General features: G+C 42.8%; 4 protein-coding genes across 8 annotated transcripts; 3 read left to right on the forward strand and 1 right to left on the reverse strand.

Moving 5' to 3' along the window:
• The first annotated feature begins 11500 nt into the window (after positions 1-11500).
• SRSF10 (serine and arginine rich splicing factor 10) lies at positions 11501-24224 on the forward strand. 5 transcript variants are annotated; one of them, XM_081226386.1, is made up of 7 exons: positions 11503-11692; positions 13180-13284; positions 16848-16951; positions 18961-19123; positions 19336-19389; positions 19522-19623; positions 22928-24224. In XM_081226386.1, exons 1-7 carry the CDS (start codon positions 11628-11630, stop codon positions 22986-22988), a joined length of 654 nt encoding a protein of 217 aa, XP_081082512.1. In that variant the 5' UTR covers positions 11503-11627; the 3' UTR covers positions 22989-24224. The 5 variants fall into 5 exon arrangements, with proteins under 5 accessions (XP_081082509.1, XP_081082512.1, XP_081082508.1 ...); XM_081226383.1 differs by lacking the exon at positions 22928-24224 and having other exon boundaries at positions 11501-11692; positions 19339-19389; positions 19522-21588; XM_081226382.1 differs by lacking the exon at positions 22928-24224 and having other exon boundaries at positions 19522-21588.
• Positions 24225-26516: 2292 nt separating this feature from the next.
• On the reverse strand, positions 26517-30405 carry PNRC2 (proline rich nuclear receptor coactivator 2). The gene is made up of 3 exons (XM_081225638.1): positions 30245-30405; positions 29147-29352; positions 26517-28605 (listed from the first exon to the last, which is right to left on the reverse strand). The coding sequence occupies exon 3, from the start codon at positions 28585-28587 to the stop codon at positions 28168-28170; it is 420 nt and encodes a 139-aa protein (XP_081081764.1). The 5' UTR covers positions 28588-28605; positions 29147-29352; positions 30245-30405; the 3' UTR covers positions 26517-28167.
• On the forward strand, positions 30378-80255 carry CNR2 (cannabinoid receptor 2). Its single transcript, XM_081225635.1, has 2 exons — positions 30378-30429; positions 79015-80255. Exons 1-2 carry the CDS (start codon positions 30418-30420, stop codon positions 80140-80142), a joined length of 1140 nt encoding a protein of 379 aa, XP_081081761.1. The 5' UTR covers positions 30378-30417; the 3' UTR covers positions 80143-80255.
• Positions 80256-86073: 5818 nt separating this feature from the next.
• Positions 86074-110223, forward strand: FUCA1 (alpha-L-fucosidase 1). The gene is made up of 8 exons (XM_081225287.1): positions 86074-86511; positions 92724-92858; positions 100055-100192; positions 102107-102212; positions 105304-105504; positions 106819-107009; positions 108539-108638; positions 108863-110223. The coding sequence occupies exons 1-8, from the start codon at positions 86123-86125 to the stop codon at positions 109001-109003; spliced, it is 1401 nt and encodes a 466-aa protein (XP_081081413.1). The 5' UTR covers positions 86074-86122; the 3' UTR covers positions 109004-110223.
• Positions 110224-113449: the final 3226 nt, after the last annotated feature.

Below are 113449 nucleotides of genomic sequence, written 5' to 3' on the forward strand. Positions count from 1 at the left end.
CCCTGTGTTGAGTGGTACACAACCTGAACATCGAAACATAGCAGCCTTGATTATGCTCTTCAATTTTGACAATATTTAAGTTTTCACCTTTTATTTTCTTAATACCCGTTGTTTCCTGACCTTGGGTCCCTACCAGCAGAGATGAAACTACATTAATATCCGGTACTGAGTTAAGTACTCTCTTATTGATTAACTTTTTTTCTTTTCTGTTTTTTTTTTTTTTTTTCTCCTTCCACGATACGCGGGCCTCTCACTGCTGTGGCCTCTCCCATTGTGGAGCACAGGCTCCGGACGCGCAGGCCCAGCAGCCATGGCTCGCAGGCCCAGCCGCTCCGCGGCATGTGGGATCCTCCCGGACCGGGGCACAAACCCATGTCCCCCGCATCGGCAGGTGGACTCTCAACCACTGCACCACCAGGGAAGCCCTTGATTAACTTTTAATCATGGACAAGAAATGAGAATAACAACATTAATACACTATTGACCACATATGTGCAAGATACTTTACATATATTAACATTTAATCCTTATGAATTCCTATCAGGGATAAATATTTCATCCTTATCTTTGGATGGGAAAGTCGAGGCTCAGGGGGACTAAGTAAACTACCCCAGGGTTCCCAGCCAGAGCTAGAAAGTGGCTGAGGTGAGGATTCAAAGCCACGTCTGACTCCAAAGCTCATCCTCTTTCCACTCCACCCCCCATGACACCTTCTGTACGCTCCATACTCTGCCAACAAGCTTGACATTTTTCTGATATCAGTGAACACGTACAAGTAATTGGAACATTCAGTTAACCAGAAACAGCAGTAACATTGCATAATCACACTAGAGAGAAGTCAACACTCACCCATTTCCATCCTGATGTTGCTGCTAACTAGAGATGTGCTTACCTGTCTGTGGGCCTGTGCCCTCATTTCAAATAGGAGTGATGTCTTGGGACCTTTTTAGGTAAGTTAAGTACCAGCAATTCCTATAGCAATGAGCATTTAATTATTTGCATTCTCTGAGTTTTTGTTAGTCTTTTTGGCTCCAGCTAAACAGTTGTGCCACTCTTGTGACCACTTCAGCCACCAAGGAGAGTTCTTTGTGGTCCTTGCTTCTTTATGCCTCCCTCAGGGCACTCCTGTACTTCCCCCTCAGCCTCAAGATCCCAGGTCTGAGAACTTATTCCACGTAGATTTGTAGGCTTTGAGACACTAGCCTATTATCAGCAGCCCTTGTTTCCTTCCCTCTCGTGTCTCCACCTCTTTCAGGATTTCCCAGTGAATCGAGCATTGCATTCCTAAAGGGGGCTGATGTCAGAGTTGTAGCCAAACAGGAGGTGAAATGGAAGGACAGATGCTGGCTGCTCCTTCACAGACCCTGTCTTTCAACTCAGCATCAATCAACAGAACTAGAGGATGTCCTAATGCGCAGCCATAAAACTTTCAGATCCAGACCAGGTTTTCCTTCTCAATATGAATAGTCAATCATCATGACTATGATTATGAGGGTAGGGGAAAAAGGAGATCTAAATAAAATTAAAACGTGAATTATTTCCCAAGTGCAGCTGTTTTCTGCTCCATAACACCTGGATACAAGATATAATATTTTCTTTATTTGTCTACGTCACACTATATCTGGCTCTGAACTCTTACCTCTGTGGATGGGAAAAAAATATAATCTTCGTTATATGTAGAGGCCCACATCCTTCCCCTTCCCCTTCCCCCAGAATTGTACTTGGGTATCAGGGCACTTAGGCAATGCCAAAATTTGTGGGAAGGTTCTCTGATCCTCGGTGTGTCGAGTTTGACACTAAGAAGCTCATTACCCAAAACTATATGGTCCATTAAAAGATGACAGTTCATAGCCCAGTTCATAGTGAGTGGGGACCTCACTCACTCCCAAGATTGCCATGATGTTGAGGGTTTAAACCCCAGGCTCCACGCATCACTTCCAACAGAGGAGCAGCCCCTCTTGGAATGCTGCATGGTGGCTGGGCACTGGTCTCTGCCACTCTTGTGACCACCACTGCCACCAGGGAGAGTTCTCTGTGGTCCCTGCTCCTGTGTGGCTCCAGCCTGCTGTCTAACTCTGGAAAAGGGGCATGTGATTGGTGAAGCTTAGATCACAGGTCCATACCTTTGCTACAAGGGAGGCTGGGAAAACAAGCATCTATACTGTGAGGTAGGCTCTGCCTCTTACCAAGACATGGAAAGCAAGGGATTCCCCAAGCGAGTCATGGGCAGGAACAAAGAAGGACAATGTCTGTACTGCTTTAACCTGTGGATCTTGGCAAAAACCCTTGTCTTCTCCTGAGCTCAGCTTCCTCAACTGAAAATAGAGATAATGACACTGACTTCACAGCATAAAAGCCCAGGAGACAAAGGCATACCTGGGCGACCCAGCCTCCCTGTCTCCGGGGTGTGGCAGGATGGGGCAAAGGGAGACGAAATCCCAGGAGAGGGATGAGATGTAGGGAGCATGCCTGGAGGTGATATGTTCTGACCATCAAGGCAAGGACCTGAGCTGAAATGCCCCCTAAAAGTGGGAATCATCCAGAAATCATGCCTCTGCAACAGTTAACACTGAGCCAAGAGCATTCTAGAAGGAGTCAGACTTCAGGAAAGGAAAAAGAGAAAGAAGAAGGTGCTTTAAAATGGGACACTGTGTACACATGGAGCCAGGAGAGGGAGGAAAGTCAAAACGTAGGGCAGGGCTAAAACAGAGGTCATCTTGCCCTAAATCAGGATTGGGTAACTGAGGCAACTTCTCACAGAGGGCTCCAAGTCTTCTGATCTTCCCACACGCCTGCGGGCTGCCTGTGAACCAAGTCACATAGTTGCCAGTACAGCAGCAGTGAAGCTAAACAATTAAATCTCTGCCTCTTTGCTTTTCATGCTGAAGGTCTCTCCATGTGAAAAAATCTAATGTGATTTTTTTTCCCCCATAACTGTGTGCCTCCTCTCATGTTCCAGACAGGAAAATAAATAACAATTGATTATGAAATATGGTTCCAAAAAGAATGTTGAAGACTTGTTTACTGGTGTTTTTAATCTCTACAGTAGTTTGAGCTCAAAAATAATAATAAAAACACTATGACTATATACAGTGAAAGATATATACATATTTTTAGAACACCCTGCACAATTCTATAGTTACTCTATATTTATACACCATATGTATGTGTGTGCATACATATAGAGAGAATTTGTCTATATATGTATACACATATAATCACTGAATTGTACACTTTAAATTTTACTAAAAGTTTTACTAAAAATTATTGATTTGTACACTTACAGTGGGCATATTTTATGGTATGTAAATTATACCTCAATAAAGCTGTCTTTAAAAACCACCCTACACAAGATTTGAAAACGAACTACAAACTAGCAGAATATATTTGCCATGAAAATAACTGTAACAGAGGTATCCTTACTATATAAAGAACTCTTCAACATCATGAGAAGAATGTTTACATCCAAATTGAAACACGGGCTAAAGGAGAAACAGAAATGGTCAGTAAACATGAGAAAAATCTTCATTTCACTAACAATCAAATAAACGTAGTTTTAAGAAGTAAAGTTTTTTTTTTTTTTTTTTTTTTGCGGTACGCGGGCCTCTCACTGCTGTGGCCTCTCCCGTCGCGGAGCACAGGCTCCGGACGCGCAGGCCCAGCGGCCACGGCTCACGGGCCAAGCCGCTCCGCGGCACGTGGGATCCTCCCAGACCGGGGCACGAACCCACGTCCCCTGCATCGGCAGGCGGACTCTCAACCACTGCGCCACCAGGGAAGCCCAAGAAGTAAAGTTTTAATCTATAAAAATCTTAAAAATTGCAACTTCTTTTTTAAGATGATGTCCAGAATTGGTGAGAGTAGCTGACCCAGGCTGGGAAAACTCCTAGATCTCCTAGATATCATCTCCCTTCTTAACCCAGAGGGAATTAAGTCCTCCTTCTTTGTTTCAGTGTCACCCTAAACTTCCATCTCTTATGCCTTATTGTTACTGGCTACTTACATGACTGTATCACCCAGTTAAATTTCAACCCCCTGAGAACTGTGGCTTATTCTTCAGTGTACTCCCAGTTCTAGCAGAGAATATAAACTCTACATGTTTATTCTATGTTTATTGACTGAATAAGAAGAGTGAAATTGGTACAGATTTCCAAAGGGCATTTTGATCATGTCTATCAAGTCCTTAAATTCTTTAATATTCTTTGACTCAGTGATTCAAAACTGAGAAGTCTGTTCTAACCAAAATGTACAAAGATATTTATCTCAGGGTTAGTTTTAAATGTGGAAACAATGCAAATGTTAAACATTCAGTAATAGATTAAATTTTTTTAATTTTTATGTCCTTTTTTACTGTGGTAAAATGCACATAACATACTATTTACTATTTTAACCATTTTAAAATGTGAAATTCAGTGACATTTAATACATTCACAGTGTTGTGCAACCATCACTACTACCTTGTTCCAGCACATTTTCTTCACCCCAAAAGGGAACCTCATACCCATTGAGCAGGCTCTCCCCATACCCCCTCCCCCAGAAGGGGGAACCACAATCTGCTTTCTGTCTCTATAGATTTACCTATTCTGGATATCTCTTATAAATGGAATCATACAGTACTGTATGTGGTCTTTTGTGTCTGGCTTGTTTCATTTAGCATAATGTTTTCAAGATTCAACCATGTGGTAGTAATTCATTCCTTTTTATGGCTGAATAATATACCATTGTATGAATATACCATATTTTATTTATCCATTAATCAGCTAATGAACATTTGGGTTGTTTCTACCTTTGGCTGTTGTGAATAGTACCGCTATAAACATTCATGTCCAAATTTTTGTTCAAACACTGTTTTCAGTTCTTTGGAGTATATACACCAGGAGTGGAATTGCTGGGTATTTCTATGTTTATGTTCTATAGTAATTCTATGTTAAATTTATTGAGGAAGGGCCAAACTGTTTTCCACAGTGGCTGCACCATTTTACATTCCCACCAACAATGCACAAGGGTTCCATAGATTCACATTTTATTATGTGCTTTTGTGATGTGAGACTGTTCTGGCATGAATAAAACAGACAAGTCCCTGCTTTTAAGAAGCTGACATTCAGGGACTTCCCTGGTGGTCCAGTGGTTAAGACTCCATGCTCCTAATGCAGGGGACGTGGGTTCAGTCCCTGGTGGGGGAACTAGACCCCACATGCATGCCGCAACTAAAGATCCTGCATGCCGCAACTAAGACACGGCGCAGCCAAAATAAATAAATAATAAAATAAGTAGGTAAATACAAATAAAAAGAAACACATTCAGCAGAGGGAGTCAGGTAATAAACAAGTAAATAAATATAAATCTTCTTTTGATTTTTTTTCAACTATTTAAAAACGTTAAGACCCATTCTTAGTACGTGGGCCGTGCAAAAATAAGCTGCAAGCCAGACTTGGCCCGAGGGCTGTAGTTTTCTGACGCCTGATGTACATTCCCACTTACCAAGACTGACCTAGCTGCTGCCAACCTGCCGCCAACCTGCCAGTTACAAAGATCAATGCTGAGCCCGGGATACGATGCCTCAGGACTGCCAACCAACCCCTTCAGCAGGAAGAGATAGGGTTACAGTGATACCACGGGGGTGGGGAGGAATGCGTGTAGAACCCAGGTGATCCTGGGACTTCCCTGGCAGTCCAGTGGTTAAGACTCCGAGCTCCCAATGCAGGGGGCATGGGTTCAATCCCTGGTTGGGCAACTAATATCCTGTATGCCGCGTGGCACAGCCAAGAAAAAAGAACCCAGGTGATCTAGTCAGGTCTCTCTTCATATCACCTACTTGACAATTGTACTGCAAATGGACAAGTGCTGCAACCCTGACCTGAGAAGGACATGGTGATGAGGGGTTCACACCACTACGGGTGAGCCATCAAGATGTGAAGAAGTGACACGAGCGTGAGGATAGCGGAGGAAGGACAAGATGGGTGTCAGCTGTGGCCCAAGAGCAGCTGCAGCTACGGAGCTGTAGTTCATCCCAAGAGCCTCCCTCTTCCAATTTTTCCCCTTAGTAGGAAAGACCCATGGGACCCATGAAGGAGATGCTCCCCAATAATGTCAGAATAAGGGGATCTGCACGGAGCAAGGCATGGACTTTAGCCATCATGTAAGTGTAACTGAGCAGGACCCTATGGGGCCTTCCTGGGACAGACCCCTCCCCCATATCCTCTGCTGTAGCTCCTCTCTGAAGTACCCAGGTAATAGTATCTCATGCATATTTCCTGAGTTTTTCAGATGCTAAAAACCACCACCAAATGCAAGAAATTAACTACCTGATGATCGTGTGCATGTAGGCCTATCTAAGGATCAATCACCATCAACCAATCAGAGAATTGTGCATGAGCTGATGACATACCCTGTGACCACCCCCTCCCTCACCTGGCCTTTAAAACTGATTTGCTGAAACCCTTCGGGGAGTTCAGGTTTTGGGGGACACAAGCCACGCATTCTCCTTTCATGGCTCAGCAATAAACCTTTCTTTGCTCCAAAGTCCAACGTTTTGGTTTATTTGGACTCACCGTGTGTCAGGCACATGAACTTGGAACGTGAGGTCAGTAACAGAAGTGAGCCCGCTTAGGTCTCCCTTTCAAGAGTGACCTTCCCCCACCACGTGTGTTGTTAGCCAATAGCCTCAGCCACAGCGCCTTCAGGATCCAGTCCGAGAGCAGAAGACCAACGTCCCAGCTCAATCAGTTAGGCAGGTGAAGTTCCCTCTTACACAGCCTCTTTCAGACGTTCTATTCAGGTCTTGCATTGATTGGATGAAGGCTGCCCACGTTAGGGAGGACAACCTGCTTTACTGAGTCTGCCTGTTCAAATGTTAATCTCATCCCAAAACACCTCCACAGACACACACAGAATGATGTTTGACCAAATGTCTGGCACCACAAAGCTTAGTCAAGTTAACTACGTTTGTCTATTTGTGTGTTGTGCTTCAAACAGTCTCTGACTATAGGCTCAGTGACACCCATAAAAGGAATAGATACCTGTAAGCAAGCTTTTTTACTCAGCCTATTGTTACTCTCTGGGACTGGATAGCAATTGATGGGCATCTTGGATGATATAAAACTAATCTGATTAAAATTAAGATAAGTCAATTATGAACCATGTAAAACTAACCTAAAACTCAATTTTACAAATACTGTGTACCTCACTAGTTTAAGAACTCCTTGAAAACACAGGAACTGTCTTAAATTACCTTTTATTCCCTCAGCCTTATATACTGTCAGAAAGCCTTATAATGTCTCAAAGGTTCAGTCGCTTCATCTGTAGAATGGGGATTAAATGATTAAATGAGATAGTGCAGATAAAATGATAAACACAGTATCTGGCATGTAGTTAGTTCTTGTTCAGTGTTAGCTTTTATTATCATCATCACCGTTTCTACATAAATCAATTATGCTACAACCATGTAATGAAATGTACCCTTTTAATGTATCCACAACATCTTTCCTTTCCCTCTTCTTCCTTACAAACAGAACTCTAATTTTGTTGAGAATAAGAATGGTTAGCCTCCCTTGATGATAGGTTTGGCTACAAGACTCAGTTCTGGCCAATTAAGTATAAGTGGGTATTGTTGTCTCTGACTTAATAAGTTCCTTGAGTGTGGGTGGTGGGTGGTGATTCAGCTAGCATATGCCTTTTGAACTTTGTCCTACTCTTTCTTTTTTTTTTTGGACTGTAGACATGATGCCTTCAGCTCCAGCAGCCATCTTGTGACCATGAGGCAATTTGAGTATAGAAGCCAGCACTAGGGATAACAGAGAAGAAAGAATGAAGGAGGAGCCTGGATATCCTGAAGCTGCCATACCAGTCCTGGACTCCCTATTCCTGACTTCTCATTATACAAAAAATAAATAAATAAGTGAAACTCTAATCTGTTTTGACCACTCTGTATACCTGTTTCCTCATCTATAAAATGGAAAGAATAATAGTAACCTAGCTCATAGGTTTGGAGTGAGGATTAAATGGGTTAATATACGTGACCTAAAATAACTGAAAACTGTGAGCAGAATGACCTCTGAAAGTTGTAACATTCTGCTACTTCTTGAGCCATTTCCCTTGCTCTTTTGTGAGAAAAATGCCTGGCATTTAAGTGCTCAGTAATAAGTGTAAGCTAACATGATCAACATTATTATTATTTCAAGTTTTTGTTACAGGCAATTGAACCCAATTCATAACTGATACAGCAGTGATTAAAAATTATACCTATTAAAACTATCTAATGGCCAGGGAGGGAAGATAATTCTTTTTTTTTAATTTATTATTTATTTTATTTATTTTTGGCTGCGTTGGGTCTTCGTTGCTGCACGCGGGCTTTCTCTAGTTGCGGTGAACAGGGGCTACTCTTTCTTGCAGTGCACGGGCTTCCCTTGCAGTGGCTTCTCTTGTTGCCAAGCAGGGGCTCTAGGCACGCGGGCTCAGTAGTTGTGGCATGTGGGCTCTAGAGTGCAGGCTCAGTAGTTGTGGCACACGGGCTTAGCTGCTCCACAGCATGTGGGATCTTCCCAGACCAGGGCTCGAACCTGCGTCCCCTGAACTGGCAGGCAGATTCTTAACCACTGCACCACCAGGGAAGCCCCAGAAGATAATTCTTTATAAAATGTTCAGTGAGGAAGAAAATACATTATAAAACTGTATATATGGTATGACCCCAATTTAAACAATTATAGAAATGCTCAGAAATTCAGAAAAGTCTTAGAAGTAATTAGTTCTGAGTGGTATGATCACAGGTAATGTTTGTTGTCTTTATAGTTTATTTCCAAAATGTTAACAATAAACACAGGACATTTATAACTGGGAAAAATGTTATTTTAAGACATTAAAAAGGAGGGTAAGATATAACAAGTGATTTTTACCTTAAGCGTATTCAAGGTAGGAATCCACGTGCTAGAATAGATCATCTAAGGAATAAGGTAAACAAATATGTGCAGTAGTGGTGAATTCACCCACAGAGCAGAACTAGTGGGAGCCTGAGGTTAAAAGAGTCTGCATATAGGTAAATTGATAATGTGTTTATGTATGTGCCCCAAAGTTTCTGACCCACAAGTAAGGAATGTCTAAAAGGGAACACTGAGTCCTCCTCAGTCTGGGGAACTTGGCTTGCTGCCTACTCATTAGAGTGAGAAGGCATCTAGGAAACACCAGGCATGTCTTATTAAACGCATTTAAAGAGCATGCTTCTAATTGATTGTTCATGGAGACAGAGGCAGTGCCGAGCACCATCCATGGCAATTGTCTAAATCAAACAGTCGTAACAATAAAATTAAGCTTGATGTACTGACTCAAGGTTTTGGTTTTGTCTATGGAGACGGGCTCATACTTCCATGGCTTTAACACACAGAATTTGTCCCTGTGAGTCTCCCTCTAGCTAGCAGCACGGCCCTCTCAGGCGTGATGTTTGTACTATCATCCACAAATCAGGAAAGAGCTGTTTTAGGATCAAGGAAATTCATAGGTATATATTTTACTCTTGGGTCTTACTTGTGCAATTCTGAGAACAGTGTGCAAGGAAAGTGGTTTTCTGACATAAATCCCAATAAAACATAACTTCTTCAAGAAGAGGTGCAGTGCCAACAGACCGTTTTCAGAGGTTAACATTTGGCTTTCAAAAAAATTACCAACCCTGGTATTGTGCTCGGAATGAAATTCGGTGCTCTTAACCACACATGACAACACTTTTGTGAGGAAATGTTTTACTTCCAAAATTCTTTGGTGTATCTCCCTCCCCACCTGCCTCACGTGCTCCCACCACCACCTGCAGCAGATTTAGAGTTTGGTAAACCGCCCAGCTCAAGCCCCAGCTGAGCGGTGCTTACTTTCTCTACTTTTCCCCGTATCATCTTTTTCAAGACTGGGATACTAAAGCACAAAAGATAAAGGGGCACTTGGTATGTGAGGCAGAAAGCGATTCCAGTGAGTAAGTATTTGTACCTCACTTGCTCTTATTATTTCTCTAAGCATTATGAGTAATAATAATAATTGCTAACATTCAGGGCAGGCTTCAATGGCTGTGCCACCTGTGTAGTTGCACAGGACCCCGCTCTCGGAACAGCCCTGCACTTGGCTTAGTGCTCTGCTATTGTCATCTTAATTTTTGAACGTTTTCATTTTGCACTGAGCCCCACAAATTATGTAGCCAGTCCGATTAACATTTATAGGGCATTTGCTATGCATAAGACTGTGTTCTAAACATTTATCCATATTAAAGTTGGGTGGAGTGCCACCAAACTGTATTAATTTCCTCATTACTGAGGGTAATTTACAGGAGTCTGTTTTCTAGCCACTAAAAAGTGCTTAAATTAACTTGGGAGGGGGGAGTAAGGAAACACTTGTTCAGCAACTCTTTGTTTTAAAAAAAAAAGTTTTTTTTTAAACTGTCACATTACTGTCTTTCATATCACAGATCTGCAATTGCTTGTTGACCAGCTTGTTTCCTACGGAAACATAAGCTCCATGTTTTTCACCACTGAATTTACAGCATCTAACGTAATGTCTGACACATAATAGGTAATCAATAAATGTTTTAGTAAACTAAGCGTCCAAAGCATCTTGGAAAATATAAACGTAGAAAAACAATGTCTCTCCTACAGAGCACAACAGATTATCAAATCACTTAATTGCTATGGATGCGGATTGATGCAAAAATAATGCTTTTTTGTCGTTTTGTAAAATAAAAGTTCATTTAAACAGTTCTTTAGTCCCTGCTATCTGCTTGGCAATGTGCTACATGCCAGAAGCATTCTAGTAGATGGAGAAACACTGCAATACATGAACAATGCACACTCAGGAAGCCGTTAGCAACGAAGACAGTGTAGATGACAATGGAGACTAAGATGTGAGGTTTGCGTCCCATTTTGGTAGGGAACAGCCTTTAATGGGGAGAAAACCCCGTGGATAGGTGAAGGAAACAACCAAGAAGGGTGTACGCGAGGGGCGACCTGGGCAAAGATGCTCAGAGAGTGAGTCCACCGTGTGCAGAAAGCACTGGAGAGGCAGGCCTATCTCTGCAAGGACACACACCTCCTTCCCTTTCACACTAACACGAGAGGCCATAAATTCTTCTCTTGCCGATGAGAGATCTGATAAAAGCCAGGTTATAACATGGACCAGACAGGGGAAAGCCTGTCCCTCCGAATTATAATATTTAAAACTCAGTCCAATTTGTAAAAACTGTACAGTATGGTGTACAGGTTAAAACATCTGCTTCCTGACTTGCGGGGGGGCGGTCAGGAGGGGAGGACGCGGTGCAAGGGAGAAAAGGGCGGCAAAATAAAGCACTTAAGAAAGAAAGAGCGGGCTAGCGGGAGAAGGGGAGGCAGCTCAAGAAGCCAATGAATGAGATCTAGGCTGCAGCACGTACTCCCGCCGCCCGCATGCGCAGGCGCAAGCTGCGTGATCTCGCGGGAAAGAACCGTTGCAGGTCCCGGCGTTGCACTCAGGTAGGAGGTGGGGGGAGGCGGGAGTGAACTCTCGCGAGAAGAGGCGGTTGTCGTAGCGGAGCTCTCTGGCTGTGTGTGTCGAGGATCTGGCGCCGGAGCTGCGGACGGTTTGCTGAGCCCGTTAGTGTCCCCGCTGAGACCCACGCCGCCGTCATGTCCCGGTACCTGCGTCCCCCCAACACGTCTCTCTTCGTAAGGAACGTGGCGGACGACACCAGGTATGTACAGGGGAAGCACTCTGGGCCCAAGAGGGGAGGCCGCGGACGCTCGGAAAGGACCGGTGCGGCGGCGGCGGCGCGCTGGGCCTGCGCCGGGGGAGGGGAAGGGGTGAAGATGGCGGGTCCCGCGCCGGCTTTCTGGCCCGAACTAGGCCGCGCAGCCGGCATAACCGCCGCGTGAGAGCGAGGGCGGCGCCGCTGGTCCTCCCGGGCAGCCGCGGGAGAGCGGGCCGCGTGGCGGCGTTTCGGTCCCCTCCCCCTCCGCAGATGGGGGCCCCTTCCTTCCCGCTTCCTCTCCGAGCGTTCAGCCTCTACCTCCGCCGAACATCAGCTCCCCCCATTGATTTGAAGTTCGCGTTCTTTGGGGTCCACGCCCCCTTGGCCCAGAAATTTTTTTTTTTCCCTAGTTAGAAAAGCTGTTCTGCAGTAAAATAACGGATCGGGGGAGGGGAGTGTGGCGAAGCATTTGCTACCCTTTTTGTTGCTGTTGTGTTTTATTTGCGATTTTTTTTTTTTTTTTGGTGCTGTAGATGTTTGGATAAAGGGAATGTTGAGATTAGAGATATAAAATTCTTCCACTTAAACGGTACAAACTAGTTCTTCCCATTTCCGGGAAATACTGGCCACCCTTTGAAAACGGAGGTTTAGGAAGCCTCTACCATTAGGACGTTGATAGCTAAATTGGATTAATCCGGACCGTCCCTTTGTTCTCGCCAATTCCCTTAATTGCTTGGAGTTGCCGTCAGACTTTTTTGGAAGAGATCTTATCACAAGATGAGATTTACTGTTTAACAAATGATCACTCTACACACACACAAATCAAAAAATTTAGGTAGCCTCGTATGAGTTATATTTTTCTGTCTTACCTTTAAGTAGAGCAAGTAAGCAATAGTAATTACTCTAGCGTCTAGGAAACTTTCCCCTTTATGTCATATTGACATTTATTGAGGAATTATATATATTTGTGACTTTTATTTTTCAAACCGTATCTACCATTAAGTGTGTAACCCTGTCGCTAAAATTTGGAGGTAAAATAAGTGCTTTGTGTTTTTCAGAATACTAGAGTTGCTTTGATACTGTTAAAAAAACACATAGCAATAGTTATGTACAACTTAATGCTGCTATACTATTTATGAAAAATGAAGGCTATGGATAAAAGCAATAGAGATAAGTTGTGATCAGGTTTCCTTAAATGTCTGTTTTCCTGTTGTTAATGTAAAATAGTGATAGGTTTTATTATAAACTGCGTTATTATCTTCCAGAATCTCGCATTCTGGCTTTTCTTTTTCAAAAAGACATATTGTTGTATATTCTTACCGTTGGCTCTTGATGTTGAGATTTAGAAAGCTTGTTTGTTTCAGGTCACCTAGGAACATAGCACAGTCTCTTTCATTAATTGAGATATTACAGAAAGAAACCTATTTCTTACAAAGAAACTTTTTAAAGGAGTGGACTTAAAAATTTGGCATCTTTTTATGATGTTTTAGGTCTGAAGATTTACGACGTGAATTCGGTCGTTATGGTCCTATAGTTGATGTGTATGTTCCACTTGATTTCTACACTCGCCGTCCAAGAGGATTTGCATATGTTCAATATCCTTTCTTCAGATGGCTGATTAGTGAGGGGTGTTGAAGTTTGAAATTCAAGTTTTTGTAAGAGGTAATATCTAAAAAGTAGTTGTGGTTTTTTTTTTGTCTTCTAATAATGTTTTGTCTTCAATTTTTTCTAAGTTAATTCTGACTCACACATTGCTCTTACTATTTCTTAAAGTTGATCCAAAAACAGTAAAATATTTAAATTCCCATTCATGCTGCTGAAACTCAAATCAATGATTATAATATGTGATTTAAATCTGAATACACTCTAGTTGCTACCACCTTTAATGTAACTCAAAAGTTAATATGTTCTTGTGCTTAGCAATTAAAGTTTGGTATTCTTGTTTGTTAACTTGAATCACTTGATCAAAAACAAATTGTATAACAATGAGGTAAACTTCTTTAATATTGTCCCCTAATTTGCTGTCCTCTGTTGTTACCTCAGAGAATGTAAAGCTGTACAGTTATGGCGACCCCAAAGAGAAAGCATGAAAGAACCTTTAGAGTAGAGTTCAACACTTAAGGCAAGTAGACAAGCCAAAGACCTCTTAAGGATCAGGCTTGAAGAGAAGGGAGAGTTTGGGAAAAGAAAATATAAAGAAAAGCTGGAAGAAGGACAAGCCTAATGGGAGACAAAGCCTCGCTTTATCTACAAAAGGGGGAAAAGGTTGTTTTTCAAAGTTAAAGATAAAGCCATCTGTCATATTTGGCCAAGCATCTCATGACAAGTCCTTCTGACAAGCACTTAAAGAGTTAAAGGTCAAGATGAAGTTGAATGATGGCCAAGATTAAAGGAGTCATACCTGATGTATCCTACAGAATAACTATTTTCCTTTTTTTTTTTCTCCTCATGTTTTGTAAGCAGTTAATTTTCAAAATTATTCTGGTTTGGTCTAGTGACAAAACCTGTAACTTGATTTACGTGGGCCTTTGATGTTGTGATGTGGTCTTGTATAAATGCACTCTCTCTTAGCTTGTGAAGTTAAAGTGTACCAGGATGTAATGTTGTTAAGCTTAAACCCAGCATATTTCTGTTTTGGACCAAGTGGTCAGGTGCCATAGGGTAGCAGGCAGTGCTCTTTGGAGTCGCATGAGGTTCTGGAGTCAAGCCGACTCCATAGAGCCGTGCTTAGAGGGCACACAGGTGCATGCACTGGGGACTACTTAGAAACGGCTCTGGTGGTTTTATAAGGTCAGATCCACTAGAGATACTGTCTGTTTATAGATTTTTTTAAAGAGGCTGCTAGGGGCACACACATACTCTCCTAACATCTGAAACTTAGCTCTGTGAAACCTGCTGGCCCTGACTGCTTTAGCACATGTGATCAGTTGGCCCAGAATGGGTTGCAGAAGGCCTTATCTTTGGTATGGGTACGTAATCAGGATCTATGGGAAACTGTTCCTTGGCCCAGAGTTTCAGGTGACATTACTTGCTTCAGTGAGATCATCTCCTTGTGGCGACAAAGGTTTGGGCTGTGGACTTCAGGCTAGGAAAAATTCTTATTGCTTAAATTCAGTGGATCTCTTGAAACTTAGCAGAGTTCTAATGAGACTTAGGCGAAATGCCAAAAGCTCCTACTCCTGCAGGCCCAGTGATCAAGGACAGTTGTGGGAATTGGTTGCAAAGTTCTGTTACAGAGAGGATAAGAAGTATATCTGGCTTGGTTAAAAAAAAGAAAAAGTAACGGTACATTCTGGCTTACAATGTTGGCCTGATTTTACTGGTTTGGGGGTGGCCTGGGAACCAGGATCAGCAGTTTGAAGAGTATGTGATACTTGAGCCAGGAAAGAGTTAACCAAAGGAATCTCAAGGTGAATTATAGCTATTTTTATACACAAAGTCTGTCTATGGTCTTCAAATAGTTAAAAAGAAATAGGTAGCAGGATTTTGCAAAGACCCTGAGTACAAATTTCTCCGTAACTGGCATCAGAATGATATTTGACTGTCCCTGCTCTGGTCCTCTTTTCTATCTGACCCCATTCCCAGCTAGCTTTCTCTTAACAGGTCAGGTAGAACCTTGCCATGGTTCATCCAACCCAGTATTCTGTTTTTGAGGGTAGCTCCAGAGGATGATAGACTCTCATTAATAATTTTTATACTTCTTGGTCTAAATCCTTTAAGAAGTTATTCTGTCTCTCAAAGTAGCAAAGTAGTATACCCTTTAAATGAACTTGTTCTTTTCAATTATTTTAGAGCCCAACTGCATTAACCTGGAGGGGTGGTTGATTATAGTGTGTTCAAGGTTCTAAACTCCCCATCAGCCTTTGTCTTTTCATGATGAAAACTTCTTGATTTAGGACTTGAGAAAACCTCTCGTTCACTACACATAATAGCCTCAGAGAGAGAACTGGGACCCTGTTGTGGTCTTTAAGTCCTTCCAGAACAAAAAATAGGGAATCTAGTGAGGCAGACCTTTTAGTCTCTGGAGTAAAAGAATATTAATATCAGTCTTGAAGAGAGTATATCGCTTCAGGGATTTTTTTAATCAGAACTCAAGATCTGCACTGCTCTCAAATTTAAGAACTAGAAATGGACAAGTTAGAATAGTGAATTTTAGTACAGAACGAAAATCCACAGCCAAACCTAGCCTAGCTCCCCTTCAGAAGCTTTTATATCAAACACTGCTCTGCATATGTGCTTGGCTTCTATTAGAATGGTGGTTTTAGGAAAGGAACTAAATTTGGTCAGAATAACTTTGTTGGAGAACAAGGCAACAGCCTCTCAGATCAAAAATGGGTACCAGCGGTTCCTGCTTTAGGCTTATAAATATTATCTTGAAATTTCTCAAATTGAAAACCAGTCCCAAACGCACTTCTCTCCGGGGAGCTTTATGTTTAGTGTCATGGTTAGGGCTTTCCAGTCCAGGAATCTTTAGAAATGGTCTGTTATTTCTTGGCAGCATGCTTTTATGGTCTGTGCATGGATATAATATGATGTCTTAAGTATTGCTTGACGTTCTCTTGATATCTACAAGTGGCTGGTGTACCAGTCTTCCCAGTAAGGTGTAATAAGGAAGACAACTAAGTGAAATAATAATGTTAGATATGTCTGAGAAAAATAGCAAGATTAATTTGAGGTTGATGCTTTCGTTTCTTGTAAGGTATATTCCGCTTGCTTACACAAGAACTATTGGCATTTTCTTTTTTTCATTTGAAACAAAAATATGAAAAACAGTTTTGGTTTTATTTTGAGAAATTTTTGTTTTAGCCTACAAAATAAAATTGACATTTGTTTTTCTTTTTTGTCTTGTTTTGTAAAATTCTTAAAACTCAGGAAAATCTTCTGATGGGATTACTTGGTAGTTCAGCTGTAACAGGCCTTATTTCAATAATAACTTCATAATATGTATTCATAAGTGTTTTCAAACTCATGCCTTAGGGAGTCACAAGTGCTTTAATACTCTAAAGTGTTTATAGCTGAATCAACCAACCAGTTAGTGGGGTCTGGTTGATTTTCTAGAATAATATTGAGTGGTTGTGAATTGTTCCAGACTTACCAACTGAACTTTCATTCATTATCAAAGTTTGCAAAACTTCCCAAGCCCCTTAACATTTAGCACATTTGAGGATGTTCGTGATGCAGAAGATGCTTTACATAATTTGGACAGAAAATGGATTTGTGGACGCCAGATTGAAATACAGTTTGCACAGGGGGATCGAAAGAGTAAGTACCTTTATGCCTATATGTAAAATGCATCATTTCTTTTTTTTTCTGTATGTAGATTTTTTTTTACTTGGAGTATAATTGCTTTACAAAGGTGTGTTGGTTTCTGCTGTATAACAGAGTGAGTCAGCTACGTGTATACATCTATCCCCTCCCTCTTGGGCCTCCCCCTCACCACCACCCCCATCCTATCCATCTAGGTAATCACAGAGCATTGAGCTGAGCTACCTGTGCTATACCACAGGTTCCCACTAGAGATGTGGATGGACCTAGAGTCTGTCATACAGAGTAAAGTAAGTCAGAAAGAGAAAAATAAACATGTATTAACGCATATATGTGGAACCTAGAAAAATTGTACAGATGAACCTGTTTGCAGGGCAGGAATAGAGATGCAAACATAGAGAATGGACGTGTGGACACAAGAGGGGAAAGGGTGGAGGGTGGGATGAATTGGGAGGTTAGGTTTGACATAAATACAGATTTTTTTAATTTTATTTTTTAATTTTATTTTTTTAGCCAATTTATTTATTTTATCTTTGGCTGCTTTGGGTCTTTGTTGCTGCGCATGGGCTTTCTCTAGTTGTGAGCGGGGGCTACTCTTTGTTGCAGTGTGTGGGTTTCTCATTGCAGTGGCTTCTCTTGCGGAGCATGGGCTCTGGGCACACGGGCTTCAGTAGTTGTGGCACGCGGAAATACATCATATTTATACAAATTGTTCTGAGAGTGCTTCTTGGAAGTATTGTGCAATATGTCTATCTGTTCAAAACCCAGAAAGATAGTTTTGGGGAAGATAGAGTATCTTGAATACTTTGCAGAATTTCAGGGTAGACAAAAGGACTTGGAATGCAGTGATCAGAATGCCTGAAATATGTTTGGACTCTTTAAGAAGGTAGATCAGTACTATCAGCTGTGGCATGTTTAATATACTAAAAGTGGAATTGAAAAGAATAAACTTTGGAAAGTTTTGGTTCTCTTGAGCCATTTCCCTTCTGCATAAAGATCATCAAGGTGTAATTGGGTAATTATGTAGGTGCCTGGCTGTAGAAATGAACAGATAGACTGGGAAAGACTATATAGACTAAATTTAGAAAAGATTTTATATCAGTACTTGGTTTTTATTAATATGCAGGCATACACCAGGTGTTGGCTGCATGCTAATGAGGCATAAGTACAGGCTTTGGGGTCACATACACCTGGGTTTGAATTCTGGCTCAACTGTTGTTATGTTTCCTTAGGCAAGATATTAAAAGATAGAGATTAAAATAGCTGCTGGAAAAAAAAAAGCTGCTAAAGAGAGAGGGGGTACTTAGGTAGACACAAGCTTTTGGTGATTCTCTAGTTCTTGGGTTGAATGATAGGTTCCTGGGTAGTCAGTGTTATTTATACATTCATACACACGTGCATAAAGTATCTGCTTCATAGGATTGAATGAGATAACGTAAGGATTGAGGACTGTCAAGGGTGTGGGTGTCTAAGGCATTCGACAAGTGTTAGCTTTCTTCTGCTTTTCTTTGTCATGGTTTCTCAGAACTGTGTAACTATATATTATTGCATTTTGACACTACATATCATTCGTAGGCCACCATTAAGTATTTTGTCATTGTTAATTTTGTTCCTAATGAATGGAAACCGTGGTAGGATAATTCCAAATTAGCATATGGTTCAAAAGTCATTTGTATTTTAATTCGCAATTTTAAAAATACTTTCATGGTATATTTTCCCAATGTCAAAGTAGTTGGCATATTTTTGGACAACAAACTAGATGTGAGAGGTCTTTGAAAAAACAAAATAGTTGGGGAGATATTTGAGGGTATCATTTTTAATATAAAACAGTCTTCTGATAGACTTGCTTGAAAGTAAATAAATACCTTTTCTAAAGTTAACATTCACAAGTAGCCACAGATTTGGAGGCATAAAGGAAGGGGATGCAGGAATTTTTCCTATAATTTGGAGGCATAAATACTACGTTTTTAATGTTTGTAAATATTTCTGTTCTATGTATTTCATAGCTCCAAATCAGATGAAAGCCAAGGAAGGGAGAAATGTGTATAGTTCTTCACGCTATGATGATTATGACAGATATAGACGTTCTAGAAGCCGAAGTTATGAAAGAAGGAGATCAAGAAGTCGTTCCTTTGATTACAACTACAGAAGATCTTATAGCCCTAGAAAGTAAGTGATGTTGTACCACAGAAAAGATTTAGTTTGTTGGCCTTTAATTTTTTAAAATCTTCTTGTATACTTTTAATTATGTACATTGTGTGGTTCATTGAGACTAAAAATTTTTTAGTGCTTTATTTTAAAAGTTTTATGGTTCACTTTTTTAATTAGAACCTTGTAAATAGACATGTGTCATTGTTTGCTTTTTCTGATGTACTTTTTAGCAGTAGACCGACTGGAAGACCACGGCGTAGCAGAAGCCATTCCGACAATGATAGGTAAATAACTTTGCTTTGAAAAAGACTATACATTTTTCAATTTCAGAGTGAACTTTTGCTCTAAAAATAACAAATTTGATTAATATAGAATCTAATTTTTACTCTAATTGTATCTCTCCTCTGTTTTGAAAGATTCAAACACCGAAATCGATCTTTTTCAAGATCTAAATCCAATTCAAGATCACGGTCCAAGTCCCAGCCCAAGAAAGAAATGAAGGCTAAATCACGTTCTAGGTCTGCATCTCACACCAAAACTAGAGGCACCTCTAAAACAGATTCCAAAACACATTATAAGTCTGGCTCAAGATATGAAAAGGAATCAAGGAAAAAAGAACCACCTAGATCCAAATCTCAGTCAAGATCACAGTCTAGGTCTAGGTCAAAATCTAGATCAAGGTCTTGGACTAGTCCTAAGTCCAGTGGCCACTGATAGTATAAACCATGATATTTTTAGGCATGTATCATTCATTTACTCATAGTTTGGTTTACTTAAATTATCAGGAATACAATGTTGCAATGATGCTTAAAAAAAACACTTGTCAGTTTTCCCTGTACCAGGCAATGGTTATTATTAAAATGATATGCTGTTGAGAAGCCACTCTTAAGAGTCCAGTTTGTTTAATGTTATGGGCAGCTACCAATTTGTGGTGTCTCTGTATATTTTTGTAAAGATTCTCATTTTTTAATGCTTGAGGTATTGGTGAAAAGATGTTGGTTGACCATAATTTGCAACATTGTCTTATTAAAAATAAACTTTCATATCCATATTTGGTAGAACTGTTAACCTAGAAATGTAGCTTGCTAATAAGGTAGAATGATACAAAAGTGAAGTTGTAGCCACCGTACAACACTGACCCAATTAGACACATTTAGGTTCAGGGTGGACCTTTTTGTCTTGTCAAGGTGTCGAGACCCACGATGATAATTTATGGCACAGTGTGGAATAGTTCTTTTGTTAACCCCACTGTCTCTGGGAATGACGCCAACTGGGTTAAGTAGCATTTTCAGGGAGATGGAGTTTTTGATTGAAACACGGAGCCTTCACTTCTCTGGTTTCTGTGAAGATTTGGAACCATAGAAACATCGGAAAAACCCACCTTAAAATTTGGGCAGGTTGATGATGGCAGAAATAATTTTAAGGGGAAAAGAATGCTCTTATGCAGTTACTCTAAACTTTAAGGAGCATTGTTGACCATAATATTGCTTAGTTTCCTCACTGCTGTTAAAAGCAAGTAAAGTGTTTTCAAAGTAGGTTTTGTTTGTGTGTGTGCATAGTGTAAAAGGACTGAATTTTGATGCTTAAAGCACTTGGTGTGTGCATTTGTATCAAAATTTGCCCATATCTTCATGAAGGAGGCTTGTTCTTCACGCCTCAGTTTATTTAATGTGAGGCAAGTAAAAAGACAACACTCCCATTCTACGTGATTCTGTGGTGCCATGAGATTTTAAATAATTCTGAAAAAAACTAATTTTAAGGAAGTCACATCTCTTGAGGTTTTGACTGATTATCCATGTAGTACCTGATGAAAATAATACCCTCTTTATAATTTCTAACATCTCTCTGCGAGATCATTTGGGGGCAATAAAAAGTGACTTGACGTGTCCAATCTCATTTCAGAATAAAAGCTGGCATCCTTAAAATTTTTAGATTGCTTGCTTACAGGCATAATAAGTAAGAAATATTGTAGGGAAACCATTCCTTTTAGAGGATTACTTTTTTCAATTTTGGTTTTAGTAATCTAGGCCTTGCCTGTAAAGAACAAAAGGTGGTTTTTAAATACTGTTTGTGGAATGTGTTTAAAGGATTGATTCTAGAACCTTTGTATATTTGATAGTATTTCTAACTTTCATTTCTTTACTGTTTGCAGTTAATGTTCATGTTCTGCTATGCAATCATTTATATGCACGTTTCTTTAATTTTTTTAGATTTTCCTGGATGTATAGTTCAAACAACAAAAAGTCTATTTAAAACTGTAGCAGTAGTTTGCAGTTCTAGCAAAGAGGAAAGTTGTGGGGTTAAACTTTGTATTTTCTTTCTTATAGAAGCTTCTAAAAAGGTATTTTTATATGTTCTTTTTAACAAATATTGTGTACAACCTTTAAAACATCAATGTTTGGATCAAAACAAGACCCAGCTTATTTTCTGCTTGCTGTAAATTAAGCAAACATGCTATAATAAAAACAAAATGAAGGAAATAATGATTAACTGGAATTATTATAGTTTTGAATGAGATTATACAATAACAACGGATTTAGGAATATTTTAAATCAGTGTTGCACTAGGCACAGGTTTTACTTTGGAAATGATAGAACCTGCCAGAAAGGTACATCTTTTACGTAGTACTTAAAAATTCCTTATGTAATGTCAGAGTTGTTTCATTATTGCTTATTAAATCCCTTGGGTTAAATAACTTAGAGGTTATTGGTAGTGTTAAGATACGCATTAAAATGAAAGTTGAGTCAGCTAATTTTAAGTTTATATTTTCATTATTAGATGGACCAATAATTCTACTCTTCCCCATCCTAAACAAGATGGATTGGGCCTTAATGTTTATGGCGTGATTTAAAATATTTTTGCATTGAATGTTCGTGAGCACTTAATATTAAGTGATAATCACTGTGGGGAACTGGTTTAGGTGTTTTGTGGTTTGAGTTCAAGCTGCTTTATAATGACAAGTATAGCTGATATTTATTGAGTATTTATGACGTGCCAGACACTGTTCTAAAAGCTTTATGTGTTAACTCATTTACTCATCACGAGACCCTATGAGAAAGATACTTTTATTTTCTCGTGTAACAGATGATAAGGAAATGGAGGCACAAAGAAAAAGCAGTAAAAGGCAGATCCAGGATTTGAGCTCAGCCGGATCCTTAGATTTTTTTTTTTTTAATGGACTGTAATTAGAGTAGATTGGGGAAATAGCCCGTTTAATTTTTCTGTCTGTATAGAATTAGAAGTAATGGTTTCCATTTTTATTTTTTATTTGTGTCACTTATTTTTAGACTCATGCTATTTTCTTGAGAACCTTATATGTTATTTCTAAAGTGACATACCTAAATAACATAGCTTCAAAGGGACTATTTTATAGTTGAACCCATGATAGATAGGATCCTACTCATACTTAAGGATCCTTATACAGGGCTTTAATGTTGGGTTACATAGTTGAGTTCCATAATTATTGAGTATCTACTGTGTGTCTGGCATGGCTCAGTATTGGAGTAGAACATATCAAGACTCAAGTGAGAGCTGACACTTCACCTCTCTTTTTGCTTAAGATCTCTCTGCATTTTTTTTTTTTTTGAAGCCAAGTAAGCAAGAAGAATAATGACAGATAATGCTTCAGTGAGAAAGGAAAGGTGCTACATAGAGTATGAGCTGTTAAGTTACAACCCAGGGAAAAGACCTGGGAACTATTATACTATTCTCTTGAAAATTTGGCCCTGTAAGCTGCTACATCCAGTTCAACTAACAAAATCCTGTATACCACAGAGAAGAATAAAGAAAACCAAACTGACAAACATCCTTCTTTTATTTAAGACCAAACTGCAGCTGGAATACCCAGTACAGTTCTGCTTACTACACTTCAAGAAAGATCTGAGAAAGCGGAAAAAGAACCAAAGAAGGGCAGTTCAAGCGACCAAAGGGTGGGTGGAAGGTGCTGCAGTATGAATACTGTACGAATATTTTGACTCTGGTCTGAAAAGATAAAAGAATGTTATCGAAACTACATGGAATAATTGAAGTCCCTTCAAGTTTGAAAGTAAGCCTTTTAGGACAAATAAAAGGAAATTCAACTTTGTACTTGTGGAAACTAATCCCTAAATCTGAATAGGTTTATATTGATTCATGGGTAACAGGTCCATGTTAAATTGGAAACTAGGATGTTTGAATATCAAGGAAGACAGCCATAGTCTCTTATAGTGCCTCTATTGGTCTGTCTCAAACTGAATTGGGTGAGAAAAGGTATGGTCCAATATAAACTTGCTTATCTCTTAAAGTCAGTTCTGTTTTTGCTATTGGCAAATCTTGCCTTTGTTATTCCAGTGCCAGTGTTTTCTGCTTAATGGTTTGCTTTGTTGGCATCTGAGTTTCCTTACTTGTATGCCACATGCGGTTTACATCTTCCTTAAACACTCTCCCACATAAATTCCGATTATACTTGACATCCAGCTAAGAGGGTCCATCTCTTCTCACCTCTTTCCTAGTCAGTATATTCAGCAAACATTTACTGAGCCCTTACTGTGGGCAAAAATTGTACTGGGTAATTGGGGAGAAAAATAGATAAAATTCACTTATTCAATAAATGTCTACTGAGCACAATCTAGTGAATCATTACAGTGTGGCCTCACTGTTTTGTTTGAGGTGTATTCATAACTATTTTACACCATTTATATCCTATGTAATTATAAAACCCAATATACTATCAAAGATAAGTAATTTTGTGGTTATTTGCCATTTAAAAGTATCCAGTATTTGTTTTCATCCCATTAATACAAATAATGAAAAAATGATTTGTTTTAATCTGTAATAAACTGATTTATTGTGCAGTGACTGTAATATACTAGAGTTATATATAATTGTTCTCTGCCTCCTCAAACACGTTAGGAAAACAATCCCCCAAAATAAGTATTTAACTTTGCATCAGATGTAAAGGAGACTCTGGGTGCTATAATTAGATTATTTCGAGGCAGATAGCTGTTATTCCCAACTGATTTAGTATGTTCTGTAATTGAGAAAATGTTCACCAAATATACTTTCTAGCGATTTACATGTACATTTTATAGGGGACATGTTCTGTGTATAGTGAATAAATAACTTTTATAGTATCACAAAATGTTTTGGATTCCTTAGTTCCTTATTAGGATATGAAGTTTATACATTGATTTCATCACTTGCATATTTGGTTTTTGTCTTTATTTCTGCCACATTTAAAACTTTGTATAAAGTTACTCATCTAAAAATACAGAAGTGTTTAAGCCTTTAATTTATAAAGATTTTGAAAATATAGCAGAATATACCTAAGGGAGATGTGAAACGGAGGTATTTTTTTACCCGTTTTAATTTTTCAAACTTGCCCGAGATCACACAGCAAGTAAGTGGCAGATACTAGATAAGTGTCCAAGGTTTTTCATTTGGTTCCTTTTTTTTTTTACAAATGGGAAAATTTTATAACAATACAATTAATATAATGGAATCTAGAGTTCACTTAGAGGGAAGCTTTAATAGATTTATGAAAATTATTTAATTACAAAAAGTATTTGTAACTTTCTTGGATGGAAAAGGTGTTAAATGTAATCTAAGATCTCAACAGCTGTTGACTCATTTTCCAGCCTGGCTTTCCAAATTTCAATCTCGTATTGCATTTTGACCATATTCCTGTTTACAAAATCCTGAGATAGTTTTGAAGTGGGGAGGCTGTGATAGGAATAAAATAAGTGTTCAACTAGGCAGTCTATCAAAGCTTTTAGGAGTCCCAGGAGTGAATTGTCCTCACTGATGAAGTCAGCAACCTATTATTCATCTTCAACTACTGACATCTATAAGACATAGCTAGCTGCTATGGAAAAGGATCTTTTTTGGGGGGGTTTTCCCTTTGTCCCTTCCTCCAGCAGTGTCAGTTATGTTCATTGTGTTGCTTCTATGTATTCCTAAGTTGTTTCACCCTTATGTTAAAGATGGGGGATTCCTTTTTTATTTGGAGTACAAAGCAAGGCATGTAAATTCATTTTGTTGATAACTGACAGAGTAGTTTGTAAAGAAGTAAAAGGCCTCTTTGTGTCGTTTGTTGTAGAGTACATCTCTGAATGCTAGATAATGAAATAAACTGGTCTAGGATCCAAAAAAATCTTGGATTTTTTTTTTTTTTTAGGTTTAGCTCTGCCTGACAGATTTGTGGCTGGGTAGGCTTTCCTCATTTGTGTAAGAGGTTTGAGATGTACTCTATCCCACTTGGTTTACGAAGTAATTGCCTATGAGACAATTAAAGAAACACTAGAAAACTAGTGTTTTCCTTCAGGTTTTTTTCCACCCTGTGCTTCTGGGATGAAGAGAATTTACCAGAACTTAAGTGTAAAGATAGGTTATGGACTCAAGATTCCATCGTACTATATACGCTGCCATCAAAAAGATACAACTTTAAATTGTAACACTGACAAGGCTCATGCTGTGGCTGACTGCAGCCCTACAGGGTAGATGAGCTCTTAACAACTTTTTGGTTCTTAAAAGAAGTACGACTTGAGAAATTCATGTCAACCATACTTCCTGTACGCTAACCATAACTTTATTAGTACCTTTCTAAGGTATGATATAATACGATTATTAACTTTTTAAGTTAACCGTAGCTATTAAAAATTTTTGTAGTTAAAGCTGATGTGCTCTTAATTCTCTGAACACTTTTACCACTGGAGTCAATCCCAAACCAGAAATCTAGTATATACTGTATTTACATGTATACATCAAAACCTAACATAAAGATGCTTGGGATGAAAATTGTTGAATCTAGTGGGATTCCAGTGCAGTACTGCAAAGAACTGGGCAATTCTTGCCACTGTTAATAGAAATTACACTGGGAATAAACAGGAAAAAAGACTCATTAATTTCTTCCAGCAGTTTGCATGAGAAAATACAGCCTGGCCCTGGGATTCACTGCTTGCTTTAGTGTAGAAATTAAAATATTTTTCTTGAACTAGTTTAAGCTATCCTATCATTTGGAACGTATTAAAAAGCCAGTTTAGTTCTTGTGTCTTTTCTCCTCCAAGGTCCCCTTGTGAAAATTGTTTATAGAAAAAAAAATTCGCAGAATTTCTCAAATTGACAAGAACTCTTGTGTAGAAGAGGGAGACAGGCGATTAAACCTGCTTTACTCAATTTGGTGTGAGATGCATTCAGAAGCTTTATGTAAGTTTCCAAAGTAATATTCTGTGGCCTTTTACTGTTAGCCCTGCTGGGAGGAGGAAGCCACAGTTGCTTTTTTAACGGTATAGCTGCTAATCCAAATGTCTGTATCAGTTAGCAAATTGGTTGCCTCTTAAAACCAACGGTCCTATTGTTATTTCAGTAGGATTAATTATGTGCATTCTAATAATATTACATAGTCATAACAACTTTTTATACAATAAAAACAAGACACGGGAAAAAGCAATTTTATTTTTTAATTTCATGCTTCGAATTCCTGTATGTACATTAAGTACTATCATTATAAACTTGTCTTTAGGATATCATTACTTGATATGGGCAATATTATCTCACCTGAATTTATCTGGAGAAATACAACTTACCCATTCTGCTTAAAAGTATCAAAAAAGCTGCCAAATGAGAAAAGAGGGCACCTACACTCATATTCTAAACAGACCCCCCGACACACTTTCCTTTTAATTTACTATTGGGTTGGCTGTTATAATTAGCGCTTATCTTTAAGGTAAGCAAAACACGTTATCATGGTATTAGGCAAGAAATTGCATCTTTTGCGATGAGTGGTCCCCTGGGTTGCACCTGTTGACCAAAAAAAAAAAACCAACACTGGCATTGTACACTATACTCATAGGTTACACAAATTGTTGAAAGCCAAAATGAATCTTGTAAGAGGAACCTCTTAATAGTTAATCTTTGGGCTTAAGAAATTAAAATTAATCCCATACTGCATTTCACATCTCTCAAAAATAGGAAGTGTTTTAGCAGCTTAAAACCTTTTCAGTTATATAAAACTTCTTACACTAGGATTTACTTTGAAATATAGTTTACAGCAAGATCAAATATAGTATACGTACAGTGGCACTTTAGCACAAGGGCAAACTTTAAAAACAAGGTATTTTTGGACCTTTAAAATTAGGCCATAGTATAAAAAGAGTCCATGTCTTACATTCAGCAAATTCATACTAAAATATTCTATTTTTGTAGGATAAATGCCAACAAAACTTTACATATGCTACAAGTTTATTACATATATTTACATGGCTCTTTCCTAGGTACATAAAACTTTCACATTATACAGCTCCCAACTTTAAACAAACTTTGCAGGGATGATTTGAAGCCAGATCACTGTCAGAATAGCTTGTGCAGTGCCATAATACTAAAATGTATTCTGAAAGCTACTCGGTGAACACCGAATACTATTTCTATAAAAAATGGTTTCGGTGCATTTGTTGGCAGACACCTATCCACTGCACATCAGTAACGGACAATGGGGTATACTGTTTCATTCTATAGCCCCTAGTGCCCTTTCCGCATTCTCCACCATACAGTTCACTAAAATACAACTATACTCTAAAAAAAAATTCACATTTTCTTTTGGCAGTGCATCAGATTGTTGGCATATTAACTGGTTTAGGTGTTTCTAGGACATTAAACTTTCAAATATTCAACTAGTTTTCAACCCCTGTATGTCTTAACTGGATGCTTATAATCACATTTACCAGATCTCAACAAGGCAATCTGCTGATCCATGAATGATAATCTTAAGTTACTATTTTCCCCCAACAGGCAATAGAAAAAGTTGATTCCTTTACCATTCCCCAAATCTAAACTTGACTGGTTTCACTTGAATGGTTACTCAATTGAAAACACTTAGTATTGATATGAAGTACAATTATCAATAATTTAGTTATTTTAAGTTGCACTGATTCTACCATCACAGTGCACATAACACACAAAACAGTTAAGTCTAATTATATTTTCTACATTAATTAGCAGTTTTACAGATTAAATTCCCTAGTGAATTTGGTCTGAGACAATTGCCAATTATCCTTAAATATGACTAAATTTAAACACATTAATTCATTTTACACCTGTACTTTAAGTAAGGTTTTAAGTTGAAATGTCATTATTTCTTTATCAGAAGGATTAAAGGAAACAGGAACCCAGTGGCTTGGTGGTTTAGGAAGAACACTTGGTGATGGCGGCTCACTAAATTTGGCTCCAGCATAGTTCTGATTAGTCTGAGACTTAAAAAGTAAGGTGGGACTTGATAAGCTAGAGTTCCAGTTTTGATTATTTGGAAAATTTTTGTTCTTCCCCCCACTTTGCATGGCCTGCCATGCAGCTGCTGATGAATTATAAGTATGTCCTCTTTCCTTTTTCTTATGAACAATCTTCATCTGAGAATTCTGATCCTTGGTCTTCTGTCTACTAAGCTGTTGTTGGTTCTTACTAACATTTCTAGACTGAGGGGCTGGAATGTTATACCTCTCTCCACCACCCATCTTCAGCTTCTTTGTCACCTGTAAGTGAATGCAAACAAAATATTGAGTAGAGTTCCACTTCAAATAGTTCAAAACTTTAAGAAACTTCAATAGCTCCAATTTGTAACTCCAGAAATCTTGGGTAAGACTCAAATACGTACTATTCAGCTGCTTTAACTTCACTATACTGTTCACACTTCATTACATGCACTTTATTACCTTCCTAAGAACAGTGAGCTTATCCACAAATCTGAATAATCCTCTATTTAAAAATAAAAAGTTTAGGGGCCTCCCTGGTGGCGCAGTGGTTGAGAGTCCGCCTGCCGATGCAGGGGATACGGGTTCGTGCCCCGGTCTGGGAGGATCCCATATGCCGCGGAGCGGCTGGGCCCGTGAGCCATGGCCTCTGGGCCTGTGCGTCCGGAGCCTGTGCTCCGCAACGGGAGAGGCCACAACAGTGAGAGGCCCACATACCGCAAAAAGAAAAAAAAAAAAAATAAATAAAAAAAAAAAAATAAAATAAAAAGTTTAGGATGAGTCCATCATAAAATGCCCCATTACAACGGGAAGTTTTTGATACCTTTCAGTCTGCTTTTCAGATTGCAGGATTTCCACCACCTGTCCTCTTCCTTGCTGCCACGCCCAGGATAATAGATGTTGCTTTCTGATAGATCCTTTCCTTTGTCTCAATACAGAAGTTTTCATGGGCCGATCTGCTGAGTTCAGCCTAGGAGCTGAGGCCAACATCTGAGTCTCCTCAGCACACAAGTTTGAGAGAAGTCTTAGCTAGAAAAGCAAATATTTCATTATTTCAATTCAAAAACACAGGAGAAAGTGATCGTTGATATTTACTACAGAAATAAAGAGTGACTACTTCCTGAACTAAAAGGCAGAAAATAAAGTCTCTAAAGATGGCTTTGACCTTGTAACTGTCATCATTTAAAAACCCTCAAGATCCAGGAAACCCTGAGGAATCTGGGGAGGGGTGTCCGCCAAATCCCGCAACAAGTTGCATCTTCTTCCTAGGAACCTTTCAGATTCTCACACGGATTTTGTGACCAAAATGTTAAACCACGGAGGCATTAACCTTTACAGCCATGCCAAGAAATGGGCTTAAAATCTTTCCTAAAGACCATGTTTTGAAAGTTCCACCAGAATTTCCCTTGGACACATCACATATCTATTTTCACAAAGCCTCCTCTCCCAACGTGTCTACGTCATGCAGCTCTTCCTTTGGTTATGAACTCTTGACTCCTCCCCGTCTTAAAATAAGTTTCACAAGCCGTAACAAGCGAAGTCAGTTCTTAAATACAAAAAAAAATGCCTCCCTATCGTGAACATTAAACATTCGAGATTTCATTTGATATTCCAAGAAACCAAGTTATCGAACAAATAAGAAGCCCTCTTTTCGAAAAGGTGAGAGGCCCCTCCAGACTATGTTAACAGCCCTAAAGAAATTAGTTCCCGGATCGTGAGTCATTCCGAACGCGAGCCCGGAAAGTTCGGTTCTGCCGACGGCGCTGGGCTTCCGAGCGGCTCAGCGTTCCTCGAGCCCGGCCCGGGAACCCGCTCCTCCGGGCCGCTCGCGCCCGCCCGGCCTCGGATCTCGCCTCCTTCCCCCAACAATGGGGAGCGCGGCCGCCAACATGGCCGCACCCGCCGCGCCGCCGCCACTCACCGACTTCGAACCCGGGACTACGGCGGCGGCGGCTCCTGCTCGGCGTCGAAGCCCCCCTCCCCTTCCAGGGAGAGACGAGGCACGGAACGAGCGAAGCCCACGAGCACCGACGAGACAGCTGCAGGCCACCTCGGCGTCCCGACCGACCTTCCCCTTCTGCCTCTACCGACAAAATGGAGGCGGCGGTGAGCGCTAGAGCGGGGCCGGGGGGCGCGGCGGCCAATCAAAACACGCTTTTGCGCGGCCCGGCCAATGATACGCGGGCCGCCGCCTGTTGCTGGGGCCCGACGGGGCCGGGGGAGGGGAGGTGGTCGCGGCCGAGGGTTTGAAATCCTCCCCGAGAAGAGCATGTCGGGAACGACCGCCGCGGCACCGGCCGGCTACCGGGTGACACCGGCCTCTCCCGGAGGTACCCGTCCGTCCTCGCCCGGCACTACAGAATACGGCCAACGCCACCCCCTCGTGGCGACTCCGGGGCCCGAGCCCGGCGCGTCGGGGAAGGGGCGTCAGCCGCCCGCCCGGGCAGCGGCTTTCACCCGGGCTGCCCGGCTCGCGGGGCCCGCGGCCCTTGGAACCCGATGGTTCCCCGCCGTGGGGAGTCAGCGAAGGGGCTTTGAGTTCCCGAGTTAAGTTCACCGAGCCGTGTACCCGATCTCTCACTGATGGAAGGTACTCCAGCAAGTTGATTTCTGAAGCTGGCCCCTGGCCACTTAGTCCTGACACTCCTGTCACTCTGCTCCCCGGCCACGGGGACTTCTTTGCAGCTCTCCAGCTTGCGGTTCCCGTGCGGTTCCCTCTTGTCCTCGAAATTCGAGAAGAATTTCGCAGCCTCGAAATTCTTGAGTAGTTGCCTCCCTTGTGAAGGCGTTTCCGACACAGGTGCGGATCAAGTTAATCAGTTCCTCTTTTGTGTCCCACTGGCCCTGAACTTCAGTCACACGGTGTGGTGGCTACGTGTCTGCCTATCTCCACACACACACCTCTTTCTCCGAGCGCAGAGCACACTGTAAGCGCACAAGAAACATCTGTTGCGAGAATGGGGCTCCCTTATTCCCCTTTCTGCCCAGTTTGTAAGTGAAAGCGGGGAGAAAAGGTAGAGTTCAGTTGATTATGCGACCAAGGTGCAGGGAAAAGGAAAAGGGCAACTTCTTTGGAGTAAATGGATAGCAACCCAGAGTCTGTGTTTTAAAGAACACCAATTTCTATGAACATGTACGCATTTTTGTTACAGGATTTATATGTACTTTTTATTTGTTACAGGATTTATATGTACTTTTCATAAGTCCCACATAATTCGTTTTTTAATCTTCAGTTTTTCTGCTACCATCATCCCCCACCCCTATGTTCTTGTAGCCATGGACCTTAATTAAGTTTCTTAAGAAAACCAATTTAAAAGAGGAGTTTGTTAATCAAATTAATTAGGTGAAATGTGTAGAATAGAAAAGATATTTTTGAGCATGGGACTTTCAGCTGCTAATCATTATAGTCAAGTAGGATGTACATAGTAAGCGACCTTACTGAAAGTGTAAATCTATTTCCTAAAAATTCAAGAAGTTGGCTTAGACATCCAGCCAGATTACAGCCAGGCTGTATTTAATGGATTCAAGACTTTGACTTAAAAGACCCTTACAATATATTTTTTAATATAGTGCTTTGTAAAATGAACAGTCTGGTTTCAGTCTGAGCACTTCTCTTTTCTAATTCTTTTTTATTATCATCATCCAAATATCTTTCAAATTCATCCCTCCTATACTCCTGCCTCGCCCTCCTTTCTACCCTCATGGATCTGATTGTGTTACTTTAAAACAACAACAACAACAAACACTGCATTGGCCCCAAATTGTATTACAAAATTAAATCACCTTCCAGATCTTACCTGTATAAACATACGGGTAATGTATTGGATGCTTGTAAACACACACACGATGTACTGTATTGGATACTTACTCCGCCTCCCTCTGCCCTGTGGTAAATTGTTTTGCTTACATCATTTCATTTAATTTTCACAAATTGTGGAGTAGGTGCTATTTTGATCTCCACTGTACAGATCCAAAATCTGAGGCTCAGTTTAAAGCTGAAAGCCACACACTAAGGCTCCAGAGCCCACCCTGTGTTCCCTGCAGCATCCGTGTCACCTCTGTGTCCTCCCCAGGGCCCAAAATGTGCTTTGCCCAGAGCAGACACTGACTGGCTGCTGACTGGGGTGCTGGGGAAGCTTGGGCAGGGTGAAGCCTCCATCTTGCCGTCTGGCTGAGCCAGCTTCTCTGCCAGAAGGTCAGAGTCAGGCTGCGCGCCAAAGACGGCCGTTAAAGCCTTTACCATGTCCCAGACTCCCGGGAGCCTCCCAATATAGCTCCAGTCTCATCCTTCATTAATATTTACCAAGTACCCACAACAGCTCAGAACTGGAGAGCAGGAGTTAAAAATCACATCCTTTTCAGGACATCTGATACAGCCTCTGCCTGTCCCAGGCTGGGCTTTAAAGTCGGTTCCACCAACACGATCCAATTAGTGATTCTCAGATCAAATAGGAAAATGTTGATATAAACAAACAGCTCTCAGGATGTCGATCAGCCACCAATACTGGGCACCAAATGCATAATAAATGCGTGGGTGTTTAATACCAAGCATTTATTTAACAAAGATTTACCTGGTGCCTTCTTTGAGGCAGGCACTCCGCCAAGCCCTGGGAATACAACAGTGAATGAGGCTCCATCCCAGCCCTAAAAAACTCAAAAAGCTTTTCCCTTTACCACTTTTCAGAGAGGGAAGCTGGTGACTGAGGAGATTCATTTCCTCAGTTCTTCCCCAGAGAGTCAAGGACAGGCAGTCCTAACTGTATGCAAACACAAAAATCAACCTGCTAACACTGCGAAGGAGTGCAGCTTCCAGACCTTGTGCTCAGACCCTGTAGAATGGAAGGTGAAAGGAGAGGCTTTCCACACTCGCTGAAATCCTTTCCCCCGAGAATCTGTTTTGAATTATGTATCTGTGGGAGCTAAAAATCAACATTACCTACCTAATCTGTAAGTAGAAGTGAGGCAAAAGACATTTCTGAAAGTCCAGCTTTGGAGGACTGGCAAGGTGCAGGCTGATGCTTATTCTATTCAGACCCCACAAGGGCCAGAGCAAGTGAGACAAACACTCGAGTTTGTCAGATATTTGGAACAAGTCTCTAGTTGAACTGACTGGCTTTCGGGCTGGATCACTTACCCCGCCAGGGTGTCTATCACAAAACAAGCCAGTTTGGTTCTGTTTCTTCCTCAAGCTCATCTATGAATTCAGAGGACAGCTTTGAATGCTTGCAGGTCTGTCAGCTGATGGCTTATTTCATTTAGGGCAAGCAAGTTCTTGGCACCTGCCAAGAGTAAAGTGGACGGACAACCTGCCTGATGTTTTCATGTGTGTTAGGACTCTTATCTTGTTGCCAAACTGGTATCAAAACACACGCACAGTGGTTTTGTTTCCTGGGGAAGCAGCTGCTGCACGCTCCCCAGTTGCTCACACATTCCAGAGCGGTTGCAAATCAGTCCTCAGCCATTACAGCCATTTCGGTCTAATTACTAAATGGGGCACAGGAAGTCAGTGTGAAACTCCCACACTTCCTCTGACTCTGACCCAGCGATTCTCAATCTTCAGTACCTTTAAAGGGTTCTGCTGCCTGGACCCCCAGGCCAGGATCAGAATCTTTGAGGATGGGTGCTTGGGTGTTCCAGTTCCAGCTGAAGGCTGGCAGAATATGCCACTCCTAAATATGCCACTTTGGCATAATGATTATTTTGAGCTAAAGGCACTTGAAAAACAGCAGGTGCAGGAAGGGTGCTCTGACCCTCCTCCCCTTTTCTTCCTGAAAGCAGGAGAAAACGCCCTTGTGAAAGATGCCCTTCCTGGGCTTCCCTGGTGGCGCAGTGGTTGAGACTCCGCCTGCCGATGCAGGGGACACGGGTTCGTGCCCCGGTCCGGGAAGATCCCACATGCCACGGAGCGGCTGGGCCCGTGAGCCATGGCCGCTGAGCCTGCGTGTCCGGAGACTGTGCTCCGCAATGGGAGAGGCCACAACAGTGAGAGGCCCGCATACCGCAAAAAAAAAAAAAAAAAAAAGAATCCACCTGCCAATGCAGGGGACACAGGTTCAGTCCCTGGTCTGGGAAGATCCCACATGCCGGTGAGCAACTAAGCCCGTGGGCCACAACTACTGAGCCTGAGCTCTAGAGCCTGCGAGCCACAACTACCGGAGCCCACACGCCTAGAGCCCATGCTCCGCAACAAGAGAAGCCACCGCAATGAGATGCCCGCGCACTGCAACGAAGAGTAGCCCCCACTCACCGCAACTAGAGAAAGCCCACGCGCAGCAACAAAGACCCAACACAGCCAGGAAAAAAAAAAAAAAAAAAAAAAGATACCCTTCCTATACCAAGAGGAAAGAAATGTTCTTATCACCAGAGATGGGTGGGGAGGGGTGGGGAGGGTGTCAAGACCAAGAGAATTCTGTGCAAACAGACCTTGTCAGAGTAAGTCTGGAACCAAGCAGACCCCTGTGGGCCACCCCCCACCCCTCCCCAAGTATTGATACAAAGGCCCATTCACATCTCCTGCTTCTTGTTTATAGAAAAGCTGAAGTCTCCCAGACCTCCCTGAGTCACAAAAGAGCAGGCTGAAGCAGCTAATGATTAGGACAATAGAGTCACAGACTCAGTGTCTGATGCACCTTCCTGAGTTGTTTTACAGATACTGTAACTGCCACCAGAGGGAAAAAGCTAACTGCATGATGACCAGACTGCAGCTGTGACATATAAACTGCTCCATCTTGAGCAGTAGTGAAACTATGGCTAGCACAGCTCCAAGAACTGGCCTTAAGAGAATGGGATTAACACTACTGCTCATAATAATCTATGTTTTTGTGGGCATCAAAATAATTATAGCTTGTTCTGCCCATATATGTAAAGGGGCGAGACAGCTGTCAGCAGGGAGATGCTACATACCCGTGTCGACATCTTCCACTCTAAGAATACAGTGCCCTATGTCAGCATGAAGAAGTTACAGAAGATGGACTTTCACCCACGATCCCATAGAGATGGAATAATGTTCTGACAAGCGGGGGTTTGTGAGCAGCTTTTGGCAGAAAAAAGCTCTTTGCAGGAAAGAGCTCTCTGCAGGAGGCACCCCTTTATCTTGACACTAATCTTAAACCAGGCATCCCCATGCTCTACTCATCTCCGGCCCTAGTACCCCTTTTAAATCTTTTGATCACACAATAATTTGCCTAGCTTGTTGGTTCTTTCCATCATGAGTGAAGTAGAAATGAAGAATAAGACAAATAAGAATAACAGACGATCAGATCTCTTTCCTAGCTTCCCCTTCAGTAATCTCTTAAACAAACCGTATGAACAAAATAGCATCTAAATAAAGATCATGAGTCCCCAAGGGCTTATTTTACTTAAAATTCATTTGGCCTTTGGCTTATTTCTAAATAAAGAGATAAAGATCAGGAGGAGTGACAAGCCTGCACAGGGGTGTATGGGGACGGCTCTGGCCCCTGATCTCAGTGGTTAACTAACATTACTTCCCTGTTTCCTTTTAAAAACTTTCATGGCCGAGCAGAAACTTCAGATGTGGTTTTGGAGGATGCTGAGTCCACCTTCTCCCCAGGTTGCCGGCATTCGGTTTAAAGGCAACTTTCCTTTCTATCAACACTGATAGAGTATTGATTTTGTAGGCAGTGAAGAGTGGGACCAAATTCAGTAACAACTCTTATCTTCTTTTAGACTCTCCATATATTTTAGTTACTTTTCCACAGTTGCCTGCCTTTGTTCAATCTAGTAGAAAAGCATTTAGGATTTACCACTTCTTGGGGTCTTCATTTCCCCATGAAGGCTCCGCATCACATAAAACATATTAAATAGACTTGAATGTTTCTACCTTGTTAGTCTGCTCTACATCAGTTTAATTCTCAGGTCCAGCTGAAGAGCTTACGAAAGTGCAGGTAAAGTTTTGCCTACCGTGCATCTGATTCCAGTGTCTCACTCTGGTTGACAGCTCCTGCTCTAAGTTTTTCTAAGGGCAATCCCCTAGCATGGGGATGTATGTGTGAAGGATGTATGTGTGATGTATGTGTGAAGCCCCTTTGTCCTCCATAATCCTCAAAGGTGGTGATCACACAAACAATTGGAAAAAGTGAGAAACTAGCTCCTGAACACCCAGAGGTACTTAGATTAACTTCATAAAATGTGTGTCTCACAAGTGGACTCCAGGCTCTACCAGCAAGCTCCCTGCTAGTCCATTGAGCCAAGCTGTCCATTCCTTGGCCCACTGCAGGGGCTGAGCTCCCAGTCCTTCAGGTCAGAAGCTGTGTGAACAGCGAGATGGGAAGCAATGTTTAGAAGAACAACCAAAACAGGCTCAGACGGGCAACTGGATTGATAATAAGAGGAAATCTGGGACACTCACCGAAAAAATATAGTGGGAGATGAGAGCCATCTACTTATATTGGGTTAGCCAAAAAGTTCATTCAGGTTTTTCCGAAACAACTTACAGAATATATAAGGTCATGACCATACCTGTCTCCCAACTAGTCACACCCAGGGCATGAGGAAGAGGCACACAGTCCTCAGCTCAGAAGTCGTTGGAGTCGCTAAAGAGAATCAGATGAGATATGAGCCCCCTCAAACTCTCACATCATGTCTGCTCAGCTTGACAATCTCTGAATTCCTGCAGATATCTTGCCTTGTCACTTTCTACTTTGTGTTGCTTTGTACTGTAGCACCTAGCGCTTGTTTTTTTTAATTTAAAAAATTTTTGTCTGTGTTGGGTCTTCATTGCTAAGTGCGGGCTTTCTCTAGTTGCGGTGAGCAGGGGCTACTCTTCGTTGCGGTGCACGGGCTTCTCATTGCAGTGGCTTCTCTTGTTGCGGAGCGTGGGCTCTAGGCGCGTGGGCTTCAGTAGTTGTGACACGCGGGCTCAGTAGTTGTGGCTCACGGGCTTAGTTGTTTTGTGGCATGTGGGATCTTCCTGGACCAGGGATGGAACCTGTGTTCCCTGCATTGGCAGGCAGATTCTCAACCACTGCGCCACCAGGGAAGCCCCACGTAGCACTTTTAACACTTTCCAAATCTACACTATCAGAGTGCTTTCACAAGCATTATTACAATCTTGGCATTAGCTCTACAGGAGAGGTGTTATTACCATTCTGCAGATGAAGAAACTAAGGCTCAGAGAGACTTTTTCAAGTCAGCAACAAAGATCTTCTCTCTTAAACATTTTTATTGGAGTTTATCTTGTTACATAAGTAACGTGTGTTAACTGTAGAAAAGGCAGATAAACAAAAAAATAAAATAAAACATCTTACCTTCCAGATAAGCACAGAGATAAGGCTTTCAGAGGATGTCCTTCCAGCCTTTTTTCTATACTGAGAAGCAGTATGGAGTGGTAAGAGCACAGACTCCAAAGCCTGTCCAGAGTCAAATCTCAGCTCTGTGACTTACTGGCATATGACCTTGGCAGGATTTTTAACCTCTCTGTGCTTTAATTTCCTCATCTGTAAAATGGGGATAATACAATACCTAATAGTTAGTGTAGGGAATTAACTAAGTCAACATCCTTGGAGTACTTAGAACAATGCCTGGCACATAGAAAGCCCTCTGTTATTGAGCTTTTTTTTTTTTCTTGTTATAAGAATAGTAATAAATGGCATGTGTTCTTTTGTTATCTGACTTTTTTTTTCACTTTTTTTTTTTTTTTGCGGTATGTGGGCCTCTCACTGTTGTGGCCTCTCCCGTTGCGGAGCACAGGCTCCAGACACGCAGGCTCAGTGGCCATGGCTCACAGGCCCAGCTGCTCTGTGGCATGTGGGATCTTCCCGGACCGGGGCACGAACCCGTGTCCCCTGCATCGGCAGGCGGACTCTCAACCACTGCGCCACCAGGGAAGCCCCAACTTCTCATACTTTTGCTTGTGGATATTCAGTTTTCCTAGCACATTTGTTGAAAAGACTGTCCTCTCTCCGCTGAATGGTCTTGGCACCCCTGTTGGAAATCATGTGACCATATATGTGAGGGTTTATTTCTAGGCTCTCTATTCTATTCCATGGATCTGTGTGTCTATGTTTATGCCAGTTTCCCATTGTTTTGTTTACTGTAGCTTTGTAGTAAGTATTGAAATCAGAAAGCGTGAGATATCCAACTTTGTTCTTCCATTTTCAGGATTGTTTTGGCTACTCAGGGTCCCTAACATCTCACCACTTTTGCTATATTCTGTTTATTGGAAGCTAGTCACTGAGTCCAGCCCACAGTCAAGAGGAGGAAAGGATGTAAATACAATTGTCTCTCAGTATATGCAGGGGTTTGGTCCCAGGACCCCCTCAGATACCAAAATCTGTGGATGTTCAACTTCCTTGTATAAAATGGCATAGTAGTTGCTTATAACCGAGGCACACCCTCCCATATACTTTAAATCACCTCTAGATTACTTATAACACCTAATACAATGTAAATATTATGTAAATAGTTGTAAACACAATGTAAATGCTATATAAATAGCTGTCTGCTTGTGGCAAATTTAAGTTTTCCTTTTTGAAACTTTCTGGAATTTTTTCCCCCTGGAATATTTTCAATCTGTGGTTGGCTGAATCCAGGGATGCAGAACCCATGGATACAGAGGGCTGACTGTACCAGGACGCAGGGGTTACTGGGAGCCATTTTAGGGGCTGCCTACCAGAAGAGCTAACATTTACTGAGGATTTAATATACTAAGCCACATACATGTACATATACTCATTTAATCCTGACAATAACCCTGGAAATCTTTAACTATAATTAGACCTAGTTTGTACCAGAAGGCATTGAGGTTTAAACAGATTAAACTGTTTACCTATGGCCCCACAGCTACAAAATGATGGGGTTGAGATTCAAACCCAGCCTGTCTGATTCCAAAGCTGTTGTTTTTAGCTGTCGTACTATCCATGCACACTTGGCTGTTTCAATAGCTCAGGTGAATGTAAAACGTTATCGGTTATAATTTAGAGCTTAAATTTACAATTGCCGAAAGTCTCAGATGACTGTTCATGAGCAGAAGAATGAGCTCTTTCACCTGCATTTAGCACTAGTCAAATGAATCCTATTTTAGTTCAATGTCAACTTGTTAAGGAAGTTTGCTACTCACTGTGGAAAATGAGCGACAAGCCCACTAACACAAACATGTTGAAGAATTTCCCTTTTTGCTACACTGGAAATGGTATAGGCTCTCCAGACTTCTTCTTTTCTTCTTTTTTTTTTAACTTTTTTTTAAAATTATTTTTTATTTATTTTTTTGGCTGTGTTGGGTCTTCGTTGCTGTGCACAGGCTTTCTCTAGTTGTGGCGAGTAGGGGCCACTCTTTGTTGCCATGCACAGGCCTATTGTGGTGGCTCCTCTTGTTGCAGAGCACAGGCTCTAGGCACGCAGGCTCAGTAGTTGTGGCTCGCGGGCTCTATAGCACAGGCTCAGCAGTTGTGGCGCACGGGCTTAGTTGCTCCACGGCATGTGTGATCTTCCCGCACCAGGGCTCGAACCCATGTCCCCTGCATTGGCAGGCGGATTCTTAACCACTGAGCCACCAGGGAAGCCCTCTTTTTTTTTATATTTATTTATTTATTTGGTTGCACCACATCTTAGTTGCAGAAGGCAGGCTCCTTAGTTGTGGCATGGGAACTCTTAGTTGTGGCATGCATGTGGGATCTAGTTCCCTGACCAGGGATCAAACCAGGCCCCCCTGCATTGGGAGCACAGAGTCTTATCCACTGAGCCCCCAGGTCATCCCAGTTCTCACGACTTCTATAAGAAGAACCTCAGCTTGAGGGAAGCTTTTGGACCTAACTTCATGGGCAGCTCATAACATCAAATCTCTCGAACTTCCCCAGAGTTTCTGGATCAGGTCACACACAAGAGAACTTTGAAAAAACAGGTTTCCACAGAACCTCTGGGCCTGAGAGAGTTCTGCGTTCAAATAACTTCTCCCCCACCTCCTCCCCATTCAGATTCCGCTGCTTGTGAACGGAAGGTCCTCTTCCTACCCTGAGGAATGTGTCCAGGAAAGTCTGCTGGAGCCATAGAGACTCTCTGCTTCTCTTTCTTCCCCTTCTGTTGAGACCGCATCTGCAAACTCTCAGCAAGAAAATGATACGTTGAGTTTTAAAGCCCAGGATAGAAAGCGTGGTTTAGAAGTGTTTCAGGAACACTGAAAAAAAAATTTTTTTATGTGTTTTTGAAAGGTGTTCTTGTTTTCATTACACTGTAATGAGCAGATATAATTGCCTTAGCCCTTCAGCTTAAACAAGGAATCCACTCCATCCACTCTTTTTTCCTGAGCTCCAATTCAGTCCTCGGAGCTGGATTGGATCCTTTGCGGGTGCAGTGATGAATGAGACATGGATCTTGCCTTTAAGGCATTTTGACAACAGGAGTCAGAAATGAGAGCAACTGTGTACACTGTACAGCAGAGCAAGCCAAGTGCTCTGAGTGAGCCACAAAGAACTATAAATAAGTTTCTTCACGTTTTGCCCACAGCACTACTTTCATTTAGAGAAGTCCTTTCACTTACTTTCACAAGCTTTCCTTGAGGTCCGCCCCACCCCACTGGGTCAACACAATGTTAAGAGCACAAGCTCTGGAGCTGGACAGCCTGGTTTTGAATCCCAGCCCTGCCACTCAAATGATGCACAGCCTTGGGCAAGTAACTTAATGTCTCTCGGTCAGGTTCCTCATTGGGAAACTGGAGATGATAATCTATATCTCACTGGGTGATTGTGAGGATTAAGGGAAGTGGTGTGTTTAAAGGGCTCAAAGCCCAGGAGGTATAGAGCATTTAATAACATTAGCAGTTACAGCATTTCCCTTCCATAAATGAGGAACCTGAGGTTTAGCTGACTTGGGCAAACTGACTTGCCCAGAATCATTCAGCTAGTAGCCAGTGGACCAGGGCTTGAACCCAAGAATTCTCACACCAAGTCCAATGCTCTTTCTGTTGTTCAGCAGCCTGAAAGCTATGGGAGTTCAGAACTTGACCCCGGGTCTGGGAAAAGGGGTTGGGGGGGTGGGCAATGGAAATCCAGGGAGGTTTCCTAAGACAGCGTGGAATGGAGATCGTCCTTGAGTTCCCATATACGAAAACCTTCATCTAAAGATAAATTCGAAAAGATACATGCACCTCAGTGTTCACATCAGCACTATTTACAATAGCCAAGACATGGAAGCAACCTAAATATCCACCAAGAGATGAATGGATAAAGAAGATGTGGTACATATATGCAATGGAATACTACTCAGTCATTAAAAATAGTGAAATAATGCCATTTGTGGCAACATGGATGGACCTAGAGATTATCATACTAAGTGAAGTAAGCCAGACAGAGAAAGACAAATATGATATGATATCACTTACATGTGGAATCTAAAAAAAAAAAAAGATACAAATGAACTTATTTACAAAACAGAAATAGACCCACAGACATAGAAAACAAATTTATGGCTACCAAAGGGGAAAGGGGTGGAGGAGGGATCAATTAGGAGGTTGGAATTAACATATACACACCACTATAAATAAAATAGATAACCAAAAAGGACCTACTCTATAGCACAGGGAACTGTACTCAATATTTTGTAAGCACCTATAAGGGAAAAGAATCTGTAAAAGAATATATGTATATCTATATCTATCTATCTATCTATCACTTGGCTGTACACCTGAAACTAACACAACATTGTAAACCAACTATACTTCAATAAAATAAAAAATAAAGATTTCTTCCAACAACAACTCAATTTGACAGTGTATCCTCTTAGAAGTATTAGTGTAATTTCTTTCTTCACGTCGTACATCCAATTACTTTTCATAGCTCCCTCCTCTGTGTTTTCAAATACACAGTGCACACTTCTATTATAGCACTCATTGGAGGGTATTTGGGTTACCTACGGTTCTAGTTACTATTGTTGCCTAATAAGTCACCCCAGCGCTTAATGGTTTAAAGCAACAGCAATGGTTTTATTATCTCTCCAAGTTTCTGTGGGTCCAGCATACAGGAAGGATCGGCTGGGCAGATTGACTTCGGTCTCTCATGTGGTTGCTGGTGGCAGATGGTGGATGAAGCCTACTGGGCATCTCTCTGTCTTCGTGGTCTCTCACAGCCTCTCCTTGTGGTCTCTCCACATGGGCGAGTTTGGGCTTCCACACAGCATGGCAACCTCAGGGCTCTCAGATCCTTTACATGGTAACTGAAGGTTTCAAGAGCGAGGGTTCCCAGCCTTGCAAGTCACATAGCATCACTTCTGCAATACTCTGTCAGTTAAAATAATCACAAAAGTCCTCCTAATTTCAAGAGGAGGTGACATAAACCTCACCTCTCAATGGGAGAAGTCATACAGATGGGAGACTTTGTTTAGGTCGTCTCTGGATAATGCAGTCTGCCAGTCTTGCTTTTGTGTCCACCTTCCATGCTAGAACACTTGTGCATTCATTCACTCATGAAGTCATTTGTCCACTCATCAAACATTTGTTGAGTGCCTACTATGTGTCAAGCACTAAGCCGGTCCCTTTATATAGATTATTTCATCTAATCTTCATGTCAGCCCTTTGAAGCCAGTGCATTATCCCATTTAACAAGTGAGGAAACTAAAGCTCAGAATGCTGCAGTGATTTGCCCGAGGCCACACAAATAATGGAGAAGCAGTGATTTTAACCCATAACTGCCCATTCCTTACACCAGGCTACGCTCCCAGCTTCAACACAACCTGGTCACCTGTAGGGCCTTTCGATCTGATCTGCACCTTGGTGAGTCTCCTTGTCCTCCATTCCCCCAGCCTAGGTCAGTGGCTGGGAAAAGGAATGAGGAAGACACTGCCTGGGACCAGTGGGAAGAAACCCCAAGTCCTGGGCCAGCCATGGGCCTTACATTTGTGGTTCCAGAGGTTCTGGCTGCACAGTGCATGATTGGGATTCATGCCCTTATTGATTCACCTATTCACACATGGCAAATAAGGTTTATTTCAGTGCCAACTCCAGTGGACAGTGGCAGCCTGGAGTGCTGTATTGTGGAGGATTGTGAGTAGCACTGGGCTCAGCAGGAATAAGGGCCTCTATCGACTAGTCATGGCTACCATGGGCATGCAACTGGGAGGTGCAACCCAACTCTCGGCCCTTGAATCCACCTTCCCAATATTATAAAGTTACATCTCTTTTCTTATGGGAGGATACTAGGATGCAAGCACCATGAGGGCAAGGACTTTGTTTTGTTTACTGCTGTAGCCTCAGCACCTAGAACAGGGCCCAATGGGAATTAGGATCTCTATAAACATTCATTGAATAAAAGAGACAGTTATGACATAGAAGTTAAATGGGTTGACTCCATGGGTTTGAATTTCAGCTCTGCCCCTTGCTGGCTGGATAACATTGGGTAAGTCATTTTATTTAACCTTTCTGAGGTTCAGCTACTTCATTCACTCATTTGTTCATTCAATAAATATTAGTTGAACACCTAGTATGTACCAAACACTGTTCTAGGCATTGGGGATGTAGAAGTGACCAAAATAGACATAGATCCCTGCCCTCGTGGAGTTTATATTTTAGGGAAGAGAAACAGACAAGTGAACAAATAAGTGAAATATAGAGATTTATAGAAAGGACCTTTGGATAAATACAAGTTTCTGGCTTTCAGACCATAATGCTAAACTGGATTAAAATGCAAAGAGAAAAAAGCAAATCAGAGTACCCAAGAACAATGAGAGAATGTCAAAAGTTATAAGATATGCTTACTTGGACTACCAGAAGGAGAAGAAAGAAAGAATGGAGTAGAAGAAATATTTGAAATATTAATGGCTGGTAACTTTCCAAAATTAATAACAGACACTGAACCACAGATCCAAGAAGCACAGAAATCTTATCCAATGAGGTAAATACCCCCAAATGCACAGCTAGACATATCATATTAAAAATGCAGAAAACCAAAGACAAAGAGAAAATCTTGAAAGGTGTCAGGAAGTTGGGGATAGTGTGATAGAAAGAATACCTTATCTATAGAGGAACAAAGATAATAATTACACCAGACCTCTCATCCAAAACCAGGAAAGCAAGAAGAGAGTGGAGTCAATAATTTAGTGTGTTGAGAGAAAAAAAAACCCGTGAACCTAGAATTCTATCCAGCAAAATTATCCTTCGAAAGTAAATGAGAAATGAAGACTCTCAGACAAACAAGAACTGAGGGAATTAATTGCTAGTAGATTTTCTCTGCAAGAAATTTTGAAAGAAGTTATTCAAGAAGAAGTAAAATATAGGTCAGAAACTTGGACGCACATAAAGAAGAGCAATGTAGGAGGAATAAATGAAGAACTCTTCAAGAACTGAGTAGGCATTCAATATCACTTTGAATGTTGGAATAAATGAATGAGTGAGTAATAGTAAATGTCAACCTTTTAAATAAAGTGTTTGGTGATATTTCTATATATATATATATATATATATATATATATATATATATATATATATATATATAGTGGGTGTCAGATGATGATAAGTGTTTGTTTGCTTTGGCCGTGTTGGGTCTTCGTTGCTGCGCGCGGGCTTTCTCTAGTTGCAGAGAGTAGGGGCTACTCTTCTTTGCGGTGCGCGGGCTCTCATTGCGGTGGCTTCCCTTGTTGCGGAGCACGGGCTCTAGGTGCTCGGGTTTCGGTAGTTGTGGCACGCAGGCCCTAGGGTTTGCAGGCTTCAGTAGTTGTGGCACACGGGTTTAGTTGCTCCGCAGCATGTGGGATCTTCCCGGACCAGGGATTGAACCCATGTCCCCTGTATTGGCAGGCGTATTCTTAACCACTGCGCCACCAGGGAAGTCCTTGATAAGTGCTTTGAAGAAACATAAATCGAAGCAGGAGGACAGGAAACCATGAAGTAAAGTAGAAGATTTGCCTCCTGGCCTATAAGACCCTTTGAAGATTTTAATCCAGGGCACAAAGGATGGTAGACCTCATCTCAGCCAAGTCACCTGGACCTCCTTCTAACGCCTTCCTAGGAAAGACTGTATTTCCATATGTAATGTAATATGGATATATGATCTTTATTGCTAAGACTTGTGAGGTTTTCTCACAAATGAAAAAGTGTTTGTTGAAAAGTTTAGTTCTATGCCTTGACTCCTTCCAGGCCTACCCAAATCCTTTCCCCTATAGATCTTCCCTGCTAGGTCACAAGTCCCACTTCTTAATCTTTTTTTTTTTTTTTTTTTTTTTTAATTTATTGGCTGCATTGGGTCTTCGTTGCTGTGCGCGGGCTTTCTCTAGTTGCAGTGAGCGGGGGCTACTCTTTGTTGCGGTGCACGGGCTTCTCACCGCGGTGGCTTCTCTTGTTGCGGAGCATGGGCTCTAGGCTGTGGGCTTCAGTAGTTGTGGCTCACGGGCTTAGTTGCTCCGCGGCATGTGGGCTCTTCCCAGACCAGGGCTTGAACCCATGTCCCCTGCATTGGCAGGCGGATTCTTTTTTTTTTTTTTTTTTTTTGCGGTATGCGGGCCTCTCACTGTTTTGGCCTCTCCCGTTGCGGAGCACAGGCTCCGGACGCGCAGGCTCAGCGGCCATGGCTCACGGGCCTAGCCGCTCCGCGGCATGTGGGCTCTTCCCAGACCGGGGCACGAACCCACGTCCCCTGCATCGGCAGGCAGACGCTCAACCACTGCGCCAGCAGGGAAGCCCTGGCAGGCGGATTCTTAATCACTGCGCCACCAGGGAAGTCCCCTCAATCTGTTTTTGTTTTTGTTTTTGTTTTCTTGAATGCTTATATCTGTCAATTAGCTGGTAGGTATCTATTTGTCTGCTTATGTGTCTAGAACTGTGCACAGTGAGGGTTCAATACCTGGAGGTTGTTTTTATTTTCCTTTCATTTATTCAATGGACGTTTACTAAGTACCTACTGAAAGTCAGAGCTGGGAGGTCCACCCCATCCTCTAATTTTACAGAAGAAGCATCTAAGGCTCAGGCTTGTTCAAGATCACACAGCCAGGATGAGGCAGAACTAGAACTTGAACCCCAGTCCAGTCTTGCCTCCACCGTTGCTTCCTCAACCATTCAGGTATTCCCCACAACCCCTTGCTTGTGGACTGTTTCCTATGGCCTCTCATGGGTCCTGAAAGCTATTGGAAAATTATTCATGACACTTGTTAAAGATGGTAAGAAAGGCTTTATTCAAGGGCTGGGGGTGGGGGAGCATTATGATGAGTGTAGGGACCACAGCAATGGTTTTTTGCAGCGGGAGAGAGATCAGACTCAGCTCTGAATACAGTATGGGCACGTGGGGATTTCTAGCCAAGGGGCAGTGTGGGTGTGAGTGGATGGAAAATTACTAAGAGGCAACATCAGGAGTAAGGGGTGTCGGGGGTGGGATTCTGGCTAAACTGCCCTAACAGGATTCCTGCTGAAGGCCGGCCAGGGCGATCAGACATCACCTGGGGCTGGTGGAGGCTGAGGAACCCAATTAGATATGGAGGGAGATCAGCCATGGAGGATGGGGGATTCTAAGTAAACCAACCTCGCAGGATTCTTGCTAAAACTGGACAGCGCAGAGATGAACATGAAAGTCCAAAAGTTGAAGCCTGATTGAAAAGTTCAGGGGAGCCTGAGTAGAATTTGGTCCAGGAGAGAATCTTTGCTGCTATTCAGTCTACCATTAAAAACAGTGAAATAGTTTAGTCAACTTTCTTTTCTTGGAAGGTTCAAGATAAACCTATTGGCAGCTTCTTGAGCCAACTCTGAGTCAGGAGTTTCCAGCCAGTTGGACACTTTGGAATCTGCTCAGAGTGGAAACCACCTTTGCTGACCCTAAGATTGCTTAATCACCTGGCCCAGCCAGTCAGGCGTCAGGAAGTGCCTCCCTCTGACCCATTTCCCTCGACCCTGCACGGAGGCCTTGGATGCTACCTCCTCTTTGTTTAGAGAACGGTTCTTCCTGCTCCTCCCCTGCCTTGGGGCTTATTTTGTCCTCAGCCTTAACTCTCTTTGCCCTCTCTGCATTTCTCTGAATTGGGAAGTGAAAAGAGAGTTCTCTGCCCTCCCCACTCCTCCAGGACATTGCCCGCTACTCAAACCACCCCCACCCCACTCAGGCTGCGTGCTCCTGTTCCCTGTTCCCTACGTCTTGCTGATCACATGTGTCTTGTGCCTTTTGGACTCCTCCGTAGACCCAAGCACAGTTCTAAACACAGAAGTAGGCAAATAAATACCTACCAGCTATTTGACAGATGTAACCGTTCAAGAAAAAAACAAAAACAAAAACAGATTGAGAAGTGGGATTTGTGACCTAGCAGGGAAGATCTGTAGGGAAAAGGATTTGGGTAGGCCTGGAAGAAGGAGTCAAGATCAGACAGAAAAGCAGGAGGGAGAGGGCACTGCAGGCTGGGATGACAGCATAACCAAAGATGCAGAGGCAGTGATATGCAGGCGGGTCAGAATTCCAGACCTGGACAGGAGGCCCTCTAACAAGTGTTTGCAAATTTCAGTGTGTGGGTGATTAAAAATTATGTTTTTGGCTACAAATGACATTTTAAAGAATAAAACAGAGTAGATTTGAAGAGAATAAAGAGGATTATTACTGTTACATGAAATTGATACTGTAATTTTATTCATAGCATGTAAATGTTATTATTATTTTAGATAGTTGGTTATTTAAGTAATTAAATTGCTATTTAAGTACAATTTTCCTTTTTTTTTTTTTTTTTTTTTTTGCGGTAGGCGGGCCTCTCACTGTTGTGGCCTCTCCCCTTGCAGAGCACAGGCTCCGGATGCGCAGGCTCAGCAGCCATGGCTCACGGGCCTAGCCGCTCTGCGGCATGTGGGATCTTCCCAGACCGGGGCACGAACCCGTGTCCCCTGCATCGGCAGGCGGACTCTCAACCACTGCGCCACCAGGGAAGCCCCAATTTTCCTTTTTTACTAATGCTTGCCGCATGTGAAGGAAATATTAGATATGGTAATCACTTGGATCTGTCTTTCAAGTAATTCAGAGAAGCACACGATGCATGTTCAACAACCTCACCCGACGCTGGCATAGCCTCAGCTCCACATAGCTCATAATTCATATGCTCTTCGCCAGAGCAGGAAACCAAAGTCCTGAGAGAAGTAACGGAATCAATTTAAGATGATCTTGCATGATTCACTTTTATTTGCCTTGGAAAGACCCACAGAAGTAAAGGATATGGGGGAGAGGGAGGAAGGACAGCTGGGTCAATGTTGTATTGTGTCCTGGAGGCTAATCTTTCTTTTTAAATTAAGTTTTACTGGAGTATAGTTGACTTACAATGTTGTGTTACTTTCTGCTGTACAGCAAAGTGAATCAGTTATGCATACACATATATCCACTATTTTTTAGATTCTTTTCCCATGTAGGTCATTACAGACTATTGTGAAGAGTTCCCTGTGCTGACGAAGTGAGAGAGAGGCATGGACATATACACACTACCAAATGTAAAATAGATAGCTAGTGGGAAGCAGCCGCATAGCACAGGGAGATCAGCTCGGTGCTTTGTGACCACCTAGAGGGGTGGGATAGGGAGGGTGGGAGGGAGACGCAAGATGGAGGGGATATGGGGATGTATGTATACGTAGAGCTGATTCACTTTGTTATAAAGCAGAAACTAGCACACCATTGTAAAGCAATTATACTCCAATAAAGATGTTTTTTAAAAAAGCTCAGGGTCTTCCCTGGTGGCGCAGTGGTTGAGAGTCCGCCTGCCGATGCAGGGGACACGGTTCGTGCCCCGGTCCGGGAAGATCCCACATGCCGCGGAGCGGCTGGGCCCGTGAGCCATGGCCGCTGAGCCTGCGCGTCCGGAGCCTGTGCTGCGCAACGGGAGAGGCCACAACAGTGAGAGGCCCGCGTACCGACAAAAAAAAAAAAAGCTCAAGAAATGAAAGTTATTCCAAAAAAAAAAAAAAAAAGAGTTCCCTGTGATGTACCCTAGGCCTTTATTAGTTATCTATTTTACATATAGTAGTATGTATATGTCGATACCAATCTCCCAATTTATCCCTTCCCCCGCTTTCCCCCCTGGTAACCATAAGTTTGTTTTCTACATCTGTGACTCTATTTCTGTTTTGTAAATAAGTTCATCTGTAACATTTTTTTTAGATACCATATATAAATGATATCATATGATATTTGTTTTTCTCTGTCTGACTTACTTCACTCAGCATGACAATCTCTAGGACCATCCATGTTGCTGCAAATGGCATTATTTCATTCTTTTTTATGGCCCAGTGTAAATGTTAGAAATGTACTGGGTCATAATGTAAAATGAATTTTTCATGGATTACAGTAAAAAAAATTTTTTTTTTAACTTTTACTAAACCAGCCTGTTCATTTCACAGATGAGGGGACTGGGGCTCATAGAGAGAGCTAGGGCAGCCCTGGGGACCCGACACAGATCTCCTGACCCCTGGTGCTCTTCCACAAAGCATCCCACCCCCTGAGCTAAGGGAGCAGATAGAACTCAGCTCTTAAGCACTATGGCTGCCATTATTTTTCCCTCCCCGGGGACACTCCCCAGTTTTTCATTCAACACATACTTGTTGAGCGCCCACCATGGGTTGGGCATTTGTGCCAGGTACTGGGATAGTATGAAGTTTACGATGGGAATGTAGGATTTACTGCCTGACGTTGGTTTTCTCTTGGGTTAACTTTTAAATTTTTTGTTCTGATTGGGGACATGGAAGAAAAATTACTCTGACAGTTGTTAAAATGGTAAGGAAAACTTTGTTCAGGAATACTGCGATAGGAATATTGCAATAAGGAAGAGAGATGGGGCTCAACTCCAAATACAGCAAAGGCAGCTGGGGATTTAAAGCCAAGGAGCAGGGTGAGGGTGCCAGTGGGTTGAAAGTTACTAAGAAGAGATATTGAGGGTAGGGGGATTCTTGCTAAAGGCAGGCCAAGGACTGAGACATCAAAGTTGGGGGATGAGGGAACTTTCCTGGTGGTCCAGTGGTTAAAACTCCACACTTCTGCTGCAGGTCCCTGGTCAGGGAACTAAGCTCCTGGATGCCACGTGGCCAAAGAACAAAACAAAGCTGGGGGATGAGGGATCTGAAAAGATATCAATGGTGGGAGGGGAGGATGACTTAGTAGCCTTCTTTGCTAAGACTGGGCTGGGCAGGCCTAAGGCAGGACAGGGGCCAACATCAAGGCCTAGTTGAAAAGGGGACTCAGAGGAACCTGTCTACAGTTTGGTCGGGGAGAGAGTCTTAGTGATGGCATCCATATCTGTCTTATTAATCTTGTGTTTACAGTTGTCCCTGATATTTATACGGTGCTTTCCATTTTTTGCACTTAGTTGCTAGGTAGTATTAGTACAAAGGAAAACTGAAGTTCAAGGAAATTAAGTAACTTGATCAAGGTCACACAGCTGTTCAGTGGCAGAACTGGGAATGGACGCCCAGGTCCATCTGCTTCAGAGCCCAGACGCTTAACCACTGCGCTGCATTGCTTCTCATGGCCAGACCCAGTTGGAAAATCCAAATCCAGTACTCTGCTACTGAAGATGCCTGCCACAGGTTCTGATTGGGAGCCCAGATGTTATCTGCCTGCGCTTGCACTGCTGTCTGAGCCCAGTGGTGAGAGAGAGGCTATTATTAAACTCTCTCTGGTCCCTGAGCCTAGCAGGCTCAGATCTGCCCTCAGCCCTGCCGACGCCGTTATTTATAGAGCTGATTGTTTCCCCGCTGCGGCTGGGCTCTGCCCCCAGGGCAAAGGGCCGATGGAAATACCCACATGCTTTGCCTGGGCACCAGAGCTCAAAGTTTGGCTCCAGATTCAGGTTCTGTTGATCCACCCTCTAATTCCTCTTTTTAGCCGTCCTCTCTCCTCTGTCCCCAAGTCCCCCACAGGCATGTTGAGGCCCTCAGCACCTCTGGCCTGGATTTGGCGGCAGCGGAGAGAAAAAGATAAAAAAGCTAGCAGTGGCTCTCTGGTTCCCTGCAGTGGGATCGGAAGCAGGCATTTTTGTCTTCTCCCTCACATATATTTTAAATTTCCCAAATGTCTGCAATGAGAATTATTACACTTTTAGGGGGGCCCCTTGGGTGAGTTTACTGTCTTAAGTAGCCCCCTCCAGTCTAGGATACCTTCCTCGCAGGTAAATGATTCATTGATGGACTGAATTTCTTTTATCCACCTTCCTCCTGCGCTCTCCTCTGCCCCTCCCCCTCCACTACAGGTAACCTCTATGCGGTACCTCTTTGGTCACCAAATAACCTTGACTTTAAATATATCCTTGTAAAATATGCTGTATTGTTTTCTGTGTGTAGGTGTTTTCTAATCTACAAAAATAGTAGTATGCCACACGTCTTATTCTGCTTCTCTCTTTTTTTTAACTTGCACATATGTGGACATTGTCTGTGACTTCTGTTTAATTTCATAATCAGAAAAAAAGGCCCAACAAATAGCAAAGGTGGGATCTGATGGATTTCAGAGGTAGCTGTGAGTTAATGCGGAGTCACACGTCCCCTTCTTTTGACATACAAAGGCAATACATTGGAAAAGGGAAGAATAGGTACCCTTGGGGAGGGGATGTGCGTGCATTCATCTATGAGAAATTACCAGCTATCCTCACTGGGAGGGCTGGAGAGGGAGAGGATGGGACAACATGGAAATGCAGAGCCAGAAGGGTCCTTAGGCAGAGGTTGCAAACTGGAGGCCCACAGGATAGATCCGGGCTGAAGATGTGTTTTTTGTTTAAACACATGTTTGATTAAAAAATCAAGGAATTCCAGATTTGGGGTATCTCTTGAAAAGTCATATGGTTTGGCCACTTGAGCTCATTCCTTCAAGGAACAATCAGCAGAGCCGAGAGGCACAACCTCCTTTGTGTCAACCTCCTGAGACATGGCAAGGGCTCTCTCAGCTGAAGTATAGTTGATTTACAACGTTGTGTTAATTTCTGCTGTACGGCAAAGTGACTCAGTTATGTGTGTGTGTGTGTGTGTGTATATAAAGATATATACATTCTTTTTTATATTCTTTTTCACTATGGCTTATCCCAGGACATTGAATATAGTTCCCTGTGCAGTAGGACACTGTTGTCCATCCATTCTATATGTAATAGTTTGCATCTACTAATCCCAAACTCCCAGTCCATCCCTCCCCACCCTCCCTCCCCCTTGGCAACCACAAGTCTGTTCTCTATGTCTGTGAGTCTGTTTCTGTTTTGTAGATAGGTTCATTTGTGTCATATTTTAGATTCTCTGTATAAGTGATATCATTTGGTATTTGTCTTTTTCTTTCTGACTTACTTCACTTAGTATGATAATCTCTAGTTGCATCCACGTTGCTGCAAATGGCATTATTTTGTTCTTTTTTATGGCTGAGTAGTATTCCATTGTATCTATGTACCATATCTTCTTTATCCATTCCTCTGTTGATGGACATTTAGGTTGTTTCCATGTCTTGGCTATTGTCAATAGTGCTTCTATAAACATAGGGGTGCATGTATCTTTTTTAATTATAGTTTTGTCCAGATATATGCCCAGGAGTGGGATTGCTGGATCATATGGTAACTCTATTTTTAGTTTTTGAGGAACCTCCTTACTGTTTTCCATATGGCTGCTCCAACTTACATTCCCACCAACAGTGTAGGAGGGCTCCCTTTTCTCCACACCATCTCCAGCATTTGTTATTTGTAAACTTCTTAATGATGGCCATTCTGACGGGTGTCAGGTGGTACCTCATTGTAGTTTTGATTTGCATTTCTCTAATAATTAGCAATGATGAGCATCTTTCATGTGCCTATTGGCCATCTGTACAGCATGTCTGTACTTTAAAAAGTTTTCCTGGAGAGTCTGATGAAGTTAAAGTTTGAGAAACATTGACCGGGACCTGGTTCCTCATTCCTGGTTGAAGAAATTGAGACCAAAAAAAAAGAAAGTGCTTTGACTGAGAAACTGTAGGTTCTCCCCAAACCAGAATGTAAACCTAAGGCTAGCCCAATTCCAGAGACTGCACCCAAACCACCCACCACACTGGAGAACCTAGCTCCACTTACTTTCAGCTTATATTACCACTAAACGTACAAGAGTGTCTCATCACAGGCTTTCCATCATTGCTATTGTTTTTTGTGTTTTGGGGTTTTTTTTTGCCCAATTTGGTAAGTGAATCACCATGACTTAAGCATGCATTATGCAACCACCTAAAAGGGTGCTAGTAGTAAAAACTTGCAAAGATACACAAATCCTTTTCCGTGTAAATATCACCACCAATATCTGCATTTAGTAGATTAAGATAATTGTGCGTCAGGTTTTTTTAAAGCAGAAAATAGCAACAGTTTGGTGAAAATACGTTATTCCACAAGCTTGCCAGAGCATTTTATTTTCATTTTCCCAGGTTAATTCAGGTGCCCTGGATACTGGAAGCTGAGTCCTCTGAAAGAGTCAGATGGCCTAGAAGTTACCAAGGGGGCTTCCCTGAAGCCTGGTAGGAAAGACACGACCCAGGAAGGTTCCTCCTTCAATCAGGCCCCAAATATGGCAGTGCTCTGGGCCCAACTATGGGCAGATGCATCCAGTAGATGGCAGTGTCTCACAGAACAAGGGCCGGGGGAAGCTGTCCACTAGGAACTGAAAAAACCGACTCCTGGACCCTCCCCTGCAGGTGCACCTAGCCCTCCCTGGGGAAAAGCAGAACAGACTTCCTGTGTGGGCCCCCTCAGCCCTGCCCACGATAGCCAGAGGACTTGGAGATCTGGACCGACCGAGCAAGAAGGGCCCTTATCCATCACGTTGTCCAGTGCTGCCCAAGGTGTGTTCAAGGACCAACAGCATCACCTGGGAACTTGTTAGGAATTCAGATTTTCAGGCCTCACCCCAGAATACTTTAGTCAGAAACTTGGGGTGGGGTGGGCCAGCAATCTGTGTTTTAACAAGCCCTTCGGGTGATTCTGATACATGCGCAAGTTATAGAAGCACCTATCATTTTAGAAGTGGGGAAAATCGAGGCCAGACAAAGGAAGTAACACAGCCAGGCAGTGGCAGAACCACACTAGAACCCAGATTCCCAGTGTTCTTTCCACCTTAGCCTTTAAGTAGCTTCCTTCTTTTCTTCATTCATTCATTCATTTATTCCTCACTCATGCATTCAGCCTGCCATTCCACTCTCTGGGCTGCAATGGAGAGCAGGCTTTGGGGTCAACCTCCTCCTTCTTCTTCATGATGAGGTTTCCTCAAAACCAGGGGTCAGGGAGTCAGTGTCATGGAAGCATCTGCTGGATCTTTGCCAGCTCAACCTTGGTGTTCTCCAATTCCGGTCCAGACAGAAGTCTGATGTAGGTTGCAGGTGGCCCCCAAACCCCAGCTACCTCCTGTCTCCTTTTTCCTCTTTCTTAGCATCCCAGGGTCTCTTCCCATCCTTACTGTCAATTACTTGCTCTTAGGAAAGGCACAAGAGTGCTCCCCAAAAGACTTGTCATCAAATGAAAGGTCTCCCAGAGTGGGGTTTGCTCAGAAGGAACCTGGGCTGGGTCTAGAGCCATTTCTCCACCTCCGTGTTATTGACATTGTGAGCTGGATAATTCCTGTGTCCTGCGCATGGTAAGATGTTTGGCGGCATTCTTGACTTCCACCCACTAGATGTCAGTAGGATCCCCTCCCGGTGTGACATCTTCAGATATTGCCAGAGGTCCCCTCTGGGTGGAGTTGCTAGACAAAATATAGAACGGCCAGCTAAATATCAATTTCAGATAAACAACAAATAATTTTTTAGTATGTGTATGTCTCAAATATTACCAAATATTATTTTTACTCGCTGAATCTAGTAACTCCACCTCCAGGGCAAAATCTCCCTCCTTGAGAATTACTGGCCCAGATCTATCCCTTGGGGTCTGGGGTGTGTGTGTATGGGGGGGGGGCATTAGATGAAAAGATCTGATGACATAATTAAAGGCCATTACCCTAGGGGGTGAGAACTTTATTGTACGCATCTTTGTATCCCTAAGGAGAAGTAGATTCTCATTAAATATTCTAGCTGATAACAGGTGTGAGAATAGCTTGAACTGTATCAGGTGTCGGACTGGGCGTTGGCTACACACTCCCTGCCCTCAGGGATCCCGTGGTCCAGCAAACAGAAACTGAAAATGGTGTTTGATTTGACCCACTTAGCGTTTTTAGAAGATTTGACTTTATGGTCAACATTCTAAAATTGGAAGCCACTACATAAAAGTCAGGTTTTCTAGGATCATTGAAAAATGTGGTATATCTTCCAAATGCTTGGAACATCTAGCAATCAGGCCTGCACTCCCAAGTAGCAAGGCTTGCCTGGAGCTGAGAGATGTGTTCCCCTTTTCCCCTGCAGTTCCCACCACTCCTTGTTGCCCCCTACCAGCATCCTTCACCCATTTATGTTATCTGCCTGGTGCCTGTGGGCATTTGGATTTCAAAGCTCTAGTCTGGTGGGGAAGAACATTAGAATGGAATGTCCTTTTAGGTGATCTGTGTAAAAAAAAAAAAGGTGCATTATCCCCATTTTACAGGTGAAGAAACTGAGGTTGAGTGAATTGCTCAAGATCATAACAGCTAGGCTGGATTGGAACCCAAATCCCATGACTCCAGGGCCTATGCCCTGGCCAGAGATCCCCATGAGAAACAACTCAACTGTAAGGGCAAGGATGTTGTGACACTGGGTACCCAGAGGGGAAGTGGTGACAGGGACGGAAGGCCAGAGCTCCCCACACTCACTCATCTGTGAAAAAGCAAAAGCAAGAGAAAGCTGGTTTGAGGGCAGCAGCCCCACAGGAGCTCTGACTGGGACCCAGGGCTGGGCCTTAGACACACAACTGCCAGGACTCCTCAACGTCCAGCTGGGTCAGGGAGCTCAGCCAGGGACAACCGTGAGTAGCTTTTTCTGTTGTCTTATTTTGGGCTTCTTCCTCTTTCCAGAAAACCTGTGTTCTTACCTTATCCCTTCCCTCCAGGGTTGTAAGAAGCTGGGTGGGCCTGCCTGGGGCCAGGGGATTGATGTTGTAGAGGACTCCTGAGGTTTTTGAGGACCAACCCCTGGAAGGTTCAGGGCGGGTGCAGTCCTCACCCTTAGACAGGACAAGAATCAGCTCTCAGCATTCATGTCCGCCAAAGTCATGACACAAGTTGATGATCACAGCCCGCAGAGAGCCTCACTGTGTGCCAGGTGCTGCTCTAAGGGCCTTTCATGTTTATTTAATCCTCGCGACGGTCTAAATCATTCCCCACTTTACAGACGGGGGCTCAGCAACTTACCCGAAGTCATATGGGCGTTAAATGAGAGCTCTGGTCTTGAACTCAGGCATTCTGGCTCCATGGCCCACTCTTCAACCACTAGGCCCTCCTGCCTTACAAGGTACAGGCCTAAATAGCAGGTGGTGGGCCAGGAAAAAACCCCAAAAGACTAAGGCTGGAAAAGACCATCTGGTGAGTCCCGGCCTTTGTTTTACAGGTGGGGAAACTGAGGCACAGAGAGACGCAGCTTGCCCAGTTGAGGCAGCTCGGTAATGTAGTGTAGTCTAGTCCACACTAGACCCAGGAGGCTAGGGGTCCACTTCCCTGGAGGTTCCACTCAACGAACAGTAGTGTTGACAAGTGTGCTCTGGGGTCAGTGCCCGGGTGCGAACCCCAGCGCAGCCTCTAGTAGCCCTATGGCCTCAGACAAATTACTCTACTTCTCTCCCACTCAGCTTCCTCCTCTGAGAAATTTGGGCCCGGGACCATCAGTCACAGGCTCGTGGGAGTGTTGACGGGATGAGGCCGGTGCTAGGATGGGTACCTGTGCTGGGCTCAGCAGGTGGCTGAGGTGGAGATTCTGATCTTCACCCCATCTGCGCTGGCCCTGGATTAGAGATGAGGATAAATGAGGCTGCGCGCTGTTTTTCCCTGGAATGGGTGGCATTAGACACCTTCAGGGCATAAAGACCAGGACTGAGGTGGGGGAGGGGCTGGGGAGGCCTGGGAGGTGGCACTTGACAGCATTGGCCCCAGCTCTGCATCCACCTTCTGGCTCACCTCGAGACGGCCCCTAACCTGCCCTGGGGCCAAGCATCAATTTCTATCAATGAAGCATGTCCTTTATCCTTTGGCTGGTTAAGATCAGGTTAAGGTGGGAAAATGGCAGCCCGGCTCAGCTGAGCAGAGCCCTCAGCGCCAGTCTCTTTTCTTCCCTCCTCACCTTGTTGCATCTATTAATCTTACCTCACTTTTTGGCTGCGTTGGGTCTTCATTGCTGCGCATGGACTTTCTCTAGTTGCATTGAGCGGGGGCTACTCTTCGTTGCGGTGCGCGGGCTTCTCATTGCTGTGGCTTCTCTTGTTGCAGAGCACAGGCTCTAGGCACGCGGCTTTCAGTAGTTGTGGCCCATGGGTCTAGTTTAGTTGCTCCATGGCATGTGGGATCTTCCCGGACCAGGGCTCGAACCCGTGTTCCCTGCGTTGGCAGGTGGATTCTTAACCACTGCGCCGCCAGGGAAATCCCTATTCATTCTTATTAAAGCACATTCAATAAGACTCTGAGTCCCCATCCTCCTGAACTGGTCAGTAACTGAACCTCACTCAGTGTGTACGGAGCCTCCCCCGCCCCCACCCCTGCCTTCAAGCATCACACATCAACTCTTAGGGTCACCTGCCGAGCACAGAGTGAGAGAAGCCACCCAGGCTCCTCCTTTGGTGAATGCCCCTTGTCCAAATGGGTTGGATCCTCTGAAGTCCAGCCTGGAGCCTGGATTCTTTGCTAAGGCTCGAATCCCCTGTGTCTTGGGTCCACCCTCAGGGTGTGCCACCTGGCAACTTTCCCCAGAGGTCCCACCATCTCCCCAAGGCACTTCCAGGCCAGAGCCCAGGTCCCCAACGCTCAAGGACCCATGACCTCTGGTCCCCTCCCTGTGTGGGGCCATCTCTCCTCTCTCCTCGGCTTTGGATCACAGATGCAGGCTCTTCTCTCCCCACCCACCTGGGACACCAGCTTAACCTTCTTAGGTTTTTCACAAAGGACAGGAAGAAGGGCTGTCTTCAAACAGCTTCTGCTTTCCACCCCACCCCTGCGCAAAGTCCCTGAGCCGGGAGACACCAAGGGCACTCTGAAGGGAGACAGGCTGTCCTACCCTACAGAGAAGGAAAACCAAGGCTCAAAGGCAATGGGTACTCGCTCAAGGTCACATGGCCGAGGAAGAGAGGAGCCAGCGTTGGGTCCTGCTCTGCGGGCTCCAAAGCTTGTGCTGTCAATCACCGAATCCTGTGGAAGACCCAAGTCTCCCTCACCAATTAGTCAGGTGGCCCTGGCTGAGCCACATCACCTTTCTCAACCTCAGTCTCTTCAACTCTAAATATGAAGCTATGGTAGCATTACCTACCTGTCTCAAAGGGGTGCTTGTTTATTTTCTGAAGTTAACATTTACTGAGCTTTCTAGCACAATATGCTGGAACTCTGCTAGCCCTGAAGACTCACCTCTTTCAATCCTCACAGCAGCCTGTGGGGGAGATGATATCACTACCCACATTTGAGAGTTGAGAAACTGAAGCTGACACGGCTTAAGACCTTGCTCAAGTTCACACAGCTGGTCACGTGGCAAAGCCAAGACCCAAACCCTGGTCTGCCTGAATCCAGAATCATGGTACATTGTGGTGAGAATCAAACAGGAAAACAGTTGTGGAAAGTGCCTCATAAGCAGTAAGGTGCAATGCAGGCTCCAGGGTCAGCCCTCTTCCAGCAGAAAAGGACAAGACCCTTATTCCCTATTCCCACCGTATCCTGGAGAGATAGGGTCCACAGAGCATGGGGTGTGTCCTGCCCCCACCCCCATGCAGCGAAGACCCCAAAGGAAATAAAATAGCAGACCCGGGCAGATCAATGGGGTAGGTCAGGTGGGGAGGATCCTCCCCAGTGTCATTAGACCCAGGCGTGGGAAGGAAAGCTGTGGGTATCCCATCCAAATCGGGAGGATGTTTGTGGGACCTCGGGCAGAAGTGACAACATGGGTGAGTTGGGCGTCCTGTGGGTTTTGCTGCTTCTCTTCTCCTCCCCCACCTGCTCCCACCCGCACAGGGGAAGCCCCTGATCTGCTCACCCAGTGAGTCAGAAGCAGCCCCTCCCACCAAAGTCCCCCTGCCTTCCTCTCTGGGGATTGCGGCCACCCCAGAGTTCCTCTTTGAGAATCACAGCTGCATTCACAGTGTTGCCTCTGTCAGAGTTCAATGAGTCCATCCTTTATGTGTCTCCGTGGATCTGCCTGGATCCTGGGGAATCTGATGGAGCCAAAAGCAGGAGACGGGAGCCTGCTGAGGACCACGGGGGAGTGAGGTGCTTCATGGACCTTCTCTAAGTTGTCACATAATACCTACTGGACAGATGAGGTCACCAAGGCTCAGACACAGCAGGTAAATGGCAAAGACAAGAGTCAAGCCTGGGTCTGTCTTTCCACTACTTTCCACCAGCTCTTCCCAACAGGGAAGAAGGTGTTCTAGAAGGTTCACATTACTAAAATGTTTCCATTTTTTGAAAAATTAGTGAATAATTATTTTGCCATTTAAAAGGTATTTTTCTCAGGGTGAGAGCTTCTTAAGATACATGAGAATCGGGAATTTCCTGGTGGTCCAGTGGTTAAGACTTGGCACTCTCACTGCCAGGGTCCTGGGTTCGATCCCTGGTTGGGGAACTAAGATCCTGCAAGCCACATGGCGCAGCCAAAAAATTTTTTTTTTAATAAAATAAAATAAATGGAAGAATCAAAAGCAGCAGTCAGTGGTGATCAAACAAACAATAACCTCATGACTCCCAACCAGGCTGTTCATCATTTGGTCACTGGAGTGGCCTTGGCTGACACAAGGTTTTACATTGGTCTTATTCTTAATCTTATGTTGCTTAATTTATACCTTTAATGAACCAATGATTAAAGAAAGGAATCAAAGGGAACTCTGAGGTCGAATACACAAGGAAATAGGAGAAGGAAGATGATGACTCCTCCGCAGATAAGTCTCAAGATTTATCTTTTGCATTTATCTGATCAAATTCCTTATATAGACTGTCATAAAAATTCTTGTGAGTTACAAAATTTCAGAGATTATTAAAAAGAGAAAATAGGGCTTCCCTGGTGGCGCAGTGGTTGAGAGCCCACCCGCCGATGCAGGGGACACGGGTTCGTGCCCCGGTTCGGGAAGATCCCACGTGCCGCAGAGGGGCTGGGCCCAGGAGCCTGCGCGTCCGGAGCATGTGCTCCGCAGCGGGAGAGGCCACAATGGTGAGAGGCCTGCGTACCGCAAAAAAAAAAAAAAAAAAAGAGAGAGAAAATAATATGTACTCTTTCTTTCCCTGTGTTGGGCATAAAGGTAATCTATACCTGCAAGGCATATGCAGAGAGCTGCTTGCAAATAGGGACCTGAGAGCTATTTTATCTTACCATACAACAAACATAAAGTTCTCTTTTAAAGTACAAATCAGATTTTTAAAAAATTAACTTATTTAATTTATTTATTTTTGGTTGTGTTGGGTCTTCGTTGCTGTGCGCGGGCTTTCTCTAGTTGAGGCGAGCGAGGGCTACCCTTCATTGTGGTGCACGGGCTTCTCATTGTGGTAGTTTCTCTTTGTTTCAGAGCATGGACTCTAGACGCGCAGTCTTCAGTAGTTGTGGCACGTGGGCTCAGTAGTTGTGGTGCACAGGCTTTGTTGCTCCGCGGCATGTGGAATCTTCCCAGACCAGGGATCAAACCCAAACCCCCTGCATCGGCAGGCAGATTCTTAACCACTGTGCCACCAGGGAAGCCCAACAAATCAGACTTTTAAGCATCAAATCCAAGAATGCAAACCCCCAGCTTATGAAAGTGATCTCGCAGGGCTTGCGGGATCTTAGTTCCCCGACCAGCAATTGAACCTGGGCCCCCGGCAGTGAGAGCACTGAGTCCTACCCACTGGACCACCAGGGAATTCCCCATTTCATTCTATTTTAATGTCTATTTGGTTCCCCCATAAAACATCACTTTAAAATTTGTTCAGCAGCCATGCATTTTCTTCTATCATGAATTTAAAGCAAATCAAGCACATATGCCACTGTAAGGTGGGGAGAAGTCAAAATTTGTTTTTATATATTATGCATATAATTTAAATAAAATAAATGTTAGGGAAATTTTGGAAATAATACACTTAATAAAAATAGTACTCTTGATGGGCTTCCCTGGTGGCTCAGTGGTTAAGAATCTGCCTACCAATGCAGGGGACGCAGGTTCATGCCCTGGTCCGGGAAGATCCCACATGCCATGGAGCAGCTCAGCCTGTGAGCCACAACTACTGAGCCCATGCACCTACAGCCTGCACTCCGCAACGAGAAGAGCCACAGCAACGAGAAGCCCGCGTAACCCAACGCAGAGTAGCCCCCGCTTGCCGCAACAAAGACCCAACCCAGCCAAAAATAAATTAATTAATTAATTTTAAAAAATAGCACATTTGACTTAAAAACACTTCCTTTTTCATGGACCATAGAAAATTATGATATAGCCCAAATAATTCTCATGGGGGTTTGTAAAATTATATTTTACTGTGAAATAGTTCCTGAGTCAGGAGAGATGAGAGATGGTCGAGTCCAACCATCTCATTCTATTTTATTTTACTCTTTAAATTTTGGATATGATCCTTAAGTAATCTGGCAGAGAAAATGTACACAAAAAACAATAAACATAATAGCTAACGTTTATGAGGATCTATTAAGTGCCAGCCAGGCACTGTGTTATGCGTTTTCTACATGCCGCCCACCCCATTCACTCCTCACAACCGCCCTGAGGGGAGATAATTTCATTATCCCCATTTTACAGATGAGGACACTGAGGCTCAGGATAGTGAGGTAATTTGCCCAAGAGCCCACAGATTTAATAAGGGGGCAGAATCAGAACTCACAATTGTGACTCAAGGCTGCCTCTTAAACTTCTAACTATTCCCTTCTTATTCTGAGCTGATCCTTACCTGCTCACCACCTCTCTTCACAGAAGCAGGAGATAGAAATCCAGGTTACCTTGCAAGTGGGTATACTGAAGGAATCAGTATTGCTGGATCTGATCCCATATCCTAGGCCAGAAATGGTAATGTGCTTTCTTCCTCACGGTCACGGAGGCCAGAAGCCAGACAGATCCTCAAACACACGTGAATTCATTCTATCACAAAAGGCTATCGTGGAACTTGCATGAGGGTCAACTCCACAGATGTCTGGCGTCTCCTTATCTGTCCATGGCCTGAATGCCCACACTAGGTTTAATTTAGCATCAGCCGCTGTCCAGCTGTCCCTGTGACCCTCCAGGCACTCTGTCAACACTCACATCTTAGCAGCCTGCAGCCCTACGACTCAGCCTCTTTACTGATGCCAGTTCCCTCAGTTATACAAGGGGAGTCATACCACTTCCCTCATTGGCTTGTCGTGTGGAATATATGAGTTAATGTGTAAAGGGCATAGCATGGAGTCTGGCCCACAGTATACAGTAAGTGCTCATTCAGTGTCACTTTCTGTCTTTGTCATGAGCACTGGTGTGTTTCAAGAGCTGAGCCTCCAGGGCTCTGCGCATCATCACCCCACCACTCCTGCCTCTGCTCGGGGACCAGCCCAAATTGTAACCGCCACCCCCACTGCTGCAACCCTAGAAACAACCAGAATCAAGATTAGGGAGGGACCCCACCGTTTGCGATCTGGCCAAGCCAGGAAGAGGCAGAGCAGCCTGCAAGGAAACCGCAGGGGATTCAGAATACCTACCACGCAGTTAACCTTTTCCTACTCTGCTATACAGAGGAGCCACCATGAAAAGTCCTCAGCATCCTTTAACGGCCTCTCTGCCCCCCCCACCCCATTACAACGCTTTGCTTGTCCTACAGAGAGCACTTCATGGGCGGAGGGGGCTGACCAGCCACTTATAGGTGTAATTTTAACAGTTTTACAATGCTCCTAAACCCACCTGCTCCCCCCGCCATGCTTCCCATTGACTCCTGACCAAGCTTCCACCAGCAGCAAGTACCCCCAGGGGGAGGGGGAGCCAGAGACTCTTATCGGGCATTTACACTTTAATGACTGAGTTCCTAAAATTTTCTGTAGTAGGTTTTCTTTGAAAGAGGAGGATAGGAACTTCCCTGGTGGTGCACTGGTTAAGAATCTGCCTGCCAGTGCAGGGGATGCGGGTTTGATCCCTGGTCCGGGAAGATCCCACATGCCGCGGAGCAACTAAGCCCGTGCGCCACAACTACTGAGCCCGCGTGCTGCAACTACTGAAGCCCACACGCCTAGAGCCCGTGCTCCACAACAAGAAAAGCCACCGCCATGAGAAGCCTGCGCACCGCAACAAAGAGTAGCCCCCACTCGCCTCAACTAGAGAAAGCCCGTGCACAGCAACGAAGACCCAACGCAGCCCAAAATAAATAAATAAAATAAATAAATGTATTAAAAGAACAAAAAAGAAAGAGGAGGATAGGCCTTTAGTTCCTATTATCAAGATGAAGATAACAGCACAGAATCAGAGTGAAGCCCTGAATCGTAGAGATGCTCCCTGCAGGGGAAGAACTAAGACACGTGTCTTCAGACAGCACGTCGAGGTGCCCATCTGGAGGCTCCAAACCCTGGGATCTGCGAAAGCAGGAAACAGGGAAGCCTATGTACTTACAGTATTTCAAGAACCGTGCCCCCCAAAGGATAGAGGTCCCCAGGAGAAAGCTTCAGGATCTGACTGAGCAGGAGGTATGAGGGTGATGGGCCTGGGCCTAGGTTCAAATTGGGCTTTACCCTCTGTATGACCTCGGGCAAGTCACTTCATTCCCGTGTGCTTCTATCTCCTCGTCTGTAAAAAGGAGACATGAGAATAGCACCACCTTCCCCTCCTCGTTGTGAGGAGTAACTGAGTTTACATGCAAAGCCCAGTGCTTGGCACACAGCAAGCCATTGTCATTAAGGTACAGTCCCCCCTACCCTGCGAGCCCCCTCTCGCCCATATATTCAAGGCGGGCAGGTCAGGCTCTAAAAGGCTTTTCCTGTGTCCTCTTGCCACAGAACTTTGAGAGTCACTTTTGAAATGTTAAGCCAGGCATGCCCTTCCTGCTGATGTATATTCTATCAGCCCGTCTTTTCCCCCGTAAATCGATCAGTTGTGTCTACTTTGAGAATCTTGAAGAAGGTAGCCCTCCCTGAGGATTTTCACAAGTGTCACAGAACTCCTTCAACCAATTCACCAGACAAATATTCCTTGAGCAGCTGCCATGGGCCAGGCAGCGTTCTAGGCCCCTGAGACGCAGCAGGGAACAAAACAGACAATGAGCCCCGGATCTCTTGGAGCTGACCTGTCAATGCCTTGGCAGCTAATGGTGGTGCTGGAGGCCCTGGTTAGAGGAAGTGGTCCAAGGAGGAAAGGAGGAAAAGGAGACCAGGGAAGAGACTGTTGCCCAGACTGTGAGAAAGACCCCCATCCCCCTCCATCCAGGCCGGCCTGCCGTCCATGGACTGGGCCTGGCACCAGCCGTAGCAGAACAGCCTGGCTTTGGGTTCTGATTCTGCCGCCTACAAGCTGTGTGACCCTGGGCAAATCCATTCAGCAGAACCTCACTTTCCTGATCTCTAAGATAGTGAGAATAAAGCATTTCTATCTGCAAGAGCAGTTTGCAGGATAAAGGAGAGAGTGCAGGTAAAATGCCTCCTGTCGTGCCTGCCACAAAGGAAGCACAGGAGACAGTGAAAAATTCATTTTCCTCATACGTTTTAACCACAACGACACATTATAACAGACCGAATGCAGAAGCAGAGATGAGAATCCAGCTGCCTGACAATAAAGATATCTGCCCCCCAAAATTATTTTCATTAAAAACATGTTATTTCTATTAACATGTAACAGTTTTTTTGTTGTTGTTGTTGGTTTTGGTTTTTTTTTTTTGCGGTACGCGGGCCTCTCACTGTTGTGGCCTCTCCCGTTGCGGAGCACAGGCTCCGGACGCGCAGGCTCAGCGGCCATGGCTCACGGGCCCAGCCGCTCCGCGGCGTGTGGGATCTCCCCGGACCGGGGCATGAACCCGTGTCCCCTGCATTGGCAGGCGGACTCTCAACCACTGTGCCACCAGGGAAGCCCAACATGTAACAGTTTTATTAAATATTGTTTCTAAGTTGTCAGTTTTGTTTTCTACCCAGTAGGTGTTGAAAGATGTAACCTGCAAGGAAAGCCCTTTAGGATCTGGGTCACTTTTTGAGATGGTAAAGGGGTGCTGAGCCCATGAAGTTTGAGAACTGCTGCTCCAGGCGTTCTCACTGTTAGCTCTTTTCCAACCTGACAAATCCCCGCACCCACTCCCCGCCTCCGCCCTGCCCCGGCCCTGCCCCAGCCCGCCCCAGTTGTGTGCAGTTAATTGTACAACTCAAAATGGAAGGACCAAGTTGGAAGGGTTTTGAGACCTCATCTGGTGCAGATGGACATTCTGAGGAGGGGACCGTTTTGCCTGAGGTTCCCAGGCATCAGTTCCACCTAAAATTGGAACTGGAATCCAGACTCCTATCTCCTTGGCCCAGGGCTCTCCTCGTAATTGCAGGCTGTCGGGTACTGACTTCTTACCGCAGCCTGGTTAATAATCCATCAGGCTCCCAGGCATATTGTCAGTTTCCTGTTCACTCAGCTCCAAAAGTCCTGACTGGAAACAGGATCTTCTCCCTCTGCTCACCCCCTCTCTCCTGCCTTTTGCCTTCCTCCTTGACCACACCCCTGCCCTCACACCAGCCCAAGGGCATAGCAGACATGGCATTGTCACTCTCATTTGTTGCCAACTAACAAAGAACTTGAGAAAGTGAGGAGAGGGACTTCCCTGGCAGTCCAGTTGTTAAGACTCTGTGCTTCCACTGCAGAGGGAGCGGGTTCCATCCCCGGTCAGGGAACCAAGATCCTGCATGCCACGTGGCATAGCAAAAAAAAAAAAAAAAAAATCTGAGGAGAAAGCTACAATATGTGTACATATTATATATACATATATAATCTGCCATCAGTGGTGGCCTGTGTACCAGGCACTATACTAAGCATGATGCTATCCCAGCTAGTCCTCGTGCTTCACCACCAATGAAATGTGTGCTATATGTTATTCCCATTTTACAGATGAGGAAACTGAGGAAAAGAAGTGAATGAAGTAAGTGACTTTATCCAAGGGCACAAAACTAATACTTGGCTGAGCCAGGACCGGAAATCAGCCTGACTGGCAAATCCATGGGGGTCAGTACTTCACCAGGCTGATGGGGACAGGACTAAAATCTACTCCAGCTAATAGTAGCAATGGAGGCATGACTGAGTGAAACTGGTCAGAAGAGGAAAAAGACAAAAAGAGAAAAGAGATGTGATTTGACCCTGGGACTAAAGACAAAAGATTGCCTGTGTCTGGCGTCACCTGGGCAGTGTCATGCATTAGATCCTGTCCCTTTATCAACTTGACTTTGTCATAACATAAAGGCTCAAGTCCTGGCTTGGCCTGCCACTTGCTGTGAACTGGAGGCAAGTGACTTGCGCTCTCTAAACCCATTTGCTCAAGGAATGCTACCTGCTTCATATAATAGCCATGAGCCCTTCCCTGCTGTGCAAACTGTCAAGTATGATGTGAATGTGGGCCTTATGAGTCTATTCTCTGAAAGGGAAGTTGCTGGAGTATAAGGTAGTTGAAAAGAAGAAGAAGATATTTGAAAAGACTCGACAAAACTGTCCTGTGGGCAGATTTCAGGTTTGTTAATTTACCGTGTAATGGTTTGGAGGTAAAGAATGTAAAGCAATAGGATGGGACCCTGGGTCTTCAGAGGAATGAACAAGAGCACAGGTTCCTGACGCCCCCAGCCAGTCTCTTAGCAACCCTGTACCCCAATTTCCGCATTTATGAAATGTTGAAAATAATAATATCAGGTTTAAATGAGATACTGAAGAGAAAGTGCTAGTGCAATGCCAAGCGCCCATCACCACTATCCTCCAATCTTCTTTTCAGATGGCAGTATGGAGGCAACAGAGAGTAAGTGACTTCTCCATAGAATTAACCAGTGCCAGCGCCAGGTTCAAACCCTGAGTATCTGCTTCCTAACTTGGGACACTTTTCTTTCTACTATATTGCACACACGTTCTGTCGTTCAATTAGGCGGCCAAGCTACTACTTAATTGTTTTAAATAATTATTTCATCTGCACATCGAGAATGCTGGTATTACAGGGAAAATATTTTTGCAACTCAGAAGTAAACTTGTGAACAGTTAAAAAAAAAAAAAGAATTCAGGTATTAATTTCCCCAGTTACAGATGAAGAAACTGAGGCTCAGAGAGTTTGAGTAACTTGCCCCTAGGTCACACAGCCCATCAGTGGCAGAGCTGGGATTTGAATCCTGCAATGCTTCATTCCAAAGACGTGGCATTTAACCTTTGCTACAGTGGAAAGAGGATTCAGGCATCATTTAGCTCAATTCCTCCTGGGAGAGAGGCTGGAGATGATACAGGTTAATGAGGAAGGAAGGTCCAGGGAGAATGAGTGTCCAGACAGCAGGTGGTGACCCCACAGGCCCCTGGGCGGGAATGATGAATGGTGAGTAGACAACAGACTTGGGACAAAATCCTTCAGCCCCACAAGGCAGATTCATGGGGACTGGGTTTCTTTGATGACCAACAGACATTTGAGAAAGGAGTTGTAGAGGAGACCTCAATGATGATCTTTTGCCCCAACTCTGTAAAATACAAACTCTTTCCTAAAAGCACTGGAGGTGGCCTATGTTATGAATTAGGGCAGTGGAAATAAAAGTGAAGCACTAGAGAGACTTCTCTGGTGGTCCAGTGGCTAAGACTGCACACTCCCAATGCAGGGGGCCCGTGTTCGATTCCTCGTCAGGGAACTAGATCCCACATGCCGCAACTAAAGATTCCGCACGCTGCAACTACAGATTCCACATGCCGCAACGAGATCCCAAGTGCCAAAACAAATATCCGAAACAGCCAAATAAATATTGATAGATAGATATATTTTTAATTAAAAAAAAGAAAAAGAAAAACACTAGAAACTACTAAAAGGAACAATAAGTGAATGAGGAACCAACCTTGAATGACCCAGCACTGCTGGTTTGTACTGCATTTAGCTCTGAGCTTCCTGGCAGCTGAGGGAAAAGGAAACACGAAAGTTTGTCTGAAGAAACCCGCTTTTTTCCTAACAGACATCTGTTCATTCATTTATTCAATAAGTTGATTTGAAGATATTTAAGAGCCTACTTTTTGCCAGGCCCTGTGCCCAAGGGCTGGAAATCCAGGAGGAAAGTACTAGAGAAATCAGTTTGGGAAATAACCCCTTTGGCAGCCCTTTGCATCTCTCCTCTAAGGCAATTTCTATACTCTGCCTCGCATCGATAACCTTCTCCTGCGGCTCATATCACTGGAGAAATTTTAAGTTCCTTCTTCCACGTGCTGGCCCACCTCCCCTGCCAAATTCATTTTAGGAATGACTATCCTGGCGCTCTGTTTATAAGGTTAAGGATCCTGGACAGTTGCCAACCTTCTAGTTAACTCTCTGCTTTCGACCTGCTGCTTGTGGTTCCCGCCTCTTTCCGGAAGTCTGGATCTGTGGGCCAGGAACACTATGGTGAGAAGCTCACAGTGAGACTTAGGGCGCGGGAGGACTGGGACAGATGGACAATGTCTGCCATGACTTGGGAATGGGGAGTGGTGGCTTGGGGGCCATCAAATTGCCTTGCTTATGTGGGCTGAGTTCCATCTCCATAGGGCTGCTTAGCTTAGCTCGGGCCCTTCATCAGAAGATCTCCACCAAGAGTCTACTGGGGGCTCTTTTTGGTGTGAGGGGGAGTAGAACACAAAGATGCCACCACTCCCTGACCCAGATTCTACGCTCAAAATCAGAAGCTCACAGTCCAGGGAGCAATATGAGGAAAAGACACAAATAAGGGAAGGTAGACAGTGATCCATGCATTAGGACTCAATGAGTTTCATCCTCATAGACAGGTAAGGAGAAACCAGAGAATACTTCCTGGAGGAGGTGGCTTTTGATATAGAGCCTGAAAAACTAAATAAGATTTGGGCAAAGGAACATAGCCCACGGCCCAAAACTCCAGAAAACTTTCTTGCAACTGCAACCAAGTGCTACCAAGCACGGAGGGGAACTAGGAGAAGAAAGAAGGAAGGAAGGCCCCACGACACCCTTCCTATGGCTGAACATAGCACCAAGAGCCCTGCTGGGAAGCAAGTCAAGAGCCTCAACTTGGTCTATTACTAATGGATCATTCATGCAGGTCAAACAGGTTTTTTTTTGGTTTTGGTTTTGGTTTTTTAATGTGATGGTCTGGACTTCATGGTGGTAAAGTGACCACTGAGGATGAGTGAAGAGCTTTCTATATGCCTAAGTTCTCAGACGACAGTTGGACAAGACCAGCACAGAATCCTGTAAGAATCCTATAAACTAATTCTACTGAGTATGTCCTGCCATTCATTAGACACATACTGTAAGCCACCATTCATTTCATAAATTTCTATCACTTGATTGCGCAACAGTGTGATATGGGTAGTATCCCTCCTAGTTTACAGATGGATGAAACAGAGGCTCAGATAGGTGAAGTTACTTGCCCAAGATCACACAGCCCACAAGGTACAGAGCTGGATTTGAATCCAGGGCTGGTTGAATCCAAGGAGGTCTGGTTGCCAAGCCTGTGACATTGTGATCCAACATGGTGAGTTTCCCAGAGGAGACCTAAGACGTGACCCAGGCAACCCACTTGCTTTAAAGATGAGAAAAGAAAGACCCAGACAGGAGAAAGGACCTGCCCAAAGTCACTCAGTGGCAGAACAGGGACTGGAACCCAGGCCTCCCCACTCCCAGTAAGAGATAAATATGATGGCTCCCGGTCTCAGCTTCTCACTGCACTTGTAGCGGCCACGATCAAAGGGCCAGCTCCTTCTCACTCACACATGGTCCCCAGTGCCTCTGGGCTTTCAACACAGCAGTACAGAGGGGCCAGCTGTGACCATGGCATGCTTTCCCTTCACACTTTCAGTTCGGGTCAGTAAAAGCCCCAGGCGCACCTTTTCCTGAGCAGCTTCCCGGCGCTCAAGGTGCCCTTCGCAGACACTCAGCAGGAGTCAGGGCTCCAGGTCCTGGACACCCACTGCAGCATGGACGTGCTCTCTGGGGAAAGAGTGTCACGTAGTTTGGGGGTTTGGCATTTTTCTTAGGCGGGAAAAGCACTTGGTTGTTTGCTTCTCTTTTAATACTACATTTGTACGATGTCAGGTCTCAAAATGTTTTTGCACGCATCAGTGGTTCCTAATATTTGGAACTCCACTGACACGCTGATTAAAAAAAAAAAATGAACCTTTTCCTCCTAACAAACGCACAGACATGAAGTCTTACCTACACTTTGAAAGGAGTGGTACCTCATCACAGCCTCCCCCTGGACCTGGTTAAAGAGCCATGGGGGAGATTGCCAGCCAATTTGGTTTTCCCAAGGAGAATCGGACAGGTCTTGTCATTGTCATTTCACAATGAGAAGAGGGGCTCAGAAAGCTGAAGGGACTTGCCCAAAGTCACATGACAAGCCATGCAGAGGTGGAACTGGAACAACAAGCACTGAGTCTCTCTCTGCGCCGGGCATTCAGACCAGTCCTTGCCAGGAGGAAGGTTCATCTAGAAGCCAGAAGCTCTGACTCCAAAAGGGATTTCTATCTGCTCAGAGGGAAGGCAGACAGGGATCTGGGTTTCCTGTTGCTCTGTGCATCCTGTTGTCGGATGTTTTCTTGTTAGGACCTCCATCCAAATGCCTGCATTTCCTGGCCTTACTTAATTTGGACAATAACCATAGGTTGGTGGCCACACCAGGCCTGGGTGAGGCACAAATACAAGCCACCACCACCCTGGCATCCCTCTTCTAGGCTGGACTCTGCGTGGGGTAAGCCATTCTCTGATGGTGGGGGGCTGTTTTCTAAGGGAAATATGGCAAGAGAGTTGGAGGGGGATGGGACTGGGGCTGCAGGGGTGCAGGGAGGAAGCTTTCAGAAGTGGGATGGTGGATATGGGAGCTGAGAAAGGCTTACACTGTCTCTTATTCATGTCCAGGGCTGAGAACTTGGCTGGCACCATTTCCTATCTCACTCTGGGGTGGCCTTGGCAACATTCAGCAAAGGGCATCCATCTCAGGGAAACACCCCTTTTCAGCTTTTCGAAATCGGGTCACTTCTATGCTTACAGCACGAGGGTTTTGATTGTGGTTTGGGGGATGTGAAATCTAGTTCCAGCTCTGCTGCTGATTTGTTGGGTGATCTTAGAAAATTACATCACCACCCTTAGACTGTTTCCTTGATGGAAAAATGACAGAGGTGGATTTGATGAGAGGTTTTCAATCTGTTCCTTGGAGCCTGAGGGCTCCACAGAGGAATCTGGGCTGCCTGGAAGAGAGGACAATAGGTGACATGAATTCAGATTTATGAATAGGTGTTCCATTGATGGTAAAAAGCATTCTGCTCTCTTAAAATTTAAAAAACACTGGATTATAAGAGCTGCCACTTATTAAGCTCATATAATGCTCCAGGCACATTACTGTCAACAACCTCACTCTAAGCAGGTTGAATTATCCCATTTGAAGATGCTCCTAATAATAATAATAATAATAACAATAATAAGCACTTCCATATGTTATATTAATTTACTGAAATCCTCACAAAAACCCATTTTACAGATGAGAAATGGGAAAACAGAGGCATTAGGTATCTTGAACAAGGTCACCAGGCTAGGATTTGAACCTACCCTATGTGCTCCCCTCCCCCGCCAACACTCTTACTTGGGATCTACACATTGGCAACAGCCCCTTTCCATCCAAATGGGTTTCATTCATTAAGCAGTTTTTGTTGTTTGTTTGTTTGTTTTGGCCCCCGCTGTGGCTTGTGGGATCTTAGTTCCCCAACCAGGGATTGAACCTGGGCCCTCAGTAGTGAAAACGCAGAGTCCTAACCACTGGAATTCCCCATTAAGCAGTTTTTTAGCACCAACTAGGTAGCAGGCATTGTGCAAGGCACAGAAGACCCAGAAATAATGAAGGCTCAATCCCTGACCTTGACAAGCTGTGTGCCCTCCTCCAAGTAGTTTAATGTCTCTGAGCCTCCATTATCTATGAAATAACAATAACCACAATTCCTATATCAGAGATTGTGTGGATTACTTTAGATTGTGGCTGAGAAAAAATATTTTGTAGAAGTTAAATTGCATACAAATATTGGTTGGTGCAGTTTTCAGCCTGGTTGGAGAAAAGACTAATCAGAACTGGTTATAATATATACAGAGTAAGTCTAGGAACTTGGTGTGTGACTGCGGGATCCTGGAAGCTTTCACTGGGCGAAAGACGAGTCCAGAAAAAAGATGAGCCAGGGAAAGGAACCCCTGGGGCAAAGGTGCAAGAAAGCAGAACTATCTGAGGAATGGTGAGGCAACCAGTTGAGCCCAACTGGGGTTCCCTACAGCAGCTGCAAAGGAATACTTCTGACCTTGCTGTCACCAGACAGTACAGCACGTTGGGGTTGGCTAGCGCTGTCCCATGAGCCCCTTGTCATTTAAAATGTTCTAGTAGCCACAATAAAAAATAAATAAATAGTGGGATAGGGAGGGTTGGAGGGAGACGCAAGAGGGAGGAGATATGGGGATATATGTATATGTATAGCTGATTCACTTTGTTATAAAGCAGAAACTAACACACCATTGTAAAGCAATTATATCCCAATAAAGATGTTAAAATAAATAAGTAAATAAATAAATAAAAAGAAACGGGCCAAAAAAAAAAAAAAAGAAATGGGTGAAATAAATGTTTTTATTTAGCCCAATATATCGACTGGTAATTAATATAAAAACATTACTAATGAGCTATGTTACCTTCTTTTTTCCATACTGTCTTTGAAATCTGGTGTGTATTTTACACTCAAGGCATATCTCCATTCAGACTAACCACATTTATGGTGCAGGTATAGACAGAACTGGAGTTGAACCCCAGTTCTCAACTCTTAAATAACTAGGTCATCCTGAGCAGGTTTCAAATTAAGAACAGTTCAGTGAAGTGTCGAGCTCTCTTCTAAATATATTTTATGTATTAATTCACTTAATCCTTATAACATGAATTATCTATAATGGTGGGTTACCATCATTATCCCCATTTTATAGATAAGGAAATGGAGTAAAGGGAGCCCAGAGAGCTTATCATTCCTAAACCTTCTTCCGCTCTAAAATGAGCACAAGCACACCCACCCTGGAAGTTACTGTGAGGGGAGACTTGAAACTGCAGCGAAGGTCTTCTCACCCGGACACACCAGGAAACCACTGCTCGGGAACCACAGACCTCGCTTGTCCCAACTCCCACTCCCTGATAACCTCTAGCAAGACCGGAAGTAGGGTGAGGAGAGGGAGGCCCTCACCATGGGCACAAAATTTAAATAGGTGCCAAAAAATTATAATAAATTCTGTTTTGAGTGTAAATAAAATATTTAAACTTTATAAAATAGTGTTGTGAGTTTTAATGACCTACTTTTCCATTTTTCAATAATAACTACTTTTTAGTGTTTTATTGTTTAATGTTTTGAGGGGGAAAAAAAAAGCCAGTAAAGAATACAGGGAGGGCTTCCCTGGTGGCGCAGTGGTTGAGAGTCTGCCTGCCGATGGAGGAGACACGGGTTCGTGCCCCGGTCTGGGAAGATCCCACATGCCGCGGAGCGGCTAGGCCCGTGGGCCATGGCTGCTGGGCCTGCGCATCCGGAGCCTGTGCTCCGCAGCGGGAGAGGCCACAACAGTTAGAGGCTGCGTACCGCAAAAAAAAAAAAAAAAAAAATACAGGGAAATGTCTACATAGAGGAACACATTTTTTCCCTTTGCCTCAGGCAAGACATTATAACAAATTCTGTTTTGAGTGTAAATAAAATATTTAAACCTTATAAAATACTGCACTCCTCCTGCTTCTCTAGTTCCTCTGCCACTGTCCACGAGTTCTCTTCTCTTTGTCTACTCTATAAATCCTCTACATTCTCCTAAGGGATTGGACTTTTGGCTCAATGGTGTGATGTTAACATTTATCCTTGTTGACACATATAGTTCTAGTTCATTTTTTACTGTTTCATTTATTTCTGTGTATGGATGTACTATAATTTATCTATGCATTTTGCAATTGATGGACTTTTGTTGGTGGTGGTGATGGTGGTTTTCTTTTGCTATTTCAAAAATGCTGATTGTACATGTCTCCTTGGGCACATTTTCAGGAGTGGAATTGGTGCACCTCAGGGCAGTGGCTCATCTTCAACTTCACTAGATTTTGCCAAACTGCCCTCCACAGTGTTTGCCCCAACTTACACCCCCGTCATAGTGCTGACCGTTCGCACTCGATATTGTCAGATTCATCTTTTTGCTGATCTGATGGGAGTGAAACTTGCCTTTCTGTGGATGCTATTGAGGTTAAACATCTTTTTAAAGGATTATTGACCATTTCTCTTTCATGCCTGATATTTTTCTTATTTGTAGGTTCTCTCCTTCATCTTAAGTAATCTTGCCTGAGGTTTGTCTGTTTTATGATCTTTTCAAAGAACTAGTTTTGGTCTTTGTCAGGGCTTCTTATTCTCTGTTGTTTAACCATGTCATCAATTTCTGCTCTTATTATTTCTGCCTTCTGCCTTCTTTGTATTTTTGCTGTTGCTCTTTTTCTAATTTCATGAGTTGGATGTTTAGCTCATGAGTCTTTTTTCTTTTCTAATATGAGCATGTAGGTCTATAAATTTCCCTTTCAGTACTACTCAGATGCATCCCACTCATTTTTTTTTTTTTTTTTTTTTTTTTTTTTTTTGCGGTACGCGGGCTTCTCACTGCCGTGGCCTCTCCCGTTGCGGAGCACAGGCTCCGGACACGCAGGCTCAGCGGCCATGGCTCACCGGCCCCCACTCATTTTAATATGTTATAATTCTAAGAATTTTCTAACTTCCTTTATGATTTTTTGGCTCAGGAATTATTCAGGTGCTTCAAACCTGTGAAGTTTGTTAGTTATATTTTTTAAGTTCTTGATTTCTAAATAAATTGTGCTGTGGTCAGAGAACATGGTTTGTATGTTACAGATTATTTAAAGTTTGTTGCAATTTACTTTTCACCTAAGACAAGACCAGTTTTGGTAAATGTCCACATTTGCTTGAAAACAATGAGTATTCTCTAATTATTAGGTGCTGAGTTCCATATATGACTATTAGATCAAACTTATTAATTGCATGTTCAAATCTTATATATCATATTAATTAGCATATTGTCTGCTTAATTTATTAACTTCTGAGAGAGGAATGCTAAAACTCGCTGACTATTCAATTTCACTTCAATTCCACAAATATTTGTTGAGTATCTACTATGTACCAAAAACTATTCTAAACCCTTATATCAGTGAACAAAACAGTCAGTTCCTTGACCTTATGGAACTTAAATTCTAGTGGAACAGATAATAAACAATAAAGATTATGTAGGGTAAATTATATGTTAGAAGGTGATTAGTGATATGGAAAAAATAAAATATAGAGCAGAGTAAGGGGGACCAGAAGAGCAGGAGGGTGGGGTGAGCTACAGTTTTAAATAAGATGATAGGGTAGATGTCTTTGAAAAGGCAAAATTTGAGCCACAACTTGAAGAAGGTGAGATTGACCCATGCATAGAAAAGAGTGTTCTGGAAGAGGGAACAACTACTGCAAAGGCCCCGTGGTGGGGGGGGGGGCGGGGGAGAGTACCCATTAGTAAGCCAGTGTGGCTAAAGCTAGTTGACCAAGGGAAGCATGGTTAGTAGGGAGGTCAGAGAGTCAATGGGGCCGGAACACACACAGCCTTCTAGGCCACTGTTAGTACTTTAGCTTTTACACTGAATGGAATGGGTGCTGTGTGGGGTTTGGGACAGAGGAGTGACATATTTGAAAAGGATCTGACATATTTGAAAAGGATCACCTTGGCTGTTGTACTGAAATTAGACAGACCTGGTTAAAAGCAGGGAGTCAGTTAGGAAGCTATTGTAGTAAACCAAGTAAGAGATTATGCCTGATTTTTAAAAGCCTAAATTAGATCAATACCTTTACTCACTTCCTAAATAAAGCTTCAACTCTATTCATTTCTCTTGGCTTGTGTTACTGTCATTCACAATTTTACTTCCACTTTGTTTTTATACCCTCCAAATCAGTCTCAGTCATCATTATTATTATTATTGTTGCTTTATACATATTTTTTATTTACTCATACATTTATCAATTTATTTGTTCACAATTCCTGCTTGCCTTTCTGTTCTTCCCTCTGTGAAGAATTTCCTTCTTCTAATGGCATATGCTTTAGACTTCCTTCAGTGAGAGTCTGTTAGTTGACAATTCTACTAGTATTTCTTTATTTTGAGTGATAGTGTAGCTTTTTTCCCTCTATCTTCTGGCTATTATTACTGTTATTGGAAAATCTGCTTTTAAATTTAATTGTGATTCCTTTGCCTTTTCTCTCTGATTGTTTTAAAGTTTTTCTTTGTCTTTGGTATTCTGAAGTTTTATTATGCTATATGTGAGTGTGGAATTCTTTTTCTGTTTGTTTGGTTTTTGCTGGTGGGTTGGTTTTGTTTTTGGCCCCGCCATGTGGCTTGTGGGATCTTAGTTCCCCGACCAGGGATCGAACCAAGGCCCTGGCAGTGCAAGCACCAAGTCCTAACCACTGGACCACCAGGGAATTCCCATTGGTTTGTTTTTAAAATTCTGTTCAACACACGACTATATATAAAATAGATAAATAACAAAATCCTACTGTATAGCACAGGGAACTATATTCAATATCTTGTAATAACCTATAATGGAAAAGAATCTGAAAAAGTATATATATATATATATATATATATATATATATATATATATATATAAACTGAATCACTTTGCTGTACACCTGAAACTAACACAACATTGTAAATCAACTATACTTCAGTTAAAAAAAAATTATGCTCGAAGTTCACTGTGATTTCTGAATCTGAGGAGTCATGTCCAGGAGAATTCTGGGCAATTCTCCACTAGCATCTCTTTGAATATGGCCTCCCCAATGCCCACCACCAATTCTATTCTTCCCTTCTGAAACTCCAGTTAGATATATTTTAAACCTTCTCTTTCAATCCTTCCTGTCTCTTAACCTCTCTTTCATATTTCCCATCTCTCTATCTCCTTGTGCTGCATTTTGAGAAGTTTCCTCAGATCCACCTTCTAGATCAAAGCTTTTCAGCTAGTCTCTTCTGCTCTTTAACCTACCCTTAGGGTTACTATTTTCAATGACTTCATTTTTCACTTCCAGAAACTCTACTTGATTCTTTTTCAAATCTGCCTAGTCTCTCATTAGGTAATTATGGTTTTGATACCTTATTGTTTAATCATATTAAACATATTCGGACTTCCCTGGCAGTCCAGTGGTTAAGGCTCCGTGCTTCCAATGCAGGGGGCGTGCGTTCAATCCCTGGTCAGAACTAAGATTCCACATGCTGTGCAGCCAAAACAAACAAACAAACAAAAAAAAAAAGCTTATAAACATATTCTATAACATAAACCCAAGAATTATATGAATTCTTGGAAGTCTAATTCTACTGTCTGACATTTCTGCTAACTCTTGTTCATGTTTCCTTGTGCATTTTGTAATTTTGCATCGTGAGCTCAAATTCCATGGGCCTTTATATGTGGAAATCTTGTGTGACCTGGATACGAGAGTATATCCCTCTAGAGAAACTCAGAGTTTGCTTTCTAATAATGTCCCATACAATATTTGGGTGCCCTGTTTGTTTTTCTCAATATTTAGGACATTCTTATACTAAGAATGATTCATTTATCTGACATTCAAATTTATCTGGACTCATATAGTTTATCTGGCAAATCTACTGGTGTGAAACCCAAGTCTTGTCTCCCATCCCTAAATAGTTGTTAAAACTTCAGCATCTTACTTACCAACACTGGCAAACAAAACAAAATAAAACATCAATGCAAAAAACCCTCCACCATATCACTCTGGATTCCATTTTTTCTTGGTTTTGATTTACTCTCAGTTTTTGACCCTTGGAGATTTCCTTACTTTCAAAGGGAAGTCTTAGGTGTAGTTTTCTGGGTTTTTTAAAAAGACCAAAAAAGGCAGGTCACTTTTATTTTATTTCTTATTTTATTTTATTGAGGTATAATTGACATGTAACATTATATTAGTTTCAGGTATACAACATAATGATTTGATATTTGTATATACTGTGAAATGATCACCACAGTAAGTCATTAACATTCATTATCACACATAGCTGCAAATTAATTTTCTTATGATGAGAACTTTTAAGATCTATTCTCTTAGCAACTTTCAAATACAATATTAGTAACTATAGTCACCATGTTGTATGTACATTCCCAAGACTTATTTATTTTATAATTGGAAGCTTGTACCTTTGACTACCTTTACCCATTTCACCCCCCGACCCCAACCCCTACATCTGGCAACCACCAATCTCTTCTCTGTATCTATGAATTAGTTTTTTTTTTTTTAGTTCCACATGTAAGTGAGATAATATGGTTTGCAGGTCGCTTCTGCTTCTTGAATTCCCACATGCCTCTCCTAAGGCAACCAGTACAGACCTAGCACCCCACTAGGATGAAGAAAGGGTAAAATAGAGAGAAACCAATATAAATCGCTGTTTCAACATATGATCCATCGCACAGGTAAAGTGTTGGGTTAGAGTCAGTGATTGTATGTGGTCATTATTGCGCGGATTGAAAAAGAACTCATTTCTTCTTCTCATTGTACTACAGCAAAGGCTTCTTGGTACGCCCGGCAGAAGCCGAGGGACCCAACCCATGGAGACATGCTGGAAGATACAGGCAGCCAATGGCTCCATTGATGGCTTGGATTTCAATCCCATGGAGGATTACATGATCCTGAGCGGTTCCCAAAAGATAGCTATTGCGGTGCTGTGCACCTCTCTGGGCCTACTAAGCGCCCTGGAGAATCTGGTGGTGCTCTACCTGATCCTGTCCTCACACCGGCTCCACAGGAAGCCCTCGTACCTGTTCATTGGCAGCTTGGCTGGGGCTGACTTTCTGGCCAGTGTGGTCTTTGCCTTCAACTTTGTAAATTTCCACGTCTTCCATGGCGTTGATTCCAAAGCTGTCTTCCTGGTGAAGATTGGCAGCGTGACTATGACCTTCACGGCCTCTGTAGGCAGCCTGCTGCTGACTGCCATTGACCGCTACCTCTGTCTGCGCTACCCACCTACATACAAAGCCCTACTCACCCGTGGGAGGGCACTGGTGACCCTGGGCATCATGTGGGTCCTCTCAGCATTGGTTTCGTCTCTGCCTCTCATGGGATGGACTTGCTGTCCCAGGTCCTGCTCTGAGCTTTTCCCCCTGATCCCCAATGACTATCTGCTGGGCTGGCTCCTGTTCATTGCTGTCCTCTTCTCTGGCATCATCTATACCTATGCGCATGTCCTCTGGAAGGCCCATCAGCATGTAGACAGCTTGGCTGAGCACCGGGACAGGCAAGTGCTCGGAATGGCCCGGATGAGGCTGGATGTGCGGTTGGCCAAGACCTTGGGGGTGCTGCTGGCTGTGCTCTTCATATGCTGGTTCCCGGTACTGACCCTCATGGTCTACAGCCTGGCCACCACTCTAAGCAAACAGGTCAAGAAGGTCTTCGCCTTCTGCTCCTTGCTCTGCCTTGTCAACTCCATGGTCAACCCCATCATCTACGCCCTGCGGAGTGGAGAGATCCGCTCCGCCGCCCACCACCGCTTGGCCCACTGGAAGAAGTGCCTGAGGGGCCTCGGGCCTGAAGGAAAAGAAGAGGTCCCGAGGTCCTCAGTCACTGAGACAGAGGTTGATGTGAAAATCACCCCAGGGCCAGATTCCAGAGAGCTGTACTGCTCTAATCACTAATGAGGTCACTTTCACAATTTTAAATAAGCCAAGTCAGAAATCATTTCAATCCCTGGAGGAGAGTGTCTTTGATCCTCTCATCTTACTTGAACCAGACCCAGCGGCCTGGACACTTACCCTTTTTCACTGAGTGTTGGCACTGACCCCTGGAGGGTAACCTGGCCACGCCTCTCTGCACACAGTCTGTTGGGTAGCCAGGCCCTGTGAGGGGTGGCAAGGTGGGCAGGAGGCAGGAGGCCTGGGACAGGCTCATTGCAGGTCAGGACAACCTTCCCAACAAGACGGCTTGGTGCCTGCATTCTCTAGAGACCACGGGAGCCAAGCGGAGCCTTCAGGCTCAGCAGTAAAGGACCTGGAGGAAATCTGGGAAGAATGGATCACTCTCCTGGGATCTCAGGATGGCTGGCTATCCCTTCTTCCTGTTTAATTGTTGGGTCCACCATGGTTCTAGAGCTATGAAAGGCCCTACCTGCAGGTCACCCTTTCCCACAGAGGACCAAGAACTGCAATGCAATGAGGACCTAGGATGTTGATCCACCTCTTGCAGAGATAACTGACAAGCCTCCAGTTCAGGGCATCTTATTATTAGGGCACCGGCCCTCTCTGACACCCTGATAATCCCCGCTCACAACCATTGTGTCCTCCTAGGTATGCGGGGAATACAGAGGAGACTGGGATCGCTTGAGATGCAGATTGGTTTTGTGAAGACCTATTTGATGGTACCACTGGAAGCAGGCAGTGTCCCAGTCTAACCCAGCTCCAAAAAAAAGGAAGCTATTCACAGAGATTTTATAAATCCCCAAATTGTTCCTGGTCATCCCTCAATCCAGCCCCTTTGTCTCTTCCACCCCCATGCCCTATAATGAATAATAAACAGAGCAAGTGGGAGGAGGGGGAAATTCCCTTACTATGTGCCAGGTATGGTGCTGACATCCTACAGTCCATCATCTCCAGCAAGGATTCAGCCCCATACTTTTGGAGATCCCAGGACACCCATATCTTACATATCAGGGAGGCTAGGTTCCTACCAAAGGGGCTTAAAGCAGTAGGCAAGAGAAACCGTTGATGGTGAGGAGGACTGCAGAGGAATTCTAATGCAATTATTTGGAGCTACAGATGGAATAAAAGGAAAGATATTGATGAAACATGTCTTCATTTAATACTTACAAGACAAGGTGTTCACTATTCATTCATTCATCCACTCATCTCACAAATATGTGCCAGGCTCTGTGCTAGGTCCTGGATGTCCAGCCATAAATGAGACTCTACCCCTGTCTAATGGAGCTCACATTCTACATCTGGTGGGAAGAGAGCCAAGAAAGAAAGAAAGAAGATGATTACTGGTGGTACAATGAAAGAAATCGTCAGGGTCATGGAATAGAGATTAACTGAGGTAATATTAGGTAAGGTAGAACTACTGTGTGCTCTGGTCATAAGAGTCAACTGGCTTTTACTGAGGTTTTACTATGTGCCAAGCTCTGGGCTATGTGGTTTTAAATGAGGGATCTCACTTAGTCTTCACAGTAACCTGATGAAGAGGGCTTGATATCCTCATTTTACAGGTGAGGAAATCTCTGAGAGGCAAAATCACTTGCCTGACGTCACACTGCTAACATGTACCCAAAGCTGGGGTTTTCAACCCAGTTCTGTTTGATTCCTAAGCCTCTTTACCACTAACCTCCTGGCCTAGTTCAGTCAAATTCTGCTCAATTAGGATAGTAATAATAAATAAGTCTATAAATAATAATGACTTCAATAATAATAAGTCTAACAGTGATAAATATGTATAAAGTATAAGGGATAATATGACTTAATAGGTCCAATAATAATATTAGACTTTTGTAACATCAGATTTCTGCACACTTATGATAATAACTCATCATTATTTCTCAACATACCTCATTTTATGCCCTGTATTAAACTTCCTGCAACAATTTTCCACAAACTGAGTGGCTTATAACAACAGAAATTTATTCTTTCACAGGTCTGGACTCTAGAAAATCAAGGTGTTAGCAAGGCCATGCTCTCTCCAAAGTTGCAAGGGGAGGATCCTTCCTTGCTTTTTCCAACTTCTGGCAGCTCCTGGTGTTCCTTGGCTTGTGGCAACATAACTCCTATCTCTGCCTCCATCTTCACATGACCTTTCCCCACCCTTTATCTCCAGGTATCTTTTTTTTTTTAATTGAGGTATAGCTGATTTACAATGTTATATTAGTTTCAGGTATAAAACATAGTGATTCAACATTTTTATAGACTATACTCCATTTATGTATTATAAATATTGGCTATATTCCCTGTGCTGTACAATATATCCTTGTAGCTTATTTATTTTATGCATAGTAGTTTGTACCTCTTAACACCCACCCCTATCTTGCCCCTCCCCCTTCTCTCTCCCCACCGGTAACCACTAGTTTGTTCTCAATATCTGTGAGCCTGTTTTTGTTTTATTATGTTCATTCATTTGTTTTATTTTTCTAGAGTCCACATATAAATGATAACATACACTATTTGTGGTTCTCTGTCTGACTTATTTCACTTAGCATAATGCCCTCCAGGTCCATCCATATTGTTGTACATGGCAGGAATTTATTCTTTTTTAATGACTGAGTAGTATTCCATTTCATATATATATATATATATATATATATATATATATATATATATATATATATATATATATATATATATGTATGTATGTATATCACATCCTCTTTATCCATTCCTCCCTTGATGGGCACTTACGTTGCTTCCATATCTTGGCTGTTATAAGTAATGCTACTATGAACATTGGGATTCATGTATCTTTTCGAATTAGTGTTTTCATTTTCTTTGGATATATGCCCAGGAGTGGAATTGCTGTATCATATGGTAGCTCTATTTTTAGTTTTCTGAGGAACCTCCATACTGTTTTCCATAGTGGATGCACCAATTTACATTCCCACCATCAGCGTACAAGGGTTCCTTTTTCTCCACATCCTTGCCAACATTTGTTGTTTGTGTTCTTTTTGATGATGGTCATCCTGACTGGTGTGAGGCAATATCTCATTGTGGTTTTGATTTGCATTTCTCTAATAATTAGCAATGTTGAGCATCTTTTCATGTGCCTGATGGCCATGTGTATGTCTTCTTTGGAAAAAATGTCTATTCAGGTCTTCTGACCTTTTTTTTTTTTTTTTTTTTTTTTTGCGGTACGCGGGCCTCTCACTGCCGTGGCCTCTTCCGTTGCGGAGCACAGGCTCCGGACGCGCAGGCTCAGCGGCCATGGCTCACGGGCCCAGCCGCTCCGTGGCACGTGGGATCCTCCCGGACCGGGGCACGAACCCGTGTCCCCTGAATCGGCAGGCGGACTCCCAACCACTGCGCCACCAGGGAAGCCCCTTCTGACCATTTTTAATCAGGTTGTTTTCCTTTTTTTATATTGAGTTGTGTGAGCTGTTTATATATTTTGGATATTAACCCCTCATCAGTCATATCATTTGTAAATATTTTTTCCCATTCAGTAGGTTTTCTTTTCATTTTGTTGATGGTTTCCTTTGCTGTGCAAAAGCTTTCAAGTTTAATTAGATCCCATTTATATTTGCTTTTATTTCCTTTGCCTTAGGAGACAAATTCCAAAAAATATTGCTACGATTTATGTCAGAGAGTGTTCTGCCTATGTTTTCTTCTAGGAGCTTTATGGTTTTCCATCTTACATTTAAGTCTTTTCTCTTGGTGTCTTCTTTTAAGGACACCAATTATTGGATTAAGGCACACTGTAATCCAGTATGACCTCATCTTAATTTAACAAATTACATCTCCAAAACTCTACTTCCAAAGAAGGTAACATTCACAGGATTCAAGCAGACATGAAGTTTTGGGGGACATGCTTCAACCCAGTACAGCCCCCAAGGACAAATTTCAACCCTCTCTTACAGCACATATCATGGACTGTGTTAAGTGGGAGTCACTGGCTTGTCTTCCCCCACAAGATGAGCTCCATGTTTATCTCTCAGTTCCCAGTGTTATGTGAAGACCCAGCATAGAGTCTTAAAGGGGCTGATCAATATCTGTGGCACTGAACTGCTTCTGAAAAGCTTTAGATTACATTTTGGAAAATCGAATTTTATTTTAACCCAAATACCTATCTTTTTGTAAGGCAAAGAAATTGAATGATTTTTTAAAGGTGGATATGTGGCTCCTTAAATTTGGGGCATGACTTTCTTTATTCATTGGTGGGGTCCTATCTCATTTCAGCAAAGAAAATGCCCAAGTGCCTAGCATAAATTGATACTCAGTAAACATCTGTTTAATGAATAAAACTAGAGTTTTAAACTAGAGTTTAAAAATCATTGAATTAAATGCACTTCCACACTTTCTTCCTCTCTCCTTTCACAATCACACTCTATTTCTGCTTAGAGTTTATGGAGGGTGAGAGCAAGGGAGAAGGGGGACCTCAGTGTATCACAGAGAACTGCTCTCATTGTTTAGATGAGGAAATGGGACCAGAGAGTGGACAAGACTTGCCCAAGGAGACCCAACAAGGTGGTGTCCAATGCAAGAAACCTAGGTTTCCCAACTTCCAGTTTTTCCACCCTATTGCAATGCCTCTCACCTGCCCCTACAGATTTACATTTTGGTTATGAGGCTAAGGAGAAATGAAGGTCATGGTGTCTTATTTTATCTCCCCCAAGATGATTTCTGTAACATCAAAGACCATTACCCTGATCACTACAAGATGTGTACGAATGCTTTTTGTTGTTGTTTTGTTTGTTTGCTTGTGTTAGGTGTCTGGGCTTGCTGTTGTGGACAATATTACAACATAATCTTGCGGAGGAAGTAATGGAAAATAAAGAAAATGGCTGTTCATTCAGCAACAGCCACTGTGTTCCTTTATCACTCCTAGAATGAGGAAGTGCTTGCTTCTGTCGACACAGCCTTTGACAGGTTCTCTTGCACCTCCTGGGGTGCAAGAGAGAAGCAGCGTTTGAGAGACATAGATTCTGCATCTGGAGACCGGGGTTCTGGTCCCACCTCTGATCCAAACTAGTTGCATGATCTTGGGCAACTCCAATCCCCTCTCTGGGTCTCAGTTTCCTCTTCCATAAAATGGTAAGAGTAAAGAAGGGGATAGTGTCGAGGGTCTCCAAAGTTCCTTCCAACTCTTACCTGCAGCAGTTCTCACTGATATGTAGGTACCAGTTGTGCCACGGGGGAGTCATTAGACTTCCCACACCTGACAGCCTCACCGCCTGTTTGTGCGGGCACAGCCTCTACCAACTGTAGGGGAATTTGGTGACCTCCCTGCCAGACAAGGTTCCTGAAAAATTGAGGAACCTTGAGCCTGAGGCTCTCAATTTTCTCACGCAGTTACTCTAAAAATATTCCTTCGTGGTAGCCTGTGCATGGGTCTTGTTTTTCCAAGTAGATGTTAAGCTCTTTGAATTGCCTCAAAATTCCTCAAGCAAGTTCAAAAAATATTTATTAGACAGGCAAAATGGTCACACCTGTTCTTCCTCTTTCAGCGCCCACTTTCCTCCCACCTCTCCCCTTATAATGCTTCCTCCCATCGTCCTTCTGTCCCGTAATTTCTGCCAGGGCTGTTACAATGCCCTTCCATCTGGTATTCCTGCTTCCTGAGTTGTTCTTCCATACTACAGCTCAAAAAGTCCCCCATAGCTGCCAACGGCAAAATGGAGCAGTCCCAGTTCTCTGCACACACCGGGCCTTCCACAGCCCCTCGATTTCACCCCGCAGTGAATTCTAAAGTTTTCAATCATCGGTCACACCGCCATCCTCCTTGCACTTTCTCCCTTTGAGAGCCAGGGGTGGTAGGGACCGCCCACCAGGAGGGGAAGACGCTCGGTAGCCAAGCAGCCTGGGTTGACCCACCCCTTTTTCCTTCCGAGCCAATCATTAGTTAGGGTGGGCGGGGCCACGCGCCCCGCACTTGCGCGTTTAGTGGCGGCGGTGGGGCTCCAAGACGGCTGTGCCAAATCCCGAGATGAAGTCGCGGGTGGTGGGCGCCGAGCTATTGCTGCTGCTGGTGCTCGGCACGGTGCGGGCTCTGCGCTGCACGCACCCTCCGCGCTGCACCGACCCTCCGCGTCGCTACACCGCGGACTGGCCGAGTCTGGACTCCCGGCCGCTACCGGCCTGGTTCGACGAGGCCAAATTCGGAGTGTTTGTGCACTGGGGCGTGTTTTCGGTGCCGGCCTGGGGCAGTGAGTGGTTCTGGTGGCACTGGAAGGGCGAAAAGCTGCCACAGTACGAGAGTTTCATGAATGAGAACTACCCACCCAATTTCACCTATGCCGACTTCGGGCCAAGATTCACTGCGCGCTTCTTCCACCCGGACAGCTGGGCCAACCTGTTCGAGGCCGCCGGGGCCAAGTGAGTGCCGCCGCGGGGGGCGGGCGGGGCCCCCCTTCCCCGGCTAGGGCTGACCCGAGCGCCGGGAGGGGGCTTAGGCAGGTGAAAACCGAGCGGGGGGAGGTTAGGCGACTTGCCGGGTCACACAGGTGTCCGTCTGACTTCAGATACCGGGGGTACTCTGTTTTGCCTCCTGAAGGATGCAGAATTGAATATGGCACGTCTGATCCTAAGAAGGTGCGTCTGGTTGAGGATTAGAAGGAAATAAATGTTTCCGGTTGGTGGTGGACCGCAAAGCCCCCAGTGTCTGCACCTGAATATTGAGAGGACTGAGCTACGTGATACCTAATGTCCCTTCCGGGTCAACAAGGCAATCAGGATTCCAGGATTTTAAGCCGGTGGTATGGAGTCTTGTCCTAGTTCAGCTGCGAACTTGAACAAGGCATTTTACCTCCTTACCGCCTCCTTCCATGGTTGTAGACGGGGATTGTGTTCCTCCTTTCAGCTTTAATATGTCCTGGAGGGAAGGGAGTTCTGGTGTGCAGTGTATTTGGGCAACAATACAGATTCTCTTTCAGCTGCTCTTCTCAATGCCTTGCACATAGAGAGTGCTCAAGAAATGTCAGAACTGTTTTGAGAACTGTTGCAACGTGCTTGTGAATGGTTCAGAGAACTGAAAGTGCAGAGCATTGGGGCTGGGAAGAGAGAGGCAAGGACTCACAAGGTTGTTGAAGGCTGGGGCTAGTCCTGAAGGAATCATCCTTGAAGACAGGATGTTGCAGAGTAAGAATGAAGGCAGGTAGGTTTCCCGGCTCCTGGCTTAGGGCAGTCTTCCACCCTTACTTTGTCTCCTCACCCGTCTTCCAGGTTTTAGTTTCTCTTGGACTTCAAGTTCTCTTGTACTAAATAGAAATTACAACTGATATTTAGTGTTTGCAGTTAAGTGTATGGGAATATAAGCCTTGAATAAACAAAGGAGGAGTTCACTGTCTTCCAGAAGCCTTAGAAATCCATAATTTTCAAATGAAGAAGTTAAAATCTGGGAGATATCCTTTGTCCAGGACAAGATGCCCTTGCTATGGACAAGATGACTGGCCCAGACAGAAGAAGGGAACTAATGTCCTAGACTCCAAATGACTCTAAGGTGACTCTAAGGTGAAGGTTCTTTCCACCACACCAGGGGTCTGCAACCATGGCCAGAGGGATTGGTCCTCTGCCTATTTTGGTAAGTTTCTTGAGATGAGAAGGATTTTTACATTTTAAGGGGTTGTTTTTAAAAAGTAGAAGAAGAGGGGCTTCCCTGGTGGCACAGTGGTTAAGAATCCTCCTGCCAATGCAGGGGACACGGGTTTGAGCCCTGGTCCGGGAAGATCCCACGTGCCACAGAGCACTAAGCCTGTGTGCCACAACTACTGAGCCTATGCTCTAGAGCCTGCGAGCCACAACTACTGAGTCCGTGTGCTACAACTACTGAAGCCCGCGCGCCTAGAGCCCGTGCTCTGCAACAAGAGAAACCACCGCAAGGAGAAGCCCACACACCACAACGAAGAGTAGCCCCCGCTCACCGCAACTGGAGAAAGCCCACGTGCAGCAACGAAGACCCAACATAGCCAAAAATTTTAAAAAAATAAAAAAATAAAGTAGAAGAAGAATATGCCACAGAGAGGACTGTGATCCACAGAGCCTGAAATACTGTCTAGACCTTAAAGTTTGAGCTCTCCACATCGGCCAGTGATTAAATTGTCACATGTGAGCACCAGCTATTTTTCTGCCATAAAAGTAAATGAAATGGTGAGTGATTTGGTTGTTATTTCAACACTTGCCTTTTCTCCCCTTTTCTTTTGGCCTTTTGTCACTTCTGTGAATGAGAGACAATTCATATGGGCTTGGTAAAACAAACAGCTTACTTTTTTTAATCATCTGCTATTTCCAGTAGAGATTTCTTTCTCCTTTAGGGCAAAGGGTTTTTTAAAAAAAACTAATCATCGATACACAGAAGGGTTGAAGAACTGGAAAGCCAAGGTGTACATATTTTCCCTTACCTATTCCTTCCTTCTTTCCAAGTCTCCTGGTTGTTTGGGAACTAAGGACTGTGGCTTCCCTGAGTTTGCTTTCATTCCTGGAGCAATACCCAAGGGGTGTTGTGACTGAAGCAACTCCCTGGGTGTCACTAATATAGTCACTCATACAAGTACAGTTGACCCTTGAACAACATGGGTTTAAACTGCATGGATCCACTTATATGCGGATTTTTTCCAATAAATATACTGGAAAAATTTTTGGAGATTTGCGACAATTTGAAAAACTCACAGAAATATCGAAAATTAAGAAAAAGGTATGTCACAAATGCATAAAATATATAGACACTAGTCTATTTTATCATTTACTACCATAAAATATATACAAATCTATTGTAAAAAGTCAAAATTTATCAAAACTTACACACACACTTTCAGACCATACGTGGTGCCACTCACAGAAATGTAAAGGAACATAAAGATGCAGTATTAAATCATAACTGCGTAAAAGTAACTGTAGTACATACTGTGCCACTGTCATCATTTTGTAGCCACCTCCTGTTGGTGTCACGGTGAGCTCAAGTGTTGTGAGTATCCACTCAAAATGCCACGTGACACTCATCATCTTCACATGAGCACTGATCCCTCCAGTAAATTGCCTATTGCAGTAAAAAGTGATCTCTCGTGTTCTCATGTATTTTTCATCTTGTTTAGTGCAATATCATAAACTTTGAATAATAACCATGGGACCCACACAAAGTGCCCCTAGTGATGCCAGAAGTGATCCCAAAAAATAGAGAAAATTTAACATTACAAGAAAAAGTTCAAGTGCTTGATATGTATCATAGATTGAAGTCTGCAGCTGTGGTTACCCGCCATTCCAACATAAATGAATTAATGTTAAAAAACAACAACAACAACAAAAAACCCATGAAGCTGTCACTGCAACTATGCCAGGATGCCAGGAGGTGTGAAGAACCTTGCACTTCTTGCATAGTACCTTTTTATCTCATATTGAAAATGCAGCTTTGATGTGGGTGCAGGATTGCTATAAGAAAGGCATACCTAAAGACTCTAATATGATTCGAGAAAAAGCGAAGTCATTACATGACAACTTAAAGCAAAAGCAAGGTGAAGGCTCTAAAGGTGGAGAATTTAATGCCAGCAAAGGATGGTTTGATAATTTAAGAGGTTTGGCTTTTAAAATGTCACGGTAACAGGTGAAGCAATTTCTGCCGACCAAGAGGTGAGTTCCCAGACGCCACTGAGAAAATCATTGAGGAGAAAGGATATCTGCCTGAACAGGTTTTTGATACGGATGAAAGTGCCCTATCCTAGGGGGGCGGAAAATGCCATGAAGAACATTTATTAGTAAGGAGGAGAAGCAAGCACCAGGATTTAAGGCAGGAAGGACAGGCTAATTCTACTGTTTGGTGCAAATGCAATCGGCTTTATGATCAGGACTGTCCTCTTCTATAAAGCTGCTAACCCACGAGCCTTGAAGGGAAAAGATAAACACCAACTGCCAGTCTTTTGGTTGTGGAACAAGAAGGCCTGGACAACAAGAACACTTTTTCTGGATTAGTTCCATCATTGCTTTGTCCCTGAGGTCAGGAAGTACCTTACCAGTAAGGGACTGCCTTTTAAAGTTCTTTTAATATTGGAATATGCCCCTGGCAACCTAGAACCCCAAGAGTTCAACACCAAAAGCATCAAAGTGGTCTACTAGCCCCCAGACACAACATCTCTAATTCAACCTCTAGATCTTTGGGTGTCATAAGGACCTTTAAGGCTCATTACACATGGTACTCTATGAAAAGGATTGTCAATGCTATGGAAGAGAACCCCAATATAGATAACATCATGAAAGTCTGGAAGGATTACAGTATTGAAGATACCATTGTTGTTATAGAAAAAGCTGTGAAAGCCGTCAAGCCCCAAACAATAAATTCCTGCTGGAGAAAACTGTGTCCAGATATTTTGCATGACTTCACAGGATCTATAACAGAGCCATCAAGGAAATCATGAAAGAGATGTGGATACAGCAAAAAAGATGGGGAAGGGGGAGGGCTTCCCTGGTGGCACAGTGGTTAAGAATCCACCTGCCAATGCCGGGGACACGGGATCGAGCCCTGGTCCAGGAAGATCCCACATGCCGTGGAGCAACTAAGGCCACATGCCACAACTACTGAGCCCGTGTGCTACAACTACTGAAGCCCGCGCACCTGGAGCCCGTGCTCTACAACAAGAGAAGCCACTGCAATGAGAAGCCTGCGCGCCGCAACGAAGAGTAGCACCCGCTCACTGCAACTAGAGAAACCCCGCTCGCAGCAACAAAGACCCAATGCAGCCAAAAAAAAAGATGCGGGGTGAAGGGTTTCAAGATGTGGATCTTGGAGAAATTCAGGAGCTAATAAACATCACACCTGAGGAATTAACAGAGGACAGCTTGATGGAGATGAGTGCTTCTGAACAAGTGCGGAGGAAGGAGATGTAGAAGAAGCAGTGCCAAAAGACAGATTGACATTAGACAATCTGGCAGAAGGATTCTGATTACTCAAGACAGCTTTTGACTTCTTTTACCACATGGATCCTTCTATGATATGAGCACTGAAACTAAAGCAAACAGTGTGGACTTCCCTGGTGGTCCCATGGTTACCCCTCCAATGCAGGGAGCACAGGTTTGATCCCTGGTCTGAGAACTAAGATCCCACATGTCAAGCAGTGCAGCCAAAAAATAAAAACAAACAAACAAAAAAAGCAAATAGTGGAAGAAGGATTGGTATCATGTAGAAGTATTTTTAGAGAAATGTAAAAGCAGAAAAGGCAGACAGAAATTGCAATGTATTTCCATAATGTTACACTGAATTCCTGCCTCTCCTGCCTCCCCGTCCACCTCTTCTGCCTCTGCCACCCTGAGATCCATGAAGACCTTTATGATGATCCACTTCCACATAATGAACAGTGAATAATCATTATGCCATACAGTTAATAAACGTATCTGCTGTGTGTGTGTGTAAGTGTCTTCATGTGAAAACCTAAGAACTGGACGGCAAGAACTGTATGAAACGTTTTTGTGCCATCATCATCGTCATCATTGCCTGAGTATTCATCACGTAGAACATCATATGCAAGATTGGTATGGAAGTGAATAGCCAATCCTTACATAAGGTAAGTGACACAATAAAAAATTACCAATGTATCAGTTTTCTTACTGTTTTAAAACTTTGCTTTCAAAGAATTACATTACCATACAGTATGCCCTCCCCTCTAGCCCCTCATAATGGGATAAACTGTGTATCAGCCTATCATCACAGGCAAGTGGTTTTTTATTTAATGTAACAATGTTTCCAGTACTGTGTTATGAATAGGATTATAATACCATATGCCATAAAAATTTTATAATGATTCATTCATTAGTGTATCAGCTAGGCTACCATGAAGCAATCATATTGATTACACTAGGCTACTGTAAAGCAATCTTATTGCTGCTTCTTTATTATCAATGCACAAATCGTTATACCTGCAAATAAATATGAATTTCTTTTTCACATTAGCTTTTCACTATTTATATCTAGTTTTAGTAATAATTATAACATCTACAGTGTTTTGTATCATGTAAGACAGTATTGATGTAGGTACTGACAAGTGGTTCATCTTGTAAACAGATAATGTAAACTTATGGTATCAATAAATACAATACAGTACTATAAATGTATTTTATGATTTTCTTAAAAACATTTTCTTTTCTCTAGCTTACATTATTGTATTAATACAGTACATAATACATATAACCTACAAAATGGGTGGGGTTTTTTGTTTGTTTTTGTCCACATTGCATGGCATGCAGGATCTTAGTTCCCCGACCAGGGATCGAACCTGTGCCCCCTGCATTGGAAGCACAGAGTCTTAACCACTGGACTGCCAGGGAAGTCCCCCAGAATGGGCATTAATCAATCATTTATGTTATTGGTAAGGCTTCCAGTCAAGAGTAGGCTATTAGTAGTTAAGTTTTCAAGGAGTCAAGAGTTATACATGGATTTTCTCCTGCACAGGGGGTTGGCACCCCTCACCCCCACATTGTTCAAGGGTCAACCATACATTTCCTGTAGTCAAGTTCTCCCAACCATTTTAAAAGCCTCAGGCATACCAGGTAAGTTTGTGCAGGTGGCCCACTGCCCACTTCCTTTGTTCATATGGTTTCAATGTCCACAGGTATGTAGTCCTGACAACAAAGCATCACGAAGGCTTCACAAACTGGCCAAGTCCTGTGTCTTGGAACTGGAACTCTAAGGATCTGGGGCCCCATCGTGATTTGGTTGGTGAGTTGGGAGCAGCCATCCGAAATAGGTGTGTGTCCACAGATGATTACTCCATCATCACTTTTGATCTAGCCATCCAATGTGCTGTTCCTTCTCTACTCGTGTGTTTTTTAAGTTTGCATTTAACCAATACCTTGAAGGGCTTCTGGCCTTGAATTAGCAGTGTTTGATGCTTGGCAGTTTTCATATGACCAAAGGTGACACCATCAGAGAAGTTCATAGCCCTGACTGCTTAGGTGAAGGATACCCAGCATAGACCCCAATGCTTCATTTGCATTCTGCAAAGGATTTTTTCTGGAAAGCCTACCAACCCCAGGCCTTTTCCAGTATCTGATGGAGGCCAGGGTTGGGCCTCTCATCTTTGTGTCCTCCTTAGCTGTCAACACAGAGCTTTGCAGGCATTCAGGGAAGGTTTAGATGAATAGTAGATCAAGAGAGAACTGAAGAGGGCAGTTAAAGCAGCGAAAAGTGAGATAAGGAGCCACCCTGTTGATTCTAATTAATGTTTTCTAATATTTGCCACTTAATAAAAAGTAGCTTCCCAAGATCAAAATGCTGGGAAGTGGCAGAGGTGGGGTTTGAACCCAGGTATTTTGGTTTTGGATCCTATATTTCTGGGTATGTTTGCCTCTAAGGAGGAAAAGTGGTATTTGTGTCATGCCCAGTCTCAGCTCTATTGTGATTTGGCAAACTTGATGTCCTATTTAAGGGGTACACCAGCTGCCTGTTTGTATAAGTAAAGTTTGACTGGAACACAGTTGTGCCCATTCATTTATGCATTGTCTCTGGCTGCTTTCAAGCTACAATTGCAGAGTTGGGATAGAGATCACAAGGCCTGCAAAGCCTCAAATATTATCTGGTCCATTGAGAAAGCATTTGCTGACTTATGTCACCAGTTAAATATTCAGTTTCCCAATGCTATGCTCTGCTAATAGTCCTGCTGTAAGACTCTAAGATGTTGATTAGATCTGGACTCTAAGGTCCTTGATTTTTACCTTCTTTATATTTATTTAGCCCCTGAATCACGTGATGAAATACTTAACTTCAATTGTTTCTGTCTTATCTGTGCCATTGCAATGTTACATTTACTTCTTACTTGTATTATAGCGTTTCCAAAACACTCACTATTCTTTTTTTTTTTTTTTTTTTGCGGTACGCGGGCCTCTCACTGTTGTGGCCTCTCCCATTGCGGAGCACAGGCTCCGGATGCGCAGGCTCCACGGCCATGGCTCACGGGCCCAGCTGCTCCGTGGCATGTGGGATCTTCCCAGACCGGGGCACGAACCTGTGTCCCCTGCATCGGCAGGCGGACTCTCAACCACTGCGCCACCAGGGAAGCCCCCAAAACACTCACTATTCTTAACTCAAAACAAGCTTTATTTTGTATGAAAATAGGTCACTTTAACCATATTTCATTTGGGGAACGTTAAGAACTATTTTTTTTTTTTAGAATTTAATTTTTTTATACGGCATGTTCTCATTAGTTATCCATTTTATACATATTAGTGTATATATGTCAATCCCAATCTCTCAATTCATCGCACCACCCCCCTGCCACTTTCCCCCCTTGGTGTCCATACGTTTGTTCTCTACATCTGTGTCTCTATTTCTGCCCTGCAAACCGGTTCATCTGTACCATTTTTCTAGGTTCCACATATATGCATTAATATACGATATCTGTTTTCTCTTTCTGACATACTTCACTCTGTATGACAGTCTCTAGATCCATCCATGTCTCTGCAAATGACCCAATTTCGTTCCTTTTTATGGCTGAGTAATATTCCACTGTATATATGTACCACATCTTCTTTATCCATTAGTCTGTCAATGGGCATTTAGGTTGCTTCCATGACCTGGGTATTGTAAATAGTGCTGCAATGAACATTGGGGTGCATGTGTCTTTTTGAATTATGGTTTTCTCTGGGTATATGCCCAGTAGTGGGATTGCTGGGTCATATGGTAATTCTATTTTTAGTTTTTTAAGGAACCTCCATACTGTTCTCCATAGTGGCTGTATCAATTTACATTCCCACCACAAGTGCAAGAGGGTTCCCTTTTCTCCACACCTTCTCCAGCATTTGTTGTTTGTAGATTTTCTGGTGATGCCCATTCTAACTGGTGTGAGGTGATACCTCATTGTAGTTTTGATTTGCATTTCTCTAATAATTAGTGATGTTGAGTAGCTTTTCATGTGCTTCTTGGCCATCTGTATCTCTTCTTTGGAGAAATGTCTATGTAGGTCTTCTGCCCAGTTTTGGATTGGATTGTTTGTTTTTTTAATATTGAGCTGCGTGAGCTGTTTATATATTTTGGAGATTAATCCTTTGTCTGTTGATTCGTTTGCAAATATTTTCTCCCATTCTGAGGGTTGTCTTTTCGTCTTGTTTGTAGTTTCCTTTGCTTTGCAAAAGCTTTTAAGTTTCATTAGGTCCCACTTGTTTATTTTTGTTTTTATTTCCATTACTCTAGGAGGTGGATCAGAAAAGATCTTGCTGTGATATATGTCAAAGAGTGTTCTTCCTATGTTTTCCTCTAAGAGCTTTATAGTGTCCAGTCTTACATTTAGGTCTCTAATCCATTTTGAGTTTATTTTTGTGTATGGTGTTAGGGAGTGTTCTAATTTCATTCTTTTACATGTAGCTGTCCAGTTTTCCCAGCACCACTTATTGAAGAGACTGTCTTTTCTCCATTGTATATCCTTGCCTCCTTTGTCATAGATTAGTTGACCATAGATGCGTGGGTTTATCCCTGGGCTTTCTGTCCTGTTCCATTGACCTATATTTCTGTTTTTTGTGCCAGTACCATACTGTCTTGATTACTGTAGCTTTGTAGTATAGTCTGAAGTCAGGGAGTCTGATTCTTCCAGCTCTGTTTTTTTCCCTCAAGACTGCTTTGGCTATTCGGGGTCTTTTGTGTCTCCATACAGATTTTAAGATTTTTTGTCCTAGTTCTGTAAAAAATGCCACTGGGAATTTGATAGGGATTGCATTGAATCTGTAGATTGTTTTGGGTAGTATAGTCATTTTCACAATATTGATTCTTCCAATCCAAGAACATGGTATATCTCTCCATCTGTTGGTATCATCTTTAATTTCTTTCAACAGTGTCTTATAGTTTTCTGCATACAGGTCTTTTGTCTCCCTAGGTAGGTTTATTCCTAGGTATTTTATTCTTTTTGTTGCAGTGGTAAATGAGAGTGTTTCCTTAATTTCTCTTTCAAGTTTTTCATCATTAGTGATAGGAATGAAAGAGATTTCTGTGCATTAATTTTGTATCCTACAACTTTACCAAGTTCATTGATTAGCTCTAGTAGTTTTCTGGTGGCATCTTTAGGATTCTCTATGTATAGTATCATGTCATCTGCAAACACTGACAGTTTTAATTCTTCTTTTCCAATTTGTATTCCTTTTACTTCTTTTTCTTCTCTGATTGTCATGGCTAGGACTTCCAAAACTATGTTGAATAAGAGTGGTGAGAATGGGCATCCTTGTCTTGTTCCTGATCTTAGAGGAAATGCTTTCAGTTTTCACCACTGAGAATGACGTTTGCTGTTTGTTTGTCGTATATGGCCTTTATTATGTTGAGGTAGGTTCCCTCTGTTGCCCACGTTCTGGAGAGTTTTTATCATAAATGGGTGTTGAATTTTGTCAAAAGCTTTTTCTGCATCTATTGAGATGATCATATGGTTTTTATTCTTCAATTTGTTAATATGATATATCACATTGATTGATTTGCGTATATTGAACAATGCTTGCATCCTTGGGATAAATCCCACTTGATCATGGTGTATGATCCTTTTAATGTGTTGTTGGATTCTGTTTGCTAGTATTTTTTTTTTGCGGTACGCGGGCCTCTCACTGTTGTGGCCTCTCCCGTTGCGGAGCACAGGCTCCGGACGCGCAGGCTCAGCGGCCATGGCTCACGGGCCTAGCTGCTCTGCGGCATGTGGGATCTTCCTGGACCAAGGCACGAATCCGTGTCCCCTGCATCAGCAGGCGGACTCTCAACCACTGCGCCACCAGGGAAGCCCTGTTTGCTAGTATTTTGTTGAGAATTTTTGCATCTATATTCATCAGTGATATTGGTCTGTAATTTTCTTTTTTTGTAGTATCTTTGTCTGGTTTTGGTATCAGGGTGATGGTGGCCTCATAGAATGAGTTTGGGAGTGTTCCTTCCTCTGCAATTTTTTGGAACAGGTTGAGAAGGATGGGTGTTAGCTCTTCTCTAAGTGTTTGATAGAATTCACCTGTGAAGCCATCTGGTCCTGGACTTTTGTTTGTTGGAAGATTTTTAATCACAGTTTCAATTTCATTACTTGTGATTGGTCTGTTTGTATTTTCTATTTCTTCCTGGTCCAGTCTTGGAAGGTTATACCTTTCTAAGAATTTGTCCATTTCTTCCAGGTTGTCCATTTTATTGGCATAGAGTTGCTTGTAGTAGTCTCTTAGGATGCTTTGTATTTCTGCGGTGTCTGTTGTAACTTCTCCTTTTTCATTTCTAATTTTATTGATTTGAGTCCTCTCCCTCTTTTTCTTGATGAGTCTGGCTAATGGTTTATCAATCTTATTTATCTTCTCAAAGAGCCAGCTTTTAGTTTTATTGATCTTTGCTATTGTTTTCTTTGTTTCTATTTCATTTATTTCTGCTCTGATCTTTATGATTTCTTTCCTAATACTAACTCTGGGTTTTGTTTGTTCTTCTTTCACTCTAGTTCCTTTAGGTGTAAGTTTAGATTGTTTATTTGAGATTTTTCTTGTTTCTTGAGGTAGGCTTGTATTGCTATAAACTTCCCTCTTAGAACTGCTTTTGCTGCATACCATAAGTTTTGGATCATCATGTTTTCGTTGTCATTTGTCTCTAGGTATTTTTTGATTTCCTCTTTGATTTCTTCAGTAATCTCTTGGTTATTTAGTAACCTATTGTTTAGCCTCCAGGTGTTTGTGTTTTTTACATGTTTTTCCCTGTAATTTATTTCTAATCTCATAGTGTTGTGGTCAGAAAAGATGCTTGATATGATTTCAATTTTCTTAAATTTACTGAGGCTTGATTTGTGACCCAAGATGTGATCTATCCTGGAGAATGTTCCGTGCGCACTTGAGAAGAAAGTGTAATATGCTGTTTTTGGATGGAATGTCCTATAAATATCAATTAAATCTATCTGGTCTCTTGTGTCATTTAAAGCTTGTGTTTCCTTGTTAATTTTCTGTTTGGATAATCTGTCCATTGATGTAAGTGAGGTGTTAAAAGTCCCCCACTATTATTGTGTTACTGTCGATTTCCTCTTTTATAGCTGTTAGCAGTTGCCTTATGTATTGAGGTGCTCCTATGTTGGGTGCATATATAGTTATAATTGTTATATTTTCTTCTTGGATTGATCCCTTGATCATTATGTAGTGTCCTTCCTTGTCTCTTGTAACATTCTTAAAGTCTATTTTATCTGATACGAGTATTGCTAGTCCAGCTTTCTTTTGATTTCCATTTGCATGGAATATCTTTTTCCATCCCCTCACTTTCAGTCTCTATGTGTCCCTAGGTCTGAAGTGGGTCTCTTGTAGACAGCATATATATGGGTCTTGTTTTTGTATCCATTCAGCAAGCCTGTGTCTTTTGGTTGGAGCATTTAATCCATTCACGTTTAAGGTAATTATCGATATGTATGTTCCTATGGCCATTTTCTTAATTGTTTTGGGTTTTTTTTTTTTAGGTCCTTTTCTTCTCTTGTGTTTCCCACTTAGAGAAGTTCCTTTAGCATTTGTTGTAGAGCTGGTTTGGTGGTGCTGAATTCTCTCAGCTTTCGCTTGTCTGTAAAGCTTTTGATTTCTCCATAGAATCTGAATGAGATCCTTGCTGGGTAGAGTAATCTTGGTTGTAGATTCTTCCCTTTCATCACTTTAAATATATCATGCCACTCCCTTCTGGCTTGTAGAGTTTCTACTGAGAAATCAGCTGTTAACCTTATAGGAGTTCCCTTGTATGTTATTTGTCATTTTTCCCTTGTTGCTTTCAATAATTTTTCTTTGTCTTTAATTTTTGTCAGTTTGCTTACTATGTGTCTCCACGTGTTTCTCCTTGGGTTTATCCTGCCTGGGACTCTCTGTGCTTCCTGTACTTGGGTGGCTATTTCCTTTCCCATGTTAGGGAAGTTTTACACCATAATCTCTTGAAGTATTTTCTCAGGTCCTTTCTCTCTCTCTTCTCCTTCTGGGACCCCTATAATGTGAATGTTGTGGTGTTTAATGTTGTCCCAGAGGTCTCTTAGGCTGTCTTCATTTGTTTTCATCCTCTCTTCTTTATTCTGTTCCACGGCATTGAATCCCACCATTCTGTCTTCCAGGTCACTTATCCGTTCTTCTGCCTCAGTTATTCTGCGGTTGATTCCTTCTAGTGTATTTTTCATTTCAGTTATTGTTTTGTTCATCTCTGTTTGTTTGTTATTTAATTCTTCTAGGTGTTTATTCTTTAATTCTTCTAGGTCTTTGTTAAACATTTCTTGCATCTTCTCGATCTTTGCCTCCACTCTTTTTCCGAGGTCCTGGATCATCTTCACTGTCATCTTTCTGAATTCTTTTTCTGGAAGGTTTCCTATCTCCACTTCATTTAGTTGTTTTTCTGGGGTTTTATCTTGTTCCTTCATCTGGTACATAGCCCCCTGCCTTTTCATCTTGTCTGTCTTTCTGTGAATGTGGTTTTTGTTCCACAGGCTGCAGGATTGTACTCCTTCTTGCTTCTGCTCACGTTAAGAACTATTAATAAATCTTATATGAAACAATAAACCTATATGAATTAATTCAGCTACACAGAAAATGTTACTAATGATTATTTGAGTGATAAGATTTTAGATATTTTATTCTTTATACTTGTCTCTATTTTCTAGTATCTCTTCCATATGTATTCTTACGATTGACAGAAAACATTTTTTAATAGGACTACATGTTATTGAGATAATTGACTTAAAAGACAAAAGATGGTTTAAATGACATTTGGTGTTAAGATATTTATGTATAAAAATAATTTGTTATGTGTATTATCAAAAACATAGTAAGCCCAATTATTTTGCTTAAGTGAATGATGAGATAATTTAAGGAAATGGTTGTGGATCCTGCCCCTCTGCATGCCCTATGGGTAAGTTTCACTGAGATGTTAAAATGCTGCAACTGATTTTTCTTAAAATAAATTATTTTTTCTTTGCTTAATGACAGTTGCTGTCCTGTTTTTCTGTTTAAGGAACATACGCTATGGACTCTATCACTCACTCTTAGAATGGTTCCATCCTCTCTACCTACGTGATAAGAAAAATGGCTTCAAAACACAGCATTTTGTCCATGCAAAAACAATGCCAGAGCTATATGACCTTGTTAGCAGGTACAAAACAGAAATTTTTTTGGCCTTATGACCTTCAGCAATGACACCTGAGCTTCTTATAGGATACTGTTAAGTTGAGGGGAAGGGGAAAAGGGGTAGGACATCAAAATAGTAAAAGTAGCAGTTGTGTTAAGACAAAATATATTTTTTCTTCCTACTTTTCAGAACTTTCATAATATGGTCATATTGCCTCTATAAATTGAAACAAACAAAACTGAGGATGGTAGTAAGTCAAAACTTCAGTGCCCTCCTTACATGCTATTTTCTTTGTCAGGACCTTGAAGAAGGGCAACATGGTCTAACACACCCTGAAGAGGATTTGGCATCTGGCAGATTTGTATTTGAATCCTGGCTCTAGTTACTTACAGGCCTTAAACAGGTCACCCTTCTGAGCCTCAGATTCTTACTCTGTGAAGTGGGGATAATAATGCATTCTGTATAGGGCTCAGCATAGTATGTGGAAAGTATTTGTCACTATGCCTGGCACAGAATAATGGTGTTGTTATTACCATTATTCTTAAAATGATGACTTTCACTTTGGCATTTGTCCCTAGTCTTCACCACATTTTATTCTGAGTTTGCCCTTCTTGCTTCTGGGGGCTCCTAGAGGATGGTGGACCTTTAAAGATTAAGAGGCAGCCATCTCTGCCTGGACTCTCATTGTAGACCAGAAGACAAAAAAAAACTCCTTGCATCCAGATGACTTCTCTAAGGAAATAGTACAGTTGTAAGAGATCAGCATAGGCTTTAAGTCAGAAATCTAGTTCTTTTTTCTTACTGACTGTATAGCCTTGAACAAACTACTTCATCTTTCTAGAACTCAGTTTCTTTATCTGTTTATACATCACAGGGTTGTCGTGAGAATGAATGAAGTAATGAGTATAAAGTGCCTAGTACAGTTTCTCGTACACAGTGGAACACAGACCAACGGTGCTTCTCTCACGTCTCAGGCAGTCAGTCATTTTCTTGGAATCAACCTGCTGTCCTAAGTAGTTACAGAGTACAGCACAAGATTAGGCATCAGGCAGATTTGCATGTGGGTTCCAGCTCCTGTTACTTAACCAGCTTTGTCACCTAAAACAAAGTACCCTACTGAGCATTAGGTTCTTGCTTTCTAAAGTGGGAATAATAATGCTTACCTTATAGTTATAAATACACACACACACTCACACCTCATAGGGCTCAGAGTAATAATATGTGAAAGATGCAACTGTGGCTCAAGTGAATTCAATAGATTTTTATAGTCAAAGTTTTGGGTAGTTGTCCCCCCAAAATGCATTTGGCAGAACAGTTCAAGCTCTTGATACATCTTAGAAGCAGAAACATTAATCCTATAGTTCTGGAGTACCACTCTTTTCATTGGAATTAGTTGTCGGAAGGAAACCAAATTGTATACACACTGATTACAACTCTACTTTTTTTTTTTTTTTTTTGCGGTATGCTGGCCCCTCACTGTTGTGGCCTCTCCTGTTGCGGAGCACAGGCTCCAGACGCGCAGGCCCAGCAGCCATGGCTCACGGGCCCAGCCGCTCCGCGGCATGTGGGATCTTCCCGGATCGGGGCACGAACCCGCATCCCCTGCATCGGCAGGCGGACTCTCAACCACTGCGCCACCAGGGAAGCCCACAACTCTACTTTTTAAGTTAAGACATTAAAAAGAAAAAGATTAGGAAGAAATACACCAAAGTGCTGTGTATTAAACAGTGCTTGTGTTAGCTAAGGGGTTTGTGTGTGTGTCTGTGTTGTCATTTTTGTCTCTCTAGTTTTCCACCTTCTCTGCACTGCGGTAGTTTTTTGGTGCTTTCCAAATAGGAGAAAATTAATTTTTAAATATTTGTTGCAAAGATAGATCCGTAAGACTTTACTATGAATGGATTCAGTTAATAAACATTGTTCTCATTGCTCGTCTCTCAGGTACAAACCTGACTTGATTTGGTCTGATGGAGAGTGGGAAAGTCCTGATACTTATTGGAACTCTACAAATTTTCTTGCTTGGCTCTACAATGATAGCCCAGTTAAGGTACATGATTATATGACTTATCTCTTATTTTTCTGTTATGATAAAAGAAAATGTGAGGAACCAAGATCCGGAGTAATAACAATAATGACAACAGCAACAATAATAAATAGTAATATCAATGTGGGTGTGGTAGGGATCAGGGAACTTAGTGGATGTTAAAGGTTTCTCCTTTAATTCTTTTTTGGCCCCTTACTTGGAGTGTAATCTTTCTTCTTCTCCTTTAATTCTTGATTTTTACAAGATAGTTTTAATTATTCTTAAATTTAAGTAGGCTAGAAATAGTATGTAGAAGTCCCAGACCACCATAGAGAAAATAAACTATTAAGTAAACAGACATTATAAATGAGAAAACCACCCCCAAAATTAATATATAAAACATGTAAAATTAAATGATAAGAATAAAATGTGAATATCTATGACTTCGCCTACTCTATGTTGATTATGTAGTTTAACTCTTAAGGGGAAATTTCATTTCCCTTATATTCCAAATTCTTTTTTTTTTTAATTAACTTATTTTTTTGGCTGTGTTGGGTCTTCGTGGCTGCGCGCCAGCTTTCTTTAACTGAGGCAAGCAGGGGCTACTCTTTGTTGCGGTGCACAGGCTTCTCATTGCAGTGGCTTCTCTTGTTGCAGAGCGCAGGCTCTAGGCGCGTGGGCTTCAGTAGTTGTGGCTCACGGGCTCAGTAGCTGTGGCTCACAGGCTTAGTTGCTGTGGATGGCATGTGGAATTTTCCCAGACCAGGTCTCGAACCTGTGTCCCCTGCATTGGCAGCCGGATTCTTAACCACTGTGCCACCAGGGGAGTCCCTCCAACTTCCTGAGGGAACTTTGCCTACCTTGTCCTCTCCCCCATAATCAACACTATTACGCTGCACGATAGCTACCCATTTAAAGTTTGTATTTCAATACACTTACAAAGTAGCAGACATCTTAATCTTCACTATAGAAAATTTCAAAAATTTTACATATTCTAGATTTGTTGTAGATTTTAAAGAAAAATCTAAGTGTAAGACCAGTTTGAACTGAGCTTTCTTGGTAGATTCATAAACCTCTAAGGATCTCATTGGGTAAATATTACTAAATTCAGAAAATGGAGAGAAAGAAAAAAAGGAAAGATCCTCTGTGACAAATTGAAGCAAATTCAGATTGGTTTCTGGGACTTGCGAGATGTGTGGGGACCTCTAGTGGCGCAGTATTGTGGTTCTTCCCCGATGATCCTCAGGCTGGGGTGCCTCCGTTGTGGATCCTTGGGTGGGACACCACAGACCCTATTCTACCCACTCTTGTTCTGTATGCTTTCTCACACATTGGGAAAGAGGGCTGTTTTGGAGATATACTCATGTTAAGAAAGTACTTTTAGGAGAAATACTCCCTTCTTATTCTCCATTCTCTCTAGTTCCCACGTGGCTCACTCCTGAGCTCTCCGCAGGTCTTCCCTGGGAGGTCACCTTCCCCGTCACCCTATCTAAAATTGCAGCATGCCCCTGTCACACTGTATGTCTTTCTTTGCTTTATCTTTCTCTTACCACTAAGATATTGATACTGGCCTAACTTATTTCAGATATCATTTACCTCATTACTATCTGTCTCCCTCACTGAAGTGTCAGCTTTGTGAGGGCAAGCGTTTGGGTCTGTTCACTGCTATGTCCCCAACCCCACAAACAGTACTTGGCCCAGTTAGGTGCATAGTAAGTATTGGTGCAATGTAAACTAAATCTGGCTCCTGGCAATTTATATTCTTTCCTGGAAGAAGCAAGAAACACTCCTGGATTGGTGATCCCTGTTTATGTTCATCCCTAACTCTGCTGTGATGTCACATTATAATTTTTCACATATCTGTCTCCTTAGCTAGTCTCTGCTGGATTTCTGAGGGCAAGAACTGTGTTTCATTTACCCTAGATAACCCAGTACGAGCCTCATAGTAGTATTTTTTTAAACATTTATTTATTTATTTGGCTGCGTCAGGTCTTAGTTGCAGTGCACGGGCTCAGTAGTTGCGGCATGCGGGCTCTCTAGTTGTGGCACGTGAGCTCTAGGGCACACGGGCTTAGCTGACCCACAGCATGTGAGATCTTAGTTCCCCGACCAGGGATCGAACCTGCATCCTTTGCATTGGAAGGTGGCTTGTTAACCACTGGATGGCCAGGGAAGTCCCTTATAGTAGTAGTAAACATTTACATTAAGTTATTCCATGTAAGGATTTCTCAAAGTTCAGCAAAACCTTGAGGGAAGGAAAAGAATGTTTGGTTTTTTCTTATCTAAGTAAAGAAAGTCAAGGTTGTACAGTGGAAAGCATCCTGGGCTGGGTTCAAATACCTGATTCACAGGCCCAGCTTTCTGAAACTCTGCCTGGGGATGTGACCTCGGGCAAGTCACCTCCTCTCTATTTCTCCTCTGATAGAATAAGTGGTTTACTAGATTATTTAAACAGGCCATTCCAGCTCTGGCATTACACATTGCTAGGCCAGGGTTTCTCAGCCTCGGTACTATTGACATTCGGGGCTGGATATTTCTTTGTTGTGAGGGGACTCTCCTGTATGTTGTAAGATCTTTAGAAGCATCCCTGGTCTCCGCCCACTAGGTGGCAGTAGCACCACCCCCAGTTGTGACAAAACCAAAAAAACTGTAGATTTTGCTCAAAGTCTTGTCCAGGGCAAAATGGCCCCCAGTTAAGAAACACTGCTCTTGGGCTTCCCTGGTGGCGCAGTGGTTAAGAATCTGCCTGCCAATGCAGGGGACACGGTTCGATTCCCTGGCCCGGGAAGATCTCACATGCCGCGGAGCAACTAAGCCCGTGCGCCACAACTACTGAGCCTGTGCTCTAGCCCACAGCTACTGAATCCCACACGCCTAAAGCCTGCGCACCACAACAAAGAGTAGCCCCCGCTCTCCTCAACTAGAGAAAGCCCCGCGCACAGCAATGAAGATACAACGCAGCCAAAAATAAAATAAAATTAAAAAAAAAAGAAACACTGCTCTCGACTAAGTCTGCTTCTTGCTTCCAAGTAGGCACCTAATATATCAAACTGTGTTACGTAAGGAAGCTAAGTGATTTTACCCCCAATGACCCCGGTACTCCTTCCTCCTTTAGGATGTTGTCGTAGTAAATGACCGATGGGGTCAGAACTGTTCCTGTCACCATGGAGGATACTACAACTGTCAAGATAAATTCAAGCCAGAGACCTTGCCAAATCACAAGTGGGAGATGTGCACCTCAATAGACAAGCTGTCCTGGGGCTATCGTCGCAACATGGCAATGGCTGACATCGCAAGTGAATCTCGAATCATTTCGGTAAGAGCACCTGTGAGGTAGTGATTTGTTAACTACCTTCTGACTAAGAGTGGTAGAAGCACTGTGGATGGAAGTGCAGGCTGATAGATCCCTTTAGGGTTCTTGAACACACTCATAAAACCTGTCCTAAGGAACTAGGTATAATTAAGAAGAGTTCTGTACAGAGATGTTCTTCCCAGGATTATTTTCAGTTTGACATATGGGTTGTTTCAACTTCTTGCAACCAGAAAGGAATAATTACGTAGATTTAGGGATTTTCCTTAACCATTAAAATGTTTCTGAATGTAATATGGATTAATGCTTAGAGGGTTGGTGTAGTATCACAACTATATAGAATTAACTGCATAGGAAAAACACCAAAAGGAAACATCAAAAGTTAATGGTCTGGGGCCTCCCTGGTGGCGCAGTGGTTGAGAGTCCGCCTGCCGATGCAGGGGATACGGGTTCATGCCCCGGTCTGGGAGGATCCCATATGCCGCGGAGCGGCTGGGCCCGTGAGCCATGGCCGCTGGGCCTGCGCGTCCGGAGCCTGTGCTCCGCAACGGGAGAGGCCACAACAGTGAGAGGCCCGCATACTGCAAAAAGAGAAAAAAAAAAAAAAAAAAAAAAAAAAAAAAGTTAATGGTGTGGTGTCTTTGGGGTACTGTAACAAAACCTCCTTTTTAAAATATTCTGTATATAGCCTTAATTTTTCTGGGCTGCCTTGAAGTGCTACCGTTTGAGGTCACACTAAACACACATGCATCCCACTCCAAAAATCTTAAAGAATATATCTCTTTACAGCATGTTTTCCTGAAGGGGCAACATACACATTTATATAGCCCACCACATACAAAGTGTCTTGAAATTTATCAGATCTTTTCTACCTCCCCAGAGTCTCCACAGCACCTGCTCTAAATCTCTCCTCTCTGATCCCTGTTTTCTCTCTGGATGGCTCCATGGGATTCCTTCATGGCCAAGTGCTTTGTTTTCAGTTCCCCTGCTCACACTCTGTGCTTCTGACACACGACCCTTCCCACTGCACATGGCACCACAGCAGGTGCCAGTTCATGGGGAGGTGCCCGTGATTACTCCCTGGAATTCGAGTTAATATATTTCTCCACCTTGTAGCAGGATTTAAAAATTTTCTCATATAAGCCTATCCTGCTTTTATTATGACAAAAATATATAGTATTTCCCAAAGGGTAAAGGATATTCACAAAAGAGAGGGAGAATGTAGCCTAGATTCTTTTTCTTCCCTTCATCTGTGTGCTCTAAGCATTTCTCCAGTCTTGGCATTCAGAGCTGGGATTTCCTTGTTTCTGTTCTCTCCAGGAACTGATTCAGACAGTAAGTTTGGGAGGCAACTATCTTCTCAACATTGGACCAACTAAAGATGGACTGATTGTTCCCATCTTCCAAGAAAGGCTTCTTGCTGTTGGGAAGTGGCTGAGCATCAATGGGGAGGCTATCTATGCCTCCAAACCATGGAGGGTACAATCTGAAAAAAACACGACCTCCGTGTGGTGAGTCTAGTCTTCTGTTACGTGCAGGAATGGGATGTGGCCCATCCTGAGCTGGCATCTCCTTGGGTCCACAGTGGTACAAGCCAGGCTGGGAGTCATCTTGAAGAAATGCAAAAGTGGTCCTTTTGCTATTAAATTTGTGCCCAGGTTTATGTTTTAGGCCCCAGGGTATCTTTGACTAGTAAGGGAGGCTGAAGTCTTGGTGAAAAAAGAAAGAGCTACAAAGGATCAGTCAATTTGCTTGACAATGTTACCCCACCTCCTAAAAATACTAATAGCTGATACTTGTACAACATCCACAATATGCAGGCTTCATTCTAAATTCTTTCCCCTAATTTAATCCCCTCAACAATCCCACCAAGTTGATACTATCATTATCAGGTTACAAGTGAGAAAGCAGACTCAGGGCAAGAATATCACTTGCCTAGAACTACAGAGCTACTAAATGGAGAAGTCATGATTCATACTTGGATTGTGGATCTAGTTCTTTGATCTTGCGCTTCAGTTTTTTTCAACTGCAAAATGGGGTGATGATACGTAACTTCCTAGAGTGTTTGTGAGGGTTAAATGAGATAACATATGTAAAGTATCAGCAGAGTGCCAGGCACAAACTAACTGCTCAGTGAAAGACCTCTCTAAGTGTTATACCAGAGAGCAGGGGTCTTTGGATCAGGGGAAACACGTTCATCCTTCTGTTTTGGATGAGTTTCTATTTAGTGATTTTCACCCTCTTCTCTAAGCATGGTGAAATCTCAGAACAACAAACTTGTCTTGGGAATTCCCTGGTGGTCCAGTGGTTAGGACTCTGCACTTTCACTGCCCTGGGCCAGGGTTCGATCCCTGGTCGGGGAACTAAGATCCCGCAAGCTGTGTTGGGTGGCCAAAAATTAGAAAATAAAAAAAAAATTTTAAATTAAAAACAAAAACCCAGGGGCCTCCCTGGTGGCGCAGTGGTTGAGAGTCCGCCTGCCGATGCAGGGGATACGGGTTCGTGCCCCGGTCTGGGAGGATCCCATATGCCGCGGAGCGGCTGGGCCCGTGAGCCATGGCCGCTGGGCCTGCGCATCCGGAGCCTGTGCTCCGCAACGGGAGAGGCCACAACAGTGAGAGGCCCGCATACCGCAAAAAGAAAAAAAAAAAAAAAAAAAAAAAAACCCAAATTTGTCTTCATTGCACACCTTGCCTTTGTTATATCCTTGACTGTTTTCATATGGATTTGGAGTCAAAGAATGACTTGAATAATGAGGCAAATGGCTTCAGTGTGAGATAACTAGTATGAGAGTTAAACATTTTTTAAAGAAAACTTAGAACCCCGTAGAGAGAGAAAATGGAAGATATCACCAGAAAGAATCTTCCAGGGCTGCTTTCTTCCCACAGACCTTAATTGGTATCGAGTTATTAGTGCTTCCTCATAGCAGTAACAGACTGAAGGTCTTTGAATTGGTAGATAATTGAAAGGGGAACATATAAGGTCATGTGGCAGGGTAATAAGCCAGGTATCTTTGACAATCATGTTTCTTTTTTCCCAGGTATACCTCAAAAGGATCAGCTATTTATGCCATTTTCCTGCACTGGCCAGAAGATGGAATCTTAAGCCTTAAATCCCCCATAACTACTTCGACTACAGAGGTAAAGAGCCTCAGTCAGTCTTGTCAGAGACGTAACTTTTTGTAAAGGAATTGGCAAGCCTTCTCTAATTCTTCCTTCCTTCCCCAGGTTTCTCCCATATTTATTCCCCTTTTGGACTGTCTTCCCTGCCATGGCCCAGCATAGTTGTTTCCCACCATGTTCAGGCCACATTCTGTGCTCATCAGTGCATTAATGTTTTTTCCATTCCCTTTTGCTTTCTGCAGGTAACAATGCTGGGAATCGAAAAGCATCTGAAGTGGTCCCCAAATCCAGGTAAAGGTCTCCTTGTGTACCTGCCCCAGTTACCACCCTCTGCTCTTCCAACTGAGTTTGCTTGGACTGTAAAGCTGACAGGAGTGGAGTGATCATTGGAGTTCAACAAGAGACACTGCCTACACTTTGATTTTCCTCTTATAGTACCATCACTGTAATAAACTACCCCTGTCTACTCACGCATCTCTTTTCCAACGCATTTTAATAAAAGGAAGGAATTACGTTGTGCTGATGTCTCACAGGATCAAAGATCTGAGATCGATTGCTAGCATCTCTCTCTCTGATCAGCAGAAGGAATTGAACAGTTAAGCTCATCCTAACTTTGGGAATTATCTACAATGGAAACTTCACTCCATTCTGTGTTTCATAACCTGCTTGTTTACTCAGATGACTTCAGATCAAGAATAAGCCAAGTCATCCCGTTGCCTATGGGAGGAGCTGAAAAGGATTTGGCAAAATCCACCACATGCTATTTATTTAGCATCAAATGTGACCAGTTACCCCCACCTACCCCCAGGAGCAGGAGATCCTGGAGGGGAAGGAAGATGCTTCCTAGGCTGCTAATAGTCAGCTTTTTAGAAGTTTCCAAAGCAAACTAAGAGCTCTGAAATTCAGTCTATTTACAGTCATACTATGAAGAAAATGAATGTGATTCTGCCCTGCTTTCTTTTTTTTTTAAATTTATTTATTTAATTTACTTTTGGCTGCGTTGGGTCTTTGTTGCAGCGCACAGGCTTTCTTTAGCTGCGGTGAGCGGGGGCTACTCTTCGTTGTGGTGCGCAGGCTTCTCCTTGCAGTGGCCTCTCTTGTTGCGGAGCACGGGCTCTCGGCGCACGGGCTTCAGTAGTTGTGGCATGTGGACTCAGCAGTTGCGGCTCACGGGCTCTAGAGCACAGGCTCAGTAGCTGCGGCGCACCAGCCCAGTCAGTCCGTGGCATGCGGGATCTTCCCGGGCCAGGACTCGAACCGGTGTCCCCTGCATTAGCAGGTGGACTCAAGCGCTGCACCACCAGGGAAGCCCTGCCCTGCTTTCTTTAATACAATCAAATAAATAAATTTGTACATCAAATTATTTTCTACCAAAAAGCATGTTCTTCCAGTTTCTATATGGATTGCTTATAGCCTTATGTTTATGTTTTATAAAAAAGTAGAAGGGGGGTAACCTGCCAAGTCTCTTTAATGCAGAGCAAAGAAAGTGATTCCTTTGGTTCTTCTACTCCTCACTTCTAGTACCATTCTTTTGAGGTGACTATCAGTTCACCCTCTTTAATTGTTATAGATCTAATAAAGTTTTCTGTTTCTTTTTTATTTACTACCTGTATTTGGAAACCCTTACCCTGCATTTACAGAAAATTTGTTTTTCTCATTTACAAATGTAAATACCAAAGACGCAATATCATACGGACGATATAGTATGTCTGCAACATATTTAAAGGACCATAAAAACTTGGATGCAAAAAACTGTTATGTTTGGAAATTTTAAAACCCACGTCTAAATACTTATTGATCAAAGAAAGCACCAGATGGGGAGTTAGAAAACACTTAGAATGATAATGAAAACACTATGCACTGAAACTTGTGAAATGTAGGTTTAAAAAAAAGTCTTTAGAGAGGGTTCTGGGAAGATGGCAGAGAGGAATCACCAAGAATCTGTCTCCTCACCTAGACAACAATTTCACTGGCAGAATCAGGTGTAACTATTTTAATGTAACTATTTTGAAACTCTGGAGTCTAAGGAAGGCTTGCAACTTCCAGAGGAAGACTTGGATGGTAAATTCCGGTTAATTCTGTTCAATTTCAGCTACCCATCCCTCATCCCTAGTCATGGAGTAGGCAGCTGTGCATGTGTTCTTGGAGCAACTTACACACAGCTTGTGAGAGCCAAGCTGGGCAAAAGGACCCTGTCCTCCAAATGTCAGGGATTTGTGCTCTGATTGCTGCTTTTGACCACAGAGTTACAGGCAGAGAGGTGGGCAAGCCATTGTTGTACCTTCCCCACTGTCGCAAGCCCCACCTCCAACAGCTAAAGTAACTTCCAGAGGATTTAAAGGGCTGGTGCTCTTTTTCCCCCCTTTTGTATTTTCCCCCTTTTGGGAGCTAGCCATTAAAGTTTAGGAAATTCAAAAACAACTGCTTATGTGGGGAATATTAGAAAGTGACCATGCATGCCCAGGGAAAGAGTCAGAAAAGGCCTGAGAAGATCTCAAGTTTACACCTCTAGCTTATCCTTGGCACAGAGACAGCCTACAACAATCAAAAAGGAAAAAAAAGCAATGAACAAAAACTACAAAAAACAGCAAACCCTGGGGAAGGGGGAGGGTCTTATTTCCAGGTTGCCATATTATTAAGTTCAAATGTCCAGTTTTCAACAACAAGAACAACAGCACAATCACAAGACATACAAAGAAACATGAAAATATGGCCCATTCAAAAGAAAATAGTAAATCAACAGAAACTGTTCCTGGAAAAGAACTGATGGCAGATATACTAGACAAAAACTTTAAAATAACTGTTTTTAAAATGTGCAAATAATTAAAGGAAAATGTGGAGAAAGTCAAGAAAATGATGTATGAGTGAAATGAATATATCAATAAAGAGACAAAAAACCTAAAAATAAAAATTCTGGAGTTGAAAAGTATAATAACAAATGAAAATTTCACTAAAGGGATTCAAAGGCAGAGTTGAGTAGGCAGAAGAAAGAACAGTGAACTTGATTATAGGACAGTAGAAATTATTGAGTCTGAGGAGCAGAAAGAAAAAAGATTGAAGAAAAATCATATATTTGGCCATGAATTAGTCTCAGTAGATTTTTTTAAATAGGTATTTTTCATAGTATCTTCTATGACCACAACTAGATGAAGTTAGATATCAATAAGAGGGAAAACTGGAAAATTCACCAAATTGTGGAAATTAAACAATGCACTCTTAAACAACCAATGTATCAAAAAAGAGATCACAAGGAAAATTAGAAAATACTTAGAGATGAATGAAAACAAAAACACAACATACCAAAGCCAGCAAAAGCAGCGCTAAGGGGGAAATTTATTGGTATAAACACATCCCCCAAAAAAAAAAAAAAAAGCAAAGAAGAAGAAGGGAAATTTCAAATCAACAACCTAAATCTAGAGCTTAAGGAATTAGAAAAAGAAGAACAAACTAAAACTATAACTAGCAGAAGGAAGGAAACAATAAAGATTAGAGCAAGATAAAATAAAGAATATAAAAACAATAGAGAAAATCAATGGAACCAAAAGTTGATTCTTAAAAAAGTCAACAAAATGGCAAGCCTGTAGATAAATGGACTAAGAAATAAAGAGAAGAGACTCAAATTATTAAAATTAGAAATGAAGGTGGGGACATTACTACCAATTCCGCAGAAATAAAAAGAATTATAAGAAAGAACTATGAACAATTGTATGCCAGCAAATAGGATAACCTAGATGAAAGTGGACAAATTCCTAGAAACACAAAACCTACCAAGACTAAATCATGAAGAAATAGAAAAATCTGAATAGATCTATAACTAGTAAGGAGATTGAATCAGTAAAAAGAAATCCCCTGACAAAGAAAAGCCCTGGACCTGATGGCTGCTTTGGTGAATTCTACCAACATTTTAAAAAGAACTAAAAAGAGCTAACACCAATTCTTCTCAAACTTTTCCCAAAAATTGAAGAGGAGGGAACACTTCTTAACTCATTCTATACTACCCTGATACCAAAGCCAGACAAAGACACTACAAGAAAACAAAACTACAGGCCAATATCCCTTATGAACATTAGTACAAAAATCCTCAACAAAATACTATCAAACTGAATTCAACGGTATAGTAAAGGGATTATATGTCATGACCAACTGGGATTTATTCCTGGAATGCAAGTATGGTTCAACATACAGAAATCAATCAGTGTAACACACCACATTAACAGGATGAAGAAAAAAAACCACATGAACATCTCAATTGATGATGAACAAGCATTTGACAAAATTTAACACCTTTGCATGACAAAAACACTGAACAAACTAGGAACAGAAGAAAACTACCTACTGAATACAAGCCATATATGAAAAAACTACATCAGACATCATACTCAAGGGTGAAAGACTGAAAGCTTTTCTTCCAAGATCAAGAACAGGACAGGAATTCCCACTTTCACTGTATTAAACATAGTACTTAGAGTTTTAGCCAGAGCAACTAGGCAAGAAAAATAAAAGTCATCCAAACTGGAAATGAATTAAAAGTATCTCTGTTTGCAGATGACATGGTCTTATATATAGGAAACCCTAAAGATTCCACACAAAAAAATCTGTTAGTTACAACAGAAATCAAAACAGAATGGTACTTGCATAAAGCAGACATGTAGAGCAATGGAATAAAAGAGAAACCAGAAATAAATTCTCACATATATGGACAGATTATTTTTGACAAGTGTGCCAAGACCACTCAATGGGGAAAGAACAGTCTTTTCAAAAAATTACGCTGGGAAAACTGGATATCAATATGCAAAGAATGAAGTTAGACCCTAACCTGACACCATACA

Source organism: Mesoplodon bidens, assembly GCF_964165515.1.
Source record: "Mesoplodon bidens genome assembly, chromosome: 2".
NCBI classification, from domain to species: Eukaryota; Metazoa; Chordata; class Mammalia; order Artiodactyla; family Ziphiidae; genus Mesoplodon; species Mesoplodon bidens.

Excerpts from the sequence above, each read along its gene's own strand:
- SRSF10 (XM_081226382.1), top strand. The coding sequence starts at position 11,628 with ATGTCCCGGTACCTGCGTCCCCCCAACACGTCTCTCTTCGTAAGGAAC. Across the intron at positions 11,693-13,179 it reads AACGTGGCGGACGACACCAG|GTCTGAAGATTTACGACGTG; the intron begins GTATGTACAGGG and ends ATGATGTTTTAG. Across the intron at positions 19,124-19,335 it reads AGATCTTATAGCCCTAGAAA|CAGTAGACCGACTGGAAGAC; the intron begins GTAAGTGATGTT and ends TGTACTTTTTAG.
- PNRC2 (XM_081225638.1), bottom strand. The coding sequence starts at position 28,587 with ATGGGTGGTGGAGAGAGGTATAACATTCCAGCCCCTCAGTCTAGAAAT.
- FUCA1 (XM_081225287.1), top strand. The coding sequence starts at position 86,123 with ATGAAGTCGCGGGTGGTGGGCGCCGAGCTATTGCTGCTGCTGGTGCTC. Across the intron at positions 107,010-108,538 it reads AAAAACACGACCTCCGTGTG|GTATACCTCAAAAGGATCAG; the intron begins GTGAGTCTAGTC and ends CTTTTTTCCCAG. Across the intron at positions 108,639-108,862 it reads TAACTACTTCGACTACAGAG|GTAACAATGCTGGGAATCGA; the intron begins GTAAAGAGCCTC and ends TGCTTTCTGCAG.